We start from the raw sequence: 116401 nt of genomic DNA, 5'->3' as shown, positions 1-116401 counted from the left end.
AGGCACTGTATTTACATGACAGCAACATACAAATCATTACAATTAGTACATATTGGTACAACTTAAAACTGTTATATGATGAGTGAGAAAGTTACAGATGCACAAATAGCATACCCCCAAGACATGCTAACCCCTCACCATTACAATAACAGGGGTGGTTAGCACTTTCTCACTCATCATTATTCATGATTCATTCAGGATTATCCGTAATCATGGTAGCATCTACATTAATGTAGAATGTTTACAAACATATTATTTACAGTAAAAGTGACTCCAAAATGACACAATACGTTATTTACCATTCATTTCTATTGGGCAAAAATAATCTGAAACACATCCAAAACAAACAGCAAATGCATCCAACACATTTATAGAGTCACATGCTTGATGTAGTCATTGCATGCTATAAATACGGGACCAAATACTTCACTTTTTACTACTTTAATACACATATAAGTGAATTTGTCCCAATACTTCTGGTCCCCTAAAATGGGGGACTATGTACAAAAAGTGTTGTAATTTCTAAACGGTGTAGCCGATATGGATGAAAACACCCTCAAATGACAGCTGACAGTCTGCACTTTAAACTCGTAGTTTGTATCATTTCAAATCAAAATTGTTGGAGTACAGAGCCAAAACAAAAACTAAACATGTACGTTTTGTGAAATTATATCACCGGCCGGTCCGTGACTGACAATGTAACTTTCATTTTCAGTTTATTCCAGAAAATGGTGGACTAGACAGAAAGGGATGACGGCTCCTTTCTCAAATATATTCAAGAGTTGATTCTTAATACAACAGTAGAGTTGAATAGTAATCGTTCGCGTATTTCCTAAATGAGGCGTCGTTTGGTGTTAAATTGCATGTTTGATTTTTATTTTCATTTCGCGTTGAATCGATAGGCTTCTCACACACGGTGCGCACTGCACAGGTATCAACGCGACCAGCTACTTATTATCTATCGTGCGCTAAACTAAAGTACTTCAATATGTTAGAAGAACCATCAGAGCCAGGGTGGCTATCAGAAGAAGTAAAAACTGGGGTGAGTATAATTTGATGACATGTTTGGAGCTGGAATTGATATTAGCCTAGAGAAGTGTTCTCATTGTAAAATGTATAAACCAAATATATTGCCATTTCCAAATGGTCAGTGTCAAAGTGAACTTAACTGTGTTGAGTCATTCAAATGAGTCATTTAATGATGCCCTCAAGGCAGTTTGGAAAGCACTAAATCAAAATTGTGTCTGTGCTTTGCTTTCAGACCACCATCATTGCTATTGAGTTTGATGGAGGGGTGGTGCTGGGCTCTGACTCTCGAGTGTCTGCTGGGTAAGTTGCTGTTCTAAGTCTTAGAGAGCCAATCATTTACTATGAACATTGCAAAAGTTATGGTCTTCCCTCAACCCTCCGTTCTCCCTCCACCCATTCTCCCTCTTCCATCCTTCCCTCCATCCCTCATAGGGAGACTGTGGTGAACCGGGTGATGAACAAGCTCTCTCTCCTCCATGACAAGATCTACTGCGCCCTGTCAGGCTCGGCTGCAGACGCCCAGACCATCGCTGAGATGGTCAACTACCAGCTAGATGTGCATAGGTATTACCCACTGCATGGCTATTTCTTGTGGTCGGCAATCGCTCTAGTGCTTTGTGTAACACATTTGGTTGAGTTAAATGTATGGAAAAGGTTTATAGGCCTACACTGTGCATTTTCACATGTTCTCATGGGGGTTTGCTTATATAGATGCAGTTCAATAATTCTGCTATTGAGCTGTGGCTTATGTGACTTGTGACCTCTTTAACTCAGCATTGAGGTTGGAGAGGATCCTCAAGTTCGTTCAGCTGCCTCTCTGGTGAAAAACATCTCATACAAGTACAAAGAAGAGCTGTCAGCACATCTCATTGTTGCCGGGTGGGACAAGAGAGGAGGGGGGCAGGTCAGTCATTACATAGAAATGCCACATCTATAAACACTAGTTCTGTCTGTATTAATTTATTTTTGTGTCCCTTTCAGTAAATGTTCTTGCATTTGGAACATTTTAACTGATCCCTGGATCTCAGAAGAGGTCATTTCAAATTGAACATTTTTGTAATTGTTTTGAGTGTATGCTCAACAAAATGTTCCATGAGTACAATTACAGAATCAAACTCAGTTGCCTCAAACTCACAGTTGTTCACTAGTCTGCATAATATTTTACTTTTTCAGAGTTTGCTAGGTTGCTGTGTTCAAGTATTCCCCTCTCACTGACCCCTCCCAGGTGTACGTGACCCTGAATGGCCTGTTGTCCAGACAACCTTTTGCAGTAGGCGGCTCCGGAAGCTCCTATGTCTATGGGTTTGTTGATGCAGAGTACCGGAAGGCCATGAGCAAAGAGGACTGCCAACAGTTTGTTGTCAACAGTGAGTGACCAAAAGTGTACTTTTAAAATAAAAGAAATGTGTTGATGTACAGGTATGACCTAAACAGCATGAATTAGAAGCAATTAAGATGTGTCATTTGTCAATAATATGCTCTCACTCGCTCTCTTTCTTCACCTCTCCTCTCTCTCAGCACTTTCATTGGCCATGAGTCGAGATGGTTCCAGTGGAGGTGTGGCCTACCTTGTCACTATTGATGAAAAGGGTGCAGAGGAGAAATGCATCCTGGGCAACGAGTTGCCCACTTTTTATGATCAGTGAAAACTGAGTTGTGAAAACAGTAACAATCAAGTTGTCGTAGTTATGAAACAGTGAGTGGACATATGGCCACCTTACGAACAAACATTACTATTAAATCTACACAGGATATAGAATCTTTGGATAGGGGTATGAATCATGCTGGCACAAATATTCTCACTACACATACCATTTTCAAAATTATTCATAATTGTTATGCCCTCTGTTGAAGACACTGATTTTATTTTGGGTAGCTGGGGACCTCATGCTGGACTGTGTCTTTTGGTGATTCACAAGTCAATAAACCATCTGTCAATTAAACTTTCCTTGGATATTTCACTGTATTCTTTTTCAACCCCAAAATAACTATTCAAGAAGTCTACTGCCACCATCAAAAGTTAAAGTATTTTTTAAAATTTTGATTATGTCTACCGGTATATAAGCCATGAGCTGGTCTGTGAGGCCATGGGAATATTTGAAGCAAATTGTATTCATTTTAGGTGATGAGTCATCAGCTACCAAGTGGATAGGAAGCCAGCAGGTTTCATTTATCAACTCATTGTTGACTTTTGTGTTCAATAAAAGTGGACATTTAAAGGCAAGCCTATTACAGACTTACATTAGCCTACTTAGGTTCTCATAATGAGTGGTCAAATCATAGAAAATATATCAATTATATCAGGGATGGGCAACTTTGATGGGGGTGGGGGCCACAAAAAATCTGAACTCATCATGATGGGCTGCAGTTGCTCGCGGGTTGCTCGCGGGTTGATGCCATTCCATTTACTCCGTTCCGGCCAGCAGCCTCCACTGTTTGAGACGCCAACTGCGTTCCTAAAAAAAAAAAGTTCCACCTGGAACCAAAAAGGGTTCTCCTATGGGGACAGCCGAAGAACCCCTTTGGAACCCTTTTTTCTAAGAGTGTATGCATGTGGTCTCTTGTACGCACCCCACTTTGGCGACTTTTGGAGTTCAGGTGAGGTAACAGTTCCCACAGTCAACAGATACACTACATGACCAATAGTATGTGGACACATGCTCGTCGAACATTTAATTCCAAAATCATGGGCATTAATATGGAGTTGGTCCACCCTTTGATGCTATAACAGCCTCCACTCTTCTGGGAAGATAACAGCCTCCACTCTTCTAGGAAGGCTTTCCACTATATGATGGAACATTGCTGCGGGGACCTGCTTCCTTTCAGCCACAAGAGCATTAGTGAGGTCCGGCACTGATGTAAGGCGATTAGGCCTGGCTCGCAGTCGGCGTTCCAATTCATCCCATAGGTGTTCGATGGGGGCCTCCCAAGTGGTGCAGCAGTCTAAGGCACTGCATCGCAGTGCTTGTGGCGTCACTACAGCCCCGGGTTCGATCCCAGGCTGTGTCACAGTCGGCCGTGACCAGGAGACCCAGGAGGTGGCGCACAATTGGCCCAGCGTCGTCCGGGTTAGGGGAGGGTTTGGCCGGCCGGGATTTCCTTATCCCATTGCGCTCTAGCGACTCCTTGTGGCGGGCCGGGCTCGTGCAAACTGACTTCGGTCACCAGCTGTACGGTGTTTCCTCCGACACATTGGTGTGGCTGGCTTCCGGGTTAAGCGAGCAGTGTGTCAAGAAGCAGTACAGCTTGGCAGGGTCGTGTTTCGGGGGACGCATGGCTCTCGACCTTCGCCTCTCCAGAGTCCGTACAGGAGTTGCAGCGATGGGACAAGACTGTAACTACCAATTGGATATCACGAAAAAGTGGACAAACCATTTCTGTATGGACCTAGCTTTGCGCACGGGGGTATTGTCATGCTGAAACAGGAAAGGGGCTTCCCCAAACTGTTGCTACAAAGTTGGAAGCACAGAATCGTCTAGAATGTCATCGTATTCGTTAAGATTTCCCTTCACTGGAACTAAGGGGCCTAGCCCGAAACCATGAAAAACAGCCCCAGACCACTATTTCTCCTCCACCAAACTTTACAGTTGGCACTATGCATTGGGGCAGGTAGTGTTCTCCTGGCATCCGCCAAACCCAGATTCGTCCATCGGACAGCCAGATTGTGAAGCGTGATTCATCAGTCCAGAGAACCCGTTTCCACTGCTCCAGCATCCAATGGCGACGAGCTTAACACCACACCTGCCGACGCTTGGCATTGCGCATGGTGATCTTAAGCTTGTGTGCTGCTGCTCGGCCATGGAAACCCATTTCATGAAGCTCCCGACGATCAGTTCTTGTGCTGACGTTGCTTCCAGAGGCAGTTTGGAACTCGGTAGTGAGTGTTGCAACCGAGGACACGCGCTTCAGCACTCAGCGGTCCCGTTCTGTGACCTTGTGTGGCCTACCACTTCGTGGCTGAGCCATCGTTGCTCCTAGACGTTTCCACTTCACAATAACAGTACTTACAGTTGACTGGGGAAGCTATAGCAAGTCAGAAATTTGACGAACTCACTTGTTGGAAAGGTGGCATCCTATGATGGTGCCATGTTGAAAGTCATTGAGCTCTTCAGTAAGGCCATTCTACTGCCAATGTTTGTCTATGGAGATTGCATCGCTGTGTGCTCGATTTTATACACCTGTCAGCAACGGGTGTGGCTGAAATAGCCGAATCCACTAATTTGAAGGGATGTCCACATACTTTTGTATATATAGTGTATATGCGACCATGTGTGTAACCTCATTAAACCCGCAAGCTGCCCATCCCTGAGTTATATCTATGGGTTTAATGAGGTTACACACATGGTTACATATATCTGTGGACTATGCGATCTGTTACCTCACCTGAACTCCAAAAGGCGCCAAAGTGGGAAGCGTGCAAGAGACCACAAGCATACACTCTTAGAAAAAAGGGTTCCAAAGGTTTTCTTCAGTGGTCCCCATTAGAGAAGCCTTTTTGGTTAAAGGTAGAACCCTTTTTGGTTCCAGGTAGAACCCTTTTTGGTTCCAGGTAAAACCCTTTTTGGTTCCAGGTAGAACTGTTTTGGGTTCCATGTAGAACCCTCTGTGGAAAGGGTTCTACATGGAACCCAAAAGGGTTCTACCTGGAACCAAAAAGGGTTCTTCAAAGGGTACTCATATAGGGACAGGCGAAGAGCCCTTTTAGGTTCTAGATAGCACCTTTTTTTCGAAGAGTGTAGGATAAACCTGTCACCATTAACTACTAGTCTAGGTGCGCAAGCATTATTGTCTGGTATTTATTATGGCACCGAATAAAAGCTAAATGGAAAGGTACATAATATTTTGGAGACGAATTCCCCCTCTGATTAGGGCATATGGGAAATTGAAACTGAAAGCAACTAAAACGCAGCCTCGGATTGAAAACAACTGAAAACAGTGGAAAGTATCTACACGAATTCGGGGACTTGCCATCTCTCACCTTTTAATTCATAGGTTATAGATTAAAACAAATTATAGACGACAAAAAGGATGCTTAGAACGTGCGTGTCCGCTATGGTTGTATGTCTATGCATTGACATAACCACATTTTGCGCACTGGGTTTTGGCGCATCTATTTCCAAAACTGGACCAAGAACTTTTGATGCTTTCGGAAGTCAGTTGCGTCTATGGGTTGTAGCGGGGATTCGATTAGTTCTACTACTCGGTGTATCGCTACTAACACTAGGATCGATAAAACCCGTATTAAAGCGCTGGTTAGTGGTGCACTGTTTCCTTGCCCCGGTCTACGAGACTGGGCTACTGATGCTGCATGGAAGTTCAACGGAGAGCGCGTATGGATCGTTGGGGGGTCCAAGTTTGTGGCTATTATGTACCACGGCAGCAGGTGCAGCAGCCTTATTTTGGGAGACAACCTTCCCTGACAGCAATGGAGCAAGTAACGGGAAAGAGAAGACGCAGAAGGCACGAGTTCTGTTCATGAGAGTACTCATCTTCTGCAGACCCGACACCCTCCTTTTGATTGTGGCGTTTATATTCCTGTCACTGGCTGTCCTCTGTGAGTAGGCGAGCCCAGGGTTTTCAAACTTTTCTTGCCCAGGGACCCCCGCCCAGGAAAACCGGCGACCCAGGGACCCCCATCATATGTTAGCAAACATTTATAAAATAATGTATTGTCTTATCATGAGGTGATTGATAATGGAAAATAGAAGTAATCAACATTTAAAAATGAATAGATTTGGTAGACAGTTTCATTATTTTGACCTCCCCACAGTTCATTGGAAGAGGAAGTGTAAACTCTAACATAGCCTTAGCTATAAAGCTAAATGTACTGGAACAAAAGTACAGAAAGGCCTATTATATGATGAAGTATAAGAAGAAGATGAGGATGATGAAGATGATAATGTTGGTGGTGGTGTGTGTTTTCAGGTGAAATGTTCATCCCATTCTACACAGGAAAAGTCATTGACCTCTTGGGCACCCAGTACAAGTGGAATGACTTTCTCACAACTATCATCCTCATGGGGCTTTACTCTTTGGGAAGGTAAGTAGATACAACAGACCACTACGGTCTCCATCAATTTCGCACAATCAACATTTTAATTTGTATGGTTTAACTATGTTACTTACACTGACTTCTCCACTGCAATGTGAACATCATATTGATTATTTTAACACACATGTACAGTAGCTTATGCTGTCTGTTTGCTGCAGCTCTTTCAGTGCAGGCTGTCGTGGAGGCCTCTTCATGTGTGCTATCAACAGCTTCACCTGCAGAATTAAAGTAGAGCTGTTTGGGGCCCTGGTCAAGCAGGAGATCGGCTTCTTTGAGACCATCAAGACAGGTAGAGACATGACTTATGATGGTGAAACCGAAAGTATGATCAGTGTGCAATCTGTTGTCTTTCTGGATCAAGTGGCAACCTTGTTTGTTTATAGCTGAAATGCGGAGCATAGAATAATAAACTGGTGGGGTGTTCAAGAGATATTCAGCCGCACATCGGAGGACAGTCCATTGGAGAACAAAGACACTTCAATAGAAAGTACATTTCAGCTATAAACAAACAAGGTTGCCAGATGAAAGTAAATTGTCACAACTTTGTCGAATAACCAAAGTTGTGACAATTTACTTTCATCTCTGAACTCTCGTAGGTGACATCACGTCCAGGCTGTCCACAGACACCACTAAGATGGGCCGGGCGGTGGCCCTGAATGTCAATGTACTTCTGAGGACCCTCATTAAGACCGTGGGTATGCTGTCGCTCATGATGAGCCTGTCCTGGAAGCTCACTCTGCTCATGCTGATGGAAACGCCCATCACCGGCCTGCTGCAAAGCGTCTATGACAACTATTACCAGGTATAGTACAGTCGTTTGTGTCCAGATCAGAAGGTACTGAAATGATCTATTGGTCCCTGCAGACCCTGAAATGATTTGCAGAAAGCCCTAAAATTAGACTACATAAGATGGTGACTGCGAACCTGGGTAACCTTGTAAAATAGAGTCTATTAAATGTTATTGTGGATTGACTGTTCCTCAGAGGCTCTCTAAGGAAGTGCAGGACTCCATGGCCAGGGCGAACGAGGCAGCGGGGGAAACAGTAGCAGGAATCCGGACCGTACGAAGCTTTAACACAGAGCGGAGTGAGGCTGGTCGCTATGACCACAGGTTGATGGACACCCACAATCTCAAGACCAGGCGGGACACCGTCAGGGCAGTGTATCTGCTCCTGAGAAGAGTGAGTATTCAGGGATCACTCCCTGTCCCCTTAGGCTCAGAAGAGTTGAATGCTTCTAATGTGATCTTCATGTGATCTTCATTGTACGTACTCATCACATTCTGTGTGTGTGTGTTAAAGCTAACAGCGCTGGTAATGCAGGTGGCCATGCTGTACTATGGCAGACTGTTTATCCAGCGAGGTCAGATGAGCACCGGGAACCTGGTCTCTTTCATCCTCTACCAGTCTAACCTGGGAACCAACATCAGGGTAGGCAACTATCAGTGTAAGGGGATCTGTTTGAGCAAGGCGAGGCACAGAATCACTAATCAAAGATATTAACTAACCAATAGTAATGTTGTTATTGCGTAGTACATAGTAATGTAAAAGTTTGGTTAAAGAGGCAAGTCATATTAATGTTAGGGAATTCAAAAGAAACATGTTTAATGTTGGAGATACTGTTGGAAATGTAGTCTAACTATTGTTCATTGAGTTACAATGATACATCTGTATAATACATCTGCCTTCTGCCCTCTCCAGACTTTGATTTACATCTTTGGTGACATGCTGAACTCAGTGGGGGCGGCTGGTAAGGTGTTTGAGTATCTGGACAGAGAGCCCCAGGTCAGCACCAAGGGGACCCTCCAACCAGAGACCTTGACTGGACACATCCACTTCCACAACCTCTCCTTCTCCTACCCCACCCGCCAGGAGCGCAAAGTACTGCAGGTAAAGCTCACCTGGGAGAAGGGTGGCAAAATTCCGGAAACATGAGGCAACCCTAACTGGCAGTTTTGCCGTCACCACGTTTTTGCTTTTGCATGTACCCATTGCTAAGTTAGTGTATCATTGGCTCTCTGCTTGTTTTAGGGCTTCTCTCTGGAGCTAAGGCCGGGTCAGCTGACTGCTCTGGTGGGGCCGTCGGGAGGGGGGAAGAGCACCTGTGTCAGTCTGCTGGAGAGGTTCTATCAGCCTCAGCAGGGAGAGATCCTATTGGACGGTCAGCCACTGCACAGCTACCAGCACCACTACCTACACAGGAAGGTAATATAGACAGCTACCAGCACCACTACCTACACACCTGCACAGCAAAGTCATAAGACTATACCTACACAGATATTGCCACATTTATATCTCTAAAGAAAGCGTAGCAGTCAAGGAAACCTACTTTACCGCACCTGTATGGCTACCAACATCATAGGTATTTTCGCAGGAGAAGAAACATTGCATTGGTTTTGATTGGCTGATTGGTGATTGGTTTTGCCCTATGATTTGTTTTGCCCTACCAGGTGGCCATGGTGGGCCAGGAACCTGTTCTGTTCTCTGGGTCAATCAAGGACAACATTGCCTACGGCCTGGCAGACTGCTCTCTGGAGAGGGTACAGGAAGCTGCTCGCAAAGCCAACGCCCACAGCTTCATCAGCCAACTGGAGAAGGGTTACGACACAGGTACACTGGCAAATATGAATATTACATATACAGTTGAAGTCGGAAGTTTACATACACTTAGGTTGGAGTCAATTAAACTTGTTTTTCAACCACTCCACAAATTTCTTGTTAACAAACTATAGTTTTGGCAAGTCGGTTAGGACATCTACTTTGTGCATGACACAAGTAATTTTTCCAACAATTGTTTACAGACAGATTATTTCACTTATAATTCACTGTATCACAATTCCAGTGGGTCAGAAGTTTACATACACTAAGTTGACTGTGCCTTTAAACAGCTTGGAAAATGTATGTCATGGCTTTAGAAGCTTCTGATAGGCTAACTGACATCATTTGAGTCAATTGGAGGTGTACCTGTGGATGTATTTCAAGGCATACCTTCAAACTCAGTGCCTCTTTGCTTGACATCATGGGGAAATCACAAGAAATCAGCCAAGACCTCAGAAAAAGAATTGGAGACCTCCACAAGTCTGGTTCATCCTTGGGAGCAATTTCCAAACGCCTGAAGGTACTACGTTCATCTGTACAAGCAAAAGTACGCAAGTATAAACACCATGGGACCACGCAGCCATCATACCGCTCAGGAAGGAGACGCGTTCTGTCTCCTAGAGATGAACATACTTTGGTGCGAAAAGTGCAAATCAATCCTAGAAAAACAGCAAAGGACCTTGTGAAGATACTGGAGGAAACAGGTACAAAAGTATCTATATCCACAGTAAAACCAGTCCTATATCAACATAACCTGAAAGGCCGCTCAGCAAGGAAAAGCCACTGCTCCAAAACAGCCATAAAAAAGCCAGAATACGGTTTGCAACTGCACATGGGGACAAAGACCGTACTTTTTGGAGAAATGTCCTCTGGTCTGATGAAACAAATATGACCATCGTTATGTTTGGAGGAAAAAGGGGGCGCTTGCAAGCCGAAGAACACCATCCCAACCGTGAAGCACGGGGGTGGCAGCATCATGCTGTGGGGGTTGGGGGTGCTTTGCTGCAGGAGAGACTGGTGCACTTCACAAAATAGAAATTCCAAAGTTGTGGCAAAATGGCTTAAGGACAACAAAGTCAAGGTATTGGAGTGGCCATCACAAAGCCCTGACCTCAATCCTATAGAAAATGTGTGGGCAGAACTGAAAAAATTGTGTGCGAGCAAGGAGGCCTACAAACTTGACTCAGTTACACCAGCTCTGTCAGGAGGAATGGGCCAAAATTCACCCAATTTATTGTGGGAAGCTTGTGGAAGGCTACCTGAAACGTTTGACCCAAGTTAAACAATTTAAAGGCAATGCTACCAAATACTAATTGAGTGTATGTAAACTTCTGACCCACTGGGAATGTGAAACTTCTGACCCACTGCATCGCAGTGCTAACTGTGCCACTAGAGATCCTGGTTCGAATCCAGGCTCTGTCGCCGCCGGCCGCGACCGGGAGACTCATGGGCGGCGCACAATTGGCCCAGCGTCGTCCAGGGTAGGGGAGGGAATGGCCGGCAGGGATGTAGCTCAGTTGATAGAGCATGGCGTTTGCAACGCCAGGGTTGTGGGTTTGATTCCCACGGGGGGCCAGTATAAAAAAAAACATGTATTCACTAACTGTAAGTCGCTCTGGATAAGAGCGTCTGCTAAATGACTAAAATGTAAAATGTAAAAAATGTGATGAAATAAATAAAAGCTGAAATAAATCATTCTCTCTACTATTATTCTGACATTTCACATTCTTAAAATAAAGTGGTGATCCTAACTGACCTAAAACAGGATATTTTTACTAGGATTAAATGTCAGGAATTGTGAAAAAATGAGTTTAAATGTATTTGGTTAAGGTGTATGTAAACTTCCGACTTCAACTGTATTACTGATGGATGACCACAAGGAGAGACTCAATAAATGTACTGTCTGTCCATCTATTAGATGTAGGAGAGCGAGGTAGTCAGATGTCCGGTGGTGAGAAGCAGCGAATCGCTATCGCCAGAGCTCTGATCAGAGAGCCACAGGTCCTCATCCTGGACGAGGTCACCAGCGCACTGGACACTGAGAGTGAACACATGGTACGACATCCCTCCTCACATAAACTAGATAGCTTTAGCCTTCCATCATTCATACGCTCAATATGGTTAGTGATAGCGGTTTCACGTACGTTGCAATAGCTAGCATTGACATTCTCAATAGGGTTAGCGCTAGCTAGCGGTTTCACTCAGATGTTCCCTCTGTCTCAGGTCCAGGAGGCCCTGGCTAGCTGCCCCTCCCAGACCCTGTTGGTGATTGCTCACAGGCTGAAGACCATCGAGAGGGCAGATCAGATCATTCTGATTGACCAGGGGACCGTCATGGAGCAGGGCACTCACCAGGAGTTGATGGACAGGAAGGGGAGCTACTACAAACTAAAAAAGAGACTCTTCATGGAAGACGACATGTCACATTGACCAAAGCAATGCTACTGTTTCAACTGTAAATATTGATGTAATTTTCTCACTCTCACCAATTTACTGTAAATTTACATTTTACTCTAATCCATTGCGACTTACAGTTAGTGAGTGCATACATTTTCATACTGGTCCCCCGTGGGAAACAAACCCACAACCCTGGCATTGCAAGCGCCTTGCTCTACCAACGGAGCAACACGGGACATACGCATCATGACAGTGACAAGTGTAAAGCCAAATTGATTTGAATATAGTTAGAAATAATTTTCTCTTTAGAGATTGAAACTTCTGTTAGTTCCATTTTAGATTGTTGTGTGAGTTGTTTTTATTTTATTGCATTGCACTGTATTCTTTCCTAACCTTTATTTTGTAAAAAAAAGAGAAGGAAATGTTTGATTAAAAGTATGAAAAAATAAAAAATAAACATGTATGCACTCACTAACTGTAAGTTGCTCTGGATAAGAGCATCTGCTAAATTACTAAAATGTAAAATGTAAGGGCAGTGAGTGGCCCAAGCTATCTATTGTTCTTCTGTGCCCCAGTTGACTGTAAAACCATTTATGGAGCAAAGGTCTATTATGTTGCCTATCCAAGAGAAGAAATTAGTGTAGTATCCGTAAGACTTGTCTGTGTAGCCTAAGCATTGGCCTAGACTAGAGTTTTGGAAAGTCCCTGAAGGCCCATCCGTGGTAATTTGCCGATGTTTTTGGCAGTCTGCCTGTCTGCATGTCAGTACTCCACCTCCCCCTACATAGACCTTAGGCGATACTGGCAACCATTTTATCACAAGATCTGCCCCTAGTATACATCACCATGAAATGGCGGCAGTCGAGTCTCATACCAGTATTGAGCATTTCCTTTTGAGAATCCTTAACACTGATCTGGAAAACACTCTGTGCATGTGTCTTGCAGGTGATTTGAAGTATTCACTTGGTCAGTGTCTTGTGAGAGTCTCTGCTCACCTTTATTTTTTGTGCATCTGTAGCACTGGTGCAGACAGACATTCATCATCGAGTCAATCAAATCATCAATGATCCATGCCGAATCAGTTGGCTTGCAATCACACCCAATGATGTATACAAACCCTGGATTGCTGATGCTATGTATTGGCGATTGAGACGCTTTGAAGCCACCATCAGCCATATTGGCACTCCCCAGAAGGCGCAGTCCTCCATAGGAATGAATGGAATTCTACAGTATTTAAATTAAATGTTTCAAGGACAAAATTACATGTATTTAAGTATTTTCTGTTGTAATGGGGACAGTAACATTAGTCATCAAAAATATATATACTTTAAGAAAACAATATCTATATATTTTTTATTATGTTTAGCTCACATAATATAATTTAAAAGTATGCATTAAGGTGTCTGTAATACAATACATGTGGGAAAAACGAATGTAGACATTAATAAATGCATTTTCTATAGCTTGCAAATATTTTTTACAAGGGTGGGGGAGTGCCAGGATGGAGGCACGGTGGCTTCAACACAGCGCCTCTTTATTCTCATCTAGTGTATATATAACTCATTCATCACACCATGTTGGAAAGTCCCTTCTGCCTTTGCTTTCACTTTCACTTCAGTACACCACTTCACCAAGCAACACCAAACCAAGCCAAGCGCTGGGTCTTGTGACTGCTATTGAGGCTTTGATATACAATATCGCTGTTCAACAAGGACACCTTATCTGGTTGTAATAAATAATAGGCTGCATTAGATTACATTACACGGACTTGCTCTGGTGTAGATATTTGAGAATAGCAAATTAAGCACAACTTCATAGCCTCATCATCACCATCACCAAAGGTAATCCATGTTACCATGACGACTTGACACAGAAGAGGATATCAAACATGCTGATGGTGGTGAACGAACCGCAGAGTTGAACTGTTATGAGGAACCAGTTTGCATGCAGACACAGAGGATATGGCAAACACCAAACCAAACTAGGCAGATGATCTAAGAGATCTTCCTGTTTGGCCAGAGTTAATGTAAGGATGACACTTACGGTTGCCCTGTGTTAAAGCCAGTGGTGGAAAAAGTACCCAATTGTTATAAAGAGTAAAAGTAAAGATAACTTAATTGGAAATGACTCAAGTAAAAGTGAAAATCACCCAGTAAAATTGTACTTGAGCTAAAGTTTAAAAGTATTTGGTTTTAAATATACTTAAGTATCAAAAGTACAAGTAAAAGTATAAATATTTTCACATTCCTTATATTAAGCAAACCAGACAGCACGATTTTCTTGTTTTTTTTTTATGTATGGGTAGCCAGGGGCACAACACTCAGACGTCATTTACAAACAAAGCATTTGTGTTTAGTGAATCAGAAAGATCAGAGGCAGTAGGGATGATGAGGGCGCAGTGGTCTAAGGCACTGCATCGCAGTGCTAGCAGTGCCACTAGAGAATCCAGGCTCTGTCGTAGCCGGCCGCGACCGGGAGACCCATGGGGCGGCGCACAATTGGCCCAGGGTAGGGGAGGGAATGGCCGGCAGGGACGTAGCTCCGTTGGTAGAGCATGGCGTTAGCAACGCCAGGGTTGTGGGTTCAATTCCCACGGGGGGCCAGTACGAGAAAAAAAGAATGTATGCACTAACTGTCAGTCGCTCTGGATAAGAGCAACGGAAAAGGATCTTCTTTTGATTAGTGCATGAATTTGAAAAAATTTCTGTCCTGCTAAGCATTCGCAATGTAACAACTACTTTTGGGTGTCAGGGAAAATGTATTGAGTAAAAGGTACATTATTTTCTTTAGGAATGTAGTGGAGTAAAAGTAAAAGTTGTCAAAAATATAAATATTAGTACAGAAAACAGATACCTCAAAAAACGACTTAAGTAATACCTTAAAGTATTTTTACTTAAGTAATTTACACCACTGGTTAAAGTTTCAGTAACCTAGATAGCCTAGACTGGACCATTTCACTGAATTTTTTGTACCTGCAGCAGCCGCAATTGCCAAAGTCCATTTCAGTTACCAAGATACAGTAACTGAAAAGGCTTTCCAATGTAAGATATCACCATGATATCATATGATATAGTGGACCTAGCATTATCCAGCTACAGTTATTTGATCGTCCTGATTTCTGACTAAGACACAGTAGTATTATGCACTATTATAGATTTGATACCAGCCTTTTCCACCTCCTGAGAGGAAAGAACTTAGTATTACATGCTTGCGGGGTGTGTCAGGTAAACTCCAGATGTGTTGTTGTAAACCCCCTAGATTTCCCTGAGGACAGCACATGTTTATTGGCCCTTATTGGTTCATCACCTTACAAGATGACATGCAGTTTCCTGTCTCATTACAAAAGAACGTGAATGTTTTTGCGGGAATTGAGTTGAATTAAGGATTAGTTAGGGAGTTGAGCCCAATTATGTATATAATAAACCCTGGATTGCTGATGCTATGTATTGGCCATTGAGAGGCTTTGAAGCCACCGGTTGGCCATATTGGCACTCCCCAGTAGGAACAGTCCTCCATAGGAATTAATGGAATTCTACAGTATTTCAATTACATGTTTCAAGGACAAAATAACATGTATTTAAGTATTTTTTTGGTTGTAGTGTGGACAGGAACATTAGTAATCTCAAAACATTATACTTTAAGGAAATTGTTTGTATATATTTTTTCATGTTGTATTTGTATGTTTAGCTCACATAATATAAGTATGCATTAAGGTGTATGTAATAGAATAAATGTTGAAAAAATGAATGTATACATTAATAAATGAATTTCTATAGCTTCCAAAATATGTTTTACAATGGTGGGGGAGTGCCAAGATGGAGGTACAGTGGCTTCAACACAGCGCCCCCTATTGGTCATCTAGTGTATATATCAATCATTGGTTGCGCCACACACAGGTAAGGTATCTCAGCACACTGCCCCCACCACGTGATATCAAAGAATTGAAACTCAGATCTGGAATTAGGTCACGGAGCAAGAAGGGGAGGGAACTGGTACAATAACAAAATTGAGGACAATCTCAAGAGATAGTCAACTGCTGTTTTGGCTAATAAAAGATGGCGTTGGCTACATGCAAGAACTGTTTTGCTTCAGAAAATTCCATAGTTGCCAGTTTCCTTATTTCCTGGCTCATCAGAACCTGATCCTTCCCTGCTTCCCTAGTAACTGGTTATCTAATAGCAGGCAAGTCATAGTTGGGAACTCCCAAAACTACTGCTAGGAGTTAAGAGCATTGAGGTATAAAATAATGGTTAGTGCTATCCGGGATCCTTGGGTCATCCCTACCCTAAACCCTAATCCTTCAATGGGGCGATGACAGAGTTGGAACAACTCAAGAATCGAGTTTAGACTTTTACATTAAATAAAAGTTATGAGGAACAAATATATGGCCTTTGCTGCTATTTAGTCAGTGGATGAAGTTGGATTTAGGCAAACAACCACATTATTGGCTAAATGTGGCTACGTTTTTGTGACACAAATTCCGAAACAATCATAGAAAATACATGTTATCTCATAGAAAACTTATTTTACATTTTGAAATGGTGAAGAGGTCAAGGGCTTTGTGTTATGTGGGGAAATTACCGGAAGTCACAGGTGGAGAAAGCAAAGAGAGGCAGCACAGATGTGGCTATTATTTTAGGTCAATCACATCCCTTAATGGCAGCTTTCAAAATAACTAATTGTTGAATTAAGTACTCTTTTTACAATGATTGGGCAGAGGTAGAGATTGTAGATCATCTCAAATCCCTGTATATTCAGATCTCTGTGTAGGCCTATAGTTACTCTGTGAATATAAAGGGACGAATGAGCTGAATATCCAACTCTTCCTGTAAATGTGTTTATCTTTATGCCATGTTAGATGATGTATATACAGTATATTTCCATCTTATCATTTTTAATTCTCCCTCGACCCCGACTTTATTTAAGGATATACAAGCTGAGGAACAAGGAGAGGATCTCAGTATCTGCTGCCTCTAAGCTCCTTGCCAACATGGTGGTCTCCATGGACACAATGATATGTGGCTGGGACAAGAAGGCAAGTTAAAGTTAGGTACTTCAGGTTGCTGGGTTTGTGTACCCCACTGTTAGAATAGATTGTCTAGTCTATTATTAACATGTAACTGATATAGTCAGTATTTTAATAATGTCAATATTCAGTAATATCATCAGTCGGATGGGTTTGTTTTGTATACGTTTTGACTACGAAGTTTACTCTTTTAGTAATTAACAAACACCCATTTGTTCAAATTGTACTGTCAGTCTGCCACTAATAGACATTCATGATTATTATTATTATTATTATTATTTGTATTTATTATTATTATGATTGCAGGGTCCTGGGCTGTATTACATTGACGACAATGGCCTGAGACTGTGTGGAAACATGTTCTACACTGGGTCTGGTAACATCTATGCCTATGGTGTGATGGACAGCGGCTACTGACAGTGGTGTAAAATACTTAAGTAAAAATACTTTAAAGTACTACTTAATACGTTTTTGGGGTAGCTGTACTTTACTTTACTATTTATATTTTTTACTACTTTTACTTATACTTCACTACATTCCGAAAGAAAATAATGTACTTTTTACTCCATTCCTTTTCCCTGACACCAAAAGTACTCGTTACATTTCAAATGCTTAGCTGGACAGGAAAATTGTCCAATTCACGCACTTCTCAAAAGGAGCATCCCTGGTTATCCCAACTGCCGCTGATCTGGCAGACTCACCTAACACAAATGCTTTGTTTGTAAATTATCTCTGAGTGTTGGAGTGTGCCCCTGGCTATCCGTGTCACGAATACAGCCGAGGCTGCCCATCCTACTTGCTCGGGCAGGCTTCGGCGTTCATCGTCACCGGAGTACTAGCTGCCACCGATCAATGTTTCTGTGTTACACTAGTCTTGTCTTTATTATTCACACCTGTTACCCATTATGCTTATTTGTTTCCCTATAATTACCTCTGTTTTCCCTCCTGGGTTTGTGCGTGATTGTCCGTTGTTTTATGTTGTTTGGTGAGCTGTTGTTCTGCTCTTCCCTGCGTGGAGGGTTGGTTATGGTTTACTTGTGTTTTAGTAAATCCATTCATTTCTCAGCTCTGTGTCCTGCGCCTGATTCCGTTTCACCACTTCACCCAGACGTTGACAGAAACACGCACCATCTATGGAGTCAGCAGGCACGTCCAGTCCCAGCGCCTCGGTGGAGGAACGCATCCAGCAGCACTCGACCATGCTGCAGACTCTAGGTTCGGCTATGGATCGAGTGGTGAACACCATGGATCGATGGGAGAGAGGTGGGTTTCCTACACTTCCTCCTCCTCCGATTTCTCCCCCATCAAGACCATCAAACCCTGGATCCAGTGGAAATCGGCTCTCGCTCCCGAGGGAATATGATGGGACAGCTGCCGGGTGTAAGGGTTTCCTGCTCCAGGTGGAGCTCTACCTGGCAACCATCCACCCGGCTCCCTCGGGATACGAGAACGTGTCCGCCCTCATCTCCTGTCTGTCGGGCAGAGCGCTGGAATGGGCCAACGCGGAGTGGGGTGGAATAGACGCTGAGTCCGTACGTTACAAGGATTTTACCTGCCGTTTCCGGGCAGTATTCGATCATCTGCCGGAGGGGAGAGCGGCGGGGGAGCATCGGTTTCACCTCAGACAGGGAAGGAGGAGCGCACAGGACTTCACCCTGGATTTCAGGACACTGGCAGCCAGCGCGGGATGGAATGAGAGGGCCCTGATTGACCACTACCGATGCAGTCTATGGGAGGACGTTCGTAGGGAGCTGGCCTGCAGGGACACAAGTCTAAACCTGGACCAGCTGGTAGATTTATCGATCCGGCTGGATAACCTGTTGGCCACCCGCGGACGTCCAAATCAGGGTCCGTCCAGTCCATCCCCCAGCACTTCCGACTCCACTCCTATGGAGCTTGGAGGTGCTGATGTGGAGAGACCCGGCAAGGGGGTGGTCTCCTGCACCAACTGTGGCCACAGAGGACACACTGCGGGCCGGTGCAGGAGAGGACCCTCATGGAATCGAGGCAGCAGGCAGGGCTCTGGTGGACCATCCCAGGTGAGTAGGCACCCAACTCACCCAGAGCTCCCTGTTGCTCACATGAGGGTCAATGAAAGTTTCCCTGGGTTTTCCCCACATTCCCAGCATAAGGCGCTCATAGATTCCGGCGCAGCTGGGATTTTATGGATAGGCTGGTTGCGCATAAATTAGGGATTCCTATATTGCCTGTAGATGTACCCTTCCCCATACGTGCCCTAGATAGTCTCCCTTTAGGGTCGGGTATGGTTAGAGAGGTCACAGTTCCACTGCAGATGGAGACGCAGGGGGGTCATCAGGAGAGAATTAGTCTCTTCCTTATCGAGTCTCCTGCGTTTCCCATGGTGCTGGGGCTTCCCTGGCTAGCCAACCATGACCCCAGGATTTCGTGGCAACAGAGGGCTCTAAAGGGATGGTCACCTCAGTGCTCGGGAAGGTGTGTAGGTGTTTCCGTAGGGGCAACTATGGTGGAGAGTCCAAACCATGTCTCCACAATGCACATTCCCTCAGAATATGCCGATTTGGCTCTCGCCTTCTGTAAAAAGAAGGCGACTCAATTACCACCCCATCAACGAGGGGATTGTGCGATAGATCTCCGGGAGGGCGCTGCACTTCCCAGGAGTCACGTGTATCCTCTGTCACAGGAGGAGACGGTGGCTATGGAGACATATGTCACAGAATCTCTGGGACAGAGATACATTCGGCCCTCCACTTCCCCTGCCTCCTCACGTTTCTTTTTTGTGAAGAAGAAGGATGGAGGTTTATGCCCGTGCATTGACTATCGAGGTCTAAATCAGAGTAAAGGAGGTGCAGCGATTTTTGGGGTTTGCCAACTACTACCGGAGATTTATCCGGGGCTTTGGCCAGGTAGCAGCTCCCATATCCTCTTTGCTGAAGGGCGGACCGGTGCGCCTGCAGTGGTCAGCTGAGGCGGACAGGGATTTTGGTCAGCTGAAGGCGCTGTTCACCTCTGCTCCCGTGCTGGCTCATCCGGATCCTTCCTTGCAATTCACAGTCGAGGTGGATGCGTCCGAGGCGGGGATAGGAGCTGTACTGTCTCAGCGCTCGGGTACGCCTCCCAAACTCCGCCCCTGTGCTTTCTTTTCGAAGAAGCTCAGCCCGGCGGTGCAAAACTATAATGTGGGGGACCGGGAGCTGTTAGCTGTTGTGAAAGCTCTTAAGGTGTGGAGACATTGGCTTGAGGGGGCAAAACACCCTTTTCTCATTTTGACTGACCACCGCAATCTGGAGTACATATGGGCAGCAATGAGACTGAACCCTCGTCAGGCAAGGTGGGCCATGTTTTTCACGTGTTTTGTGTTCACCCTATCGTACAGACCAGGTTCCCAGAATGCTAAGGCAGACGCTCTGTCCCGGCTGTATGACTCAGATGAGCGGACCAGGGAGCCCACTCCCATACTTCCGGCTTCTTGTCTGGTGGCACCGGTGGTATGGGAGGTTGACGCGGACATCGATCGGGCGTTACGCACGGAGCCCACTCCCCCCCAGTGTCCAGTGGGTCGTGTGTACGTTCCGTCTGAGGTTCACGATCGTTTGATCTATTGGGCTCACACGTCACCCTCTTCTGGCCATCCTGGCATCGGTCGGACAGTGCGCTGTCTTAGTGGGAAGTACTGGTGGCCTACCTTAGCTCAGGACGTGAGGGTTTATGTTTCTTCCTGTTCGGTGTGCGCCCAGTGCAAGGCACCTAGACACCTGCCCAGAGGGAAATTACAACCTCTCCCCATTCCACAACGGCTGTGGTCACACCTATCGGTGGACTTTGTTACGGATCTTCCTCCGTCACAAGGTAACACCACGATCCTGGTCGTTGTGGATCGGTTTTCTAAGTCCTGTCGTCTCATTCCTTTGCCCGGTCTCCCTACTGCCCTACAGACCGCAGAGGCCCTGTTTACACACGTCTTCCGGCACTACGGGGTACCTGAGGATATAGTGTCTGATCGGGGTCCCCAGTTTACATCAAGGGTCTGGAAGGCGTTCATGGACCATCTGAGGGTCTCGGTCAGCCTGACCTCAGGGTTTCACCCCGAGAGTAATGTGCAGGTGGAGAGAGTAAACCAGGATGTGGGTAGGTTTCTGAGGTCATATTGCCAGGACCGGCAGGGGGATTGGTCAGTTTACATCTCCTGTGCAGAGATGGCACAGAATTCCCTCCGCCACTCCTCCACTGACCTGTCTCCCTTTCAGTGTGTACTAGGTTACCAGCCAGTCCTGGCACCATGGCATCAGAGCCAGATCGAGGCACCTGCGGTGTATGAATGGTTTCGGCGCTTGGAGGAGACATGGAATGCTGCCCATGAACGCCTGCAAAGGGCTATCAGGAGACAGAAGGTGAGTGCCGACTGCCACCTCAGTGAGGCTCCGGTGTATGCACCGGAGACCGGGTCTGGCTCTCGACCCGAAACCTGCCCCTTCGCCTGCCCTGCCGGAAGCTGGGTCGGCGGTTTGTGGGGGCCCTTTAAAGTCCTGAGGAGGTTGAACGAGGTTTGTTATAGGTTACAACTCCCCCCTGATTACTGTATTAACCCCTCGTTCCATGTGTCTCTCCTCAGGCCGGTGGTAGCTGGTCCGCTCCAGGAGTCTGAGGTGTGGGAGGTTCCTCCGCCCCCATTGGACATCGAGGGGGCACCGGCATACTCGGTCCGTTCCATTCTGGATTCGAGGCGTCGGGTGGGAGGCCTACAGCATCTTGTGGAGTGGGAGGGGTACCTTCCAGAGGAACGGAGCTGGGTTCCCAGGAGGGACATCCTCGACCCCTCCTTGTTAAGGGATTTCCATCGTCGTCATCCGACTCGCCCTGCTCCATGTCCTCCTGGCCATCCCCGAGGCCGGTGTCGACGCACGGCTGGAGCCACGCGTCGGGGGGGAGGGTACTGTCACGAATACAGCCGAGGCTGCCCCTCCTCCTTGCTCGGGCAGGCTTCGGCATTCGTTGTCACCGGAGTACTAGCTGCCACCGATCAATGTTTCTGTGTTACACTAGTCTTGTCTTTATTATTCACACCTGTTACCCATTATGCTTATTTGTTTCCCTATAATTACCTATGTTTTCCCTCCTGGGTTTGTGCGTGATTGTCCGTTGTTTTACGTCGTTTGGTGAGCTGTTGTTCTGCTCTTCCCTGCGTGGAGTGTTTGTTATGGTTTACTTGTGTTTTAGTAAGTTTATTCATTTCTCAGTTCTGTGTCCTGCGCCTGATTCCATTTCACCACTTCACCCAGACGTTGACAATCCGTACATTTCAAAAACAAGAAAATGGTGGCATCTGGTTTGCTTAATATTAGGAATGTGAAATGATTCATACTTTTACTTTTACTTTTACTTTTGACACTTAAGTATATTTTATCAATTACATTTACTTTTGATACTTAAGTATATTTAAAACCAAATACTTTTAGACTTTTACTCAAGTAGTATTTTACTGGGTGACTTTCACTTTTCTTTAATCATTTTCTATGAAGGTATCTTTACTTTTTGAGTAAGACAATTGGGTACTTTTTCCAACAATGGCTACCGATATGACCTATCTGTTCCAGAAGCCTATGATTTGGCACAGAGGGACATCTTTTATGCTACGCTCAGAGACGCTTACTCTGGTGGAACACTCAAACAGTAAGTCGAGCTTAATACCTGGTTTACAATGGTGGTGGTGGCGGTGGTGTGTGTGTGTGTGTGTGTGTGTGTGTGTGACTTTGTCTTTGTTCTTTGCAGTGTATCACATGAGAGAGACTGGTTGGATCAAAGTTTCTCAAGAGGATATTGGTGACCTGTACCATCGCTTTTACAATGAGAAGAAGTGAATCTGGCCCATTCTAACTACATTCACAGTCATATCAATACCATAAAATACATCATAAACATAGTCAAATAAGTATGTAAAATAATACGTTTCACGGAGTCGTGACCTCTCAGGCAAAATTATATGGCAGTCACTGTCATCAATAAAATATATTTTTTTAGAGAACTGTCATTGTCATTTAAAAAAAATTGTGGTTATGAGTATAAGAAAATTATTTTCTTTCAAATATTACAAATAGAAAATCTTTCAAATTGTCTTTCAAATACATGTTCACATTTAGAAATAGTTTCCTCCTTCAATACATTTTTGGGGACTACAGTGTTTGCACAGTTAGCTGAGATGGACATTTCCATCCTCATTTCAATCTGCCTGGCAGTGCCATCATGTGATTGTCAGCCACCAATCCCCTTGCCTATTGGGGAGAGGGACCAATCCCCTTGCCTATTGGGGAGAGGAACCAATCCCCTTGCCTATTGGGGGAGAGGAAGGCAGCCATCTCAAAACAAGATCAAAGTCTAAATTACATCCATAAAATGGTGCTCAATGAGTTTAATGGAAAAAGAATGCACACATTAAAATATGAAAGAACCTTTAACTGGTTCAATCGGAAGCTTTTAATGTTATCTTATAAAAATAGTTGAACTTGCACAGCTGTATAACTCCAACTTTCTAAATCAATCCTCACATAAAGCAGGACTTGTAAATGGCTGACAGCAAGGTACGCGGACCACGTGCTGGACATGGGGCTCCTGACCATGAGGGGCCCCCACCACTTATTATAAAATACATTTGTTTAGAAAACAGTCAGGCTCTCAACTTACTTTTTGAATAGTACCTTGAATAGTAGAATACACAAGGTGCAATTTTTACATTTGGTAATGCATCATCAGTTTGTTTTGGAGGTGGTGGGTCTGGGGGTGGAGGCAACCAGAGCCATGTGTTTAGAGAGTTGGACTAACTTTATCATTTTTGAATGTTGTTCTAATTCTAGACATTCAGTTACATAGCATTATTTAAACATTCCCCATATATTCTTTCCCCCATATAATGTTAATGGGGCTCTAACATGGCTGGCATTGAATGTTATAGTGTCATGTAAATGCATCAAAATGTAGAAACCTCAACAATAGAGATATACCATTCTATATCTATGGGCCCAACTCTCTAAATACGGTACATGGCACTGGGGGCAACCAAATCTCATTTAGGGCACGCAAGAGTTAGATGCAGGTCTGGTCTACGTGTGTATACATGAGCACATTATATTATGGTACGGGATTAATGTTTCTAATTTTACCACACAAAGCACAAAGTCTTGGAAAGTCCCTGGAGTCCCGTCCCTTGTTCTCTGCCGATGTTTTTGGCAGTTTGCCTGTCTGCACCATGGCAAAAGCCACAACAAGATGTCAGTACTTCACCACCCCCTACCGGAGAACAATAACATACTGATATAGACCTTAGGTGATATTTGGCAACCATTTTGTGACCAGATCTGCGACTAGTAAACATCACCATGAAATGGCGGCTGTCGAGTCTCATACCAATATTGAGCATTTCCTTTTGAGAATCCTTAACACTGATCTGGAAAACACTGTTTTGAAGTATTCACTTGGTCAGTGTCTTGTGAGAGTCTCTGCTCACCTCTACTTTTTGTGCATCTGCAGCACTGTTGCAGACAGACATTCATCATCGAGTCAATCAAATCGTCAACTTAATCAATCAAAGTATTGAGAAGAAGTGCCTGAGTTTGTTTATTTTGGGGCTGCTGCGATCTGAGCACAGGACATTCGTGAGATAACTGTAAAGTGGCAACATTCATCAAATCAATTATTTTCTCACCAGAAGAAGTTTGCGTTGTCAGTTAGACATAGACATTATCCTCTCCTCTCCTGTCCCTTTAGGTTGGTGACTTATCAACAACAATCCACCTACCCACGGCCTATGGATACCAACAAGGAGGGAGGGAGAGCAGAAGCGGCCATCTCATCTCAAGACCTTCTGGCATCACAAAATGGCTGACAATAACTTGATCTGTATCTGACATGGGTGACAGGTAGCTTAGTGGTTAAGAGCGTTGTGCCAGTAACCGAAAGGTTGCTGGTTCTAATCCCCGAGCCGACTAGGTGAAACATCTGTTGATGTGCCCTTGAGCAAGGCACCTAACCCTAATTGCTCCTGTAAGTCGCTCTGGATAAGAGCGTCTGCTAAATGACTAAAATGTAAATGTAAATGGCAGTTGTGTAACCACTCAATGCCGAATTAGTTGGCTTGCAATCACACTACATTGGAAAGTCCCTTCTGCCTTTGCTTTCATTTTCACGTTAGCACATTTCACCAAGTAAAGCCAAGCCCTGGGTCTTGTGACTGCTATTGAGGCTTTGATACACAATATCGCTGTTCAACAAGGACACCTTATCTGGTTGTAATAAACAATAGGCTGCATTAGATTACATTAAACAGACTTGCTCTGGTGTAGATATTTGAGAATAGTCTTAGCAAATGAAGCACAAATTCTTAGCCTCATCATCAGAAAGCATAACCTTAGTTGATGGTGAGTCACAATTGCTTCCTGACACAGAAGATGATATCAGACATGCTGATGGTGGTAAACAAATAGCAGAGGTGAACGGTAAGGTGAAACCAGTTTGCAGACACAGAGGATGAGGCACACCAAAACAAACTAGGCAGATTATCTAATATATCTTTCTGTCCGGCCAGAAAGAATGACACTTACGGTTGCCCTGTGTTAAAGCTGTAGTAAACTAGATAGCCTAGACTGGGCCATTACTGAATTTGTTGTACCTGCAGCAGCCGCATTTGCCAAATCCATTTCAGTAACAAAGATAACTGAAAATGGTTTCCAACTTATTATATCACCACGATATCATATGATATAATGGACCTAGCGCTATCCAGCTACAGTGTTCAGATTTTCCTGATTTCTGACTAAGACACAGTGGTATTATGCATGATTGGGGATTTGAAACCAGCCTTTTCCACCTCCTGAGAGGACAGAATTTAGTATTACATGCTTGGGGGGTGTCAGGTAAACTCCCAATGTGTTGTTGTAAACCCCCTAGATTTCCCTGAAGACAGCACATGTTTATTGGCCCTTATTGGTTCATCATCTTACAAGATGACATGCAGTTTTCTGTCTCATTACAAAACATACATGAATGTGGTCTGCTGGAAAGTCCCTATGAGTGTGCTGAATTAAGGATTACAGTAGCTAGGGAGTTGCGCCCCACAGAGGTATCTCAGCACACTGCCCCCACCACGTGATTTCAAGGAATTGAAACTCCAGATCTGGAATTAGGTCACGGAGCAAGAAGGGGAGGGAACTGGCACAATAACAAAATTGAGGACAATCTCAAGAGATAGTCAACTGCAGTTTTAACTAATAAAAGATGGTGTCTGCTACATGCAAGAATTGTTCTGCTTCAAAAGATTCCTTAGTTGACGGTTTCTTACTCCCTGGCTCATCAGAAACTGATCCTTCCTTTCTCCCATAGTAAGTAACTGATTATGTAATAGCAGCCCAATCATAGAACACCCAAAACTACTGCCAAGAGTTATGAGGCACAAATAGATGGTCTTTGCTGCTGTCTAGTGGATGAAATTGGATTTAGGCAAACAACCACATTATCAAATAAAATAAAATGTTATTTGTCACATACACGTGTTTAGCAGATGTAGCGAAATGCTTATTGGCAACATTCAGCTACTTTTTTCTGACACTAATTCTGAAACGATCATAGAAAGATATTATGTGTCAATGGAAACACATTTTACCTTTTTAAATTGTTACAAAATGGCTACACTTAAACATGTGAAAATGTCAAGGGCTTTGTGGTCTGTGGAGAACTTACAGGAAGCCACAGGTGGTAAGAGGAAAGAGAGGCAGCACAGATGTGGCCATTATTTTCAGCCACACACATCCAATATGGTGTAATTGCAGAACGCATAAAAATAGTAAATTACACAGTTAACATAAGTAACGTTTATTGAATGACCATACGAAGTTGAAAACATTACCACAGTCTATAACACTGACACAACTAAACAAAAATCTGACTGTGTGTGTGTGTGTGTGTGTGAATTTCTGGCAAAGTGAGAGGCTATAACTCTGGTGCCTTCAGCTATCCTCAGCTAGAAACCTCACAGTCTTAAAACACGATCTCTACTGTATAACAATATACAGTACCAGTCAAATGTTTGGACACACCTACTCATTCCAGAGTTTTTCTTTATTTGACGACATCAAAACTATGAAATAACACATATGGAATCATGTAGTAAGCAAAAAAGTGTTAAACCAATCAAAATATATGTTATATTTTAGATTCTTCAAAGTAGCCACCCTTTGCCTTGATGACAGCTTTGCACGCTCTTGGCATTATCTCAACCAGCTTCATGAGGTAGTCACCTGGAATGCATTTCAATTAACAGGTGTGCCTTGTTAAAAGTTAATTTGTGGAATATATTTCCTTCATGGTCGAATTGCTGCAAAGAAACCACTACTAAAAGACACCAATAAGAAGAAGAGACTTGCTTGGGCCAAGAAACACAAGCAATGGACATTAGACCAGTGGAAATCTGTCCTTTGGTCTGATGAGTCCAAATTTGAGATTTTTGGTTCCAACCGCCGTGTCTTTGTGAGACGCAGAGTAGGTGAACGGATGATCTTCGCATGTGTGGTTCCCACCATGAAGCATGGAGGAGGAGGTGTGGGGGTGCTTTGCTGGTGACACTGACAGTGATTTATTTAGAATTCAAGGCATACTTAACCAGCATGGCTACCACAGCATTCTGCTGCGATACGCCATCCCACCTGGTTTGCGCTTAGTGGGACTATCATTTGTTTTTCAACAGGACAATGATCCAAAACACACCTCCAGGCTATGTAAGGGCTATTTGACAAAGAAGGAGAGTGATGGAGTGCTGCATCAGATGACCTGGCCTCCACAATCACCCATCCTCAATCCAATTGAGATGGTTTGGGATGAGTTGGACCGCAGAGTGAAGGAAAAGCAGCCAACAAGTGCTCAGCATATGTGGGAACTCCTTCAAGACTGCTGGAAAAGCATTCCTCATGAAGCTGGTTGAGAGAATGCCAAGAGTGTGCAAAGCTGTCATCAAGGCAAAGGGTGGCTACTTTGAAGAATCTAAAATATAAAATATGTTTTGATATGTTTAACACTTTTTTGGTTACTACATGATTCAATATGTGTTATTTCATAGTTTTGATGTCTTCACTATTATTCTACAATGTAGAAAATAGTAAAAAATAAAGGAAAACCCTTGAATGTGTAGGTGTGTCCCAACTTTTGACTGGTACTGTATATAAACACTATAAACACTAGTTATGACTAGTTAAGATGCCCTCACTTACCTGGCATGGTACATTATTAGCTCTCTGCACAAATACTTCTCCAGTGTCATCAGAAACAAACAACAAACACATAATCATAATAATAATAATAAATAATACATTTTATTTTAAGCGCTTTTCAAGTCACCCAAAGTCACTTAACACCCAAAGTCTCAGCCAACTTTATTGCTCCAGTCAAATCACGTCAAACTGTATTACAACAATTTTAGTCTTTCAGTTCACACAGACGCTTCAGTTTCATAGTGCTTGGATCCGTTTCCTCTCCTCACGGAGAGAGGGAGGGAGTCAGAGGAGGAGAAGGAGAGGAAGACAGCAGCAGTTCAGACAAATAGACCAGTGCAGTTCCCTTTTCCTATGATGAAGTTATGACTTGCAGTCTGGTGCCTCTTAACTTTATCTAGTCAAAGTGCAACGAGTGCTACAATAGCATCTGGGTTAGCGGAACGTAATACATACAAAAAGTCAGAAACCTTATAAACAGAGAGACGTTTAACTGAGACCTCCCACACACTCCCCAAGCCAGGGGTGGCCAACCCTGGTCCTGGAGAGCTATAGGGTGTGCAAGCTTTGTAAGTTACATATCAGCACTAACACAAATGATACAGCTTATCAAAGACTTGATGAGAGGTTGATATGTTGAATCAGATGTGTTAGTGCTGGGCTAGAACAATAGCCTGCCCAATGCCATTCACTTCCCATTCACAGATATATCCCTCAGTATCAGGAGAATGCATACCAACTCTGACATAATTCTAAAACAACATATTATACACTATACAGTACATATTGTGAATAAATACCAGTGACATCACCGGATCTGAGGTGAAGAACTGGTTTGGAATGCTGTTACAGACTGAACTCTGACCTACAGGGTCACGATTTAATCTCCTATTGTGCGTTTAGAGAACTAATGAGAGAAGGGATTGAGAGAAGGGAATGAGAAGGTAATGAGAGAAGGGAATGAGAGAAGGTAATGAGAGAAGGGAATGAGAGAAGGGAATGAGAGAAGGGAATGAGAAGGGAATGAGAGAAGGGAATGAGAAGGGAATGAGAGAAGGGAATGAGAAGGGAATGAGAGAAGGGAATGAGAAGGGAATGAGAGAAGGAAGAGAAAAGGAGAGGAGGAGTAGACTTTCACCCAGGGGTTGGTATCTCAGAGGGTCAGAGCGGATGTGTAACTGATGGACTGTGGTTTGGTCTAGGTGTGTGTGTGTGTGTCTACCTGACAGACTTTAGATTGACAAAGAGGTTGAATCTGTGGACCTCCATTGGCGGTTTGTTGGCGATGTGGTTGCAGAGCTTGTCCAATGGTGGCTCAGGGTCAGAGATCGCAAACTGGTCCGCATCCTCGATCACCTTCCTGATCTCTTCATCTTCTGTATCTCCTAATGGGAGGGAGGAAGGATGGAAGGAATAGCATTTATTTATTTGTATGAATTGGAGTACTTGGACCAGTACCGTGTGTGTGTGTGTGTGTGTGTGTGTGTGTGTGTGTGTGTGTGTGTGTGTGTGTGTGTGTGTGTGTGTGTGTGTGTGTGTGTGTGTGTGTGTGTGTGTGTGTGTGTCGGTGAAAGTGTGTGTACCTTGATCTCCTCCACAGAAGCCATGTTGTTGGACAGCATGTGTTCCTTCAGCATAGTGATAGGGTCACTCTTACTGCACACTTCCTGGATCTCCTCAGGGGTATGCTACCCTCTGTCCCCATAGGAGAACCCTTTCTGGTTCCAGGTAGAACTATTTTGGGTTCCATGTAGAACCCTCTGTGTAAAGGGTTCTACATGGAACCAAATAGGGTTCTTCAAAGGGTTATCCTATGGGGACAGCCAAATAACCATTTTAAAGGTTCTAGATAGCTACAGGAAATTACATCACACACAGGAAGAGGGGTTTGACCTGTTTAGCAGGGTTCAGCTCCAGCCCTTGGCCGATGAGAGAGAGAGACACAGATCCCTGGAAAGAAAGCGTATTGGGTAGAGTATTGGGATGCATCCCAAACCAACACTGCACTACACTGAGGGGTGTCTAGGCAGGCTAACATAGGGAGTGAGGGAGAGTGGCAACACAAGGTGGTGGGTAAGACTAAAACAGAACAGAGTAAGGGAGGAGAGAGAACGAGGAGAGGATGTGTGGGGAGGAGTGAGGGGGCAGAGAGAGACCGGGGGTCATGTGACAGTTACAGGGTCAGGGGTCAGGGGTCAGAGATCACATCTCACCTAACCCTGGGGTTGTTCATGCTGTGTCCATAGTAACGGTAGGTCTCCAGCTCCATGACAATAGGACTCTGCCAGAGAGGTTTCCAAACCAAGAGACTCAACAAGGTAGCCAACGCCATGACACTGCTGAATATTATTGGGATTTGTATTGGAGCAGCAGTTCCTCAGCATCTTCCTATATATATGCTCTTTGGCCCTGCAGCACACCAGTCCTGGAACCAGTTGCAGCTCTGTACTGGAGTCTCTTCCACAGAGTGTCTCTATCTATACTGGTCACATAGCCTCCCTCTGTCAGGGAAGAGACACTGGTGTGATACTAGAAGCTGATCACTGTTCTGAGATTAGATTATCTGAGACAAAGTGATTCTTAACACTCTTCAAGCTCTTAATCCAGTTCTAGCTTTCTCATCTCTGAACCAATCAAAACTCCTCTTCTCCAGCTCTACAACCAATCATAGCTCACTTTACCGGCTCTGCAGTGGTCTTGCAGTGAACTTGATGGCCTCCCTCATGCACAGAACGTCCACGCCATCCACCTACACCCAGAGACAGGAAGGTCAATATAGCAGAGATACTGTACACTCACTGACTGTGTGTGTCCTGTCTTGAGGCCAGGAATATAGTCTCTCTACAGATGTCCCCATGCCGAACTTGTTGTTCTCACAGATTAAGATACACGGCAGCTTCCACAGAGCCGCCATGTTGAAAGACTCAAAGATCTGGCCCTGACTGGACAAGAGGAGGAGAGTCGATGATGATGATTACTTTATGACAACATGTACAATATATCACGAATTTGCGAAACGTATGATATGTTACGAATTCTAGCTAGGTGGCTAGGTGGCTAGCTCGCTAACGTTAGCTAGGCTAGGGGTTAGGGGTTAGGGTTAAGGTTATAGGTTAAGTTTAGGAGTTAGGTTAAAAGGGTTAAAGTTAGCTAAAAGGGTTCAGGTTAGCTAACATGCTAAGTAGCTGAAAGTTGCTAATTAGCTCAAATGCTAAAGTTGTCCGTGATGAGATTCGAACTCGCAACCTTTGATATGATATGTTGTGAATTCTAGATAGGTGGCTAGGTGAGAGAGAGAGAGAGAGAGAGAGAGAGAGAGAGAGAGAATTAGATGTATTTGGAGAAGTGGGTAGGTGGTCAGAGATTACGAAATTACAGATCTAGGATCAATTTATCTTCCCCCATTTAGCAGACGCTCTTATCCAGAGCAACTTACAGTTAGTGAATACATATTTTTTTTATACTGGCCCCCCGTGGGAATCAAACCCACAACCCTGGCGTTGCAAACGCCATGCTCTATCAACTGAGCTACATCCCTGCCGGCCATTCCCTCCCCTACCCTGGACGAATTGTGCGCCGCCCATGAGTCTCCCGGTCGCGGCCAGCGGCGACAGAGCCTGGATTCAAACCAGGATCTCTAGTGGCACAGTTAGCACTGCGATGCAGTGCCTTAGACCACTGCGCCACTCAGGAGTACACATCATCATAACCACCTACACAAATATGTCAAGTGATCACATACCTCCATGTCTCAGCACTGTTTTATTGTGACTCTGTAAATGAGTTACAATAGTTGTATAGTCTGCTGACGATTCCGTCGTCTCAAATCCCCATTTTTCATTTGGGCAGTTAAGTTAATAAAAAAAATTTTTTTTATTTTTTTTCACCTTTATTTAACCAGGTAAGCCAGTTGAGAACAGGTTCTCATTTACAACTGCGACCTGGCCAAGATAAAGCAAAGCAGTGCAATAAAAACAACAACACAGAGTTACATATGGGGTAAAAAAACATAAAGTCAAAAATACAACAGAAAATATATATACAGTGTGTGCAAATGTAGCAAGTTATGGAGGTAAGGCAATACATAGGCTATAGTGCAAAAATAATTACAATAGTATTAACACTGGAATGCTAGATGTGCAAGAGATTATGTGCAAATAGAGATACTGGGGTGCAAAAGAGCAAAATAAATAACAATATAGGGATGAGGTAGTTGGGTGGGCTAATTTCAGATGGGCTGTGTACAGGTGCAGTGATCGGTAAGGTGCTCTGACAACTGATGCTTAAAGTTATTGAGGGAGATAAGAGTCTCCAGCTTCAGAGATTTTTGCAATTCGTTCCAGTCATTGGCAGCAGAGAACTGGAAGGAATGGCGGCCAAAGGAGGTGTTGGCTTTGGGAATGACCAGTGAGATATACCTGCTGGAGCGCAGACTACGGGTGGGTGCTGCTATGGTGACCAATGAGCTAAGATAAGGCGGGATTTGCCTAGCAGTGATTTATAGATGGCCTGGAGCCAGTGGGTTTGACGACGAACATGTAGTGAGGACCAGCCAACAAGAGCGTACAGGTCACAGTGGTGGGTAGTGTATGGGGCTTTGGAGACAAAACGGATGGCACTGTGATAGACTACATTCAATTTGCTGAGTAGAGTGTTGGAGGCTATTTTGTAAATGACATCGCCGAAGTCAAGGATCGGTAGGATAGTCAGTTTTACGAGGGCATGTTTGGCAGCATGAGTGAAGGAGGCTTTGTTGCGAAATAGGAAGCCGATTCTAGATTTAACTTTGGATTGGAGATTCTTTATGTGAGTCTGGAAGTTGAGTTTACAGTCTAACCAGACACCTAGGTATTTGTAGTTGTCCACATACTCTAGGTCAGACCCGTCGAGAGTGGTGATTCTAGTCGGGTGGGCGGGTGCCAGCAGCGTTCGATTGAAAAGCATGCATTTAGTTTTACTAGTGTTTAAGAGCAGTTGGAGGCTACTGAAGGATTGTTGTATGGCATTGAAGCTCGTTTGGAGGTTTGTTAACACAGTGTCCAATGAAGGGCCAGATGTATACAAAATGGTGTCATCTGCGTAGAGGTGGATCTGAGAGTCACCAGCAGCAAGAGCGACATCATTGATATACACGGAGAAAAGTGTCGGCCCAAGAATTGAACCCTGTGGCACCCCCATAGAGACTGCCATAGGTCCAGACAACAGGCCCTCCGATTTGACACACTGAACTCTATCTGAGAAGTAGTTGGTGAACCAGGCGAGGCAGTCATTTGAGAAACCAAGGCTATTTAGTCTGCCAATAAGAATGCGGTGAAAGTTCCTGCAAGAACCCCCAAGAACTAAAGAGGTTCCTCGATGAACCCCACCTCCTATGGGGTTCTTGGAAGAACCTTTTGGGGGAATTTTTCAGTGTCAAGAACCCTAAGGTTCCTCAAGGAACTTTGAGGATCTTAGAAGAACCCTTGTTGAACCCCTAGTTTTCAGAGTGTGGGCTAATTGCGTGAAGGTCAGAGAAAAACTGATGATGCATAACCACATTTCGAAAATGCACCTTGTGTATTCTACTATTCTAACTCTCAACAGGAAGTTGATGCTGGCATCACGTGCTTGTGGGAAATGGGAAACTGGGAAGTGGGAAGTCGTAAAACCGACATGATTTTGTTCAAGTGCTTTTGAATTCGGAACAATTCTTCAACCAATAGGATTTCAGCTAGCTTGACAAGCTAGTTAACATTGCTAAAAATAAGTTCCTGCAAGAACCCCCAAGAACTAAAGAGGTTCCTCGATGAACCCCACCTCCTATGGGGTTCTTGGAAGAACCTTTTGGGGGAATTTTTCAGTGTCAAGAACCCTAAGGTTCCTCAAGGAACTTTGAGGATCTTAGAAGAACCCTTGTTGAACCCCTAGTTTTCAGAGTGTGGGCTAATTGCGTGAAGGTCAGTGACTGACATAACAAGAGAAAAACTGCTGATGCATAACCACATTTCGAAAATGCACCTTGTGTATTCTACTATTCTAACTCTCAACAGGAAGTTGATGCTGGCATCACGTGCTTGTGGGAAATGGGAAACTGGGAAGTGGGAAGTCGTAAAACCGACATGATTTTGTTCAAGTGCTTTTGAATTCGGAACAATTCTTCAACCAATAGGATTTCAGCTAGCTTGACAAGCTAGTTAACATTGCTAAAAATAAAGTTAGCTAGCTTGCTTATCATTGACAATATGGTCATACTAGCTACATTATATATATTGATAAGGTTGTAATAGTCAGAAACTGATTTGTTGTCATCTTTTAGTTGAAAAGTTAAAAGGTCAGTGGTGAAACATCACAACTCAGATAACAACATTTTCTCTGAGTTTCCCACTTGTAATTCCGACTTGGAGGGTCGTTCAAGTGAAATTTCCCATTGGGAACAAGGAGCTGCATGAGACCCCGACTGAGTTCCTAAATATACACTACATGTATATGGACACCTGCTCGTCAAACATCTCATTCCAAAATCATGGGCATTAATATGGAGTTGGTCCCCCCTTTGCTGCAATAACAGCCTCAACTCTTCTGGGAAGGCTTTCCACTAGATGTTGGAACATTGCTGCGGGGACTTGCTTCCATTCAGCCACAAGAGCATTAGTGAAGTCGGGCACTGATGTTTGGCGATTAGGCCTGGCTCGCAGTCGGCGTTCCAATTCATCCCAAAGGTGTTTGGTGGGGTTGAGGTCAGGGCTCTGTGCAGTTCTTCCACACCGAGCTGCATGAGACCCCGAAAAGTGCCTTTTGCCAAAAACCCAAGGGTGAATAGCACTTGGATGTGCACCGGAATGGCATGTGTTTACCTTTTTAAAGTAGGTCTTAAATCCTCGCAAAAATCCTATAAGATTGGTTTTGGGAAATGATATCTGATGAGCCAATCTGTACTTTCTACAGAAAAAGTCCCACCTGTCTTTAAAAACGCACTCTCTGCGAAATGCAGCGCTTACCAAATATCCAAACAGGGCAAGATCAGACATTCGATTTCCCATTATCTCAATCTTTTATAGTATTCCAACAATGTTTTCACTTTCACACATACCAAATTACTGTACTTTATATGGATTATTATCGTAACAAATGCACTGATGTGGTCAAATTATATAGCATGTCAAGATATGTTGCATGAATTCACAATTTCAACATACACTGAGTATACCAAACATTAGAACACCTTCCTAATATTGAGTTGCACTCCCCCCTTTTGCCCTCAGAACAGCCTAAATTTGTCAGGGACTGTACAAGGTGTTGAAAGCGTTCCACGGGGATGCTGGCCCATGTCGACTCCAATGCTTCCCACAGTTGTGTCAAGTTGGCTGGATGTCCTTTGGGTGGTGGACCATTCTTGATACACACGGGAAACGATTGAGCGTGAAAAACCAAGCAGCGTTGCAATTCTTGACACAAACCGGTACGCCTGGCACCTACTAACATACCATGTTCAAAGGCACTTAAATATTTTGTCTTGCCCATTCACCCTCTGAATGGCACACATACACAATCCATGTCTCAATTGTCTCAAGGCTTAAAAATCCTTCTTTAACCTGTCTCCTCCCCTTCATCTACACGGATTGAAGTGGATTTAACAAGTGACATCAATAAGGGATCATAGCTTTCACCTGGATTCACCTGGTCAGTCTATGTCATGGAAAGAGCAGGTGTTCTTAATGTTTTGTATACTCAGTGTATATTTTCCCCATTCTACGCTGGACAAGCAGTTCCCTTATTCCACCACTTGGCACTGTGTGGTCATGGCTGTGCGCAAATGTACACACTCTCTAGCAAACGTTCATACCGGCCGTGGTTGAGAGCATCAAAACCGTGATGTATCATAGGTAAATTGTGACTGACTGATCTCCAAATAATAATGAGTAGTTATTTATGATGCAAGGTGATTGTAGATCAGTCAGTCGGCAGTTGCCTGCAGTCGCTTTGATGCTCTCGAACACGGCAATTGGTGAATCTCACACTTTGCCTGGAAATGAACCCAGACATGGTTTAGCACAGATTTGTGCCTACGCATGATTGATAAATGAGGCCCCAGGTATTTTGGTTGTGCTATTAGATGAAGCACAGTGATAACACATAAAGTTTTTGTATAAATACAAAATATCTGACATTGTATTCCCATTTTAACTTGTTTGTGCTTTTAAATGGTTGAAAGCGCAGTGATAACACATTTAGTAACAACTAAACCAAAAACCCGACGTTGTTTTTCCATTGGAATTTGGTTGTGCTTTTAGATGGTTGAAAGCATAGTGACATCGGGGGTGGGGGGCAGTTACCCTGGGAAAAACAACATTTACTTCAATAACTAAAAAAGTGTAAACTGTAGACACTTATTTCCCTTCATAGTGTATTTGCCTAAGCATGACCATCATCCACATACCAAATTTGTAACAAACTTTGCTTTTTTGTGTCCGCAATTGGACGTTGTTCAAAGGCGGGGGGGGGGGGGCTTGTTACCCCACATTACACTATATCACTCAACCCATGCCTCCATAGCATCGAACTTAGATGATCATAATACTTTTCTGTAGTATAATTAAGCAATAAGGCACGAGGGGGTGTGGTATATGGTCAATATACCACGGCTAAGGGTTGTTCTTAAGCACGACGCAATGCGGAGTGCCTGGATACAGCCCTTAGCCATGGTATATTGACCATATACCACAAACCCCCGAGGTGCCTTATTGCAACGTAATTAGAGCAGTAAAAGTAAATGTTTTGTCATACCCGTGGTATATGGTCTGATATACCACGGCTGTCAGCCAATCAGCATTCAGGGCTCGAACAACCCAGTTTATAATCAGTAGTAGTCTATTGATTATTTGCCCACCCCACTGGCAAAAACGGGTTAAATCAACGTTATTTACACCTCATTTCAACCCCAAAAAATCAATGTGATGATGTTGAATCAACTTGGGAAAATAATTGGATTTGCAAAAAGTCATCCCCATAAGGGCATTTAATCTTTTTTTCACCCAACTTTTAACCTAAATCCAATGACATTGTGAAATGTGTTTTTTATTTCACGTTGAATTCACCTTGGTTGACAACTCAACCAAATGTAAATCGAAACTAGACCCAACGGGACCTATATCCTTTTGGCATCTAGAATGCAGCACGATAATGATGACCAGTAGATGGCACTGTAGCACTGTGTTAATGGAGCATGTCATTGTAATTGTCTCTAGATGGCCCTGCAGTACACAGTGACTTGAAATTGATCCGTTCATTTAAAACAAAAGCTTTGAAAAAATGGTGACTGCAGGACAGGGTACCAAAGGTAACATGGTATATACACCATTGTGTATATCATTAATCTAGTAGAAGTATTACCAAAGATGGCGGATAAATGAAAATGTCTTACTCAGGCCGTTTACCATTGAAAAAAATGGTCACAGTTCCGGTTTGCTTAAGGCAGGGGTGTCAAACTCATTCCATGGAGGGCTAAGCGTCTGCGCGTTTTTGTTTTTTCTTTCAATTAAGACCTAGACAACCAGGTGAGGGGAGTTCTTTACTAATTAGTGACCTTAATTCATAAATCAAGTACAAGGGAGGAGTGAAAACGCGCAGACACTGCCCTCTGTGGGCTGAGTTTGACACGTGGTTTAAGCAGTGTTGCCAACTTTAGCATATTCAGACCCCTCTAGCGACACATTTTGAAAAAAGCGACTAGCGACAAATCTAGCGACTTTTTCTGGTGTTATTGGAGACTGACTTGAAAGCAAGTATAGGTCTTACTCTTCTCAACGAGCAGCAGGTGCTGCCGTGGGGGTGGGAGGCCCACCCCTGTCCCAAAGCACTCACAGGCGGCCCAGTCCTCGCGCAGCTTTTTACTCACTTTTTGTCTCTCCCACAATGTTATTCCTCTATCCTACAGCGTCCATAACAATTACATGCACATGGCCAATTATGCAAATTATGACGTCGAAATGGATGATGGACATCCACAAATTAATACATACCATACAAAATGTAACATTTTATACTGTCCTGGATTTCCTTGTACTATGTTACGTCTAGCCCTGAGTCCAGGTTGCACTGTCTGGCAAGTACTGGTCAAATCAACAATAATAATATAATATGCCATTTAGCAGACGCTTTTATCCAAAGCGACTTACAGTCATGTGTGCATACATTTTTGTGTATGGGTGGTCCCGGGGATCGAACCCACTACCTTGGCATTACAAGCGCCATGCTCTACCAGTTGAGCTACAGAGGACCACAACAATGAAAGATGTTCAGAATCAACACTATCTCTGTATGTCTTCCCCCCTGAAGTGGTACCTCAGAGTTTAACCGGATTTTCGGTTGATTCACAACAGTCAACAAAACAGGACAAAGAACTTACTTACCTTTTGTGAAAGTATATCACAGCAGTTTGATAGGTATAGTTTTTTTTTAAAACATCTGAAAAGTCTTCAGACTTCTACTCAGACTCATTCTACACATCCACGAGGAAAACACCACTCTCTTTCTACTATTCCTGTAGAAAAGCTTTAATCCCAATGATTTAATGATATGAGAATTGTGAAGAGTTGTTTACCAGTGCATTTCCAGGCTGCTCCCTTGTTGTTTTCATTTCATTCTATGGAGCGGAAAACAGGGAAGGTCCCACAATGGGATGGCATACCAGCCATTCACACCTCCCGGCCTGTTTGTAGGCCATCAGGCTGAAGCACTATCTTTCTGCCTTCAGCTGGCAGATGGGGGATAAAAGAGTGAGAACAACCCTGAGAATCACCAGTCGACCCCCCTCCAAGAAATCAATCATTGACCAGACCTCACTGATTCAAACACACAAGTGATCTGAGCAAACTATCCCTGAAGGAAAACTTTAGCTACACTTGAAAATAAGATGTACACGTGAAACCAGTAAAATAAAATATTGGTGCTTTCTACATTACCTGTTATTTTACACTTGTTTTGTATACTTGTGTGTCTTAGACATGCAGTATGCTGCAAAACAGATGGCTCTCTTTGGGATTATACATGTTTAGCAGATGCTATTGTTCAGAGATTTACAGGAGTGAGTGCATACATTTTCATACTGCTCCCCCATGGGAATCAAACCCACAACCCTGGCGTTGCAAGTGCCATGCTCTACCAACATGGGACAAATTATATAGAATCTTAATCTCATTCAATTTGGTGATCACTATCTGTGGCTGCAGGTGTAACCAGGGTCCTTTGGAGCTTCAGTAAAATCCTCTTCCAATTGAGCTATTTAGATCCAATAAAATAGCAGTGTTAGGGAAGCTACTCTGAAAATATAGTTTACCAAGCTACCAATTACTTCACACTGGAAGAAGTTAAACTACACTAAAGGTACCCATAAGAAAAATATAGTTTACTTAACTTTGAAAAAGTAGTTTACTACATCCAAACTAAACTCAGCAAAAAGAGAGACGTCCTCTCACTGTCAACTAGACCACTGCGCCACTCGGGAGACCTATGGCGCAGTCGGGGGGGGTAAAAATCAAAAGTAACAGTCAGTATCTGGTGTGGCCACCAGCTGCATTAAGTACTGCAGTGCATCTCCTCCTCATGGACTGCACCAGATTTGCCAGTTCTTGCTGTGAGATGTTACCCCACTCTTCCACCAAGGCACCTGCAAGTTCCCAGACATTTCTGGGGGGAATGGCCATAGGCCTCACCCTTTTATCCAACAGGTCCCAGACATGCTCAATGGGATTGAGATTAATACATTAATATGCCATTTAGCAGACGCTTTTATCCAAAGCGACTTACAGTCATGCGTGCATACATTGTTGTGTATGGGTGGTCCCGGGGATCGAACCCACTACCCTGGCGTTACAAGCGCTGTGCTCTACCAGCTGAGCTACAGAGGACCACTGGCCATGGCAGAACACTGACATTCCTGTCTTGCAGGAAATCATGCACAGAACGAGCAGTATGGCTGGTGGCATTGTCATGCTGGAGGGTCATATCAGGATGAGCCTGCAGGAAGGGTACCACATGAGGGAGGAGGATGTCTTCACTGTAACGCACAGCGTTGAGATTGCCTGCAATGACAACAAGCTCAGTCCGATGATGCTGTGACACACCGCCCCAGACCATGACGGACCCTCCACCTCCAAATCGATCCCGCTCCAGAGTACAGGCCTCGGTGTAACACTCATTCCTTCGACCATAAGCAAGAATCCGACCATCACCCCTGGTGAGACAAAACCACGACTCGTCAGTGAAGAGCACTTTTTGCCAGTCCTGTCTGGTCCAGCGACAGTGGGTTTGTGCCCATAGGCGACGTTGTTGCTGGTGATGTCTGGTGAGGACCTGCCTTACAACAGGCCTACAAGCCCTCAGTCCAGCCTCTCTCAGCCTATTGCGGACAGTCTGAGCAATGATGGAGCGATTGTGCGTTCCTGGTGTAACTCGGGCAGTTGTTGTTGCCATCCTGTACCTGTCCCGCAGGTGTGATGTTTGGATGTACCGATCCTGTGCAGGTGTTGTTACACGTGGTCTGCCACTGCGAGGACAATCAGCTGTCCGTCCTGTCTCCCTGTAGCGCTGTCTTAGGCATCTCACAGTATGGGCATTGCAATTTATTGCCCTGGCCACATCTGCAGTCCTCATGCCTCCTTGCAGCATGCCTAAGGCACGTTCACGCAGATGAGCGGGGACCCTGGGCATCTTTCTTTTGGTGTTTATCAGAGTCAAAAGAAAGGCCTCTTTAGTGTCCTAAGTTTTCATAACTGTGACCTTAATTGCCTACCGTCTGTAAGCTGTTAGTGTCTTAACGACCGTTCCACAGGTGCATGTTCATGAATTGTTTATGGTTCATTGAACAAGCATGGGAAACAGTGTTTAAACCCTTTACAATTAAGATCTGTGAAGTTATTTGGATTTTTACGAATTGTCTTTGAAAGACAGGGTCCTGAAAAAGGAAAGTTTCTTTTTTTGCTGAGTTTACTTCGTGATAAATTATTATATCTAAATCTGAAATGTCATAGACTATAAATTGCAAGAACAAATCACTCTGGCGTCAATGTTAACAGCAGTGGTGGCTCCTGAAAAAATTCTCAGGGGGGGCAATTTTTCTGATGATTTAGGTGACCTACACACATTTAAAAAAAAGATATGTCCAGCAACAACATGAAGACAGGGGCAGCATATAAGTCAATACCAGAAGCATTTATTGACTGATCTCAAAAGTGTTGGCTTACAAAAGCAAAATAAGTTATCACAGTAAAAATAATCAAGGGTGTTCTTTCACATTCCTCAACACTGCATAAACAATATGCATTTCCATAAAACACCTCATCTAATTGTGCCACAAAGTTGACAAGTCCAAGAAAAATACCAGGGTTGGTGTAGCCCTCAGTTTCATCTTTGCCTCGCAAAGCTAACTCAAACACTGCGCAAAACTTCACACACTGGATTAGACGGCTGAGGATGTGGCGGTTCTTGCTAACCTCATCGTTGTGGCGGCGGACAGCTAGCCTGTATCCCTCATCCAGTTGAGTGGCAATGTTCACTCTCCCCAAAGCAGACAATCTCAAACAGCTATCCATGTGGGTCTTTGACAGCTCATGTTTCTTAATCTTTTCTGAAAGATGGTGCATGTCCGTTACACCAGTCGCTGTCCAAGCGGTGCTGTCTGCCGTGCCGCCTTCAGGGTGAAAGAGTAAGCAGGGGTAGCAGAAGACTGCATTAGCTACATCGCAGCCTGCTAGCCAGGTTTTTCGTTCGTACCAATTTTTGGAAAATCCTCGGGTGTAGGACTTTCCCCCCTTTAGTAGAAACCTGTTGAATTATTACATTTGGTCTGGGAGGTCCTAATTGTTTCGTTGCCAATTTATCTTGATTTGTTCGCCGACAAAAAGGAACTTCTTTCAAAGAGACAATCGAGTTGCACTGAACGCTAGCCATCTTGACAGTAGTACGTGAATTGATTGACGCTGCTACCCGCTCTTTTCTTAGTTACGTTCATGGTTATGTTACGTATGACGAAAGCGCGTAAGTGCAAGCCCTCCCGGAACCCATAGAGATTGTATTGAAAGCTCTGATATTTGAAAAAAAAAGATTTTACATGAGAGTCTATGAGAGACTTCTGGGGCGATTTTCAACCTGACTGAAATCGCCCCAAAAGGGGCGGGGCCATTTGAAGCACGACTTTAGCCTGATTGGACATTTAGTGGCAGATCAGACGTCTAGATTAGAACACTGATAACTACTGTTGCCGTGATATAATTGATTAGAAAAAAAATCCCTTCCTTTTCCCGTTTGGCAGTGCGTCGCCCATATCGCCCTAATGAACACACCGCCCCTGGTTAACAGAATGTGTAATTTAGCCTATTTAACACAAAAACTATGTTTAAAGTGAGAATTAGGCAGGTCTGATGCTGAAAATAAAGGAAATTATTATCTACTTCGTCCACATTTTATTTTTGCAAAAAAAGTAGTGTGTTGTTCCAGTAGTTAGAAAAAAGTAATTTACTACTGAAAAGACTACCAAGATTTGCTTTTAGTTCAACTACCACCAAGCTACGGCAAAATGTAGTTAAATTACTAGTTGAACTAGATGTAGCTCCTTACACTGTAAAATAGTTACTCTTTGAAAAAGCTTTAGTGAACTGTGTCTGTTCCAAGAACACTACAAAACCTGAGTGTTCGACACCTTGGAGTAACCTTCTGAGGGGAAGCGTCCACTTCTATTCAGATGCTAATTATCGTTTTTGGATGCTGCCTTATAATAATAATAATATAATATGCCATTTCGCAGACGCTTTTATCCAAAGCGACTTACAGCCTTCCTTTTGAGTGTATGAATACATAATTACACAGCTGTTTTAGAGGCCTGGACACATTTGTACAAACCGTGCGGCACTACATACACTGCATCGCACTATATAATTTGAGTATCAATTAGTTCTAAATTAGAATTAGAGTTTGAGCCCATGGTTTAGACACATGGCTGGTTTTGGGGACCGTAAGTCTATTCCTGTACTTAAAAGCACTTTCAACACTTTCAATAGAGATTCTTCATTGGGCATGCTTTTTAGGAGTAGGCTTAATCTGTGTCAGGGAAATTGGCCTTAAAATGCACTCTAGGCATTTCAATTTGAGAGATACACTATTTGTGCTGGAATTAGGAGAGAGCCCTGTTTTAAATATAGGGTTGTCAAAACAACATCACATAAAGCAAGGCCGACCAAACTGGGGCCCCGGGCGTTTGATTTGGCCCGCCAAGTAAAATAATAAAATAAAATGTAGGAACTCAGTCGCGGTCTCAACTTACTGTTAAAAGTTTGAAAATTACAATAAACAAGATGTCTTGCCTGTGTGGTTGCTGTGCCCCCCAACCAAATCTCACTTAGGGGCCCCAAAAGGCTAGAGGCGCTTCTGCCTGATGAGCTTCCCTGATGTTTTCCTGAACTTTCCAATACCTTTCTAATGCATTTCAGATACTTACTGCTGCAAATACAAATTGCTACACCTTTCCAATAATCAAGTCATTTAGGCTGTCATTGTAAATAAGAATTTGTTCTTAACTGACTTGCCTAGTTAAATAAAGGTTAAATAAAATAAAATAAAATAATATTGAAAAATATTCAAGTTATTATCCTTATGAATTATAATGGTTATAATGGTTTTATGCATCGTTAATAATGTTAATCAGAATGTGTTATAGGTATCAAGTTATATGGCTACAATTTGATTAATGTTTGAAGTGTGATTTTATGATTGATTACTAAAAAGCTATTGTTTAAAGACCTAAAAAGCTAAATACATCATATCTATTTATTCAGCCCCGGGCCCACCACTCAGATTATATTTTGGCCCACCAAGCCCAAAAGTTTAAGCACCCCTTACATAAAGCAATGCAGCTGACACTAGGTGTGGAGTAGGAAAAACTTTGGTACGATGACAGTAGGCCAAACATTTCCATTCCAGCTTTTGTTTTTTAAACAGCCACAAACAGTCAGTTAATGCAAGGTGCATGAGGGACCAAATGAATAAAGGTAGAAGGCCTATCCCAAGTTTGATTAGGTATTCCAAATGAAGTCATTACATTTATGCCATAACAGCAATTGTTCATGGTATTCATAGAATGTGAAAGGAAGAGAGAGGGTCTCACTCAACAAATGCAAAGGAGGAAAACAAGTTTCCATAGTCATGAATGCTCATATACCCTCCCTTGTATTTCCACACTACTCTGCTTGCGTCGTCAGTTGTCAAGGGGGGTTGTTGCCAAGGATGGCTCGCCAGTGAATGAAATGAGGGGTCGCGGTGGATAGAGCTTCCCTAGCAACCACTTCCCCTGCTGGCCAAATCATCATGTGACACGACTCATGCGCCGAATGCTTTGGTGACTCAGAGATGTCTTCCTCTGAGTGAGCTCTGTGAACTGAGGGTGGGGTGTGAGCATGCAACTTCAGAAGCATTTTTCAAGTCCTGAGAAAGCACAAAGGACACCTTGTTCTCTGTTGGAAGCCTGATTAGATCACACCGCAATGGCCAAGTCAAGTTGATCAGAATATCCCCTAGATATCTCAGTTTGTGGTTCATAGGCCTACTGACCTGTCATGCTATAGACATTTGAGTTTGTGGCAAAATAACAATGTATATTTCTTTGTAGTTTGGAGATGAAATAAATTCAGCATATGTGATCATTGCACTTGTGTCTTAAACAACTACCCACAATCACAATCATTTCCCCACAATCATATAACATTTAGCCCACTGTTACTTGAATCTTCTTTCTTTCAAACATTTTATTTTACATTTTCAATACATCACAAATACTCATCTTTTCATAATCTTCATTCAGTAACAGCTCAATGTAGATGTTGCCTGAGTGAAGACAGATCCCCAGCTCCTAACAAAACATCTCTGCCTTCTCCAAATGGAAAACTGACCTTAGAACAGTCTACTCTGTATAGAGGCAATTTCCCACTCTCCACTTGGCTCACCCATATCTACCGCATGCGCAGTTTGCTGTCGCAGTGGAAGCCACTATGCCTGCAACCAACATATTAACGTTGTCAAGAGAATATCTGCGGTTCTAACAAATATAAGGGTCGTGTTGAACCTGGAAATGGATATTGTCTGCTTGCATGGATTACTGCAGTTGTGTCGAGGAAACGTTTCAATCAATATTCCTGTAAAACCAAGCCGCACCACGTGGTTTGGGTTTGTCCTATCGGAGCAAAGCTTTGATACCCGAAAGTATGTCCTTTGTTCTGGATTTCGCAAAGTTATGGACAATACTGTCTAATTAACTTTAATACAGCAACATGTGGACAAAGGATATCATTTGTTACGGCAAGATGACATTTTCCGGATACATCAATATCTTTTTCCCTGGAGCAGTGTGTAGCCTACAACTTTTGCCGTACATTGCGCCATTAACGTATTTATCACATGACTTCCCTTCCCCCCACTTCAATGAATGAGGAAGAAGTCGGACATGTTTGAGGGAAATGTGTTTGAAAAAAAAAACGATCGTGGTGGAGGACAAGGAGAATTTTGAAGGAAAGTTTTACTCTGCATAATGGATTTATAAATCGAGATTTTTAGTAGTTCATTTTTATGTAACCCTGGGAATCAATTAGCAACATGTTTTTTTTCCCATATTTACTCAAGATTAAGATCACATTAATTCATGGTTTAATTCAAGGTTCATTGTATTTAGAGGCTTTTAAATGTATAACTTTAGTCCGTATATATTGAAAATCGTGAGTATTTAGTTGAGTGACATTGGAGAGAACGTGTAACCTTGGTGTGGGGGATGGGTCTTTTAGCATTAGGGAACCATTTTGTACAGCTCTTAACTACTTGTACGAGTTTTTTTTTTGTCGAATGTTGGCATTTTGCTGATAATTCATTCTAGTTTGTTGCACGTGGACTTGGTAGAATGAGTATCTTGTAGGTATATGATAGGAACTGTTTGGGGATTTAGTTAATTGTCTGAATGTAGATAACTAACTAATTTGGATTTTCTCTGGGCAGCTCATGTTGAAGATTGTAAAGCTAATAAATTAAGTTTTAGTTGAAGTGTTCAAATCGCGGCCTACATGGGTGTTATTGAAGTTGAGCAACATGACTCTAAAATTGTTCAAACCGATGCAACCTTTGTGCTTGAAGTGTCTCTTATAGTAATTCTTATAAAAGTGATTGTAATCCGAAATTCTTATCTGCTTTGATAACCATTTCAGCAAGAGTTGAGAAATGCTGTGTCATTCAATGGAGGGCAATTTCCTTTGCCACTTTGGCTTAGGGTTGAAGTTTGCCTTATCCTCCATAAGACATTTAAAACAGCTTCAGTGCGAGTTATCATCAAATGTTGCGCTATTAGTAGTATGGTAGGCATTGGTTGAGTTCTGAAATATTAGGCCTAGGATAATGATAGCCTTTTTCAGTTGTCTGTAAATTAAGTCATCCTGGTTAAACAGCGCGTGGATCTTACTTGGTATAAGAGTGGCTTACAACTATGCGTTATGATCGCCTTTTTGTTTCAACGCAGGGAGTGGTATTTATTGTACATTTTGTGACACCATCTTATAAGCAAATAATTTGTATGCAGACAGTAAAGCTCGTGCGCACTCATTGCACTTCAAGATGGCGCTCCAACACTTGGGAAGGACCAAAATGCGGCTACTCGGAGAGAAACATGTGTGTTGAGCGTTCCGCCTACGTTTGGCATCTGATAGATACGCGTGACCGGACTCGCTAACCAATGGCGTGCTTTCTGTTTACTCTGGAAGTTCGCGCTAGAGTTTCAGCGACCAATCATTATCGTTGCTGTGCCCACGTTGACGTAATGTAATTTGATGAGTGAAAGGGCGGGTTTTGGTATGTCGCATTTCGTAAAAGCGTAGCTACGTTAAACAATCTGTAAAAAATATATACTTTTTGAGTGATGGGAGGGGTAGCCAGTAATAACGAGAATTTTGTTTGATTGACAATAACAATTTGCGAATAGGCTGGATGAGAAGGTTAATATAAAAACGTATTTGGGGGGGGTGCTTACTCTGGCGGACATGTTCAACTGCGAATAGAAAATACGGGGCGTGGTCTTCTTAAATTACCGTATCCAATAGAATGAATGGTTGGTCTATAAAGTATCGGGCGTAGACGTGAGTTGCCATTTCGCTGAAGCAGTGATCAGTCTAATGCTTTGGGGGCTGGTGGAAAGGACGGGCAAAGCAGGAACTTGAATATTGGTATTTAAACAGAATCCGGATCCATCCTGATGGAGACGGCCATAAACCCGCCCCATGACAGGTACCGATCGGAACAATTGACTTTAAGTTTGCGATCTGAGAGGATATTGTTGCATTAAGATTAGGATTAACTCATAAACTGATGTTTTCTGATTACCGACATGTACACTGGGTGTACATCCATGACTGCTCAGCCGGCATAGAGCGTTTATATTGATTTTTGCAATGAAAAATAATATACTGGACATTTGTCAGGATATGACCACTCTTCGTCAAACTGCGAAATAAGACAATTATTTGGGACGACTGTCGTTTAAATTTTACTGCACCGACGCCATCTTCCCAGCGTCTCCGCTAGCTAGTCCTTGCTGTAGTATTGCATAGCCCAGACTGGCTTGGTAAGAAACGAACTAGTTGTTGATATCGCTCAACTAGATTTACACTAGCATAACTATCAGCCGTTCTGTTTATTTGTATCTTCCTGTTGGTTAACTAACTGTTAGTGGCTGGGTGAATGTTGGTTAGCTAAATTCTTTAACATTGTGACTGTATATTATTACTGGCTACACGCTTGCAGTGTCAGCTAGATGCGGCTACTAGCTACGCTAGTAGCATACGGCCATTGCTTGCCAGGGAGTCTGCTTTAGGTACCTAGCTCGTTAGGGAGTCTGCTTTAGGTACCTAGCTCGCTAGCTACCATGGGGATAGGCTTGCTGTGTCAGTTAGCTGGGTACGGCTACTAGCTAGCAGACGGCCATTAATTGTGAGGAAGTCTGCTTTAGGTAGCTAGTTAACAAGTAACTAGTTTCCGCTAATTCAAGGTGACAAATTCGAATGAGTAAAAGCTAACTAGCTGCAGCGTTTTGCTAATCACATAACACAGTACTGGCTAACGTTAGCAAGCTAATGTAGCTAGCTACTGACTCATCAATGTGTTTGAGTAGATCTAGCTAGTGGTGGCTTGGTAGACAAGGTAAGCTGGTTAGATAGCTAACGTTACCGGTTGGAGCTATTTGGAGAGCTCTCTTATATTTGGATGGGGAGGGATAGCTAGTTAAGTTAGCAAGCTGGCTAGTCCATTTGTTTTGTGGAAATGTTTGGTAAACGTTACATTTCATGGCTGCATGTCGGTTACGTATAGTGCTGATAATTTAGTCATCCTATAATTTCAGCCTAACGCCAGGTCCATGCAATGGTATTTTTAACAGCGTGTGCAAGTCACGTGTCTAATTGGACGGAAATAGTTTCCCATCAGTTGCTTGCAATGGCCTCACAGTCCACTTACCTTTCCACTCACCAAACCTGCAATTTATATGTATTTTGTGTACTTTTTTGTGACCATTCAAATAAAATGTGAGTTAGATGTTGACTAACATGTTACAACAGTACTGGACATCGTTTGTAATCTGACAGTGATATATAACTGCTCACGTAATAGTGAACTAGTCCAGTGCAAAGTTCTCAATAGTAGTAAAGTCTTCCCTTTCACCACGTTTTATTTTTAAAGGAAATGTAGCACATGTACAATTTAACTTATATTGATAAGGTTTTTGTTGCTGACAAGTGTCAGTGACGTAAGTGTTTTGAAACTTTTTCAACTTTTATAATAAAGTACATCAAATGTCAAATGTGTTTTCCAACTTGTATCATTGAATAACAGCTGATATTAAACTGTATAAGGGAGAGGTTATCTGTGACTTGGATTGTCCTCTTGGTCAGTATAGGCTACACCAAGTTTTCCTGTCATCAAGAAACGGTCTTCATTTTGTAGAATTGGTAAAGGAACAATCACGACAGCATGACTTCCACATTGGTTAAGTAATAGGCTCTGTGTGCAGCAGTAGTGTTCATTTGTTTGGGTTCCTGTCGAGGTAAGCTACAGGTGAATATTCAATTCTGCTCAAGTAGTTTCCTCCTGTGTTCACTTATGAGGAAGATGCAGCCCAACTGATCTAGTCCCAAATGAAGGGACATAGCGAGACCCTACACTATGGAATGGTTGGCTATCTTGATATTCAGTTGAGCATAAAATGGATTCAGCACAATCAAATTTGATTTATCATATGCGCTGAATGCTACTGGTGTACACTTTACAGTGAAATGCTTGCTTGCAAACCTTTCCCAACGATGCAGAGTTTGTGTATAAAATAACTAACACAGTATTAATTAAACTACACAAGAATGGCTCTATATACAGGGAGTACCAGTACCAGATCAACGTGCAGAGGTACTTGAGGTAGCTATGTAAATGAAAGCAGTGTAAAGTGACTGCATCTGGATAGAGATTAGAGAATCGGTTCAGCCAAACCCAAATTGATTGGTTATTCTGTATAATTGGAGTAGTGGGGATTGACAGAACTTTTCCATGTTTCTTAGCTTGTCCCTATAGAGAACGTAGTTTATTCTAGGTAACATTAATAATGAACGCACCAAGAGTCTGTAAGTGGCTTCTAATTGCCAACAAATACTTGGTCAACTATGTACACATAGTTAATGCTGATAACACAAGGCATTGATACAAAGCAAAACATTTTGGCACTGTTTTACTAGTGTATATAAACTTTTCCCTTAATTCAGAGGTATGGTGTATGTAAATAATTCTGCTAATTTGTCAATAGGGCACTTGAACAGGGTTAAGGTCACTTGTGAGCAGAGTGTAGATATCACTGCACTCTTGAACCCTTCAATTTAAGATTTATTTTAACACATGCACACATTGTATATTAATCATAATGCTAAATGCACAAACCACAAGTGACTTGGACTTCTACGTTGTCTCTATTGTAGGTAGTGTTGGTGGGGGGGTAGGGCCTAGTTACCATGGTTATACCAGCCTACCATCCAATGGAACAGACTTGTTAGCTTCGTTGCCAGGGAGACAGGAGAAATGGGCCGTTAAATGCATGCAAATGTTGTCTTTCCCATTTTTCTATAGTATTGCTCCCCTCGAAGCCTCTGGATGTATAATGGCAGGACTATGGGATCATATCACCAGTACAATGGTCAACGCATTCATTTGAATTCACTGTTTCAATTTACAGGCTGCTTGTATGTTACTTTATGTTTGGTATGAGTAGTTACTGTGCATGTCCAGCCAGGCTCTTATCACAGTTTCAACAGACAACACTGTTTCTGTTGAGACTACTTCAGCCCACAGATATGATCAGCCAGGGGCACTAAACCACTGCCAGCACAAAGGATTCATCAGTCATTGGGTTTATGGTGGAACAATGCAAAACTAAATCTGCCTCGACATCCTTGTCATGGTGTATTGAGTAAGCTTTTAGGCAACTCGTAAAGTGAACCTCACAAATGCCTGCCAGAGGCCAGCTGTCCAAGAACTCCCGAAACCACACCCAGATTCCAGTGTAAGTTTGCTGTATGTATCATATTTTCTACAGCCTCTGATGGTACCGGTAGTGAGGCTAATCCTGTAGTTTCTGGCAATGCTGATGAGGCAGTTGTGACTCGTAGCTCAATTGAAACCCAATCATGGTGAGAGGGCGCGTGACTCACTTTTGCTAACCTGTCCTCATGTAAGACGTCTAGAGTGGGCTAGCTAAGTAGAAGGCTTGTTCTACAAAGACTGCTGTGTCACATCCAATACTTTCTCCACCTCCCCATTCTTCTCTATGCCCCACTGCTCCATGCTTATTCCCTCCTCCCTTTCCGTCAACAGCTCCCTGGGCGGGGTCGACGTAGGCCTGCAGGGTGTCATGGCGATGGAGCAGGGCCCCCCGGGCCCCGGCAAGCGCATCCGGAAACCGTCACTGCTGTTTGAGGGATTCGAGGGCCCGCCGTTGCTCCCCCACGGGCAAGCTCCCCCCTCTGGGTCGCCACGGCCCCTAGTGCCCGACACGAACCGTCAGGGCCGTGCCACCAACCAGCTGCAGTTCCTCCAGAAAGCCATGATTAAGTCCCTGTGGAGGCACCACTTCGCATGGCCTTTCCATGAGCCTGTGGACGCCTCCAAGCTCAGCCTGCCTGTGAGTGTCTCTGCAAGCCACTGTTCCAGAGAGCCCAGTCACATTGTACTTTAGCCAAAAAAAGACAGACAACTGTGAATATTTATAGATATTCAAATAGTGTTATCATCCTGTTTGCATATTAGGATGTCACCGTTTTCATAACTAACTGTAGAACTAAGGTTTTTAGAATATTCTTATTTTAGGTTGGGAAGTTTTATAAAAGCTTTTCTCAAGCTTGCAGACAATACAGTGCTGAATAGGTCTGTAGAGCGCAGTGTATTTATTATTAGTACAGCAGCATTAAGTAAACTGGCTCCTCTCTGCCTCAGGACTATCACAAGATCATCAAACAGCCCATGGACATGGGGACCATCAAGCGGCGCCTGGAGAACAACTACTACCGCAGCGCCAGCGAGTGCATGCAGGATTTCAACACCATGTTCACCAACTGCTACATCTATAATAAGGTGTGTGTGAGAGAGACATGCTGTAACCACAACATTTTCACAGTCATAAATGAGCCTTTGACCAACTATGGTTACTGGCAGGACACTAGAGGGAGTCGACTCCATTTGAGTTCAAAAGCTCTACATCATATTATCTATTTATATTTTACATCCCTGGAAGCTGTCAGAGATATGTCACTAATAAACATTCTTATAAACAGTCTAAAATGTCTGTAGATATAATCTATCTGATAGAAATTAGGCAGATCTCACATCCTATTTTGAGAAGTTCTATGCCCTACATGTATTCTCCAGCCGAGTAAAACTTTTCCATTGTGATTGTCTCCCAGCCAACAGATGATATTGTTCTGATGGCCCAGTCCCTGGAGAAGGCTTTCCTTCAGAAGGTTGCCCAGATGCCCCAGGAGGAAATAGAACTTCCCCCTCCTCCCCCGCGGGGCAAACCGGGCAAGCCAGGCAAAGGACGCAGGGCCACAGGTGAGCATGAGTTTTTTTTGTGATTCTGTTTGTGTAAGGTTAATGGATGTTTTTGAGTGTGATTATTTGCCGGGGGGTAATTTTTGTGTGATTATTTTGGGGAAATGTGTTCTGTTTGATATTGACTCTTTCTGTCAGATAATGTGAATATGAATAATATATACGTATATATAATATGCCATTTAGCAGAGGGTTTTATCCAAAGTGACTTAGTGATGCATACACTTTTCTTATGGGTGGCCCCAGTGGGAATCGAACCCACAATCCTTGGCGTTGCAAACGCCATGCTCTACCAACTGAGCCACACAGGACCACATGAATACATGTCATCTCCCACGCGTAACACTTTTTTTTTCTCCATTTGCCTCAGTACCAGGAGGAGTGACGACTGCTCACCAGGTCCCGGCAGTGTCCCAGTCCGCCTACTCTCCCCCCACGCCGGACACCCCGGAGTCGCTGCTCTCCACCCCCCCACAGACGCTCCAGGCCAAGAGCCTACCTCCCACCCTCCACAGTAATCCTGCTATGCTAGGCTTACCCCCAACACAGCCCACAGCCAAGGTAATGGCAGCAGGCGAGACACAAATACTGTCAACTACTGCCTGTGCAGTGTTCACCTACCCCTAAACTACGCTATTGTTATACAACTTACTCTACCTTATGGCCTTGCAGCTGATAAATTAAAGAACCTACTGATCAAAGCGTTGGCAGCAGTTGGTGACATCATCTGACAGCGTCGTTTACTATTTTATTTCTTGACCCATTATCTGAAATGGCAGGTGTTCAGCCAATGACAAGTACCTGTCTCTGTCTCCAACAGAAAAAGGGAGTGAAGCGGAAAGCGGACACCACCACCCCCACCACCATGGCCATGCCCATCACCATGGGCGTTGGCGGGATTGGCATGGGCATGGTCGGCGGACCCGACTCCCCGTTGACACTCACCTCGCTGGGGGTAGGCCAAGGCCTGGGGCTCGGCATGGGGATAGGTATGGGTATTGGTATGGGCCGTGGCAGAGGCATGGTGGGCGCCAAAGCAGCTGCAGGGAGGCGGGGAGTCAGCGGGCGCCCTATCAAGCCCCCGAAGAAGGACCTGCCGGACTCTGTGCAGCTCCAGCCGGTGCGACGCGGCAAACTGGGCCAGCAGCTCCGGTACTGCAATGGGATTCTCAAAGAGCTGCTGTCCAAGAAACACGCGGCTTACGCCTGGCCCTTTTACAAACCAGTGGACGCCTCCATGCTGGGCCTACACGACTACCACGACATCATCAAGCAGCCCATGGACCTCAGCACCATCAAGGTACATGCCGCACCACACAGCCTGTTTGTAATCCTTGAGACAATGGACCCTAGGTAGAGCTGTAGATCACAGCGTCATCAAGCACCATAAAGGTAGACTGTCAATAATTATGTGACGTTAACTTCCTCCACTCTTCCTCTGCAGAGGAAAATGGACAGTCGAGAGTACAGGGACGCCCAGCAGTTTGCCGGTGACGTGAGGATAATGTACTCTAACTGCTACAAGTACAACCCCCCAGACCATGACGTGGTAGCCATGGCACGCAAACTACAGGTACGAGTCGACACATTTTACACATCGAGATATGTCGTTTCCTGGTTGAGTTTTTATGCCTTTGAACAGTAGTATCATACAGCTGAATGGACATGAGTGCACTGGTCTGATATCGTCCTCTCTCTCCAGGACGTCTTTGAGTTCTGTTTTGCCAAGATGCCTGACGAGCCTGCGGCCCCTCCTGCTTCCATGGGTGGACACTCCTCATCTTCTTCATCTTCCTCCTCATCCTCGTCGGAGAGCGACCCCAGCAGCGAGAGTGAGAGCGATAGCAGCCCCAGCTCGGACAGCGAGGAGGAGCGAGCACACCGCCTGGCCGAGCTGCAGGAACAGGTGTGTACACAGGTAGACTGACCCAACCCTGCGTCCACCGCAACACGACACACACTTAGCACCAGACACTCACACACACACACACACACACACATCAACATTCACACTGCATCCTCACCACAATACATTACATTTTAGTCATTTAGCAGACACTCTTATCCAGAGCGACTTACAGTTCATTCATCTTAAGCTAGCTAGGTGAGACAAAAGTATTTCTGTATGCCTGAGCTTGAAGTGGTTGCCACAACAGTAACTGACCATGTCCTCTCCACGGTCCCGTCAGCTGAAAGCAGTTCATGAGCAGCTGGCAGCACTCTCCCAGGGCCCCATCGTCAAGCCTAAGAGGAAGAAAGATAAGAAGGACAAGAAGAAGAAGAAGAAGCCAGAGAAGCATCGGGGAAGCCGGGTGCCAGTCGAAGAGGATATACCCATCCGGCCGCCCAAAATGCCCAAGGTCACCAAGACGTCAAAGACGCCGAAGACACCCAAGACCAAGAGCAGCAAAGGGGGCTCCACACAGGGCAAGAGGGGTACTGGCAAGAAGAGCAACAAGAGCAAGTGAGTGCTCTCTACTGACAATCGATTTCAACATCTCTCTGCCATGATATGATTTATTGTCTCCATGCTATCAAAATTCCCCAAAAGTATTCCTGACAAAAACAAAATGTGCACCATCATGATTTAATCATTAAATCACACTTTCACCCTCAGGTCCTCCAAGAAGTCGCAGGCAGTGATGCTCAACATGCACCAGATGAGCGCTGCTGCCATGCTCCCCCACTACGACTCCGAGGAGGAGGACGAGGTGTCGCCCATGAGCTACGACGAGAAGCGCCAGCTCAGCCTGGACATCAACAAGCTGCCCGGGGAGAAGCTGGGTCGTGTGGTTCACATCATCCAGGCGCGCGAGCCATCGCTGCGTGACACCGACCCAGAGGAGATCGAGATAGACTTTGAGACACTCAAGCCGTCCACGCTGCGCGAGCTGGAACGATACGTCATGACCTGCCTCCGCAAGAAGCCTCGCAAACCCTATGGTTAGAGAGCTTTCCTGTGTAGCGCCAGATCTTCTTTCAGATAGTCTCCCTGTTAAGTGTCCTGGATGGGCACTACCATAGGGCTTTTTCTGTCACCATTTCGGTCAAATGTCATACAAATTTCCCCTGTTCCCAATGATTTCACTGGGTAGCATTATAGTGACTTAGTCTCGGTTTATTTGGATCAGTTGGTGAATGCAGACATTGAATCATCTAACCCCCTGGTCTCCTCTCTGTTAGTAGGGAAGAAAGGTGGAGCAGGAAAGTCCCGGGAGGAGCTGGCCCTGGAGAAGCAGTTGGAGTTGGAGCAGAGGTTGCTGGATGTCAGCGGGCAGCTCAACTCTGGCAAGAAGCCTCAGAAAACCAAAGGTGAGTCAGAATACATCTGGATCACTGCCCACAGAGTAGACACGGCAGATATGACAACTAATTTCAGAGCATGCACAGAGATGTGGAACTACAAGCCAAAATGTGTTTAAAGATTACTGGCTCAATTCCTTTTCTCTAACAAATGGCCTTGTCCACCTACATAGCACGTCATAAAAAAAGTTATGAACGAGATCAGCTCAGGTCTTTGGAAAATGTGTGGGTTGACTTCTCAACCTTATATTCCAAGTATTTGACCTTCTGTGTATCTCTCAGCAGAGAAGCCCAGTGCAGTGGAGCCCCATGCCGTAGCGTCTCGCCTCAGCGCCAGCAGCTCCAGCTCAGACTCTTCCTCCTCGTCCTCCTCGTCCTCCTCTGACACCAGTGACTCGGACTGAAAGCTCCGGAGGGACGGGCCTGGGCCCGCGAACCCCAGATAGGACAGTGCAGAAATGCCAACAGAGCCGCAGGCGGATCAGACTATAGTCAGAACTGACCCGGAATTAAGAGAAAGCTAAAGCTTTCCCCTATGTTCTGAGAAGCCAGACCCAACAGAAAGAGTGGATGGAGAAAGACTGAGTTGTTTCATTGCTCTAGAAACCTAGAGGGTTGACAGAGAGATTATGCATCGTCTCATAGAAAAAAGAGCTGATCGCAAGATCTCTACAGGCTCTAGAAAGATGGCAGGATCTCTACAGGCTCTAGAAAGATGGCAGGATCTCTACAGGCTCTAGAAAGATGGCAGGATCTCTACAGGCTCTAGAAAGCAAGAAGGGTGGATGGGTCCAGAACTCTGGGATCATCTTGTACTATGTCTTTCTCTCCACACTGTATATAATATGTACAAATATATAAATATCTATTTTTCTTTTATAAAGAAGAATTTTAAGGAATCCCCAAATGTGGGGAGAAAGTAAAGATGTGGACAGGCTGGCTTTAGTTTTTCTGTATAGAGGGCAACGTGTGTGTGTGTGTGTGTTGGTGGTGTGTGTGACTGAGTGAATGTGTGGGGCACGGCCTCGTACAGTAAACACAGCCCTGCTTAGTTTCTCATCTTGTGGATGCCGGCGTTTTAAATCATTCTGCATCGTAAAGCACCTTGGCTCAGTATAAATGTAGAAAATGCACACATGAAGAAACTGAGGCGCATCAAGACTGCAACATACGCATGTACTTTACATCTTGAGAGGGTTGTCCGTGGTTACACATTTAATGAGCCGTTAAGGTTTAAGCGAACTCACTTTTTCCTATGTTTCACTCTGTAAATGACCTATTTCGATCTTCTTGTGACCAATCTGCAAATAAATTGTGAGGACATGTCTCCACTCACCATTACCCACACGCAAACAGATTCTTCCCTTGTTTTGTTCAGTCAATTAGATATGTCTAGTGACGTCTACAGACTACTGAAATGGTCACATCTCTCTTGCAAGACATTTTTAACTTGCAAGGGTAGTGCACAATAGAACTAGATTATGAGACTTCACCTTTTAATTTCACTTTGTCTGGGGGAAAAATACTTTTTATAGGTCGTATCTTAGTAAGGTTCAGTGGGGCGCTTACATGCCTTCCTTGTCCCCTGGATGTGATTCCCATACCGTTGCCATACCAATGCTTTACGGCACAGAACCACACTATTTATTTTAACAAATTGGCCTTTTAACTTTTTGGCAGCTGAATGTTTTATTCAACTGAGCTAAATCTGGTTTCGGAAGATGATTGTAGTGACCATTTCCTTGCTCACAGTGCGTTTGGCAGAAGTGGTATATGTACTTCATGAGATTCGGAGGGAATAAACAGATTTTTGTCATTTAGTTAATAAGAATCAAGCTTTTTTATAATAGTTATGAGAATTTAGATTTTGTACATGTGTGATCAGTTATTTATTTCCTGGGGATTTGAGTGGACACATTCCAAATCTTTATTGCATTTACTTGAAGGCAATGGAGAAAGTTGGATATTGGTAATAATGGCAAAGAAAAACTACTCAAGCAAAAATGTGTACAGCTCTAAGGAAAAAAGGCAAGACTGAAAAAAAAAAGTGTGGAGTGTTGTAGCCACTGTTTCTACCACTGAGGTTTCTTCTTTTGCGTTTCTTCTCTTATGTTCTTTTTCCCCGACAATTGAGTGGTTGTTTCTTGTGTTCTGTTTCTTTTCTAAGAAAAAATACTTTGAACTGTCCAACTACAAATAAAGAGAGAAAGAGCTCTTTTACACTGACTTTGTGTCTGTTTTGATCAAGAAAGTGGGTCCATGGAATGATACAATAGGGGGGATGATGAGCTTTCACTCCTATCAGTGACAATTGTTTTCAACAGTGAAGTTCTTGCCATGAGGACATGGATCACTAGATGGCAGCAGTCAGTGCAAAAACAAATGTGTGCCAGCCTATTCTCATATCTGTCTGAGAGCAACAGACACACATCAACTACATGACCAAGAGTATGTGGACACTTTCTTGTCAAACGTCTCATTCCAAAATGATGGGCATTAATATGGAGTTGGTCTCCCCTTTGCTGCTATAACAGCCTCCACTTTCTGGGAAGAGTTTAAACCACTCCAGCCACTTGGCATTGCGAATGGTGATCTTAGGCTTGTGTGCGGCAGTGGCGAGGAGCTATAGGAGGATGGGCTCATTGTAATGGCTGGAATGGAATAGCTCCTCCCACCAGAAATTTGACAAACTGACTTGTTGGAAAGGTGGCATCCTATGACGGTGCCACGTTGAAAGTCACAGCTCTTCAGTAAGGCCATTCTACTACCAATGTTTGTCTGTGGAGATTGCATGGCTGTCTGCTTGATTTTATACACCTGTCAGCAATGGGTATGGCTGAAATAGCCAAATCCACTAATTTGAAGGGGTGTCCACATACTTTTGTGTATATATTGTGTATTTGCCAAGGTTGAACAGTGCACACAGAGAGGTCCTCAATGTATTCACAATCCTCCAGCTCCTGTACTATGATGTATCCATCCAAAAGACAGAGCAAACAACACCTCAGCAGAACGCTCTAATGTCATGCACACTTAGGCATGACATTAGAGCGTGTAGGTGGGCATGCTTGCGTCCGTAATGGGTCCGCGGTCAAACGACCACCCCTCATCACTGTCAAACGCTCCCTAAAACACTTTAGCGAGCAGGCCTTTCTAATTGACCTGGCCCGGGTATCCTGGATGGATATTGACCTCATTCCGTCAGTAGAGGATGCCTGGTTGTTCTTTAAAAGTGCTTTCCTCTCAATCTTAAATAAGCATGCCCCGTTCAAAAAATTCAGAACTAAGAACAGATATAGCCCCTGGTTCTCCTCAGACTTGACTGCCCTTGACCAGCACAAAAACATCCCGTGGCATACTGCATTAGCATCGAACAGCCCCTGCGATATGCAACTTTTCAGGGAAGTCAGGAACCAATATACACAATCAGTTAGGAAAGCAAAGGCTAGCTTTTTCAAACAGAAATGTGCATCCTGTAGCACTAACTCCAAAAAGTTTTGGGACACTTTAAAGTCCATGGAGAATAAGAGCACCTCCTCCCAACTGCCCACTGCACTGAGGCTAGGAAACACTGTCACCACCGATAAATCTACAATAATCGAGAATTTCAACAAGCATTTTGCTACGGCTGGCCATGCTTTCCACCTGGCTACCGCTACCCCGGCCACCAGCTCTGCACCCTCCGCTGCAACTTGCCCATGCCCCCCCCGCTTCTCCTTCACACAAATTCAGACAGCTGATGTTCTGAAAGAGCTGAAAAATCTGGACCCCTACAAATCAGCTGGGCTAGACAATCCGGACCCTTTATTTCTAAAATTAGCCGCCGAAATTGTCGCAACCCCTATTACTAGCCTGTTCAACCTCTCTTTCATAACGTCTGAGATCCCCAGAGATTGGAAAGCTGCCGCGGTCATCCCCCTCTTCAAAGGGGGTGACACTCTAGATCCAAACTGTTACAGACCTATATCCATCCTGCCCTGCCTTTTGAAAGTATTTGAAAGCCAAGTTAACAAACAGATCACCGACCATTTCGAATCCCACCATACCTTCTCCGCTATGCAATCCGGATTCCGAGCTGGTCATGGGTGCACCTCAGCCACGCTCAAGGTCCTAAATGATATTATAACCGCGATCGATAAAAGACAGTACTGCGCAGCCATCTTCATCGACCTGGCAAGGCTTTCGACTCTGTCAACCACCGCATTCTTATTGGCAGACTAAATAGCCTTGGTTTCTCAAATGACTGCCTCGCCTGGTTCACCAACGACTTCTCAGATAGAGTTCAATGTGTCAAATCGGAGGGCCTGTTGTCTGGACCTCTGGCAGTCTCTATGGGGGTGCCACAGGGTTCAATTCTCGGGCCGACTCTATTATCTGTGTATATCAATGATGTCGCTCTTGCTGCTGGTGACGCTCGGATCCACCTCTATGCGGACGACACCATTTTGTATACATCTGGCCCTTCATTGGACACTGTGTTAACAAACCTCCAAACGAGCTTCAACGCCATACAACACTCCTTCCATAGCCTCCAACTGCTCTTAAACACTAGTAAAACTAAATGCATGCTCTTCAACCAAACGCTGCTTGCACCCGCCCACCCGACTAGAATCACTACTCTTGGCGGGTCTGACCTAGAGTATGTGGATAACTACAAATACCTAGGTGTCTGGTTAGACTGTAAACTCTCCTTCCAGACTCACATTAAGCATCTCCAATCAAAAGTTAGATCTAGAATCGGCTTCCTATTTCGCAACAAAGCCTCCTTCACTCATGCTGCCAAACATGCCCTCGTAAAACGGAATATCCTACCGATCCTTGATTTCGGCAATGTCATTTACAAAATAGCCTCCAACACTCTACTCAGAAAATTGGATGTAGTCTACCACAGTGCCATCCGTTTTGTCACCAAAGCCCCATATACTCCTCATCATTGTGACCTGTACGCTCTTGTTGGCAGGCCCTCACTACATATTAGTCGCCAAACCCACTGGCTCCAGGTCATCTATAAATCCCTGCTAGGCAAATCCCTGCCTCATCTTAGCTCACTGGTCACCATAGCAACACCCATCCGTAGTCTGCGGTCCAGCAGGTACAGTGGGGAAAAAAAGTATTTAGTCAGCCACCAATTGTGCATGTTCTCCCACTTAAAAAGATGAGAGAGGCCTGTAATTTTCATCATAGGTACACGTCAACTATGACAGACAAATTGAGAAAAAATAATCCAGAAAATCACATTGTGGATTTTTATGAATTTATTTGCAAATTATGGTGGAAAATAAGTATTTGGTCACCTACAAACAAGCAAGATTTCTGGCTCTCACAGACCTGTAACTTCTTCTTTAAGAGGCTCCTCTGTCCTCCACTCGTTACCTGTATTAATGGCACCTGTTTGAACTTGTTATCAGTATAAAAGACACCTGTCCACAACCTCAAACAGTCACACTCCAAACTCCACTATGGCCAAGACCAAAGAGCTGTCAAAGGACATCAGAAACAAAATTGTAGACCTGCACCAGGCTGGGAAGACTGAATCTGCAATAGGTAAGCAGCTTGGTGTGAAGAAATCAACTGTGGGAGCAATTATTAGGAAATGGAAGACATACAAGACCACTGATAATCTCCCTCGATCTGGGGCTCCACGCAAGATCTCACCCCGTGGGGTCAAAATGATCACAAGAACGGTGAGCAAAAATCCCAGAACCACACGGGGGGACCTAGTGAATGACCTGCAGAGAGCTGGGACCAAAGTAACAAAGCCTACCATCAGTAACACACTACGCCGCCAGGGACTCAAATCCTGCAGTGCCAGACGTGTCCCCCTGCTTAAGCCAGTACATGTCCAGGCCCGTCTGAAGTTTGCTAGAGTGCATTTGGATGATCCAGAAGAGGATTGGGAGAATGTCATATGGTCAGATGAAACCAAAATAGAACTTTTTGGTAAAAACTCAACTCGTTGTGTTTGGAGGACAAAGAATGCTGAGTTGCATCCAAAGAACACCATACCTACTGTGAAGCATGGGGTTGAAAACATCATGCTTTGGGGCTGTTTTTCTGCAAAGGGACCAGGACGACTGATCCGTGTAAAGGAAAGAATGAATGGGGCCATGTATCGTGAGATTTTGAGTGAAAACCTCCTTCCATCAGCAAGGGCACTGAAGATGAAACGTGGCTGGGTCTTTCAGCATGACAATGATCCCAAACACACCGCCCGGGAAACGAAGGAGTGGCTTCGTAAGAAGCATTTCAAGGTCCTGGAGTGGCCTAGCCAGTCTCCAGATCTCAACCCCATAGAAAATCTTTGGAGGGAGTTGAAAGTCCATGTTGCTCAGCGACAGCCCCAAAACATCACTGCTCTAGAGGAGATCTGCATGGAGGAATGGGCCAAAATACCAGCAACAGTGTGAGAAAACCTTGTGAAGACTTACAGAAAACGTTTGACCTGTGTCATTGCCAACAAAGGGTATATAACAAAGTATTGAGAAACTTTTGTTATTGACCAAATACTTATTTTCCACCATAATTTGCAAATAAATTCATTAAAAATCCCACAATGTGATTTTCTGGAATTCTTTTTCTCATTTTGTCTGTCATAGTTATTAACGTGTACCTATGATGAAAATTACAGGCCTCTCTCATCTTTTTAAGTGGGAGAACTTGCACAATTGGTGGCTGACTAAATACTTTTTTTCCCCCACTGTATATCTCACTGGTCATCCCCAAAGCCAACACCTCCTTTGGCCGCCATTCCTTCCAGTTCTCTGCTGCCAATGACTGGAACGAACTGCAAAAATCTCTGAAGCTGGAGACTCTTATCTCCCTCACTAACTTTAAGCATCAGTTGTCAGAGCAGCTTACCGATCACTGCACCTGTACACAGCCATTCTGAAATTAGCCCACCCAACTACCTCATCCCCATATTGTTATTTATTTTGCTAATTTGCACCCCAGTATCTCTATTTGCACATCATCTTTGGCACATCTATCATTCCAGTGTTAATACGAAATTGTAACTATTTTGCACTATGGCCTATGTATTGCCTTACCTCCATAATTTACTACATTCGCACACACTGTATATATATTTTCTGTTGTATTTTTGACTTTATGTTTTGTTTACCCCATATGTAACTTTGTGTTGTTGTTTTTATCGCACTGCTTTGCTTTATCTTGGCCAGGTCGCAGTTGTAAATGAGAACTTGTTCTCAACTGGCTTACCTGGTTAAATAAAGGTAAAAAAATAAATAAAATGATAGAGCGTTTAGCTGAGATTGTGTTTTTTGGCCTGTCTTTTAGATTGGTGCATCATGGTAAAGGAGTTGGAGGATTGGTTAGAGAGAATTTAACATATTATTTTATCATAGTAGCATAAATAAATGGTGTTATTTGGACTTATGGTTCATGAGAATACGTTTTGAAATCTATCCTGACAGACCTTATGGGTCCTTGGGGCAAATTTGTTCAGCATAAAGAAAGACACCTACATATAAAGTTTTAAGTCTTTAGGTCAAACGGGGCGTTGAATATGAGGGTTTAAGTGAGACTGCTTATAACAGTGCCCCCTATAGGCCAATCGGTGCCATTCTTTTTGACCAATTTACTCATGGCCTCTAGTTTCTGTATGCCAAATTAGAAAAAAAGTTACCAATCTATGCTTGAGTTATTTGACCATGTCAAGAAACAAGAAATAAGAAGGATTCAGACAATAACAATAGGTGTTCATGGCTTCGCATCGCTGAGAATCCTTAAAAATCTAAAAATATTCCCAGACCATCTGCAGTACCCCAGCGGATCACGAGCCACAGGTTGAAAAACACTGATACTGTATAGGCCTATTGAAGTTTAATTGCTTTGTCTGAATGTTTGTGCCTATAGCTTTCCATATTAGGTCAAAATAGGATTATTTCTGTATTACCTGCTGCAATTAAAATATAGAGAGCAATAGTAATGCTGTCTTTTTGAAGGCAGTTACTCTGCCATGGCTCATTGGCCAAAGCCTATGGGGAAATTAATGGGGTTAAACCCCCAAAAATACGGTCTGTGGTAAACACAGGTTTAGCAGATTTCGTGCTGTGAGATAATCTTCATCAGCCAACCAAATTTTTGTGTTTTTGAAGCGTTTCTGCAATCAAAACAAGCACATAAAGCACATAAAAGGTAATGTTAACACTGACTGATATTATCTCATACAACAAAACGTATAAGATCTCCTAAGTCTGTGTTCTCCTAACCCCATTAATTCCCCATTAATTTCCCCCTTAGGAATGTCTGAATGAACCCACGTTAGGTTAGAATGAACCAGAGGAAACTCATTCATTTTTTTAGGACTACAAGCTGGCTAGTCACAGAGATATGAGCTCAAACAAAACCTGTCCCGTGGCGCCATCTCCTGGATCAAGAGAGAACGACTCGATCTTCAACAACAACCATCATGGCGGCCACCACACGGCTCATATCAAGGTTGACAGTTGTCACGGGTTAGTGTCTTCTTTCACGCTTCGTCGGCCTTTATATTTAACTTAATACATATGTAAGGTAGGTAAATATAACTGCAGTTCTCTGTAGGGAATTAGTAGAGCAGATATATGTGCTTAGCTAGGCGCAATAACTTGTGTTGTTGTAGCTGACCCTTGGTCTAGTTGTTGGGCTTCAATCATTTTATTTCGTTGCAGTGCAAGATTGTAGTTAACAGTCGTTGTAACGTTAACATTGTTTCGACTAAGCTACATCACTGTTACAGTATATCATCTTCAGACATTCTTGAGAACGTTTGCTTTAAAAAAAAAAAAATCTGTCCTGTGGTATCTCAACAGCAACATAGCCGTCCAAAACAATTTGTTAATGAAACCTTAATGACAATATCCCATTTAAGTCAACTTAACATAAACATACATTTTCTTTAGAGTAGCCTAGGCCATTTTAATTGGTTAAAAAAATTGTTGTCTTCACCTTTGCCTGATGAGACAGCTATGTCACTCTCATTGGATAAAAGGTGAAGACGACAATAATGTTCAATCAATCAAATTTTATTTATAAAGCCCTTTTTACATCAGCAGATGTCACAAAGTGCTATACAGAAACCCAGCCTAAAACCCCAAACAGCAAGCAATGCAAATGTAGGAGCACGGTGGCTAGGAAAAACTCCCTAATGTTGCCTTACAAGAATCTTCACTCAGATGAAATAAAGGCAAGATAGAAATAATACCCTCCCTGCTTATAGGCGACCGCTCATGTGTAGGTGACCAATCATCAGTCCTTTATTATAGACCTTATTTACAGAACATCCAAGTGGTATATAGCCCTCTCTTTACCTGCTGTGAGCTGCAGCAGATTGCCGCCTACATTTTTGCACTACCCATTATCTCCAGGAGGGGGCAGCGGGATTGGCCGAGCCGTATGCCAGCGATTTGCCTCCGAGGGTGCCACGGTAGTGGTCGCTGACATCAGCGAGGAGTCAGCCAATCAGACCCTGGGCAGTCTGAACCATGACCACAAAGGGCAGGACCACATGGCGGCTGCCGTGGATGTTTCATCAAGGGAGAGTGTAGAGAAGCTACTCACAAGCATACAGGTGATTGACTGATTATCCTTAACCACATGCTGGTGTCTCCTACTAGGATAATAAATCAGTCATGTAACGTTTTTGGACCTTGACCTAAAGCACTTCACTCAGTTCTTCAACAACACAATCGAGAAGTTAGAAATTGCCTGAATCAGAAGAGACATTTTGTGTGAGTGAGTCTGAATGCCATAAGTGATTAACTCATAAACAATGTGCTGTGATACCCTCCTGCAGTGTCGGTACTTCCAGCCTCCCACAATATGTGTGAACGCTGCAGGGATCACTCAGGATGAGTTCCTCCTGAAAATGGAGGACAAGGACTTTGACAAGGTTATCCAAGTCAATCTAAAGGTATAACCCTTTGTTCTTATTGTCCTGGCCACAATATATTTAAATGAGTGGAAGAAAAGAAGCAAGGGTTTCTCTCTCTGTTTAGGTTCAGTGATTCGTTTATGTTGTTACACCAAAATCAGAGAGTTAAAATGTTTTTAAAATAAACAGTGCTTCCTAACCTCGTATTCAACAAACTCCTCTATCTTTCCCCCTCTCTCTCTCAGGGCACATTCCTCCTGACTCAGGCTGTTGGCAAGGCTCTGGTTGCCTGTGGAGCACCTAAAGGCTCCATTATTACTGTAGGCAGCATTGTGGGCAAGGCGAGTCCAACGTCTTAGCTATTGGCACTCCAGGCATAGGTTATTAGCTTTCAACAGACTTACATTTATTCCTGCCATTCTTTAACATTCTCTTTATGTTTCTGGCTGTTACCAGGTAGGCAATATTGGACAGGCAAACTACTCTGCTTCCAAAGCAGGTGTGGAGGGCCTGACCAGAACTGCAGCCAAGGAGCTGAGCAGGTAAGGCACACCTGGGTTATGTTCATTAGGGCAAACCGTAGCTAAATGTTTTGCAATAGAAACAAAAATGAGCATTTCATATTATACAAGTTGAGATGGTACCTACCCTTTTTGGGCTGTTTTCTTCTGTGCCGTGCCTACTGAACACGATCCTGCATTTGATTTCAACACCCCAAATGTTACCCATTCACCAATAGAGAGAAGATAAATAGCCTATAAACATTCTGTAGTGAGCAGGGCCCAGTTTCCTGATAGCGATGGAACTTAGGCTTATGAGTGTTTTAATAATCCATCGTTCCTATGGCCAAAGATGTAACATGCGTTTCCCAAAACACCAGTGGGTCGTTGGAGCATGTGTCCATCTGATAGGATCTCTCGGATCAGCTTTCTCTTACCTTAACATTAGAATTAGTCCACAATACTGACGATGGATCAGCTCCTAGAGATATATCATCACCTATATGGCTGCAAATATTGAGGTGGTTTATTGTAATGCTTACCCTATAATAACTTAATCACATCATTGTGCACATGTTGTAACACAACATGAAATTAGACAGTGTAGCCTACAATTAGCAAAATAGAACTCAATTGACTGAAATATATAGGCCCATGTAGCCTTTAAGCCTACTGTATGTTTTTATGCAGTCAGCTAAGTTTTCATTTGAAGCATCTTTTTATCCTTCGCTTGTTTGTAACAAATGCAAAGACATTGGCAACTTTGTATTTGTAGTCAACTTCATTCTGAAGTTATTGGCGGTCACAGAGCGACAGATAAACAGCTTGGTTCTATGTTTAGCGGAGATCTTCTGTGTTTAAAAGTGACTCAGAAAGGGGCAAAAAAAGCATCAAACGACCACTTAGCTGTTCTACCACGAGTGGTCTGAGGCAGTCTGTAAATAAAGAGCGTTTCAAGTACAACTTCAGTAACAATGGTTTTGGGAAACAGCTCGAGCGTTTAACGATGCTCCTATGAAGGTTGCTCCTATGCGTTTGGTAAACAGGACCCAGGGTGGTTTGAAGTATGACCTAAAACCTAAAATACAACTGCTCTCTTTCTCCAGATTTGGGATCCGGTGTAACTGTGTGTTACCAGGGTTTATAACAACACCCATGACTGATAAAGTGCCAGAGAAAGTAATCAGTCAGGTACGACTGAGTTCTCCTTTTATATTAGATAGAAAGTGACCTCCTGAATGTTGTTTTTGTATAGAAGTGTGTATTTAACTTGCTGTGTTGTTTTGTGTGTGTGTGCAGTTTACGTCCATGGTGCCACTGGGAAGGATGGGAGAGCCTGCAGGTGAGAATACTGTATACATACTGTACACCTCTGTGCTATAGAGCACATCACAAATGCAGAGCTCCGTACCCTTTATAGTCAAGTTATAAGACTTAACCCCTCTCTCTCTCTCTCTCTCTCTGTGTATAGAGGTAGCTGATGTATGTGCCTTTCTGGCTTCAGATGACTCTCGCTACATCACTGGAACCAGTATTGAAGTAACAGGTAATGGACCCACCTGAAATACATTAAAATGATTGATTAATGTTTAACAGGAAATGCCTTTTACTGCTGTCCTGTTAACAAAAGCATTTCTTACTCACCTTCAGGAGGCCTTTTCATTGGCTGAGACAACTTTCCATCATCCTCATTAAGACCAATGAGGCAAGTTCCCATCTAGGTCCAGTAATTGTATATTGATTCAATGTTCACATTGTGCCTTCACTTGTAATAATACAACTGATTGGGGATCGATCTTGTTTTGTAAATCTAGTCAATATGTACAAGGTAAATGTGATTGTGCAATAAATTTCAACTGATGTTTGTAACTTTTGAGATCTCGTGTTGTGGAGAGAGTTCCCAATACAGAGAGAGGGTCAGTGTTTAGAGGTTTCCAAATGTAACCAAGTTACGCCTCTAAACCCTCTACATTTATGTGCAGTTACTATCATTTAACTAGGGAAACTTAGTCATTACTAACACGGTTGGATTTAGAGATGTTTATAAACACAAAAGGCTGACTTCACACACAGACACACTTATACAGTATGCACACAGAGAAAATGCGTTGGCATGTGGTTTAATTGGAGACTTCGAACGGAAAACAACAAACCAAGACAGTGAAACTGAAGCAAAACAAAAACCAACAGAAAACGTAGCAAAAAAAATAAGAGAACAGTGGACTGTAGAGGGGGAAAAAGGTAAGGAGGCAGCCATAGATCAGAACCAAACTGGGGTGAAAACACTAGAAGTGATCTATTGGGGTGATATATAGTGGAAATAAGGTTGGGATGTGACTGATTCTGTGTTCACACACAGGTGGTAAGTTAACTAGAGATTTGTGAATGATGTGGTTGTATTCAGCTGTCTGAGCCGTTGTATGAAGAATGGAATAATAAATAAAATACTAGCCATTGTGTAACCCAGGGCAACATGCAACACCAGCCAGTTGAGGAAGAAAAAGGAGAGGGACAAGGAAAAATAAAACAAGGGAGTCGAGCAGCTCTTTTTAAAAAGATTATATATTACAGAAACAAACATTTAAAAAAAATTACATAAAATAATACTTTTTCTCTTTTCAGCACCATATTTTGTTGAAACATTTGTCTTTAACAAAAAAAACTAACCAATAGATGCAATTTTCTCTCGAGAATCACAAGGACATAATTTTTTCACCTCTGGGTTTAGTTTCGGTCAATCCCCCCTTCTCTGCAATATCAAAAGAAAAACAAACCAAAATACCCATAATGATATTCAACCCCATAGCCACATTACATTACTTACAAACAAAATCTTAGTAATTTTTCCCCAGGTGGTTGCTAGAATTTTCCCTCCCTCCCGCTAGCTATCCCCTGCCCACTGTGTTCTCACAACCGTAGAATCCCGGTGTCTGTTTGTCGCCCCTCGCCATACTCCTGCAGCACAGCTCTGCCCAGCATTGGCAAACCGCAATGAAATGTGACAGCATTGGAGAGTCCCCATTTAATCATTACAACAGAAGCAATCGTAACAACACAGTTCATGAATGCTAAAGAGTTACAATGTGATATGGCCACAAATTACATGTTTTATTTTTCACCATAACTGTTGACATGCATAGACCAAGGGGGTGTGCACAGATAACTCGGGTTAGTGTTTGTTTAATATGTATTTAATTGTTTTAACCGTCAAGTGAGAACTACAGGAAATAAATACAAAATGAAATACCACATTCGACTGGCATATTTGGTTTGTCGTTGTTTAAAGCACCCTGTTTGTTTTCAATAAATACAATAGAATATCACTATGTCTGTACAAATGGATTCTAATGCACATTTCCAGTAGGAGAACTGGTGACAGCATCATGTGGCTGTGATAGAGACAAACTTGAATTATTCATGCTGAATATATTAACGCTTTGGTATAATTAGCACCTTGCCACAGTTTTTGAAAGCATGCATTTATTCACTGTTGTAAGAGAGAACTTTTGGTCTTCATCTATTAAGCTCATATACATATTTAACCCTGATACCTTCCCTGCTTGAAAAGAGATGGAATGTCACAAATCCTGGAACGTAACCTGTGTTCTACATAAAACAATACAATTCCAGGCATCACACCTGTAAATACTGGACTGGTTTGATGGCATTGTGGCCTATTCGCTGGTCTAGCAACTCCAGTTCTGGCCTGTATGATAGTTGTAACAATTATTAAAAATACATGTACCATACATCAAGTTCAGTACAATTTACAAGGTTAATGGCTTTTGATTCATTGATACTTGGAGAAGGCAAAGACACCCTTCCGTCCCATTGCATGCAACATTATTTGCCCAATAATAAACAGCCATACAGTTCAGAGACAGTACATTGCGGTTAGGACTTTATTATTACAGTACTGAGCAAAGAACTGTTGATATTCACACCTTAAGTTAAAGCCGTGTTAAAACTAGAGATCTCACAGCTTTACTTACACTCCACTCGATCTCCACAAAGCACCGTAAAGTTTCTATTCACCCACCTCTATTATATCCTGCTTTAGGATAACTGTAATGTTAGACTGATAAAGTTGTATGATATCAAGGGCTGTTTGGTACAGAATTTCACTGTGGAGATGAATAGAAAATTCACTTAGCTAGACAACATGGACGTACAGTAGACGTCTTCAGGCCTGGTTGGCTACAGGCTCGGCTGTTTTCGGGTCCTATATGTTCTTTGTGGAACTCCCATTCTTTCATTGGTTTCCCCTTAATGTGGTGAGGCAGGAAGTGATGCTTGGATGGGGCGGGCTTGGATGTAGGAGATGTACAAGTGTGTGGGCAGGGCGAAGCAGAGAGGTAGAGTGGGTGAGACAACTCGAAAGAGAGACAGTGGGGAGGAGAGAGGAGTGAGAGGGGGGTCCGCGACAGAGGGCTCTGGCGTGTACGGAAGGAGGAGACAGCTCTTTGGGCCAGCTGTTTGTTGGAAAATAACACGGTTTTATTCTGTTAACGGTCAGAACGCTATCTCTCGTTCTCGCAATCGATCTTTGGTCTCCTCTTCGTGAGAATGTTTGTGTTCTACTTTTCTCTTGTCGTCCATTTCTATTTGGGAGATGTTTTCCCCTGGGCATGTACTTGAGTGAGTGCATGTCTGTTTCACAACAGTATTTGTGTGTGTGTGTGTGTGTGTGTGTGTGTGTGTGTGTGTGTGTGTGTGTGTGTGTGTGTGTGTATGGTCGTGTATGTGAATGTGCTTGGTATCATGAAATACATTTACAAATTACTGGGCATGTACTGTATATTGGTTTGTCTATGTCAATGTTTGTGTTAAGTGCATCAGTGTTTGTGACAGAGTGTGTGTGTGCATCAGTGTAAGTGTATATTCTATACGTGTCTGTTTCTCTGCACTGTGTTTTAGCCCAGGAAACAGACAGGTCCCACTTCAAAGCCAAATTTCTGCTTGCTCTCCCCAAAGTCTGTGATCTTGAGGTCCCGCAGAGGAAGCTGCTCCACCTGGGGCGTGTTCACCTCCAACACTGTCCTGTCGAAGCCCTTACGATACTGCGGACAGAGAGAGACAGGTGAGATCACTACACCTGACGCAAGGGTATCTGCCTAGGATTTTTTATTATACTTTGATTGTGTGTACTTTTTGTATTGGCATGTGTTCTTATTGACTGCTGAGAGGGAAATGATTCAATTAGCCTACATCAGATAAATAATAGAGCAACTTTCAGGGATTTCTGACACATTTTTCTTTTAAAAAAAACCTAAGGGGGGATATACCCCAGACCCCCTATAAAATCTCAGGTTTCTTAGTTTATTTTTGAGATACTTGAGATAAGCATCATAACTTGAATGTCCACACAGAGAGGTGAGTAAGCTAGAGAGATGGCTTTTGGTTCCCAACACTGGCAATTGTTACTGAGTGGACCACACTGTTGAAATAAACCAATTAAATGAGACTCACAGAACAGCCATCGACCAGGGCCTTGACGTATGGGCTGGTCTCATAGCTGATGTCCTCATCGTTGGCGCCCTGGAAGTGCAGCGCCCTCTTGTGGACGTTATTGGCTGTGCGGTCGGCCCAGGCCACGGAGTGGTGGCAGTGGTAGGTGAGGTTCTGGCGGGCCTGGACACTCAGCAGCCGCAGGAAGCCCAACTGTACCACGCCGATCGGCTCTCCATTAGAGTCCACGTACGAGAGCTAGGGGGGAGAGAGGATGTCCCATGAGATAAAAACTGATGAAGCTGGTAGAGGTGAAAGCTATAACAAGCATTAAAAGCAGAGTGTGATATGTCAACCTGACACTAAATAAAAATGTTGCTTAGTGACAGAGTTATGATAATGCTTTGATAATTTTCCCGATTGACCTTAATCTTTACCCATTTGTTGATAGCCAGGTCAAACATCACACACTAATGGACTATAATGAATGTCCCTCTGGGATTCTGCACATTGGTGTAATAAACTCAAACTAACCTTGCTGCCAGTTGCAAACTCACTGTACCAGGAGCCTGGTTTCTCTGTGGTCCAAGAGTTGAGCTTTACCTAAGAGAGACAATTAGATGTATGTTTAAACATACAGCTACTTCAGGGTAGAGTTTGTGTGTACATTACTGACTGATAAGCGCAGTCTCTCTTCTCACCGTGTCTATGCCCTTGCTGGGGTACAGGCAGGTCTCCCCACCGGCGGTGAAGTTACAGAACACCTTGAGAGAGTCGCGAGAGCAACCCTGGTTCGGGTCGATCCAGTACTCTCCTACAGGGGGGAGCAGAGAGATGAGGCACGACTAAACAACAAGGAATTCAAATGACTTAATATGTGACTTAATGTGACTCAAATTACTTAATGTGAAGTCGGCATTTATCTTTCTTTGTATTAATGACTGATTGACGCACCCGCGCGTCAACCTAATTAGCATAATACAAAATCCCCATTGAAATCCGTTTGTTTAAGCTAGAGAGGTTTTTTGCATGGGCTGCGTCTCAATCCACTTCATGCGCCGATGTCGGCCTTCCGTGTTTGCGGTGGAAGGTGGCTGAGCTACACTGGTGTTTGTCAGACCAGGAGACATCCCAAAAATCGGTCTCCTCATGATTACGTCTGTAGCGTTCTCAAACGGTTTGGGCTACAAACTAATACAGTGAGCTCCAAAAGTATTGTGACGGTGACACATTTTTTGTTGTTTTGGCTCTGTCAGCATTTTGGATTTGAAATGATACAATGACTAACTATGAGGTTAAAGTGCAGACTGTCAGCTTTAATTTTAGGGTATTTTTTTTATCCATATGGGGTGAACCATTTAGAAATTACAGCACTTTTTGTACATAGTCCCCCCATTTTAGGGGACCAAAAGTATTGGGACAAATTCTGTTATATGTGTATTAAAGTAGTCAAAGTTTAGTATTTGGTTCCATATTCCTGGCACACAATGACTACATTAAGCTTGTGACTACAAACTTGTTGGATACATTTGCTGTTTGTTTTGGTTGTGTTTCAGATTATTTTGTGCCCAATAGAAATTAAATGGTAAATAATGTATTTCATTATTTTGGAGACACTTTTATTGTAAATAAGAATATAATATGTTTCTAAACACTTCTAAATTAATGTGGATGCTACCATGATTACTGATAGTCCTGAATGAATCGTGAATAATGATGAGTGAGAAAGTTAGACACACAAATATGATACCCCAAAGACATGCTAACCTCTCAGCATTACAATAACAGGGGAAGTTCGCATTTTTGGGGGGGGTAATGATATTTGGGCATCTGTAACTTTCTCACTCATCATTATTCACAACTATCCGTAATCATGGTAGTACCCACATTAATGTAGAAGTGTTTAGAAACATATTCTATTCTTATTTACAATAAAAGTGACTTCAAAATGACACAATACATTATTAACCATTCATTTCTATTGGGCACAAATAATCTGAAACAACCAAAACAAACAGCAAATGTATCCAACAAGTTGGGACCAAATACTACATTTACTAAATACAAAATCAGGAATATGGGACCAAATACTACATTTACTAAATACTAAATCAGGAATATGGGACCAAATACTACATTTACTAAATACTAAATCAGGAATATGGGACCAAATACACCATTTTTTAATACTTCAATACACACAACTGAATTTGTCCCAATACTTTTGATCCCTTAAAATGGGGGGACTATGTACAAAAAATGCTGTAATTTCTAAACAGTTCACCCGATATGGATGGAAATACCCTAAAATTAAAGCTGACAGTCATTGTATCATTTCAAATCCAAAGTGCTGGAGTACAGAGCCAAAACAACTAAAAATAGACTTAGACTTTAGTTAAAAGTGAACCTAATAAAGTCTTTGTAGGAGTTCCTCAGTCTTTAAAAAAATCCCCTGTGTGAAGTCAGAATTGCCACATTTTTGTGAATTGTTTTACACCTGAAAGCCCCGTACCGTCTTTGAGCTCTGGCTGGCTGAGTTTGAGGTCCTGGCAGGTGCGTGCAGGGCTGTCCTTGGTGCCCAGAGGGAAGCGCATGGTCTCGATCTCCTGTCGCAGCGAGTTCAGTGAGCCGAAGATCTCCTCCATGCCCTCACTGCCTGTCAAGAACTCTGTGCCGGTGGCGTCGGCTGCGACTGCCTCCTCGTCTGTCTCGAACAGCATCCGGCTGGCATCGATGGAGCGCTTGGACTTCTTGGAGATTTGGATGGGCAGTGGCTGGATGACGTCGCCTGGAGGACCCTGATTGGAGGAGGGTCACAGAGAAAGATTATTATTGGTTAATAATGATTAATAGATTTAGGTTTCAGTTAACTTATTTATGTTTGAACTGAAAACTGTAGATGTACACATAGATATATGCTATGCTCTAGAATGATGTAAGCAACTAGACACAGATCTAGACAGGACTAAACTACTGAAAAATGGCGGTAAAGTATGAGTATTTAATTGGTTTCATGGAGTAAACTGATTACGCAAAGGATGGGTACTCACTGGAGGCCCAGGGGGTCCTGAGACGCCCTTCTCTCCCTTGGGACCAGCTCCTCCCTGGAACACACAGACAGGAGATATCAGAGACTGAACAATACACTACATGGTACTCAACAGTCATTATAATATTGAAGCAGATATTACACTACAGAGTGTGGAGGAAGGAGTTCTACTCACTGTAGCACCCTTAGCTCCCTTGACACCTTGGGGACCCTGTGAAAGAGGCGCAGGGAAGTAATGATTATCATTCAATAGACGCTAACTATTATCACTGTTATACCGCCATAGAAAAGAGGAGATTCAAATGATTAGAGAGACATAACAGACACGCAAGACACAAAAGGCATGGATACATTCATGCTTAAATCTTTCTATGTTACAGGTTCTGTTTTGAGAATAGCACAATGGTGATAGAGGATGTTACATGATATACTGATAAAAGAACCAGGAGAGGTGATGTAGAACTGGTAAAGGGTGGAGTTACTCACAGGCATACCAGCAGGACCAGCAGGACCGATAGGCCCATTGCCTCCAGAGACACCCTAAAACACAGTTACCACACAATAAATGCATCAGCACTGAACTCAACTGTTTGTTGAAGGGTGACATAGAATACATGTTCAATAGGGATGTGTCATACAGACACAACAACATCATATTTCCAGTGTGCGTGTGCTCAGAGGAAAGATACGGTATCTTTCAAAGCTCTTTAATGTCAGCTAAGGAGAGACAGGTGTCACTCACAGTCTCTCCCTTGGACCCGTGTGTCCCCTGTGGCCCCGGCAGTCCCCTGTCTCCCTTCTCTCCCTGCTCTCCGGGGGGCCCAATCAGACCGATCAGACCTGAGTGGCCCTTCTCTCCCTTGTCACCGCCCTCGCCACGCAGTCCTGGCAAGCCTGGTGGTCCCTGGAGGAGAGAGAGAGAGATGGTACTATAGCTATACAGATTAAGGAAGTGGGTATATTCAATTTAAGCATCAATATAGCCCTGTATGCCTATAGATCAACACAGTGTGGAAGATACAATCTATTATAGATCTATTAATGTACATATCACTGTCTTATCTCACCAGTGGTCCGGGAGGTCCCTTCTGGCCGGCAAGGCCTGGAGAACCTTGCGCACCCTGGAAGAGATCATGAGATGTAAGTTAGTGACACTCAGCCTAATACATCAAACAGCTCAGCTACACTGTTGTTCATAGCTAGTAGTAGTGAACAGCCTAAATTAGACCCTATAGAGCAGAGAGTAAGACAGATGGACACCTATATAGACAGACAGACAGACAGACAGACAGACAGACTAGAACAGTAGACTGAACCACAGACTGAACAGCCCAGTCTGTCCATGGAAGAGTGAGCTCATCTCGCTCACCACTGATCCAGGGAGTCCTCTCAGACCCTCAGTTCCTGGTTTTCCTGGCTGACCCTGAGGTCCGACGGGGCCTGTCTTTCCTGGAGGTCCGTTGGCACCTGGATCTCCCTGGGAAAAAAAAGAGAGAGAAAAATAACATTAAACATTGATAAACTTCAATATTCCAAATCCCCAATGTATGTTGTGAGTTGAGCAAATGCATGTATTTGGAAAACTATTGACAGCAGAGGGAGATATATACATTTGGTGTCAGGTCTGTTTGGCATGGCTTGCGACTCACTAGATAGATAGAAATGACCCAGAGGGTAAACTGCCAGTGCCAATACATTGAACAATGACCTTTGAACTCTTACCTTAGTTCCCTTCTCTCCTTGTCGTCCCTCTGGTCCTCTCGTTCCAGCAAGACCCTAGGAAATAAGCGATGTGTAATATTATAAACGTTATGACTGGTTATAGGCCACCTAGTAGTCTTCATTGAGTAGATATGTGCACCTATCAAACATAATACATTGAAAACAAACAGAAATGTCTGTGGATGATAGTTGTGGTTTGGCCTGATGAGCTGAATGATCTTACCCTCTTTCCAGGTCCGCCAGGAGGTCCATTCTCACCAGTGGGTCCAGGAGATCCCTACAGCAGAGAGTATGATCATGATTTATAACGCTTCAGTGACCTATAATGGGTCAATAATAACTATAAAGAACTGAGCCAAAATATACATACTGGTAGCTGTTTTTTTGGAGTTACATATGAATCTACATTCTAGACAGGCTCTAAGGGTGAACTGCTAGGAAGGACATCTAACTTTAATCTGCAGTGCCATCTTATGTTTCAACAGGTGCTTCAACATGGAAAACACACTTTTCTAGGGCTTTAAGTGAGATGGTTTAGGGCTGAGATTTGCATACCTATAGCCACAATGGCCCTTTATTCCTCTGACCCCATTACATTGCTTAAGTCTGAATGCTTTTGGGAATATCTTAAGAGGAAGTGCTTCACATTATAAACACTACTCTTGAATGCTGCAGGGAGCCATTTTGAATCAGGGCGATCGTAAATGGACAATATATGACCCAATAACATCCAATTCAAAGTGCTTAATGAAGGCTACATGGACAGTCCTGAAGAGCCCATGTAGTAACTATAGTAAGTTGGGTACTAGGCAACTTACAGCTTGTCCTTGTTCACCGTCCTCTCCTCTCTCTCCCTTTGCTCCATCTTGACCCTAAAGAAGAGAAACAGAGTTATTATCCGAGGTATGGTAATTGCTAAGATAGTGTCAAAAGTAGATACTTTTTTGGGGTTTTGATAATGGAAAAAGATTCACAGATACACCAGCACAGACAAATATTGCACTCACTAGGTCTGAAATGCTATGAACACCTGAATTGGAATATCTGTTTAACCACAACAAAACAGATCAAATGAAACGTGTGTGAAGAGTGTTTAGATACTCACTCTGGGACCGAGTTCACCAGGGGGACCGGGGTCGCCAGGGAAACCAACAGGGCCCTAGGAGAGAGACACAATGACATAAAGTTAGACCAAAACATTCCAGATTAAGTGTGATTTACGTGACAGTGTTTTCCTCTAGAGTGCAGTGTTTGACATACAGGGTTTCCTTTGGGTCCGTCGTCTCCAGGGCCTCCTCTTCCACCAGCAGGGCCAGAAGCACCAGGTTGTCCCGCCTCTCCCTTGTCACCGTGCTCTCCACGTGGGCCCTGCCATTGGACAACAACACTGTCACTCACAGTACAAAACATCCATGTATAGAAACAAATACATGTGTATGGGACAATACCTGCAGGCCCATTAGAAGAACCAAAGAGACAGAGTAAGGATCAATCTCTCACCTTCTTTCCTGGCTCTCCTCCGATTCCAGGTGGTCCAGCTTCGCCAGGCTCTCCCTGTCAACACAATGTGTTCAGTTCTCAGAACATACATGTACACACAAACACATATCATAACTATTACAACAGAACATGGAAATCAAGTTAATGTGAAGTTATGTAAACCTTATCTCCCAGGTTTCCAGGGTTACCCAGACCACCAGGAGGACCTTGAGGACCCTGAATAAACAAACAAATAAACATACCCATAATTACATATATTATTTCAAATCAAAAGGGAAACTACAGTAGGTATTTATGTGGGATGGCTTTATAATCTCACCAGTAGCATAAAAACTCCATTACAATTAAATAATTCAATATGATTATTCTATAGCGAGGAAAGGCTTCTGGAACGTTTTGAGAGAAGACTGGTACTCACGTCAGCACCGCTTGGACCAGCAGGGCCACGGGGTCCTGGGGGGCCAGGTGGACCCTAAAGAGACAGATAGAAAGAGGTTTGCAATATCCTAGTGTGTTTCATGCGAACAATACCTCTTCCTTAACTATTATGATTGGCTTCATAATGATGAGATCCAATCATCTGTTGGGTTGCTCCAATTTATCGTTGACACTCACCATTGGTCCGACATCTCCAGTCTCTCCCTTCTCTCCTGATGGGCCTGGCAATCCCTACAAGATACATTCACAGTTAGAGATGCCATTGACCTATTGAGTCACAATCACAAGTCTATTGTATTGAGGCTAAAATCATATAATCATAACAGAAATCAGTCATCATACCTGCAGTCCAATGGGACCTGGGGCCCCTGGGAATCCTCTTGATCCTTCATCTCCCTTGGCCCCAAATGGTCCCTGCTGACCTCTGGCTCCTAGTTCTCCATCAGCTCCCTGAACAATGGAGACAATAGTGAAGGGGTCACTTCTGAGGGGCACCATGCTGTGAATGTGTCTGATGCAATATTGATAATACACTGTACATTGATGGAGTTCAGTGTTTCTACTTACAGCAGCGCCGGGTTGACCAAGTGGACCCATTGGCCCTGGTGGACCGGGAGGACCCTGTCAACACACAATGTTTCATTGTAGGCAAATGTATCACTGTACTTTAGCAGATACAATCATATTTATAGTATATTGTTCAGACACAATAGATGTAAGGAACATAATGTGATTTGTGGATTTGACATGGACAGCAAAATAATGGCGGTAATGTCACTCACATGCTCTCCTTTGCCGCCCTTCGCTCCCTTCTGGCCGTGCTCTCCAACCTCACCCTGTAATACAAGGCTTTTGTTACGAGAGGTTTGAAATTGGCATTATGATATAGTTTCAAGTGGTTTGAATTAGCATTATGATATAGTTTCAAGTGGTTTGAAATTAGCATCATGAAATAGTTTCCAGTGGTTTGAAATTAGTATTATGATATAGTTTCAAGTGGTTTGAAATTGGCATTATGATATAGTTTCAAGTGGTTTGAATTAGCATTATGATATAGTTTCAAGTGGTTTGAAATTAGCATTATGAAATAGTTTCCAGTGGTTTGAAATTAGTATTATGATATAGTTTCAAGTGGTTTGAAATTGGCATTATGATATAGTTTCAAGTGGTTTGAAATTGGCATTATGATATAGTTTCAAGTGGTTTGAAATTAGCATTATGATATAGTTTCCAGTGGTTTGAAATTAGCATTATGATATAGTTTCCAGTGGTTTGAAATTAGCATTATGATATAGTTTCAAGTGGTTTGAAATTAGCATTATGATATAGTTTCAAGTGGTAATACAGTAGTTTGGATATGTGATAGAGACAGATGATGGTTGTTACTGGCCTTGTCTCCATCCTCTCCTGGAACTCCGATGGCTCCGGCAGCACCTGGGAGACCCACTGGGCCCTGGACACCGTCACGACCGGCGGGGCCGATCGGACCTTTCTCACCCTGAGAGGGAATGGGGTGGGAGGGAGAACATACGAGACATAGAGAAGAGAGTAGAACAATGACTCAATCTGAAATGACAGCTCTGTATATCGGATATGTTTCGTAAAAGTACTCACAGGCACTCCCTTCTCTCCTGATGGTCCTGGAGGCCCCTGGGGGCCGGGTCTTCCTGGGGGTCCGATGGGGCCTCCGCTGCCTGCTTGTCCTCTCTCACCTGGGGATCCCTGCACAGGTATGGTTACAGGCATGATTACAGCCAAGGTGACGTGGACGTCAACAAATACTGTACATCACATTATTTTACATATTTTCACAATGATTCATTTCAGATGTAATTATTGTCAGACGTACAGCTGTTCCAGGAGGTCCTGCTGGGCCTTCACTTCCTTTCAGTCCGCCACCTCCCTAAAGACCAGACAGGAACAAGTTAAAACACTGCATGTGCAATCTATATACAGTATGACATCTCACCCTGTGATATAGGGAATAGGGTGCCATTTTAGATGCAGACAGAGTGTTGGTCAGCCTGCTCACCGGGGTGCCAGGCATTCCTCTCTCTCCAGGGAAGCCTCTCAGTCCTGGGGGCCCGTCTTTCCCGGGGCCGCCTGGGGGACCAGGGTCTCCCTTAGTTCCCTCCTTGCCAGAGGGTCCGGAGAGTCCCTGCTCGCCTGGTGGTCCTGGAGGCCCGGGGTGACCGCGCTCGCCCAGGGGGCCAGTCTCTCCTGAGGGACCCTGGGACAATGAAGAGAAGGAAGAGGAGGGGAATGAGTATTGAAGATGGAAAGTGAACGGTGGAGGTGAATCCATACATTGGATACGATCCATACAAAATGGATTGGACACTGGACAATGTAAATAAAATAAAGTTGCATTAATCTTACCTGAGGTCCAACAACACCTGGAGGCCCGGGTGGCCCAGTCTTTCCTTGGAATCCCTGTGGAAGAGAACATTAAATTAATTGGGCCTTGAATAGAGCCTTGTGTAACCCCTAATGCAATCAGCTCAGCTAATCATGTGTTTATCATGTGAGGAAGTAACAGTAAAGCATGAAGAGTATAATTTGAGGTCAACTACAAAAAAAGAACACAATTGAGCCAAAGGAAGACATGGCACTGTTTGTAGGATTCATATATTTCTGATAGCTTGTTCCAGACAACAATATAGAAAACAGACTTACAACTTCTCCTCTCTGTCCAGGGTGTCCGGGCAGTCCATCTTTTCCTGGTGGTCCCTGGGAGGAAATAGAAAGAGTTAAGGGAAAGAAGCCACTTAACAGTTTCAAACTACACTAATAATTCTTAAATGAATATTGCTATATAGAGTGTATATTGTAGTCTTACGGGAGGTCCCTTTGGCCCAGGGAAACCGTTTGCTCCTTGAGGTCCGGGCAGTCCCTGAAAGATACAATGGGAGATGGACAGGTATAAGTCTCACAACAACATGTATGCTATAGTGGCACGAAAAAGTGTAGCAAACAAATAAATGATAACTCAAACAACATACCCTCTCTCCTGGTGGACCAGATGGGCCGTCACTTCCTGATGTACCCTAGTAAAAAGAAAGAAAAAGAAGCCAAGAATTATTACCTTCACATACAGCTAACCAATACTCCAGCTTTATTTTGACATGTGACTTCCCTGTGGTGGCCTGTAGGTGAACTGACAGTGCTGTTGAGCATTAACTTCCATAAATCTCCATCATCACAATTGTCTGTGATTCATGTGTATTGTTGAGATTCTAGACATTGTCTTACCTTGGCTCCTGGTTTTCCAGTAGACCCTCTTGGCCCTCTCTGACCTCTGGGGCCCTGTTGGAGAGATATGGAGAATCGATTAGGAATGGTATGGGCATTTGGTTGAGTGTTTCTGATCCACTTCAAGTTGGTTCATCTCAGTAAACTAACCAAACTGTTGTTTGTTCCCAATACAATATGAGCCCTGGTTTAAACAGTGGTGCATAAATTATAAAGAGAGACTTTGACAATCAACAGTAATATAAACAAGACTTGAACTGTACCGTTGGTCCTCTTTGTCCTCTAGGTCCAGACTTTCCAATCAGACCCTGAAGAAACACAGACTCAGCCATCAGCATCATCTTGAGTGCAGTTGACTTTATAAATGGATTACATCATGCATAGTACATAGCGCGACAATTTGAGTCATAGTAGAACAGAGTTTGAATTCCCGTCTTTAGCAACCTTACCCTTGTTCCCTTCTCGCCATTGGTTCCAGGGAATCCTGGGAAACCGAGGGAGCCCTGAAAACACATCAAGCATTCGTCAATCTAGCGTCCATGTTGTCAGTCCCTTTAATAAGATAACTTTCAATTGTTACCGGCAAACTATTAGAAGGAAATAGGGGTTGTCGTTACCTTAGGTCCAAGTCTTCCAGGATAGCCAGGAAGTCCAGGAACACCAAGTTTACCCTGCAATCAGATAATGTCATTAATGACCCTTTGACAAACCTATCAAAATGACAAAAAACAACAATATAGATAGAACCACCATCATGTAAAAGTTGGTCAAACTGTTATGAGCCAACCAGGTAGGTGTGTTATGAAATACTTTCAAATATATTGTTATTTTAATCAAGATAAACAAACTTCTGTTATACAGAATATGAACCCTACTCCTACCTTCTCTCCAACCAGACCGATGGGTCCGAGCTCGCCAGGGGGCCCAACACGGCCCTTTGGCCCCTCAGGACCGTCCTCTCCTCTGGGGCCGGGCACTCCACCCTCTCCCTGTTAGCAGGAACAAACAGGGAAACAATCAACAGTGATACATAAACCACATAACCATCAATTCAATCAAATGTAAATCAATCAATGAACCTTAAATATAAATAAAATTGTATGCAAATAACAAGGCAAAAAACACACGGCAAATAACTTTAAAAATGTAACATGACATTGTAAAACAAGACATAATACTTTAATACAATTATTTAGAGGAATTATTTAATAAATAAAATTAATCTTACTCTCTCCCCCTTGACACCAAAGTCTCCTTTGATTCCAGGGAAGCCATCTTCTCCCTAAAAAGACAATTGTGGTTAATATTGAAAACTAAAGGCTTTATACGTATGGTCAATCAAATGTTTGGTATGGTGTCCCTAAAATTCACAAATCCAAATAAAGTCTTCCTGTGAACTCTTACAACATAAATAATTATGAAAATGTTTGTGAAGTAATATGAAAAGTGCTAAAAGCAGTATCTATATCGTCTCATGTTGAGGTCAGAGAGACAATGAACTTGACACCCGTCTGGCTTTCCTGTCTGAAAGTGTTCCACAGTACGCCCTCTAGTGATCCTATCCTAAAGGTACAGATACCAGTGGCTGATCTCTAAAACTGGATAACAATTGCTATGTCATTCACAAAATAAATATTAGTGGGCTGAGAGACATAACTTTTCAACATTTCTAAACGTATGTCCATCAATCTAACCCAAACAGAAATGTTTACGAGGTGTTAGCCCACGGCATTGCTGTCATCATGACACAGGACCAGCATTGTACATTACTTTTAAGATGCCAGCATCAGTTCTCAAAGTGAGGCTACTTCTTTGAATCTATAAGATAAGATGTTTTATTGTCACATATACTATTCGTCAATCATTGATACACTTGATGAGGTCACCTACCTTCTCTCCTTTGTGACCCTTCAGTCCACGGATACCTTGAGTTCCCTGCAATTACAACAGGATTAGGAGGTCAGTCATTGATCAGGCATTATCATCACAGATTAGTAACAATTAATGACAACTTTAGCCCAAAAAACTAATCTCACCTTAATGCCACGAGGGCCAGGATAGCCGATAGTCCCCTGAGGACCGTTGGGACCCTGTATGAAGATAGGAGAGAGGTTTAATGATGCACTACGCCACACAAGACACAACGTAATAGACACAACATATAGGCAGCCATCTTGGTGGTGATTTTGGCGGGGAGGTTGACTATATTCTATGAATACTGTGCTGGAGAGAGACGATTAGAGGAACTCACCTGGTTTCCTTTGGTGCCAACAGGTCCCTCCTTTCCTGGGTGACCCTGTGAGGCGAAGGGAGTATCAGAGGTCAAGAGAGGCATGAGGGCAACTTCAACTCATGATGTGCTGATTACATATTCTTACCACTGTGTTCCATGAAAATGCAATAAAGTACTTTACCTTTTTGACCAGTGACATTCTTTGCAATGCATTAAGGTAATCTCATGTTAAAACCTCTCATATTAAAACCAGTAATGTTTTCATTGTTCTATTATAACATACAGTAATGATGAGTCCAATATAGGTCAGTGAGATTGTGACTTACAGGGGGGCCGTCGGCTCCAGGCATTCCTGGCAGACCAGGTTTTCCTGTAGGGCCCTGGGAGAGGAGATGAGAAGTAATGAGCTTACTGACCTACTGATGACAATACTGACCTAAGATACAAAGTATACAATACACCTTCAAACTGAGCTATTGTGTCTCTTTGTCAATCATTCCTGGCTGAACATTCGGAATATGACGCAATATGACGCTTCACTAGTTGTGACATGTTATGGAGACAAACTGGAGCCTGTCGGACAGTAAATATATTTTGAAAGGTTCATAACATAGTAATTACATACGCACGACAGTCATGGATCAATTTGTTCTCTTACCTTCTCTCCTGGGGGCCCGTGGGCTCCCTGTGGCCCTGGCATTCCCTGAAACAAGCACGTCATATGGTCAGATCTGATCTGAGATCCATCGCTTGGGGCAATACCACAGATTACAGTTGTGTTATTAGAGAGCTTGCTTATTTTTCATTGGATCATCTCACATTGTAAGGAGAAAATGAGAATAGGATATCCAGTCATTTTCAAGTATTGGCTCAAATCTGTCCCCAATAATGTGTCCCCTGCTCTGTGACGTCTCTCACCTGTGTTCCTGAGGTACCCTGCTGCCCTGGGGGACCTGGCTCTCCTTGGGGACCCTGAGAGAGAAAAGAGAGAAGAGAGAAGAGGAGGAAGGGAGAAGAGATGGTTTGAGACTTTAAGAATGGTTTGCTCTCAATGGGAACTCCACAGAGGACAAAAGGACAGAAAAACATTCACTGCCACTGACCAAGTTTCCTTTAGGACCGTGGGGCCCGTCGTTGCCACGCACACCCTGAAACAGGAAAAAGAAAAGAACACATTGAATAAATAGAAAAGATTGCTAGTTATCAAAGATATCTGCAGGGTAAACACAACACATGACCTTAAGTAGCCTGCTACAAAATGACTATCTAGATGTGTACTGGTGATAAGAACCTGATCCTATACTGTATTGCCTTTTTAGGGGGTGGCATGAGGGTTGTGCTGTCTACTGATACTGTTCCAGTGTGGTTCTTGGTCATATAGTTGCATACTTTAGGGGTGCTTAGTACTTTCAGGGGTAGTATGAGGGTAAAGGAGTCATTCTGGGATATAGTGAAACTATCCCAGTGCAGTGTTTGCTTGGTCATGTTATTGTTTTCTGGGGCACTGTCATTGGCAGATCATTTAGCATATTTTAACCTAAAAAAAGACTTAAGTCATTTAACTTATTTCAAGATATTTTTCCAAGATATTTGACCCTAATATGACGATTAAGGTAAGATATCTTGAAATAAGATACATTACTTGTATTAAGCCTTTTTAGGTAAAAATAAGTGAACTTATCTGCCAATGACGTTAGATAATTTAGCTTGGTAAGAAAAAACTAGGAAAAAACCACTAATTTTAAGTTAATTATCACTCAATATAAGATATTTAGGCTTGCTTATATTTCACTTTTTGCAGTGTTGCTTCACAGCCAAGTAGTTTTTGAGTAAAACTGACATTCCAGTGTGGTGCACCAATGTGTGTACTTACAGGAGGTCCGGGGATTCCATTAGGACCTTTAGGCCCAAGCAAACCACGAGGTCCCTAAAAACAAGAGTGAAACAACAAACAAACACAGAGAGAAAAAGCCAGGAACTGGTCAATAACAAGCAAGCTAAAACAGGTAGTCTCTATAAACGACATAATACACACACTATTATCCCAGAAATGTGAATGGTGACGGTGGTGAGGAGCAACTAATGTCAACGGTAGCGTCAGAAATACACTCACTGGTTCACCTGGAAGTCCTCTGGGTCCGATGTCTCCATCGTCTCCCTGGAAACAACACACACAGACAGACAAAGATGAATGACAGAGACAGAATGTGAGAAAGGAGGAAGGAGTTTGAGGGATAAATGGGGTCACGTTAAAAGACTATGGGGAGAAATGAAGGTAATAGGTTTAGTGACCACTCTACTGTAGTTCTGGCTGATAGACTCATAGTTGTATAGATCTCTATGGAGACATGGGACTGATAGGTCAATGTCTGATGTTTCGCCAAACTACTTACCCTCTCTCCGTCCTCTCCAGGACCTCCTGGGGGTCCCAATCCTCCAGTATCACCCTAGAATGGTGGAACAGAGAGGGAGGAAGAACAATGAAAACAACAGCATGCTTTACAACACTTCTATTCCCCCCTGTTTTCCTCTTTTTCCACTCTGTTTCCTTTGATAGGCTAGGGTCCTACTTCCTGGTTAATAATCATGAGTCATGTTCTGTCAAAATAGTTCCAGATCGAGTGGCTTGGTTTTCCCAGTCCCTTGCTGTAACATGATTTAATTTACTATGATAATCAAACTCTCTTTGAAGAGTCCTCTACTATGTTTCTATGGTGGTGTGCTGTGTTGACCTTCGAACTTGAACTCACCCTGTGTCCTTTATCTCCAGGCAATCCAGGCAGGCCATCGAAACCACGGTCCCCCTGCGAGCGACAGAGACATCGAGTAAGGAAGGTAAAATTATGAATGTGACCTGAACAAAGATTAAAAAGCAACACACATGCAAAGTCTTGACCATACAGACAGTTTCAGAGAAATATGTGATCATAGAACAGAATTGGGAAGAAATGACGATGTTTACAACAAAACAAGCAGCTGAGAGCTTACCTTAGGCCCACCCTCTCCTGGCATGCCTCTGGCGCCATCAGCTCCAGCACGACCCTGAGGAGAGATAGAGGGAACCACAGCGTTCACATCTATTGTCACAACCTTCACGTTTATTCTAATCTGCATGGCTGTGGACATAGCATACCATTTAGTGTGAAGCAATGTTTTGGGCATGCATACAAGTAGCATGCTAGTATCAACACTGGAACGTAGACAGAGTGCGTCCGAAATGGCACCCTATTCCCTATATAGTGCACTACTTTTGACCAGGGCCTATATGGAATAGTGTGACATTTTGGACAGATCCATAAAGACAGTAATGTGGATCAGATGGCGCTCACTTACCCTTCTTCCTGATTTGCCGGGAGGTCCGCTCAAACCTTGTGGTCCCCTTGGACCCTGAAGAACAAAATAGATGTCTGTGACAAATGCCTGTCTAAATTGAGTATCAATAATAAACACACAAAGAGAAATAGTCTCTACTAGTACATTTCAGTTGAGGGAAAACAACCCTCTCTTTGCTACTGACCAGCACTACAGTGGTGTAAAGGAACCTGTATAAAGCCAGTCTGTGTTCAGTCTCAGACATAGGGGAAAAGGTCCACCAACGTGGTTCTGGGATGAATATCTCTTTACCTGAGGTCCAGGATCCCCACTCTCACCCTTCAGACCAGAACTTCCAGGGGTACCCTGATATAGAACAGAAACAATTATTATTGCGGGTAACACACAGACAATAATCAAATAGCCTAGCCACTCTGTTTACTTTATCCCCATGATGATCTGGGGACTATCTATACATGGTCAATATTATTATGATACATCATCAGACTGTGAATGAAGGAAATGTGATGGAGGAAAAGTGACAGTACACACCAGGGGTCCTGAGCGTCCAGTGTAGCCCATTGGTCCAGGTGGTCCCTTCAGAGCCAGCTAAGAGAAAGGAGAAACAACAAGAGGCCATATCAGCACTTAGCCATTACTCAGCCCATTTTCAACACATGATGAAGAACACATGAGAACTGCTTAAGAACACTGACCAAAAGAGATTACATTCAACCTGCATGTTGTCCTTATGTTGGGATGTTTTGTAGTGCGTGCTAAAGCTGTGTGATAAACCAGTGTGACGGATAAACCAGTGTTAAACTCATCACTCACCCTGGCCTGAGACAGAATGGCCTGAGCCTGGGCTTCCTGTGCTGAGACGACGGGACCCTTGTCTCCTCCACTGCTTCCGAAACGGAACTACAGAGAGAAAATACAATTATTCCCAATTACAGCATTTTGTCATCTTCAACCCATGACTCAGTAGTGGAGTCTGGGTAGGAGAAGGAAACGGAGGGAGAAGGTAAGGGGTGGAAACGAAGGGGAAAGAAAGAATGTAACAGGTTCAAAAACGAAAGTAAAGAGATAATGTAAGAGGGTCGTAGAGATGATTGCCAGATGGGCATCAGTCGTTCACTCACGGGCAGCATGACGGACGTTCCAGGGGGGCCAGGGACGCCATCGGCACCAGGGATACCAGCCTTTCCAGGGATGCCCTACAGGAGGAGAAACCCGCACAGCACAGTCAGCCACTACAACAAGACAACTACATCTCAACCATAGTAAAACAATATATAAAGTTGAACTTGATCAGAAACACAGATATACAGTAGATAGAAGTTAAAGTAAGACTCACCCTCTCGCCAGGATCACCAACAGAGCCAGGAGGGCCAGATGGGCCATTAGGTCCAGGGAGACCCTAAGGGAAAAGAAGAAGTAGTTGGGTAAATAAAGGTATTCTATTCTATGAGACACATTTCAGTAGAAAGAGGTGGATGAAATGCACTTACTGCTGGTCCTTCTGGTCCTGGAGGTCCCTCAATCAACATACCCTGTGAAGAATGTCAAAAATGGGGGACTGTGAGAGATAGTGGTAGTATTTCAATATTAGACGTTGCTACTTATTTCCATATAAATTCCATCCACAGGAAATTCAGGGAATCCTATGGTCTTGTGGTAACTTGGTGTTCGGAATGCTAAACTGCTTCTTGTGACTACTGAATGTTGTGGTGCCCCCTGTAGATGAGGAGGTCACAGTGCACAGGAGTAGTTGTATTAACTAAATGACAACATAAATGGCAACTCACAGGCTCAAGGACAGCAGGCTCTCCCTTCTCTCCTTTTACGGCACTCACTGAGGCCTGAGGAAAACACACATGTAACCCACAATACAGCACAGTCAATGCATATGCTTACAGACACAACACACATTCAACCAAGAGCTTTTGTCATACCTGTCGACATGGCGTGTAGCCAACATAGTGATGTAGAAATAATTATAAAGGTAGAAATAGTCATAAAAGCAACAACATGAAAACAGTTGATTCACACGTGACCCAAAGGTAGCTCAAAATTGTTCTATGGCACGGCCTTGGAGAAATTAGGTGTTGTAGCGTTTGTTTGTAAAGGCAATGGAACTATTTTATAGGTTAACCATTTCTCAATAGCATCGTTTCATAGGGCATTTTGTAGCTACTTATCAAACTGGATAAATCAATGGATCATAAACAAGTTACAGAAGACATACCTGCAAATGATGTGTGCTGGGTTGATAATACCACATACACAACATAGTATTAATGAGAGATCCATTCAGTGCAGACAGAATATATATTGTGGTCTTTACTACCCAAAGGCAAATGAATAGAGGGTTTGAATCATAAAATGGTGGGCAAAAATATTGCTATTTACAAGGTTGTAGAAGCAATAAAGTTCACCTGTTTTATGTCCGAAGTACTGTAATCTTAAGAGTAGTCTAAAGAGACCACAGTGTCTAAGTGTATAAACAAATAATGTAAATAAGTCCAGCCCCTCGTTGGGCGCCAACTTTGAACAACTCTCCTCACTAAAAAGTATTCAGGGCATCCTTCCCTCGGGGCGACCTAAAACCTCTAGCTTAATAGCAAGTCCAAATGGAGACATACACATAGATAGGCATTAAAAACAAATGCGATCCGAGCCAGATCATTTGCTGCGCCTTTAGTACCTCTTTGTGTATGCATACTAAGTAGAGTATATACCCAGTATACACAAATCCTATTTCAGCTCCTGCTAGGATTGAAATAAAAATTTGGTGGAAGCGGAGTGACTTACGCCTCCCTCGTCTGTCACAGCGGACAGGGCGGGGCCCATGTTGCCATCGGTCTCTCCTTCGGGCAGGGGCTCGTTGTAGTCCTTGTAGGAATAGTCGTATTCCTTCATGCCCAGGTCTCCAGTCACATACTCCTCAGTAAAGGCCTCGACCTCACCACCTGCCTTGGCCAAATCTACCTCCTCTGCCACCAATGTCTCCTCCTCCTGGGGCAGAGCGATGACGGAATGGAGGTGCCAAAAGAGAGAAAAAGAGCAAAGAGAGAGAGAGAGAAAGAGAGAAGAAGAGAAAGACAGGAAGAAGAAAAGGATCATAGAAAAGAAATCCAAGATATTGACGAAAAGTAAAGTGACAGTAATGTCAATATTAAGAAAAGGTTGACAGTGAATGATAGATAAAGAAGCAGAGATACCGGGAGAAAAGGAGATGGCAGAGTGTGTGGTAAGTCTTACCTTTTACAAAACACAGACACTGACAGAGGGACATAGAGCATAGTGACACCTGGTGGACATCAAAGGAACTGCCAGTTCTTCAGGTAATTTCCTCACCAATGCATGGAAAGCTTAAGGCTTATTCATGCTCCATTAATATCTCCATGAATTTCATTAAGGGCCTTCTGGTCTTTGAGGCCATCATCTCTTACACATGTAGGCATATTTATTATTAGGCTTATAATAATGGCATGTTTCCACCAAAGCTTATATGGTTTATCACCAGCTTGTGTGTTTGTGTCTAATGATTGAGTTTACTGAAAAGGAAGTAGAATAATTGTGGGCTAGCAATACACTAATTAGTCATTCAGTATAATATTTTATTGTATAAGACTCACTGACACAACCACACAAGAATGAGATGAAGCACCCCACTTTGTGAAAACAAAAGCTGCTGCTTTTTTGCAAAGCTATTACTATGTTACTTTTCCTATTCAACTTACCACTGCTGGCTATGTAAAACCTTATGTAACAGGTCCAACATTGATTATATAGATCAAAATGACTGAATATAATGCTGGCTATTGAAATAAAGGAAACTATTTATTTCTCAATAGAAAACAAAACTCAGAAACCTTTCAAATTCAAATGACATTTTTTAAACGATTTACCATTTCTTCTTTGAAGATAATAATAAAAAAACACATACAACAGAACTGTGAGGAAAGAGTCACATTCTGGCAGATAGGGCTGAGGATAGCCACTATAATTAACTCTAAAAAATGCAGTTACATATGCTGTCAAACAAGAATGCATGATATCCATTCCTTTGCCGTGTATATCAAATATTCTTATGCGACTCCCATCTTCTCAAGACTTTTGTTCTTTTTTCAAGACTAAATGTGTTATCAAATAGAATCTTGACATGAGAACAAAAAATTATCTTGGGTTAGGGAAAATGAGAGCCACATGAAAATGTTTGATACGCCAAAATGAATGTGGTGCATTCCTCTTTGAAAAAGTGTGGCATGTCTCATGTTACTGGTGGCAAAAAAATCTAAAATGGTTAGGAGTGTTATGGTGCGTGACAACCTGTTAGACTACTTTGTTAAACTACAGGATGGCTGGGCTCACCTCCACATAGAAATTACTAGGAAGTATATAATAGTATCTAATAATGAATGTGTGTATTGACTTTAGCTGGGGAGTCTTTTGAACTAGTGTGATATCGCTGGTGTCTTCTCCCACTGTTTTGCTATGTGCGGTTTACCTGGCCAGTGGTCGCTTCTTGTCCAATCACCTCACTCTCTGGCTGTAGGTCTGCCTCCTCATAATAATAATCCGTCTCTGTAGGGGTGTGGCCAGCCTCAGAATTTGCAGTTTCTACATCCTGATTGGTCAGGTCAAGAAGAGGTGGGGGGACCAGGGTGGAGGTAGGCAGGTTTGAATGAGAAAGGGTGGTTAGTTTAAAGATGGTCAGGATTATGACTGATGTGTTAAAAGAAAGGATGAGACACATTACAGGGGATGTTTGTCAGATAAAAAGGCAAACATCAAAGAGTTTTGCCAAATACCTCTCTGGCAAAACATGTTTTCAAAGTTTAGAAATGTCACTTTGAGTTAGAAAGACATTTTAGCAGTTAAAAAATCTTGATGACTATGAATATTGCCATCTGCAAGATTTAGCAACTGTCCATACTGAAATGTATTTCTTGAATCCCTGAAAGATTTTGACTGTAAAAAAAAGCCACAATGCCATGATAGGATCATTAGGTAAAGTCTGCTCTTCTGCTGATGTCAGAAGGTTGGAGAAGGCCTCAACTTGACCACCCCTGGTGAGATACATTATCACTGTTATTAATAGCGGATGCATATTTTGTTTGGTATGCTCTGTGAAGTGGGAAAGACTTTAACCAAAGACATGGGAAAAAGTTTTAACCACAAAAAGCAGCCTCACAGAACAAGTTCAACTAGTTCCAAATAACCTCAGAGCAGAGGTATTCACAATAACTAAATACTTACTTGTTTTCAATCAGTGCACACTTATCTGATCATTGTAATACATATGGTTTTTGACATTTCATACATATATTTTTAAACCATCTTAGAGCTTGATTACATTAACATACTCGCCCATCTCAATTCAACTTGCATGGTAATAGTAATTGAGCCAGAGGTCTACGATGTACACTGAATGAAGTTGAACTGACACCTAAGCATGTTTAGCGTGCTTCGTTTCTGTGAGACTGCTTCATTCATATTTAATTCAAATATGATCAAGACAGGGACACGTCTTTGAGAAAACACACGTTTGAGAGAAGTAAAGACAGAGAGAAATGTGAAAAGTTGTATTGTGTTGTCTACAGATTGTGTGGGTACATATGTTTTATGTCTCCTCTTTCTGTGTAAGAAACACATGCACACAGCTCAATCACTTCACTAGTGCACCACTCATTATTATTTAACGATGAAAAGACACAACAGGCCTTGTGTGAACGTTGAGAACAGGTTCTGAGTTTCAGGAGCTTTGAAGGGGAGTTTGTAAGGAAACGGAGAGGAGACTGTACAGATAGCCATGCTTCAATATGACAGTCTGTTATACCGCTATATCATATAGGTTCTCACCATCATATAGATCATATGATATATAAACGGAGGAGAGGGTCCAGGTTGGTATGCGCCAACTTCCTTTCTGAGGACCAGGTAGTCCACCATCTAGCTAGGTTTTACACTCAATTCTATAGTTGTTAGTGGTTCAGTCGAAAAAGTATTGCAGTCACAATTAACGCAAATTCATAAATAGCGTCAAACTGTGCAGTTTCAGCTTTATAGATGGTAAATCCAAGATTTGTAAATTATATGTATAATTTAGACAAGTATAAAACAGTTACTTCTTAAATAGATATGAATATGAAACAAATAAGTGTCACAGCGTTTTAGTATTAATGTAATCTATAAACTTAATATACCCATAGTGAAGGTATGTATCATTGTATACAAATAGTTTATCTTCTCTGCAGACCAACTTTATTTGAAAAGTGTGTCAAAAAAAGTCTAAACTCTTATGCCTAAAATGTGGCACTAAAACTATCATCCATTTAAAGCAGACACTACAAGCCTGCTTGTTCAACAGACATTTGCAGTAAAATCTGGATGGAGAACAACCTGGTTCCCAGAAGGGATAGGTGAAAGATACAGCTCTGGACTGCCACCACGGGCTCTTTGTTTGTACCTGTTGATAACCGTTGCCCAGTTTCTTCTTTGGTTTTTCCGGCACAGGGACGACGGTGCCAATGAATGCAGTCTTGCCGAAGGGAGGCATTTCTTTGGTCATCGATTTGACGTTATTTACATCAAGCACCACCTTAGTTCTCTCTGGCTTAGGGAAAGCAGGTGCAGGTGCAGGTTCTGGGCTTGGCAGCTCTTTCTTCTGTGCAGGTTTGAGGAAGGGAGGAACTTTGATGACAACTGACTCTCTTGGTTTGACTTTAGTGACCTCGGTTTTCGCTTCCTTAACCTTAGTGACCTCGGTTTTTACTACTTTAACTTTGACTTCGGTTTTTGCTACCACTACTTTGGTTTCTGCTTTTGCTGGTTTCACTTTGCTGACCACAGTTTTTTCTACTTTAACTTTAGTGACTTCTTTTTCTGGCTGTGCTTTAGTGGTTTCAGGTTTTGCTGCTTCTGCATTGCCATTAGCTTTTTTGTCACTGCTGCTTTTGCCATTTCCATTCACTTTCTTATCCTCAGCAGTTTTACCGTTGCCATTAACTTTGGCCTCACCATTTACTTTCTTCTCAACTACAGGTTTGCCATTGACCTTGGAATTACCATTTACTTTCTTCTCAACTATAGGTTTGGCATTGCCATTGACTTTGGCGTCACCATTTACTTTCTTCTCAACTATAGGTTTGGCATTGCCATTGACTTTGGCGTCACCATTTACTTTCTTCTCAACTATAGGTTTGGCATTGCCATTGACTTTGGCCTCACCATTTACTTTCTTCTCAACTATAGGTTTGGCATTTACTTTTTTTCCGCCCTTTTTCGTGGCAGGTGTGGGCTTTGCCACTGGTGTGACTGTAGTGGGTTTGATCTTGGCCAGGAGGACTTCAATTGCAGTAGGTTTGGCTTTGGCTGGTTTGGCCGGGGCAAACTTGGCTTTGGTGGGCTTGGCGGCAGCAGGTACGGCTTTAGCTGGTTTGGCTGTGCCCTCAAGCTTGGCAAGCTCTGCTTTCGCAGGTTTGGATGAGGCAGGTTTTGCCACCTTTACTACAGGTTTGGGAGCCTTAACGACTATAGGTTTGTCCGCCTTAACTACTACAGGTTTGGGAGCCTTAATGACTATAGGTTTGTCCGCCTTAACTACTACAGATTTATCTGCCTTAACTACTACAGGTTTTTCTGCCTTAACTACTACAGGTTTATCTGCCTTAACGACTACAGGTTTGCGTTTGTCAGCCTTGCCATTGGCATCCTTCTGTTGTGCATGCGTATTGGTTGTGTTGTGTTGTAGTTTGTGAGGGTCGGTGTTGAGAGGGAGAGAGAGAGAGAGAGAGAGAGAGAGAGAGAGAGAGAGAGAGAGAGAGAGAGAGAGAGAGAGAGAGAGAGATACATTGGGGGTGGGAAGGGATGAAAGCACAAGGGATGGATAGATGGAGAGAGAAAGACAAGGGTGGATGTTTTGAGACAGTGATTTAAAGATGGCTTAGGCTTGGGTGATTTACTGAGACTGTTCTGGCATTACTGGATACAGCAGAAAGAGGGCAAAGGTGCTTTACAGTTCCTATAAAGAGACGTTGTTTCAATGTAGCACAGGAAAGATAGGAACTGAGCATTTTAAAGCCAATTGAAACCTTGACTAATTGGAGCAAGGTAGGAATGTTGCTATGTGCCAATGACAAGACTCAAATTACAACAGGGTTCAGTGTAGAATTATCTTTTGATAGTCAATTTAATACAATGTGTAGCCTAATACTCAGCTCGTACAGTGCCATGGATGCTGATCTCTCCAGTAATGCCATTCTCCATATTAAAAAAGCAGCATCTTTGTGCTAATGAAAACTGGAGCCTGTGGTTTGCGGAGGCACTGGGGATGTAACGATCAGGTAAAGCTGTAGCCAAGGACACTCTGAGAAGCCTCTGATGCACTGAGCCGTCCAACTGCGAGAGAGCTGTGAGCTCATAGCCACAGAGAAGCAGCAGCATTGGGTGTCAGGCGAACAAAAGTTAGTTTTACTGGGGTGTGATCTGATATCTTAACTAGTGAAGAAAATACACAGCTAGGAACAAATATATTCAAATTCAGGCGAATACAAAAATATGTACAGTGTGTGTGCATAAATGTAAAGAATAGCTAATTGGACATGCTATGGGAAACATGCATGGTACACATAATGAGATATTGACAACAAAGGGATAATATAACATAGAAAAGGGACATTAACAATCTCAGGCAGTCAAACTGAGACACAGAGAGATTGACAGACAAATGGGCAGACAGGGGCATATTTATGCCAGATCCAGGGGAAATGCATAACCATGGATGTACAGGGGGACAGATGCTTCGATACCTTACATTGACCAAAAGACAGGTAGACCGATAACACAGTCAAATATGTGGACGCATGCAGTAATATTTATACATATGAAAAGCAGAAATGCAGTGGTTAATTCCATAATGAATCAGACATGCAAATGATATGTTAATACGGACACACATGGCAGCCCTTTCTCACCCACTGCTGTCTGAGTAGAATAATCCTTCCTCATCCTCAGCTAGTCATTTTATACAAATGCTCCATCGTTTTGTCATAACTGAGACTCAAACTCAGTGATATGACGCTATCACTGAGTCTACCTTTAATGCTTACTTTCATACAAAACATGTACTGCATTAGGTTGTTATTTCCAAGTTGAGGGTAATAATCCATATTCATTCATTTTCCTTCCTTCTCTTGACAGTTGGTCCGGCCCAGTGTGGCCAGAGAATAAGGGAGAGAGGGGCAGTGTGTGCTGTACCTGAACCCCCAGTGCCCCCACATTGTAAACATACCTACACACACTCATATATACGACAATGACAACATGTAAATGACATTAATACAACATTAATAACACAATGTTAATACAATGTGATAGGTGAGGTGAAACGAGGTGATGTAAGAGGATGAGTGGTCATGTGAATGACACCATGAGAAGGGCAGTATTACAGAGGAGAGTATGGAGAAATAGAGTGACAGGGATAGAGGCATGGTGACCTAAACTTTTATAATATGATATATATATATATATATACATTTTTACATTCAGGGGTTATGAAAGGGATTTCTTACAGTAAGAAATCCCTCTCATTGCTTAAGGTATAAATATACAAAAAACGATGTAAAAAATGTTTCATGTACTGAGCCTGAACCTTATATTTGCCTTCATTCCTCTTTCTCTGTGCCTCTATCTCTCCCTCCTTTCCCTCTATTTTGATTATCTTGCTCCCTCTTTACCTGTTGAGTGGGGCCCCCTGGTTGGGAGGAGGGGGAGATGGACAGAGAGGGGGGGGTCTGTTTTTCCCCATAATAATAGAGGTACTCATGGTCATCTTACTCCTCATCAAAGTACTGAGAGAGATGGGGGGTGGGCAAGAGGGTCATATAGGCAGAGGAATGAAGGACAGGAGGGACGAAGAGTGAGTTTCAAAGGGAGAGAAAGGTAGAGGGGGTGAGGAGGAAGGCATGAAAGGAGAAGTGAAGGGGGAAATATGGTGGGGATGAGTGCATTGGAAAATAAAATAAATGTTTTTCGATTCATTAGGACTCCATGTGTCGATTAATGTCTGGAGCCATAGTAATGGAGACACGTGGAGGATCTTGATGAATGAGAAAACAAACGCAATGAATAAAACCACAGCGATTTATATTCATTCAACAGCACTTATTTCAGCAGCATTTCAAAATACATGTTTTCTGTGATTGGTGCATCCAACGTGATACTTCTCCTTATAGTCATGAAATGAAATGATGAAGAGTAGAGAAGCAGTCTGATTGTATCATCCTCTTTCCATGACCTTTCTGTCTTCCATTTTGTTCTAAAACAGCACTTTTTTTCAAGTTGAGTGCAAATCAACTGTCATTCAATGCTTGTGTGTCTTTATTGAAATAAGTCTTGCATTAGGATTTCAACAAACCCCAAAAAAATTAAACGACATTTTTCCCAAGAGGAAACAAATGACATGAATTTACTTCTGATCAGTTTCTCATCAGTTTGCCTGTATTACTGAAGTACCATGTTTTTATTGTGTATTGTTTGTAGTGGTAAACAAAGGGCTCTGCTTTTATTTAATTCCCTCAGAACACACATAGGTGAGGTGGAAAGTGGATAGATACAAACTCATAATGGGAGAGGACAGAGCAGCACTTTGATGACTTCCTGGAGCTGTATATGTCTGGAGATGATGAGGCCTCACTGCCTTTAGTGAGCAGAGGGGTTTGTGTGGACATGCCTTCATATCAGTGAATATTGGGGCTTAGGATAGCAGCACAATGCTATCCTGTGTTGTGTTGTGTTGCACTGGGTTGTGTGGTCCTGAGTTGCTTTATGTTGTGGTCGTGATGTTTGAAGTAGCTGGACTGCATAGATAGACTCTAGTGACGTGAGCGCCATTGATACTAAGTGGTAAAAGTACTATATAAAAATGTTGTGCCTTGTAGTGGTGCAATGGTGAATGCTAATTCACTCACAGTTTACTGTTCAGTGTATGTGGTGTTTTGCTGTGTTACTCACGTATGTGTTGGGGTCCTGGGACTGGATCTTGGGTAGGGGGAATCACAGTCGGGGCTGTAGTGTTCACAGAAGTCATAAGCAGCCTGAGGGTTGGATGCGATCAGCAGCTGTTGGATATCACCCTGTGGGAAATAGAAAACAAACAGAAAACCTCATTGAAATGAGAAGTAATATCATTTGAATCAGTTCCTGAGCTGAAAGCAGATCAGCTGCCTTTGAAGGAATAAGGGTTCATCAGGTTTTTGTTGGACAAACAAGAAGAAGAAGAACATGAAGGTTAATGAAGAACATTACAGTTACTCTGTTAATGTGAGTGGTTCAGCTTGGTAATAACATAACATGGTAGCCTATTTACTGAAGCAAATTGAACATCTTAATAAAAGTGCTACCACTACAACAGGTATTAACAGCAACCGTGTCCCAGTAGCCTTCACAATCCTAGCCCCTTTTCCTTCGATACCACAAACCTATAAGAACTTGATAGGTCAAAGAAAGAAGTTAGACCCATATTCAGTCTTTCTATCAATGCTCAGGAAGGAGAGGAGTTGAGAAAAGATAGCAGTCTAATAATATTGGGACAGGTATATCTCTATGGCACTAGTGTCATGTATATCACTATGGCACTAGTGCCTTGTACAGCTCTATTGCACAAGTGACTAGTGCCTGACTGTGTGACCTCTGACCTGGAAGACCTCCTCGTCCAGCAGGCGTGCTCCGAACATGGTGATGCCCTTGGTGTCCACCACAGGGCTGTTGCTGCGGGGCAGGGCCCTGGTCATGCGCTTCTTACAGTCCAGGAGCAGGGTGACGTTCTTCTTCGACACGGAGATAGCGATGCGGTGCCACCTATAGGCAGGGAGGAGGTAAAGCACAACTGTGTAATGTGTTGGAGGGGGTTGCTTAAAGGAAACCCCAATGTATACAGTGTAAGTTGTACGTGTGTGTGTGTGTGTGTGTGTGTGTGTGTGTGTGTGTGTGTGTGTGTGTGTGTGTGTGTGTGTGTGTGTGTGTGTGTGTGTGTGTGTGTGTGAGAAAGACTTATGGGACTTTATATGATTGAAAACAGACTGTTTTCAAACCTCTCCACTGGTACCCCCAGCCGTTCCATGTGTTTGAACTATTCCAGAGCTAGCACACCAGATTCAACTTGTCAACTAATTATCAAGCCCTTGATAGGTTGAATCAGTGACTTATTTCACGGCTACAACAAAATTGTGAAACGTCTGGGAGTCCTTGAGGAGCGATTTGAAAACCACTGTTCTGAGACACTGAGGCAAAATTTGTCAAATTTCATAACAACCCTGCAAAATCTGACCTATCAAGAAGATATTCATATGATATAATACAGTTGCATAAAACAAAAACAACCATGCATGCAAATACTGAAAACCCTAGTCCATCAAACCCAGTACACATGCAAACACTGAAAACCCCAGTCCATCAAACCCAGTACACATGCAAACACTGAAAACCCCAGTCCATCAAACCCAGTACACATGCAAACACTGACACAGACACAGACACACACACACACACACACAGAGCCGCGGGACGTGTTGTTACTGACTTGCCGTCGGCCAGGTTGACGCCGCTGAAGAGGGGGTAGTCCTCGGGGGCGGGCTTGCCGGTCTGGTCCTCGTACAGGAAGACGGGGGAACGTCCCAGCTCCACACCCAGCTGCTGGACACCCTGCTCACTGTAGATGGACAACAGGAAGGCCTGGAGGCCCGCATGGGCCTTGACCAGGGCCATGATGGAGAAATTCTCCGGGAAACGACCTGGAGGAGAGGGTTGGAAGAGGAGGCATGAAGGGAAGAAGAGGAGAGGAGAGAGGGAGGCATTGGGGGAAGAAGGAAGAGAGGAGAGAAGGAGGAATTGGGGGAAGAAGGAAGAGAGGAGAGAGGGAGGCATTGAAGGAAGAAAGAAGAGAGGAGAGAGGGAGGAATTGGGGGAAGAAGGAAGAGAGGAGAGAAGGAGGAATTGGGGGAAGAAGGAAGAGAGGAGAGAGGGAGGCATTGAAGGAAGAAAGAAGAGAGGAGAGAGGGAGGCATTGGGGGAAGAAAGAAGAGAGGAGAGAGGGAGGCATTGGGGGAAGAAAGAAGAGAGGAGAGAGGGAGGAATTGGGGAAGAAAGAAGAGAGGAGAGAGGGAGGCATTGAGGGAAAAAAGAAGAGAGGAGAGAGGGAGGCATTGGGGGAAGAAAGAAGAGAGGAGAGAGGAAGGATATTAGACACAGTAGCGGGGTAGACGACTGATGACAAATTAGAGTTAGGGGTGTCTAAGAGCAGACAGCTGCACATTTTATTGGAATTTAAAGGGTGAGGGTTTGAAGGATTGAAGTGTGAACAGACATTAGAGGTGGGTGTAGAAAAATCAAAAACCCAGACTAAGAAAATGAGCTTTCAACCACATAAGTGCTACTTACTATCCTAGTGCGCTTCAGGGTCTCAGACGGTAGTTAGTTGGCTCTTCATTTGTTTAGGCTATTCCAAAGCCATTTCAATTTCACATGCTCTTGCACGAAATAATGATATGCCTAACGCAAAAGCAATGTAACACTAAAGCTGCAAAGTTATGGCCCAACTATCCTCCTTATGGTAATTGTAAGATGAAAAGAAACATTAAAAACTAAAAACAACGATAGGAACAAAAATAGCAATCATGACACATTACAAAAATACATTCACAGACTGCACGTGGCATACATTGTATGCCCCAGTCTGTGTCCATTGTTTCAGCAATCCATCCCATTTACAGGTAATGTCGACCACATCTTTCCAAGTCAATCTGAGAGATGAGGTATGTTGTAGCTTCAGTCCAGTTGAGGCCTGGGTCGTGTTCATTAGGGCACTCAATGGAAAACATTTAAAAACGTTTTGCAACAGAAAACAAAAATGAATGTTTCTTATTAGGAAAGTCCAGGTAGTCCCTCCCTGTTTGAGTCCGCTTTCTTCCATTTGCTGCCTAATGAACACGACCCTAGTTAGACATGGATATAGAGGTACTGTACCTGAGAAGAGTTGATTGGTGGGGGCAGAGATCTGGGCCTTCTTGGTGATGCGGTAGGCATGGTCCCCAGAGCCGGCACGGCGGGAGGTGCAGAAGCCTGGAACCTTCCGCACCCCCTCGGGGAGAGAGGGCAGCTGCAGCATCCGCAACACATCTACTGGATCTGAGGAGAGATGGAGAGAGAGAGAGAGGGTTAATAGACAAAACTGCATGGAGTTATGGTCGTGATCCTTTGTTACATATTCATGAATGGACTCTATCATGATATAGTTTTGACATTGATTGCAATTGATTAGAATCATCTTACATATCATAATACGTTTCTGTATAGGTCATGGTCTGAGACCCACCACCCTTCCAGTAAGATTTGTAGATTCAATATTAGGCCTATATCCTACAGTTACACTCATCAGATGTCAAAGTATCATAGACATAATTATTGCTGTAAGGAAAATAAATGCAAAAGCTTTTACGGCAATAGAAAGTCCCCAAGTCTAGTCCACCATCTTATACACTCTATCTAACCTGAGGAACAGTCTCCTCTATTCTACCATTGTCTGTCAAGCAAACATAACAAGTACCATAAATGTGATAGTGCTGAGTCATGGAAGTCTGTGCAAACAGAACACACCGACCGCAGACATCACCGCCAATCTCACATCCTGCCTCCATACCAGGTATGACTGTCTGTCACCCATACTTTGCTTGGCTGAACCAATGGGCTGACTCCTCAGGGCCAGTTTCCCTACATTAAGCCTACATCTGGACTAAAAAGCACTTTCAATAGAGATTCTCCATTTAGCGTGCTCTTTAGCTAAGACTAGGCTTAATCTGGGTCTGGGAAACTGGCCCTCACTCAATGTGCCACGTTGAACCTGTCTATTCTGCCCAAGTAAGACTTGGGTTGGATAAGATGTGGAATGCTACTGCCTTATTCAATCAAACCAGGAAACAGAGTTTCTGGGATAAGTCAAACAACTTGCATGCTTGAATTAATGTACTCAACAAAGCAATTATTCCTTCAAACATGCTCTATTACCTAGCAGGATTAATCGTTTTGACTCCACCCAGTTACCAATTTAGCCGGAATGGGGCCCTTGGTTGGTTCAGGAATGTGACTAAGTTCCTGGACACTCCAACAAGAGAGCAGTGTGTTCAGCCTAAGCAAGTTAGGTCCTCCCATCTTTCTTCACTATGTTTCAGAGGAGGGACTTTTCTCAAGGTTGTATTATTTCATTCAGAGTTGGTCTTGGCTGCTCTATCTGTGTTCGAGACGCTAGGTACATTTTTCTATACTGTTAATGGGCGGCAAAGTTTCATTTACAGTGCACCCTGCAGTAACACTAGTCCTAATATCCTTATGATGCCAGACAAGCATTTTAAAGGCAGGAATGATTGGAATGACTGAATTTCCACAGATATGAATTCAAATTACAACTTTGTCTTTATTGTTGCCATTTCATTAAAAAAACAGTAAGCCACATTTACTATAGCCATTTACAGCCTATTTAATAAACAGCACTTTTGAAATGAAAGACAAAAGCAATCCTAGCCTGGAATAGGAATGTATCTTTTGATTCATTGAAAAAATGTCCCAACCAAAGCACATTCATATGTAATGATAGGATACTATTATTCCCATAAACCAGCCTGTACTCTGTATTGGAGTCTCAATACCAATGAACTGGACCATATGATATTATATAATTTTCATCACAATGATCCAATACAGGCTAATTGTGTTTAGGTGACACCCTGCTAGCAACCTGTTTGAAGGCCTCAGATGACAGATGGTGAACTCTCAAATGGTGCGTTAATATTGACTCAGAGAATCGGGACCTCAGCCTATTACCAACACACTAACTCAGAGAGAGGAGGGATGTAGCAGAGAGGGAATTCTCTACAGACAGAGAGAGGGAGAGTGATATTGTAATGCCCCATTTACTCTCCAAAACAGGAACTGAGAGAACGAGACGGGGGGGAGAGAGGGAGAGAAAGAGAGAGAAGGGGGTGGAAAGAGGGAGAGAGCGAGGGCGCGAGGGAGAAAGAGAGAGGATGAGAGAGACAGTGAGAGAGGGACGAGAGCGAAAGAGGATGAGAGAGGTAGGAGGAGAGAAAATGCAGACAGCTCGGCCCTGTGATGCTGGATACGGTATCAGATTCCTCAGCAGGATCACACGCACAATGAGCACCTCTGTTTCGGCCCGCTCACCGCTGCTCTGCTCAATGGGCCCTTCCTGCCAGGAGGCCTTGGGAGAGGAGGACGAACGAAAATATAACGTCAAAAACACACACCCACAAAAAAAACATACAAGGAGTGGAAAATATGGAGCCAGACAGGGGTAGACAAGGCAGGCAAGCCCCCGCTCTCTCTTTGCCTGCTTTTATTTATCCTTTCTCCCTCTCCTTTAACCACTCACATATGGTCACAGAGTAGAGACCACCCTGTACACAGCGTCATTAAAGGGGAGTACCAGGTGTGTGAAGGGAGTTAACACCCTGTACTGTAAATGATAATTATTTTATTATCCTTCACGTTGCTTTATTCACAGAAGCATAGTAAAAATAAAAAATAAAAACGATGTTTTATTGTCACATACACCGGACAGTGAGCTACAGTGATTATGGAATCACAGTCATTGAACTAGCCTATCCATTTTCTTTCACCCAAATAGCCTACATACAGTAGTATACTCCAACCATTATCAACCAGGATGTTAGAAATTGTTCATGGTGTCTTTTATATGTAGGCCTTGTTATCAACAAAAATGATTCACATATAGCATTAAGCCCAATCAAAACAATCCTAAATGTAAGACTATTGGAAAATGTAGTGCAATGTAATGAAGTTCAGGTAAAGAAACAGGAGCGGGACGGCTGCTTTAATGTAATTAACTTAATTGACCACTAGATGGGGCTAGGTCAGACACAGAACTCTCCTGACAGCTGTTAGAAAGGAGCCTGTTCAGGAGGGTGAAACGTGACAGAACGCTCAGATAGAAAAGGACTGTGTAGAGCAGATGTGATTGTCTGTCAGGTAGAATAAGGACTCCTGTTAGCTCTGTTTGTTACATTTCTATCTGCACTTCCATGTCTTATTTCACCTTCAATTCTTTCCAACGGTATAATTAATGTTAAAACACAAACGATATATTGGGGCCGAAAAGCAATCTATGCTTTGATAGGATGGCAAAAAACTCTGATGGGTATAGCCTACTGTTTCATTGTATTCATGACAGAATGCATACTGTACAGCACACACACTAAGGCACACACCACACACACCAATAAAACCATTCAACGGTGTTCATAACTGATCACAGTTTAAACACGGACTCCATACATCCAGGCCAATACATCTTTGACCATAAAACAGTTAACTGACCCAAAACCAACGGAGTGAAACAAACAATCCTGTTGTCCAAACACAGAGACTCCGAACAGACACTGTTGAAGGAGACTAGGTGACATGACATACACACCCATGCTAAACAGAGCCCTATGAAACCACTGCAGACCAGACCAGTCACACTCCAGATGACCCTCTAGGCTGGTTCCCATTAACATTGCAGCGCTTTTGTAACACTGTCCAACGTTAAACAAGGAGGGTGAGAACCAGGACTGAGGAGCGTTCTTCACCTCACCCAGTGGGTAACCTCTTGTTTACCACCTCGACCCCCTGCTCCTTTCACTCTTTCTTCTGGGGCATCCTCGTACGGCGCCAAATACCAGACAGACACACAACCTGACACCTTGACCCCTGACCTCTCACCTTTACTGTCACACCAAGCTGACATTGTTAGAGCGAGACAGAGAAAGAGAGAAAAACAAAGAGAGAGAACAGAAAAGTGTTACAGACAGGATGGAATGAGAAGGAGACAAAAATAGGAAGTGAAAAGAGCTAAAACATAGAGGACATGGAAGATGATTGAAGATGATTCTTGCCTTTAAAAAAGGTTTGTCCTCGATTTCCTCTCTTTCGTGCAACTCTCACTCTCCCTCTCTCTCTCGTTCTCTCCAGCCAACCACAATAGTTAGGCGTGTGTGTTCAGCTCAGACTGGGGGTTAGGCCTATAATTTACATCATTCTCTATAGTTATAATGTATTTATAATCATCCATGTACACAGACAGAAAATCCATTATATACAACCACACTATAAAAAGGAGTTATTGAGACATGATATACATATATTTATATACAATTAGGATTTAATATGAAAGAATGCGCAATGCGGTAGAGATTTCAAAGAGGGTCAGATGTTTGGAAGGGTTGCCTGGGGTAAGTATAAGAGACTATTGAAGATTGACGAACTCAACCTCAAGTTGAGAAACTTCTAACGACTTCTAACCATCAAACATTCCACAAAACAACTGATGAAACCTTGCCATATCGTATAATTCAAGAAAAAACTTGTCATCTGACATGTACATACAGTGTTTGGTACAATCAACGTTTTAAACAGCCTAGCTAACACGCCTCAATGTCTTGTCCTAATATGGTCATGGATATCTCCAAACATGTTTCATTTGACAGAGACATTACTAGACAGGAGATCACATTATCAGACAATCAATTGTAGCCCCTGACTACAGCTTAGGCCTAACCTCGTAACGGTTGCACTTTATTTTGTCTGAGACCTGCAGCCTCTGAAAAAACATTCAGTAGAGTGTAAGGTCACAATCGGTGCTATAAAGAAGATCACAAGTCAATGCTATAAAAAACCCATAGGAAAGCACCCATTTCTCTATGTAAGAGATCGTACCCTCAAGCAATTCTGGGTGAATGGTAGGATAAGACAAGCTGGTCAGTATGGTGGACAGTGGTGAATCACAGCTCATTCTGTTGAACATAAAGCCAGTGAGGAGGTGGATTAGCTATAGCCTGGTTAAAACAGACTGAGTGCTACGTTCACTAATGTTTTACTTTGAGCGTAGCGTTCTGTCTGGTTTAACCAGGCTAGGAAGATGTAAACCTAACCATTGCCCTATGCTACAAAAGGTAGGCATATCCCCGATCGGCAGTTCTACTGCAGAGTGCCAACGTGGACCGCGATGAATGTGGTTCAGTTCAGCCAGTGACTCAGTTGGGCCTAGGATAGGATTAGCCCTAAGGGAGGATACGTGGACCACAATATGATAGGCCTTGGTAGTCAACTAAAACATACAGCCCAGACAGCCACCGCCAAATAAAGAACTGAAGCAAAGTTGGAAGGCTAAAATACTGCACATGTCTTCTTGGCAGTTAGGCCTAGTATCCAATAGAAGTACAAGCAAGAATCCCAACTCAGGAAGTAACAAGATACATTTACATTTTAGTCATTTAGCAGACACTCTTATCCAGAGCGACTTACAGGAGCAATTAGGGTTAAGTGCCTTGCTCAAGGGCACATCGACAGATTTTTCACCTAGTCGGCTTGGGGATTAGAACCAGCGACCTTTCGGTTACTGGCACAACGCTCTTAACCACTAAGCTACCTGCCGCCCCAAGATAGTGCCCTTCCATGTTAAACACATGGCTTAACTAGTCCCACATCCTAACCAGGTGCTCCACAACTCTGTTTTACATGTAGGCCTAAGTCCAAATTCAATGCCTTATATAGATACACAACATAAACTTTGTAATGTAACATAGCTGCCATACAGCTTTACACCACTCTACACAATCATGAGTCTGACTGGTAAACAGTGAAACCAACCAGACTTTAGCAAAGTATACCGAAGAGCTTACACCCCATTTATCACTGAGCCTAGGAATGGTGATAAAGTCAGGCTTGTTAAATAGTGCTGTGGAACTATGTAGATTACAGAACAATAAGGTATCATCATCGTTTATGGAGACCCTTGGCAACAGCCCATCCGAATGTGGAAATTCCCCTCCGAAAATCACCTAACATTTTGAAATCTTTATCGGTGAACATTATCTCGAATTAGAACATCATGTGAGGTGGGACACGATGGCAGGCTATGGTTTTTCATCTCTAAATGGCCCAATATGTTATATGAAGGGGGTCAGGGGTGGTATAGACCATACAAGCAGCCATTTAAACACAGCAACTGGTCTGGATTCCCGTGAATTGTCCCCAAAAGCAAAGCTGTCAGACTCTCTTGCGCCAGGGGCTCTGCAACCATACATTGTGCAAATCATAGGTCTCTAAAACACTTATCGTGATCAAAAGCGACACAAAATAGCAAGAGAATTCTAGATGACTAGGTCCATAAATTATAACTTCAGTTCTGGAGTTAGACTTTGCAATAGCAGAATGCATTATCTGTCATTTATATTCTTACATCTCATGCATGTCCACTCATGGACAGCTGATGCCTTCAAAACGTATAGAATATTGCCAGTCTGAAATAATTGATACAAATCTACATGCAAAAGCACCCATCTGAGTTCCCAGACACTCCAACACACCAACCAGGAAAATGACAGTGATTAGTCTACCAGGAACAGTAGGTCTAGACTGACAGTGTATGATTATGCTTTGGCAAGTCCATTTTCAGAAAACCCTTGAAGGAAAGATGTCTAACTATCTCTCTCGCAAAACCCAAATAATCTCCTCAAAAGCAGAGCGCTGAAAGGGACTCTAGTCTGATGGGCTACTGCGGTTAGTCTGAAACGTGACTATGACATTTATGGTTGGCGGCGAAGTGAACTGGGTAGGCCCTTTTGACACTGCAAGACTTCTGATTTACAGCTTTACATGGTTGATACGCAGTTAGGGCCTTCGGTTGTGCATGTTTCACATCTACAGTATTGCCGCAGTCTGGGCCAAGCCCTAAGTCTATCTCTGGGTGTGCGGAGTGGAATGTGGGCAACTGGGGGTGTGGGTTCATGACCCATTGTGGACGCTTTGATGCCCTTTTGGTTTTCCTTTGTGGGTTCTTGACCGACCCTGAACCACTCATCAACTCTCATGATAAGTGAATGGAGGAGAGGGACTCCTCTCATGGTACACTAACACTAGGGCCTTGTGACTGAACAGTATCTGGTATTTAGTGTGCTGGTCTGATGAGCTCTGCACCACTGCTGCTACCTGTTGGAGGCAGCTAAAGCGGCTATGGTACTGCTCAACTTCAGGGACAACATGCAACTGGACAAAAGCCACAAGCATGCCAAGGAGAGAAAGAGGGAGAGGGGAAGAGAGAGAGAGAGAGAGAGAGAGAGAGAGAGAGAGAGAGAGAGAGAGAGAGAGAGAGAGAGAGAGAGAGAGAGAGAGAGAGAGAGAGAGAGAGAGAGAGAGAGAGAGAGAGAGAGAGAGAGAGTGAAAACAAGAAATATGTGAATAATACGTCCCACAGGACACAGGAAAAAATACAAGACAAAGGACAATAAAGTTGACAGGCCTCCAGTTGCAGAGTACACATAGATAAATACTCACACTTACGTACACCCACAAGCATGCCTGTGGCATAGGCTGAGGACAAATAGCCAGGGCCCTACTGGTCTGCCACACAGTGGCTCTATTCACTACCTCTGTGACTGCCAGGGGGAGAAAGAGTGAGAGAGCGCAGGGGAAAGCGGGTGTGAGGGAAGGTGTTTTGGTTAGAATAAGTGAGACAGACCGTTCTTTGAGAATGATTGCTTTGAAATGAGGTTAAGGAACATCCATGTTAAGAAAATATTGCCCACCTATTTTGTTAATGTACAAAACCCTGCTTTCATTCCTTTTACCCTCTGTGTCTGTCATGCTATACATCCCAGTGGGATGAGCATAAACAGTAGGGCCAGATATTCTGAGGGAGCCACAGCACAGTCCATCTTTAATTCGGCTTTCATTGCCTGGGTGTGGACCTGTTTAGTCTTTAGTGTATAGCCCATATCCAAATGCCATTTGTGAACATCATAAACCAAGAAGCAATCACACAGTAGCATGGGCAGTAGCAGGGGTTTGAATGAACGTTTAGATACTGCCTCGTCGTACTGATGTCCTTAAGGCCATTCCCGCGCAATTATGCACGAGTGTGCCCAACTATGGAAAGAAGATTATATGAATCCATCGAATATTCTGTTCGTTAACTAGGAATTCTAATAAATGGAAAGCACTTCTGAACTTTAAAATTATCTTACGCATTTTTGCAAGCACACTCCATCCATATAGGTCATAACGTCAGAAAAACAGTTCAAGGTGTCAAAGACACAGAGGTGCACATTCATTTGAAAGGGGCATTTCCACACCATAAATGGAAAAAAATCCATAGGGTTCACAGACGCATATACACAAACACAACTGTACAAAGCGAACATACACTCCGAGACACTTACGCATTCACTCTCGATACCGCTCTCTCTCTCTTCGACTAACTCTTGCAGAAGCGCACACTACCGTATAATAACCTATTAATAAAAAGCAAAAATGTTCAGACATCCTCCTTCAAAATACACACAGCAGTCGGACGACGGGAAAATGCAATCGGCTCTGCAATCTGAAATTGGAACTCGAGCCAAGGAAAACAGAAGAGCGCACAAATTATGGTAGAAACCCCCATCAGTACACACTAGCATCTATTCCCACTTAAAACGCCTTGGGCATTAAAGCGTAATCAACCAAAACTGCAAATGAAAGTCGCATTCATCCAATGTTGCACCCGAAGAGAACAGCTGTCTTTTGAAAATGCTGGCTATATTAATCTATTACATTGCCAATATCTTGCAAGAGGTTTCCCACGCAGGCACTACAAGCAGTGCTCTTCTTACGTGGGCCTCATACATTTGGGATAAAGCTCAATATGCAATTGCTATATAAAACTGTAGGATATTATTATGTTATAATATAATTATATGAGTGCCTATTATATTAGCATAATAAGGTGTCAACTTTAATGGTTCAATTGTAGGCCTATTCAAATTGGCCAATATTGTTATTAGTTACCTATGTCCAACTGAATAAATAAATAATTGATAAATGTCAAATTCTACAAAAGTAACATTTTACTAAGAGCATAACTAGTAGAGTTGAGGGAATGAATGGTACCTCTGTGTTAAAAATGACGGAAAGATCCAAATGCGCATGTTATAATCTAGTGGTCAGTCACGGAATTACCGTCCTGCCTTGAAGACATTCTTTGACACCAAATTCTTCGAAAAACAATTATGCATTGATGCTGTTGAATCTTAAAATAAATAGTTAACCATGTTTAATTAAAAGTATTATAATCATAACGATAACTGATTATAAAAACCTAATTATTAGTATACCTAATTACAATTATTGATCGGCTATTAGGCTATTATTAAGCATAAACTGTTGTTGTTTGCTTTAAACTGCTTATTGTTCAAAAGGATCATACAAATCAATAAAATGATTCAATCATGATACAGTAACTTCATAAAAACAATGGTAACTATTTTTAGAAACCCAAAAAACAATAGAGGTGACCAATGTTAAACAACGTAAGTTATGGGCTATCACAAGTAGACCCTCCTCACAAAACAAAAGGGTGATGAGAGGTGATAAGGAGGGGCGAACTGGTAAACATCTAATCAAGTCACTATAACATGTCCACAGTCATTACTTTGACGTTGCCACTGTATCTCCACATACGCACAGACCTACATCCAGGAGTGAAGAGAACGATAAATCAGACGTGAACTCCAAAGTAGCCTAGCTCAGTATAATGTTGGCTGCTGAACGCACCGTCCTATCCTATGGCCCCGTCTGGAATGAAAAGCTCATCCATGCGCAATGGCGCACGAGCTTGTCAAAAAAATTTCAAAAAGGTAACTTAATTCCTCCTTAAAGCAATAATTCCTCCACTTAATTCGTTTAAAGATATTGTCAAATGTAGAAGAAAACATTACATTTACAACCACCACAAAAAACGTCTAAATATACCCGAAATGGTTGAGCGGTTGGGCTAACTGCAACAGGGAATTGACTGACACCTGTCAGCGCAGCGCCTTTCACCACGGTCTCTTGAGGAAGAAGACATGAATGCCTCAAAATATTGTTTGAGAAGAACATTAAATTAGTTATAAACCCTATTCAGAATGTACTGTTTTTAGGTAATTTAGGCTAGCAGTAGGCTAAACTACCACAGGTCACCTGTAAACCTAGGCTACAATCGTTGGAAATCTTGCCAAATAGCATCACTTTTCGAAAGCAAATAGCACGGTACAGGCAGTCAGTGCTTGACAATTCTGAGATTTGGTACAATATACATGGCATTTCAGACAAATATTTAGCTGCAAAGTCTCACTGGAACGCTTAAAAGAAAAGCCATCTTACCTGCTCGAGCCACGGGTAGTTGGCACAGCGCGAGCACCAGGGTTACCAAGGCAAAAGAGGAAAGGTCCACACGCCATGGTCTCCGCTTCTTCCGAAAAGGGCAATCTCGAATATCCATAGTTTTGTAGTTGTTTGACGTTGGACTATAAGGTAGGATATGTTCAAATTAGTTATCCTCTCTCACAGAAAGTCAGTCGAAGAGAGTTTCGACTGGACCTTCTGTGAGGCAAAAAAAAGAGAAAAAGGCACGCCTCTGGAGACGTCTTTTACCTCTCCTTATCGCTTCTTTAATAAGTGACCTATATCTACCTATGCTATGTACAAATTTAAATAGTAAAAGGGGTACGGGCAATAAATATTTGATTTTATATCCCTAGTGCTAAAGCTCCATTGAGTCAGCGGAGTGGATATGAGTACCCACAGCAGAGAGAGACCTGAAATCACTCTCTCTCCTTTCTCTTTCCCCCTTCCTACTTTCTCCCACGAAAAGTGAGCGAGCGTGTGTGTGCGTGAGGAGAGAGATAATGACTGAGTGGCAGAGGGGAAGGAGGGAGGGAGAGATTGTGCGTAATTGCGCGCGCGGCACACATAGGTTACGTGTGCAAATGAGAAAAAGGTGGAGGTGGCTAGAGGAAGAGAGCATGCGATAAATGGAAAGTTTATAATGCATGTGGAGTAATATTATTGCACAAGGGATGCATGCATAATCCTGAATGTAAACCTGTGTCACGGTCTTCTTATTAGGGACAAATTGCTGTCGCACCTTCTCTCTATTTCCTACTTTTCATCCTCGTCTTAGTATCCGTGGCACTGTGTTGCGCTCTCTCCAGGCGTATGCTCGATTTTTTAAATTACGAGCGTCTGTCTGTCTGTCAAACAGATTTTTTTCTGTCCCGGTATATCCGGATAAGACAGCCGGACAGTGTAGGACCGGTCGGTCCGCAAAATCTGTATAGGAATTGCCGCAGCCAATCAGTTCGCTGTCCGATCTCGCACACGCATCTAATCCACGCCCATATAAGATGCCATCGAGCTTCCCGTGCTCCTGTAAAGTCTGATTGGTCAGTCCCACATGGCGTCAGCGGCTACCCAGGTGCGACAGTGAGAACATTATTGCAGAGCAGGCACATTTCTCGTGATCATAACTTGAACTTGTCCAATTTCATTCCCATAGCTGTTTTATGACACTGGGGGTTTACATGAGTAGGCTAGATATAACAGGGTTTGGGTTCAGAGTTGGGGTCAGTTCCTTTTTATTAAAAACATACATTGAATATCAATCCATCCCCTGAATGGACCACTTGAAGCCTACAGGTATAATGCCATGATGCATGTATGACCCCTTTATAAATGTCTTATAATAATCTCATAATGATCCGGACTAAATAACAGCAGTTTGAGACAGTTGAAAAGGGTATGCATAGAAATACATAAAACATTACAAGCCTTGCTATAAGACATTATAAAGGCTCATACATGATTATAACAAGTTATAAAGCTAGCTGGATGCTTTAAGTAAAGTTTTACCAAATATTATTATATACCTTTTAATGTCATTTTCTGATTGCCACTGATGTTAGTGTTCCTGTATTTTTTCTTAGGCAGGGCAGTGGGCACTGAAGACCATCAGAATATATGGCTGCCAAAAACAACATTTTCTATCATTATCCATAGTCGTTTTCAGAGTTGATCGTCAGATGAATTGACGGCTACAATTTGAAGTATTTTGTGATAGTCATTGATGGAAATGGTCAAGTATTCAAACTTAAGTCCATTACAAGTGGTTTGTGCTGGAAATCTGCATTGCATACAGTTGCCTAGATCTGATGATATACACTACATGACCAAAAGTATGTGGACACCTGCTTGTCGAACATCTCATTCCAAAATCATGGGCATTAAAATGGAGTTGGTCCACCCTTTGCTGCTATAACAGCCTCCACTCTTCTGGGAAGGCTTTCCACTAGATGTTGGAACATTGCTGTGGGGATTTGCTTCCATTCAGCCACAAGAGCATTAGTGAGGTCGGTTACTGCTGTGGGGCGATTAGGCCTGGCTCGCAGTCGGTGTCCCAATTCATTCCAAAGGTGTTCGATGGAGTTGAGGTCAGGGCTCTGTGCAGGCCAGTCAAGTTCTTCCACACCTATCTCAACAAACCATTTCTGTATGGACCTCGCTTTGTGCACGGGGGCATTGTCATGCTGAAACAGGGCCTTCCCCAAGCCTTCCCCAAACTGTTGTCACAAAGTTGGAAGCACAGAATCGTCTAGAATGTCATTGTATGCTGTAGCGTTAAGATTTCCCTTCACTGGAACTAAGGGGCCTAGCCCGAACCATGAAAAACAGCCCCAGACCATAATTCCTCCTCCACCAAACTTTAAAGTTGGCACTATGCATTGGGGCAGGTAGCGTTATCCTGGCATCCGCCAAACACAGATTAGTCCGTTGGATTGCCAGATGGGGAAGCTCTCTTGATTCATCACTCCAGAGAACATGTTTCCACTGCTCTAGAGTCCAATGGCGGCGAGCTTTACACCACTCTAGCCGACGCTTAGCATTGTGCATGGTGATCTTAGGCTTGTGTGCAGCTGCTTGGCCATGGAAACCCATTTCATGAAGCTCCCGACACACAGTTCTTGGGCTGACGTTGCTTCCAGAGGCAGTTTGGAACTTGGTAGTGAGTGTTGCAGGGGGTGTCCACATACTTTTGTATATATAGTGTAGCAGAGTTAGAGATCACTGGCTGGCTCAATCACCTCCCCTGTGACCTGAAGACAGTTATTCACAGACTGGTGTCCTGGATGGAGGTGTATTATTTCTTGTTTTGTATACTTTATTTTGTTGTAATGTACATTTCTTGTTTTTTATGTTTTATTTTATTGTTATTTTTACAGTTAAGTGTATTGAGATGTTTTACATTTGATTTCAATCTGGCAATAAGTAAAACAGTATTGCTGAAGAGGTATTATTTTTCCAAGTGTAACATCTGCATGTGACACTTTTTTAACAACCGTAGTTTATCAAAACTGTCTACTGTTCCACCTTAGCCCAACACTAAAGAAAAAGCCATTCAAATAGACTGTTATAATAAATCTCTATCATAAGATGTTCAGTTAATTTCATCTTGCCTCTAATAGTTTTCTTTGAATGAGGATAAACCTTTCATACAAGGTCGTTTCAAAGGGCTGCTAATACTTCTCCCTGTCCATTATAAACGTAATGTCCATACTATCCTCTATTTCAAAGCTGTCATAAGAACAGATGTACCGGTGTGGCTCTATGCTTTGTAAATTGCTGTACAGCGAAACAACCCGTGTTTAGTACATGTCTTTGAATGCAGAGCCAGAAGGCAATAATGAAATATAATCATCCTTTGATGTTCTCTTTCTCACTCCCTCTCATTTCTCCCTTATTTTTTTACTTAGATTCTCTGAAGGCAAACAAGTTTATATTTTGTGGTATTTTGACCATCCCACCTCTCAGTCGCAATCACTTGTGTCTCGACTGCAATATAGATGCTAGTCTGCAATTCCGAGGACTAAGTAAGGGATCATTTAGAAGTAGAAAGGACTAAGGTCCTTTTTTAGGGCCACACTGGCACTGTCCAGGCCTCTTAGGGAAATCATGCTCCCTGTCATAAGAAACTATAGGGATAAGTATGAAAACAATACAATGAAAGGAATAATTAACCAAGAGTCACCAACCATCAACTATTGCATCCACCAATTATGATTCAGGGATTATATGGCAACAGCGCTCAGATGATATTTATAGCTACCAGCAAGACTACTATTGGAAACCCAAAAAAGGGACAATCAGAACTCAACCAGAACTCATATGTGGATTGAAAAAAAGTATTGAGCATCTCTGTTCTTGGCCGACTGAACGGAGCACAATTTCTCATGCAATGGGGTAAACACAATCAAAAATCTCTGAGTGACAATTTTATGGTTTTATTTTGGACTGTAGAGCACATTGGACGCTCTATGGGCCAAGTGTTTTTGCCCCCTAACGTCGGAGTATGGATGCCGCAGTCTGTAAAAAGAGACACCCTAGAGAGAGCCTTGGTATGTGTTTGTGCCATGCTCTGCTGGTGCACTGTAGCCTTAGGTTGTTTCCATACTAAAGGCCCAAAGCAGTCAAAATTAGGATTTTCCTGGTTTATACCACATTGAACAATAGCAGATGAAACTAACACTGTAAAAGTGTGAAAGAATTTGATCAGTGTTATTTCCTGATAGTTTCTGGTTGAAAATACAATCTACACAATACCTTCTAATCAGCAGGTTTGCATGGGCGGGAGTTTCGTCTTTCCATGGTGACATCACCATGTGGTAAATTGGTTACTAGACCAATAACAAAGAGAGTTCCAAACCTCTCTGCCAATAACAGCTAGTTACGTGAACTCCACTCAGACTACTCCCAGAAAAAATCCTAGCAAAAGTCTTGCTTGAGTCTTCCTGGAGTCTTGCTGGAGTTCACGTCTAAAAAGAAAAATAAGTGTGCTTGAGAATTTTTTGTTGTTGCTAAAAATCTATTTTGCCCATTTTAATGGAGATCTATTACAGTAAGGTACTTAATTGTTACCCAGAAATTATTTGATATTGATACAAAAACGGTTGCATTGGGCCTTTAAAATTGCTATAATCACAGCTTTTGTTGAACCTGTGGTTCCCAAATCCACAGTGGCAGGGAAAGGAGAGCGGTGGGCAGAAAAGGACAGATAAGAATGAGGATTGGATGAAAGAGTGAAGGGGGAATTATGTGTTGTGCAGTCATTGGCTAAGCAAGAATATCTTAGAATATCTTTAATTATGAACAACAAAAATAAGTTGACTAACATTGGAGAAAATACACTGGGCATTCACACAACCATAGCAACAGTAGTCATAAGCACAACCAGGTGAATATCACTCTAGGAATGTACCACAGCTTATGGATGTACCAAAATGGGAGAAATGACTGAATCCACACACCCAGAATACGTTTTTGGCACAATGTGAAGAAGACATTTTACCATGAGATTTGACTGTAAAAACATTATTACA

The 116401-nt window shown here is 43.1% G+C and overlaps 6 protein-coding genes and 1 pseudogene across 13 annotated transcripts; 5 read left to right on the top strand and 2 right to left on the bottom strand.

Moving 5' to 3' along the window:
• Positions 1-706: 706 nt before the first annotated feature.
• LOC121572803 (proteasome subunit beta type-9) lies at positions 707-2976 on the top strand. The gene is made up of 6 exons (XM_041884835.2): positions 707-1042; positions 1262-1329; positions 1462-1593; positions 1804-1933; positions 2255-2396; positions 2548-2976. The coding sequence occupies exons 1-6, from the start codon at positions 989-991 to the stop codon at positions 2673-2675; spliced, it is 654 nt and encodes a 217-aa protein (XP_041740769.1). The 5' UTR covers positions 707-988; the 3' UTR covers positions 2676-2976.
• A 2965-nt stretch (positions 2977-5941) lies between these two features.
• On the top strand, positions 5942-13322 carry LOC121571581 (antigen peptide transporter 2-like). The gene is made up of 11 exons (XM_041883115.2): positions 5942-6583; positions 6955-7069; positions 7240-7370; positions 7678-7883; positions 8065-8262; positions 8383-8511; positions 8782-8970; positions 9112-9285; positions 9531-9690; positions 11597-11733; positions 11902-13322. Exons 1-11 carry the CDS (start codon positions 6058-6060, stop codon positions 12106-12108), a joined length of 2172 nt encoding a protein of 723 aa, XP_041739049.1. The 5' UTR covers positions 5942-6057; the 3' UTR covers positions 12109-13322.
• A 140-nt stretch (positions 13323-13462) lies between these two features.
• LOC121572804 (proteasome subunit beta type-8-like) lies at positions 13463-22938 on the top strand. The gene is made up of 5 exons (XM_041884836.2): positions 13463-14101; positions 17002-17110; positions 17408-17508; positions 22646-22749; positions 22850-22938. Coding segments are annotated over exons 1-5 (405 nt in total). The 5' UTR covers positions 13463-14099.
• A 6474-nt stretch (positions 22939-29412) lies between these two features.
• On the bottom strand, positions 29413-32077 carry LOC121572498 (annotated as a pseudogene).
• Positions 32078-45270: 13193 nt separating this feature from the next.
• Positions 45271-57987, top strand: brd2a (bromodomain containing 2a). 8 transcript variants are annotated; one of them, XM_045217422.1, is made up of 12 exons: positions 45271-45861; positions 51232-51538; positions 51850-51987; positions 52317-52464; positions 52835-53025; positions 53285-53764; positions 53909-54037; positions 54167-54382; positions 54654-54928; positions 55082-55407; positions 55648-55776; positions 56050-57987. In XM_045217422.1, exons 2-12 carry the CDS (start codon positions 51269-51271, stop codon positions 56169-56171), a joined length of 2424 nt encoding a protein of 807 aa, XP_045073357.1. In that variant the 5' UTR covers positions 45271-45861; positions 51232-51268; the 3' UTR covers positions 56172-57987. The 8 variants fall into 8 exon arrangements, with proteins under 8 accessions (XP_045073357.1, XP_045073356.1, XP_045073354.1 ...); XM_045217421.1 differs by having other exon boundaries at positions 45271-47613; positions 54167-54370; positions 55651-55776; positions 56053-57987; XM_045217419.1 differs by having other exon boundaries at positions 45271-47613; positions 55651-55776; positions 56053-57987.
• A 6159-nt stretch (positions 57988-64146) lies between these two features.
• On the top strand, positions 64147-68006 carry hsd17b8 (hydroxysteroid (17-beta) dehydrogenase 8). Its single transcript, XM_041883117.2, has 9 exons — positions 64147-64244; positions 65136-65338; positions 65564-65680; positions 65887-65982; positions 66098-66183; positions 67248-67332; positions 67441-67483; positions 67613-67687; positions 67792-68006. The coding sequence occupies exons 1-9, from the start codon at positions 64199-64201 to the stop codon at positions 67809-67811; spliced, it is 771 nt and encodes a 256-aa protein (XP_041739051.2). The 5' UTR covers positions 64147-64198; the 3' UTR covers positions 67812-68006.
• A 679-nt stretch (positions 68007-68685) lies between these two features.
• LOC121571583 (collagen alpha-1(XI) chain-like) lies at positions 68686-111883 on the bottom strand. The gene is given in 63 exon segments (XM_045217415.1): positions 68686-71201; positions 71611-71847; positions 72124-72192; positions 72291-72403; positions 74102-74387; positions 74640-74693; positions 74814-74849; positions 75125-75178; positions 75381-75542; positions 75706-75759; positions 76008-76115; positions 76361-76414; positions 76584-76637; positions 77179-77232; positions 77466-77519; positions 77621-77728; positions 77861-77914; positions 78023-78076; positions 78279-78332; positions 78476-78529; positions 78641-78748; positions 78866-78919; positions 79081-79134; positions 79689-79796; positions 79913-80020; positions 80148-80201; positions 80331-80528; positions 80678-80731; positions 80975-81028; positions 81138-81191; positions 81301-81345; positions 81551-81604; positions 81814-81858; positions 82000-82053; positions 82168-82221; positions 82432-82539; positions 82779-82832; positions 83441-83485; positions 83587-83640; positions 83802-83846; positions 84110-84163; positions 84442-84486; positions 84702-84755; positions 84887-84931; positions 85657-85710; positions 85897-85941; positions 86177-86230; positions 86534-86587; positions 86772-86825; positions 87117-87170; positions 87408-87461; positions 87648-87704; positions 87930-88016; positions 88238-88312; positions 88453-88515; positions 88607-88648; positions 88904-88957; positions 98115-98155; positions 98158-98236; positions 98798-98960; positions 99682-99892; positions 101124-101285; positions 111354-111883. Coding segments are annotated over 63 exon segments (4983 nt in total). The 5' UTR covers positions 111472-111883; the 3' UTR covers positions 68686-71054.
• Positions 111884-116401: the final 4518 nt, after the last annotated feature.

This window comes from Coregonus clupeaformis, unplaced genomic scaffold (assembly GCF_020615455.1).
Source record: "Coregonus clupeaformis isolate EN_2021a unplaced genomic scaffold, ASM2061545v1 scaf1055, whole genome shotgun sequence".
Lineage (NCBI taxonomy): Eukaryota > Metazoa > Chordata > Actinopteri > Salmoniformes > Salmonidae > Coregonus > Coregonus clupeaformis.
Note: the sequence above shows the minus strand (reverse complement) of the source record. Positions and strands in the feature narration are given on the sequence as shown.

Bases quoted from the DNA above. Each gene is read 5' to 3' on its own strand.
- LOC121572803 (XM_041884835.2), top strand. From the start codon at position 989: ATGTTAGAAGAACCATCAGAGCCAGGGTGGCTATCAGAAGAAGTAAAA. The intron at 1,043-1,261 runs GTGAGTATAATT...CTTTGCTTTCAG, and splicing joins CAGAAGAAGTAAAAACTGGG to ACCACCATCATTGCTATTGA. The intron at 1,330-1,461 runs GTAAGTTGCTGT...CATCCCTCATAG, and splicing joins GACTCTCGAGTGTCTGCTGG to GGAGACTGTGGTGAACCGGG.
- LOC121571581 (XM_041883115.2), top strand. From the start codon at position 6,058: ATGCTTAGAACGTGCGTGTCCGCTATGGTTGTATGTCTATGCATTGAC. The intron at 7,371-7,677 runs GTAGAGACATGA...GAACTCTCGTAG, and splicing joins CTTTGAGACCATCAAGACAG to GTGACATCACGTCCAGGCTG. The intron at 8,971-9,111 runs GTAAAGCTCACC...TGCTTGTTTTAG, and splicing joins AGGAGCGCAAAGTACTGCAG to GGCTTCTCTCTGGAGCTAAG.
- LOC121572804 (XM_041884836.2), top strand. The intron at 17,509-22,645 runs CGGCTACTGACA...TTTTTCCAACAA, and splicing joins GCCTATGGTGTGATGGACAG to TGGCTACCGATATGACCTAT. The intron at 22,750-22,849 runs AGTAAGTCGAGC...TGTTCTTTGCAG, and splicing joins CTCTGGTGGAACACTCAAAC to TGTATCACATGAGAGAGACT.
- brd2a (XM_045217416.1), top strand. From the start codon at position 47,582: ATGGAGACGGCCATAAACCCGCCCCATGACAG. The intron at 47,614-51,231 runs GTACCGATCGGA...TTCCGTCAACAG, and splicing joins ATAAACCCGCCCCATGACAG to CTCCCTGGGCGGGGTCGACG. The intron at 53,765-53,908 runs GTACATGCCGCA...CTTCCTCTGCAG, and splicing joins TGGACCTCAGCACCATCAAG to AGGAAAATGGACAGTCGAGA.
- hsd17b8 (XM_041883117.2), top strand. From the start codon at position 64,199: ATGGCGGCCACCACACGGCTCATATCAAGGTTGACAGTTGTCACGG. The intron at 65,339-65,563 runs GTGATTGACTGA...ACCCTCCTGCAG, and splicing joins AGCTACTCACAAGCATACAG to TGTCGGTACTTCCAGCCTCC. The intron at 67,333-67,440 runs GTACGACTGAGT...GTGTGTGTGCAG, and splicing joins CAGAGAAAGTAATCAGTCAG to TTTACGTCCATGGTGCCACT.